The sequence below is a fragment of the Sphaeramia orbicularis genome, chromosome 22 (genome assembly GCF_902148855.1).
Source record: "Sphaeramia orbicularis chromosome 22, fSphaOr1.1, whole genome shotgun sequence".
NCBI classification, from domain to species: Eukaryota; Metazoa; Chordata; class Actinopteri; order Kurtiformes; family Apogonidae; genus Sphaeramia; species Sphaeramia orbicularis.
Genome location: NC_043978.1, coordinates 51,117,985 through 51,262,163, shown reverse-complemented (window position 1 = coordinate 51,262,163; position 144,179 = coordinate 51,117,985). Strand labels below are relative to the sequence as shown.

General features: G+C 39.1%; 2 protein-coding genes across 4 annotated transcripts; both read left to right on the top strand.

The window, feature by feature from the left end:
* Positions 1-27,911: 27,911 nt before the first annotated feature.
* On the top strand, positions 27,912-99,806 carry mta1 (metastasis associated 1). 3 transcript variants are annotated; one of them, XM_030127235.1, is made up of 19 exons: positions 27,912-28,044; positions 43,106-43,173; positions 52,134-52,227; positions 73,198-73,324; positions 76,318-76,381; positions 76,720-76,837; positions 80,397-80,499; positions 80,803-80,902; positions 81,378-81,566; positions 83,618-83,692; positions 84,231-84,289; positions 84,614-84,729; positions 84,820-84,885; positions 86,897-87,048; positions 89,157-89,346; positions 89,655-89,744; positions 91,220-91,375; positions 95,858-96,002; positions 99,143-99,806. In XM_030127235.1, exons 1-18 carry the CDS (start codon positions 28,017-28,019, stop codon positions 95,962-95,964), a joined length of 1,902 nt encoding a protein of 633 aa, XP_029983095.1. In that variant the 5' UTR covers positions 27,912-28,016; the 3' UTR covers positions 95,965-96,002; positions 99,143-99,806. The 3 variants fall into 3 exon arrangements, with proteins under 3 accessions (XP_029983095.1, XP_029983094.1, XP_029983093.1); XM_030127234.1 differs by having other exon boundaries at positions 84,614-84,885; positions 99,146-99,806; XM_030127233.1 differs by having other exon boundaries at positions 84,614-84,885.
* A 17,841-nt stretch (positions 99,807-117,647) lies between these two features.
* Positions 117,648-143,828, top strand: tmem229b (transmembrane protein 229B). Its single transcript, XM_030127370.1, has 2 exons — positions 117,648-117,703; positions 142,650-143,828. The coding sequence occupies exon 2, from the start codon at positions 142,692-142,694 to the stop codon at positions 143,277-143,279; it is 588 nt and encodes a 195-aa protein (XP_029983230.1). The 5' UTR covers positions 117,648-117,703; positions 142,650-142,691; the 3' UTR covers positions 143,280-143,828.
* The last annotated feature ends 351 nt before the right edge of the window (positions 143,829-144,179 follow it).

The window sequence follows — 144,179 nt, the reverse complement described above, 5'->3', positions numbered from 1 at the left end:
TTAACCCTGGTCTACTTCAGACCTGGTCTACTTTAGACCTTGTCTACTTTAACCCTGGTCTACTTTAGACCTGGTCTACTTTAGACCTGGTCTACTTTAACCCTGGTCTACTTCAGACCTGGTCTACTTCAGACCTGGTCTACTTTAACCCTGGTCTACTTCAGACCTGGTCTACTTTAGACCTTGTCTACTTTAACCCTGGTCTACTTTAGACCTGGTCTACTTAGACCTGGTCTACTTTAACCCTGGTCTACTTCAGACCTGGTCTACTTCAGACCTGGTCTACTTTAGACCTTGTCTACTTTAACCCTGGTCTACTTTAGACCTGGTCTACTTTAGACCTGGTCTACTTTAACCCTGGTCTACTTCAGACCTGGTCTACTTCAGACCTGGTCTACTTTAACCCTGGTCTACTTCAGACCTGGTCTACTTAGACCTTGTCTACTTTAACCCTGGTCTACTTTAGACCTGGTCTACTTTAACCCTGGTCTACTTCAGACCTGGTCTACTTTAACCCTGGTCTACTTCAGACCTGGTCTACTTTGACCCTGGTCTACTTCAGACCTGGTCTATGTTGGATGGACCCCCTGGGCCTCCTGACCTGGTCCTCAGTTGGCTCCCAGACTGAACTGCAGCCTGTTTCCTGTGCGCAGCGTCTGTACATGAGAGCGCTGATGGTTTGATTTGAAGCGCTGACGGTCAGTTTGAAAGGACTGCACCCCCTTGGGACTTGGATGGGTTTACATTCCATACAAATGCCATTTTTAGTGGTGTGGGTGTTGTGTTTTACTTGGAAATGTCTTCAACAGTCACTGGTTCTACTATGCGCGTCCACTGCTCCCTGGTCTACTGGTCGAATCTAAAAGCCTATTTTGAGCGGGTGCATGGCGTATATATCCAGTAAATGTGTCAGCTGTGTTTGTTTACATGCAGCCCAGATGAGGGGTACATGTGCCGCTGTCATAGAGGCGTGGTACCGACGCTGAAGCCGAACCCCAGGGCCCCTGTGGAGGTGGGCTGTGGTAGAGGCAGCTGTCAGAAGTTTTGGGAGGTTTTGATCTTGGTATCATCATGTTCTGTGATCCTCCCTCTCACAGAACTCCCTATCATTTCTGAGGGAACGTGTCCAGTGATGCTCATGGGAGTCCAAATGTAAACACAGGGCCTGTTCAGGACCTCGGCGGTACACAGTAAACACGTCTGCATCTACTCAAGCACTGGAATTAAGTACAAATTTGAAATATACTGTTTAATAATTGACATTTTATGTAACTTAATACTTCTACATATATTTGTCACCAATACTAGCTGCTTTCTAGATGAAAATACAAGCAGGCATGGAGGGATAGGCTGAATTATAAACCAGGCTTTTCAAATACAATGCATTTATAAAGTGTAAAACAGTACTTTCATTCTTTTGTTGTCAAAGAAAAAGCCATGTGTAATAAGATTCACATCTCAGAAATCCATCAACAATATTGGTTTTCCTTCTAAACCTCTCATGCAACTTTTCAATAATACATAATACATCCAATTACTGTTGTCGTCAAGATTAAGTCTGCGATGTTATCGAGACAAGACCGGGACTGAAGCTTTGGACCAAGTCAAGCTCAAGATCAAGAAAGGACAAGACTGATTGAACAAACTTTCTTCTTGTTCTTTCCACCTCAAGAAAACAAACAGATTTGTCAGTTCTTGTGGAGTACGTAGCAGGTTCTAGTTCCATCGCTCAGTCCACGCTCACTCAGTCATATGGCTAAGTGACAAATAGCAAAAAAAAAAAAAAAAAAAAAAGTGGCAAATAGCTAGCAAACAGCTGAAACTGGGCACCATGAAACACAGGTGAGTACATAATGAAAGAGAGGTCCAAAAAATTCAGATTAGAAATTAGTGACTAGTGATGGGACTTTTGGCTCTTTGAAGGGAGCCGTTCAATCAGGAGCCGTTCACTGAAAAGAGCCGTTCAAAAGACTGGCTCTGTTATGTTTTTTGCATTATTTTGAAATACCAATGTTTCATGACTAAATAGGCTACATGTGATGACTGACATTACCTTTTAACCCTCTGGTATCCGGGTGTGCCTTTTACGCACAGTTTGCACTTCGTGTTAAAAAACTTGATATTATTTTTCACAATTTAAATAAGGTTAGAATTCAAAAGTTGTTCATTTTTGCATGATCTTTAAAATTCTGGCCACCAACTAAAATGTGCACATTGTAAACAAAAGAAAATTACCAGACTAACATCTGTCTGCCAAGTGTGCCTAAAATGCACTATTTTTTCCATTTGATCTGTATGATTAGGGCTGACCTGGATTTACAAAAATAAAATCAAATTAGAGCAGAAAAATAAATCAGTATATAATATTTAATAGTTTGATTTATAGGTGTGCATTTTACGCACACTTGGTGACAGATGCTAGTATTTTTGTACGTTTGACCTAGCACCAAAAATAAAAATGCAAATCAACCGATGTTGCTGTTAATCATTGACATATGCCAGGATGAAAAAATCAAATAATATGTGATCCAATTTTTATGTAGTATATTGAAAAAATAATTACCTCCGCCAAGGAGGTTATGTTTTTGCCAGGGTTTGTTTGTTTGTTTGTCTGTCTGTCTGTTTGTCTGTCCGTTAGTGTGCAACATAACTCAAAAAGTTATGGACAGATTTTGATGAAATTTTCAGGGTTTGTTGGAAATGGGATAAGGAAGAAATGATTAAATTTTGGTGGTGATCGGGGCTGGGGGGGCCCACGGGGGGGCCCATTTCCAACAAACCCTGAAAATTTCATCAAAATCTGTCCATAACTTTTTGAGTTATGTTGCACACTAACGGACAGACAAACAGACAGACAGACAAACAAACAAACAAACCCTGGCAAAAACATAACCTCCTTGGCGTGGGGGGGCCCACGGGGGGGGCACTGATCAGCATTGGCAGAGGTCTGCGCTCTCCGAGTGCTTCTAGTTTTTTGTCTTTTTTGCATCCAGCAAAAATGTTTTTTTTTTTACATTACAAACACGGCATTTAAAGGGTTAAAAATTGTGACAATTATTAAGTATTTGGTATTTTTATTTATGGCTCAAGTTGATGAAATGGAAAAAAGTGTAAAAGAATTAAAAACAAACTGCATTAAATTTTTTTTACATTATTCCACAAGTGTGCCAAAAAGGCACACTTGGTGCTTAGTAAGGGCCTTGCTGGACGGGATACCGGAGGGTTAAGGTGTTTAATTGGGCGCGGCAATAAATATTATCTTACCGTAAAAAAGACTAGTTAGTTCAAATGTGTGGGCTAAATCCATGACATGAGAGGTGACATTAAACAAATGCTGGAATTCCATTGTATGTAACTCTGGCAACATGAACAAAAACATATGTAAATACTAGAAAGCTGCACAATGCACAAATATCTTCAAACAGTTGTTCTTCAAAGTAGAAATAAATGTGATAAGAAAAGGAATGCCGTAATGAGAAGTAGAAAAAGAATGTGCACACTTTGGCCTGCAGATGTATGCGCCAGATGTTGCTACAACTGAACGAAAAGAAACAATTACAGCAAAAGAAAACAATTGAAAACAAAGAGGGTTTCAGTGACACTAAACTGACAGGCAATCGGACACTCCCTCCTTAAAAAAAAAAAAAAAATGTACGGCTCTTTACAAAGACTCGGTTCTCATTGTTCATTTCAAAGAGCTGTTCAAAAGATTCGATTCGTTCATGAACGTCACATCACTATTAGTCACATTATTTGTTCCATTTGAAGCAGGAAGTTTTACTTAAAGCCCCAGTAAAATCCAACAATGTACGGACAGGGTTAGTGATACTTTTGACTGGACCATGTAAAGACTATGAACCAATAAGACAAAGACAGGACATTCAAAAAGTGGTCTGGAGACCAGCTGTAAGACCAAGACTAACCTTCAGTTCCACAAAAGTACTTCTAATATCTGATGAAAAATCCAAAATTAGAGAAAGATCAGATTTGTGTATCAAAGCTTTGCTCTAATCATCTGTCCTCTTCTGGTAATCACATCATTAATAAAACTGGATATACAGTACTTTTAAAAACCTCTACTTTAACACTGATGTTTCACCATCAATTACACTGGGTTACAAAAAAATGTTTTTTGCAAGTTGTCTAGGTTTTTTCAACTGAATTAGGACCATTTTGCACCGCTAAATCCAAAAATGACATCTGCTTTTCTCAATCAGGTCAGGTTTTTTTGCTAATTTGATTTTGAAAAATTTGATCTTCTTACAAAATTGATTACATTTTGTGACTTTATCAGTTGATTTTTTTATATAGTTCTAACCCAAAATAGGTTTTAAGAGAAAAAAAATTGATCATTTGATCACTTGATTCCTGTTAGGTACAATGGTGTATTCACCGCAGATGTAGCAGAATACATCAGGCTTATTTTTACAAGATCTTCTAGTCGAAGCCATTTCATTCACCTGTAATATTAAAAAAAACATTAATTAATAAACTGGCAAAAGTAAAATCTTCAGAACTCGTTTATTGCAAGAAATATGAAAGAATTTTGTATCATATGATGTGAAAATGCCCATAAATGTAAGCAAAAATGTTATAAAGCCAATATGTAGCATAGTCCAGAAAGTTGACCTGATTGAGCAAAATTCATGTGATTTTTGGATTCAGCACACCAAAATTATCCTAAATCAGCTCAAAAAACTTAAACAATAAATTTGTTGTTGACCAGTGTAATCGAATGATGTCAAAGGGACCAAATTAGTGCTTATAATTCAATATTTGAGTTGGCTGTAAATACTTTTGTACTTCCACATATTTCCCATTAGACTTTTACTTGTTCAGTCACTACAGTCTACTCTCGTTAAACCGCCCGCCGTTATACCGCCATTTCCGCTTATCGCCATCCGCCAGCCCAGTTCCATGCACAAACAACACTTATACCATTGATTTCCCGACCGTTATACCGCCAGCGGCGCGGCGCGGCACCTCCGAGGTGCGCCGCCGTGGCACCTCCGAGGTGCGGCTCCCAGTGTTGTCTTTTCCGTGGAAACCGGGTCGAAATGGCTCTTTGAGTGTTAAAGGTTGCCGATCCCTGCCTTACAACATAACAGAATCAAGATTTATTTAGAAACGCAATTAGAACGGGTTAACGGAGGCAGCATAGACATCATATAGTAAAGACATGCACATATGGACGCAACCCGTTGTAACGCCATTTTCGCTATACCGCCAATTTGGCTGTGAACGGAAGTTGGCGGTATAACGAGAGTGGACTGTATATTATTAATTTGCTAAAGTAAAGGAAATGAACTCTTCTTGCACTGCCTACTTCTTCAACTGGTGCATTTCTTGCTTCCTCCATTATTGCCCTTCACTGTAAAATCCCTGGTGCAGTCAGTGGGATATCTGAGGAATCCCAGCTTTTCTCTTAGTGAGGTGATATGCTGCTGAAGTGTTAAAGATCAGTGGTCAGTGCGTCTCATCAGTGATTCACTGCTCATGAAGGGTCTGTCTTGCTCAGCAGAAGTATAATGGCTAAATGTGCAGCGTAAGTCTCATTCATCAAATGCCAATCAGCAGAGGAGCCAGTCAGGACAAACAGACAGACGACCTGCCAATGAGCTGGATTAGATGTTTAGTTTTTTAGGTCTTAGGGGTAATTTTTATTGTGAGACAATCTGGAGATACATTGGTACCATTTATCCTTTCAAGAATCTATTAATGTATAAAACATTGAGGTTATTAATTAGGTTGTGAACAATATATACTGAACAACAAAAGAAACGCAAGTATGTTTCGGTATTGGTTTATATGGGAGTTTTATTATGAATATTGGTTTCATATGAGATATTTATATCCAGCTGTGAAATTTGCAGCGGCAGTACATTGAATTGTGTCCATGAGCACTGAGTTGACGGTCACGGAGATGGGCCAAGCAAATATGGCGATCCTGATTACGGGTGGTCACACGTACTCTTCCGGATCTTGGTCTGTCCCGAGTGGTCCCTGTGTCACGGAATCGTGTCCTCAGCCTACTGATGGTGGACTCGTGCACTTGCAGACGTCTGGCAACGTTGCGAGCCGTTAAACCAGCATCAAGCATACCAATGGCTGCGTTCTCTCAGATTATCGTTAAGGCGAGGCATCGTGGTAATGCAGTAACTTTTGAATCTTACCATTTCTTTTTATAGCCCCCGGATAAACAAAGGGAATTGCCACTCCCATTTGTTGCTCCCACTACCATATCACTCAAAACGTACCGCACCTCCGATACTTTGTACACGTGCTCAACACCACTCGTGGTCGTGTTTGCCTGCAAACACACGCTCCAATGGTTACAACTCACTTATTTTAATGTGTATCTCAGTTGACAACTCAACAGGACAGCTGAACTCTTGCCTAAATTAACGACCAAAACTTGCGTTTCTTTTGTTGTTCAGTATATAACTCAAAACAATAAAGAAGTAGTAACTGTCTTCATACATGAAATAAGACTCTATTATTATTGTATTTGGTAACGCTGGTAGTGCTAAATCTCACCTCTTACTAGTTCTAGTAAGAAAATGTTTCTAAACATTTCACTTTATCTTGTTCATTTATCAATCAATATTTTAGAGCATTTGAAAATAATTGTACAGCGTATATTGCAAAAGTTCTCAGTTTAGCACATTTCAGATCGGAGGCCAGTCTCATCCAGATGTATCTGTCAGAACAGCCATGCAGCAATCTTCATTTTAAATTGTACGTTTGTTTTTTTTAATTTATTTATTTATTTTTATGGGCTCAGCTGGCTGACAGGCAGCTGTCTGTACCGATAAAGCAGCAGCCGACACCAACTGTACTCCCAGTCATCATTGCCCATTTTTCTGACACCTTTGCTTGTGTATCCTCTTTTATTTGGACATTTTACCAGGGAGTATCTCACACTACTTTTTTTTTTTTTTTTTTTCTACTTGTCTTGTCCAGCATCCTAACAGCAGAATGGTAGTCTGGTTCCTTTTGGTGCTGAACAAATTTGCTTTGCCAAGGGTAACTTCATAAAGTATACGAAGCGCCCTTTGATATTCTACTGTGTTTATTATGAGTTTTGTTGAACCACATTTCGATGCTGGACCTGACATGGAGGGGGTAGAAGAAGGGGAGAGAACAAGAGAGAAGAAGGTGGCAAAGACTCTCACAAGAAAGTATCAACAATACAAACAGTAACAACCATGGAGATAATTATAATGGTAATAATAACTACAACCAGAACTGAATAAACTAGGCAGAAGAGAGAGAAAAAAAAAAACAAAACAAACAAAACTACAAAAAAGTTGTACGTTTTAAATCCGAATGGGGCCAAACAGGTCACTATTTGCTTGCCAAACCCTTCATAAACCATTTGAAATGATGCTTGCTGGGAATCCCCAGGAGAAATGGCCTGTTTTCACTTTATGTGACAGGCCGATGCTACATCTGTCTGCAAACAATATCAGTCTCTGTGACAAGGTCTTGCCTTATTGGCCTCTCTTGAGCCCAAAAAAAAAACAGCACTAAGAAAAAGTCCCTACCTCAGCATTGAACAAAGGCTCATTCACAGGGGCAGGGGCATTTGGAATGGCCTGCTCAATATTCTTCAAAGTCAAACTGAGGTAAAATTCAGAATAAAGATTTCCCTTCGATTCTGTTTAGAAGCCCTGCCACTGGAGGTGCAATACCGAACGATGCTGGTTATGAGAACAGTGGAACCAAAGCTACCCGAACTGTTTTAGGTGCATGGAAGAGCCATTATAACAACTGATCCAAAAGACAGAGAATGCCTCTTCCCCTGGTGAAATTCACAGTGTGGAACACACAGCACATCAGTGATGTCAAAAATTCAAGTGATTCCAATCATCACCTCCTTTATATATTTTCACATCAGTCAAGAATATTTGAAGCCTACAGACATGAACTGTGAAGTATGTATCTATTAACTCCATCATGAAGAATAATTCTGTCATCAAGCTGTCAGATGAGGCACAATATGTCATAATTCAGATTCAGATTCAAGTTTATTTGTCATTTCAGCATATAAAAATACACAGAAACAAAATATTGTACTCAGGTCCCCAACTGTCAGCAGCATTTAGTAAAAATAATATAAGTTACTGATAAAATAATAAAAATAATAAAATACTGATATAAAAAAGATAGCAATAACAATAACGATACCCCCCCCCTTAAAATTACTCATAAATAACTAAAAAGAAAGTATCATTTATAAAGTGCACAGCAGTAAAGTGCCAATTTAAAAGTGCATTCTGGGCTCAAAGTTCAGCAGGAGTTCATCATTCTCACTGCCTCTGGATAAAAACTGTTTTGGAGTCTGGTGGTCCGGGCTTGATATGTCATAATGATATGTAGTAATGATGTCTGGTACCGTCGCAGGGTCAAACTGAAGAAATGCATACTCTAAGAAATGAGTTGTGTTAATAGACAAAGAAATACTGATAATTTAATTGAGCAAAGCATGTGATACTATTAATCAACTTAATGTGAAATTAACTGTCACAGAAGATAAATATAGGACTGCAGTCTAAAGATTCTGATTAAATGCTAAACAGTAAATTAATGAGTAATTAAGCACATGCACCTTCAAAAATGTCCAAGTAAAGAAAACTGCTGCTTTCAACCAGAAATGAAGAGCTGTGGTTCTCAAATTTAGCTGCATGAAAGTGAATTCTATTATAGGCTCTAATCAGTTTGCAGTGGATGAAAGTTTGGAGTCTATTCATTGTCCATAAATACCCAAGATTCATCAAGATGAAGTTTATAAAATGAAATCAGCAAATTGGACACAACAGCCAGCATTCAGTATTGAGTTAGACTGCTTGAGATCAGCCATACTGTATCAGCCTGATCCCAATCCAGGGTACCAGAAAGGGTGCACAGATAGAGGAAAAATAATACTGCTCTATCCAAAAATCAGACAGGCCATTTGATTTGTCTGATATTTCTCTTTTAAAGTCCAAAATATTTGTGTATTGTGGTGTCTACTATAAATGTGTCAGGCTTGTACCCCTGTCAAATCAGAAACTCTTGGGTGTTCGGACACTCCAGCCTAATAGCCTCCATATTTAATGCCTACACACATATACAAATGTTTCAGCACTCAGGAGAATCATGCATTGTTTATTGCATAGATGTGGTGTCCAAAGCATGCCTGCTGAAAAATTCCATATATTGACAGAAACAATAAAATTAGACCCATATATTTAGAATCTGGTGTACGGACTCTACCAGATTGGAATGGAAATCTGTCTGAGCACATGGTGGCATCTGCGTTCGATCTGGAACGAAGTCTTGTAACTAAGCCTTTGTAGATCTAACCTACACAGTAAAATCACCAGTGTTTATATAACACTTAAAGAGTTCATTTTAACACTACCTCAGTGAACATATGGTCCCTATCTACAAAGTGTAAAATTTACACTGAACATAGAGTTTATGTTTATGTTTATGTTTACGCATTTGGCAGACGCTTTTTTCCAAAGCGACTTACAGGGGAAAACCAATTAAATCACTCAATCAATCAAATTTTATTTATATAGCGCCAGATCACAAAAAAGTTATCTCTTGACATTTTATATATAGAGTTGGTCAAAACCAGACTCTAAGTCAATTTACAGAAACCCAACAGAATCCTCCAGGAGCAAACACTTGTGACTGGTGACAGTGGCGAGGAAAAACTTCCCTTTAACAGGCAGAAACCTCGAGCAGACCCAGACTCCTGGAGGATGGACGTCTGCCTTGACCAGTTGGGGTTAAAGAGAGAGAGTAGAGAAGGGGAAAAAGAGAGAGCGATAGAGATAGAGACTGGGGGAGAGGGGGAGAAGGGGGGAGTAGGGGGAGACACATGGAGGCGGTTGAGGATAAGTGAGTGGTGATGATGAGGGCAGGGAAGAGGCCGGACCACCGCAGCAGGTCCAGAGATAATCGTGAAAGAATCTGTGGTTGTCCTGGGAAAAACCTTATTAGAATATTTAAAATGGAATGTTTGAAAGTGCTAGGACAGGAGGTGCTCACGGAAGAGCTGGGTCTTCAGGAGCTTCTTGAAGATAGGCAGGGATGACTCTGTTCTTGTAGCACTTGGTAGAGCGTTCCACCAACGTGGAACGATCCATGAAAAGAGCCTGGATTGTCTTGTACAAGGTCTGGGGACCACCAGACTACGTTCCCCAGACGAGCGGAGTGGTCGTGGGGCGACATAAGCTTTTATTAGTGCACCTAAGTAGACAGGAGCAGACCCACGGAGAATTTTGTAGGCTAGGATTAAAGATTTGAATTTGATGCGGGCAGCTATGGGTAGCCAGTGTAACTCAATGAGTAAGGGGGTGACATGTTACAGAGTTACATTTCCAGAGTCAACTTTACTCTAGTAAGAGTTAATATTTTACACTACACTACACTAATTAGTGTTAATCAAGTTTTACACAATGTGAGAAGTAACAAACATAGTATTATTCACATTCAACACTGAAGAGTTAAGGGTTAAGAAATAACTTTTCCAGTGTTAAACCTACTTAACATTACGTGTTGATAAATAAATTACTCCAAAGAGTGTTGATTTTTACCTGCCTCCTACCAGTGTTACACATGATGTACTATAGTCCCAGTGTCTGCAGGGGCGAAAAAAAGATAACATTATTTCTGTACCCAATTTATTCCAAGTAAAAATGAAATACTACAATTAAAAGTAAACATAAAATGACACGTAAAATGAAAGCCACCGACCCGATATCACGTTATCCATTTGAAATTTGGTATTTGAAAACACGTACCCAACACTGACAATGACGACGTAACTTTATTCTTGCGCAGATTCTGCTTGGATGTAATAACAAAAGCAATAGTTTATTTACACAAAATTACCGCAGTTTTTCGATGTGAGGAAGATGGCGATGCCAGAGTCCAACTTCTCACTCAGTTTGAACGCAGAGGTTGGTGGGCGGGGCTTTTCAGAGTCATTTTTTAACACTGAAAGGTATCTTGCTCTTATCGGTGTTGAATTAACTTTGAGAGAGTTGATTTACTTTAACACTGAATATATGACACTGACGGTGTAAAACCTCTGTTAACTCCAATTATTTTCACCAACACTAGAAGTTATCTTGTTCAATTTTACTCTGTCCATTGTTGGAATAACTCTGAAAGAATTAAAATACTTTGACACTGCATTTTTTACACTGGCAAATTTACTGTGTATAATGCATATGTATAAATGATAAGTCGAGGCAGAATACTGATAAAATTGTACTTACATTTCTTAACAAATTCCTTTTTTTTTCAGGTTATTCCCATCCTTTTTGTTTGGATAGTTTGTAATGCTGGCATAACTGAATGTTATTTTTTGTGCTAAAACAATTTGCAGTCGTCATTATTTATTGGTTATCATGCTATTATTGTACTGGTCCGGCCCACTGCAGATTAAATTGGGCTGAATGTGGAACTTGAAGAAAATGAGTTTGACAGCCCTGGTCTAGAGGGTCAGTGGGTGCCAGAGCCTATCTCAGCTACCAGAGGGTAAAGGTGGGGTACACCTAAGTTGCCAGTTGATCTCAGGGCAGACACATACAGATGAATAACACTGGGTTACAAAAAAATGTTTTTTGCAAGTTGTCTAGGTTTTTTCAACTGAATTAGGACCATTTTGCACCGCTAAATCCAAAAATGACATCTGTTTTTCTCAATCAGGTCAGGTGTTTTTTGCTAATTTGATTTTGAAAAATTTGATCTTCTCACAAAATTGATGACATTTTTGTGACTTTATCAGTTGATTTTTTATATAGTTCTCACCCAAAATAAGTTTTAAGAGAAAAAAAAATCATTTTCTAACAGGATTCCTGTTAGGTACAATGGTGCATTCACCGCAGATGTAGCAGAATACATCAGGCTTATTTTTGCAAGATCTTCTAGTCGAAGCCATTTCATTCACCTGTAATATTAAAAAACCATTAATCATAAATTGGCAAAAGTAAAATCTTCAGAACTCGTTAATTGCAAGAAATATGAAAGAATTTTGTATCATATGATGTGAAAATGCCCATAAATGTAAGCAAAAATGTTAAAAAGCCAATATGTAGCATAGTCCAGAAAGTTGACCTGATTGAGCAAAATTAATGTGATTTTTGGATTCAGCACACCAGAATGATCCTAAATCAGCTCAAAAAACTTAAACAATAAATTTGTTGTTGACCAGTGTAATCAGTCACTCTCACATTTGGATTGACAAGTGAATCTCTTTAGGTGCATGTGTGTGGACGGCAGGAGGACACCTGGACAGAACCCAAACAAACACAGGGAGAACAAACATCAAACTTCTTGTTGTGAGGCACCAGGAGCATATGTTCATGGGCTTTATACGTAATAATAAGAGTATTGAGGTCAACCAGATCATGTAGTTTTAGAGCATTTTTTTTGATAAATAGGAGATTTGTTGGAGCTAGGTACTGTGCTTGATTGACAAGTCTAATTGCCTTTTTTTGAAGTAAGAGTATAGTTTTAATATTTGATTTATAGTTGTTACCCCATATTGCTGCACAATAGTTCAGATATGGAAGAACAAGAGAATTGTACAATATATGGAGAGATTTCTGATTTAGAAGGTTTTGGTTTTATACATTATAGCAATACTTTTGGCTGTTTTTGACCTAAGTAAGTTTACATGCTTTCTCCAATTTAACTGGTCATCAATTATAATGCCTAAAAATGTTGTTGCAGACACTCTTTCAATTTCAGTGCCCTTAATTCTAGTTTTAACTAGTTGTTATTTTTCCTTTTATCAAAAATAATATATTTGGTTTTACTAAGATTTAATGATAGTTTTTTGACATTGAACCAATCTTTTAGTATAGCAAGCTCCTTTTCAACTGTATCTACAATTTGACTTAAATCTTTGCCGGAGCAATAGAGGCTGGTATCATTTGCAAATAAAATACATTTGAGGCTTTTTAGAACCTGACAAATGTCATTTATATACATAATAAATAATTTGGGCCCAAATACAGAGCCTTGCGGTACTCCATGAGTTATTATTCTCCTTTCAGAATTTGCATCATTCATGTATACATATTGATTTCTGTTGCTGAGATAACTTTTCAGCCAGGAGTTTGCAATACCTCGGATACCATATCTGTCCATTTTCTGTAGTAACACTGAATGGTCAATAGTGTCGAAGGCCTTGCTTAAGGTTTAATTCTGAAACCTTTTGACACCAGGTAAACCTTTGATGTAATCCAATAAAATGACAGGGATTCATGTTGGAAAGACATTGAAATCTAATCCACAACTTTCTGATGCCAGTTGCCATTCCTGTCATTCCTGTTTCATGTCTGTGTACTACTTTTAAGCACAAGGCATGAGGCTCCTCACCATCTGCCACTGTGGCTCTGAAGATGGAGACACATTTGGGGGTTTCCCAGCTGTGTCCATGTCTGGCAGCTCGTAGTATTTTGGCATGCACTCCTGTGTTGGAGGGTCCTCAACTCAACAACAGGATTCCCCTGCGAGGTGGGGCACATAGACAAACCATGCTTGGGCACCAGGTTCCACAGATCCCACATTTTTATTCTAACTCTGATTCTGTGAAGGTCACAGGATCAGTAACTCACAAATGCAATGTTGTAAATCCTGCTAGATTTGGGCCATGGCCTCTTCTAACGCCTGGGGTCTTCTGATCAAACCTTGTCGGCAGGGGCAGATGAGAGATTGAAAGATGTCTTCAAAAAGAAAAAAAAAAAAAAAAAAGAAAGAAAGAAACCCAGTGTTTGTTTGCCACACACACACACACACACACACACACACACACAATTAAGCCTTTCATGCATGAATTATGAGAATCTTATTCAAGATTTTTTTTTCACTGAGTGTTTTTATTCCTCTTTATGCATAAAAAACAATGTGATTGGAATTTTTTTTATGAACCTATTTTTCGTGGAGTTACAAAAAATGTCCATTCAGCTTGACACCATGTGTTTAATTCTTGAAGCAAAAAAACATGTATTTACTGAAACTATGAAATAATTTCTTGAAATGCTGCTAATCTGACATTTTCTCACATTTTTAACACACTATAATACTAGTTATTACTCACTCAGATTATATGCAACAAAACCAACTTTTTGTTTAACCTGTTTAACCCTGACCATATTTTCAGGGGAAAAACGCCTAAACAGACATACCCAAAGTAAATGAAGAATTACTTCACAATAATAAGGTTCATATGGATGTTCTTGGTGTCTATGGACATTTACAGACCTCACAGAATCTATTCCCATTGTCTAAAATATTGTATCTATTACTATGCCTGAGTAAACTGTAACAAACTAAAAGAGAAATTGGAATTTTTTATCCTCGCCTGTTTTTTTTTCCGGCTAGATTGACAATGATATGCATAAATTAATTGTTCATGTCGGAGATTTTTAATAGCGCATATTTCACCCCGCAAAGATTAAAAATCATGTTTGAACATTAAAGTTTGCACTAAAATACACTTTTGATGTACTTTTATTAACATTAGGGTCTAAACTTTGAGCAAAAGTTGAAAAAAAACATCCATTGTCCTGATTTATAATATATTTTATAGTAGATGAATATTAATATAATTTTTTAGGCCCGCCGGCGGGCCGATAGGGCCAAAGGGGTTAAAAAAAAATTACAGTCTAATAACAATTAGCAATTTATTTACACTCAAACATATTTCTGCAGATCAGGTTTATCGAGAACAGGAAAGTTATAGTCATGGTCTGAATTACAGTGAATGGGATGGTGCAGAAGGGTCAAAACACAGTATTCAAAATCTCTGATGGAACATTTTAGAGCAAATTTGACAGATTAGTTTGGCTAAATGACCCACAGTTATACTTTTAAATTCATTTTTGCTTTAGTTGGACCATAAGTGATTATCCAAAACAAGGAGCTACTTGATATTGAAATAAATGTTGGAACACTGTAAGCCCAGAAATTGTATTCACTAAAATGCTTTAATTACAATGCACTTAAATGATTTAAGTTTTATGATGTTACTCTAAAATGTTCAGTATATTCTACTCTACGCATCACCAGAGAGTTGTCACTTGCAATTTCGTTGTACATATGTATAATGACAATAAAAGCATTCTATTCTATTCTATTCTATTCTATTCTATACTAATTTGTAGACATAGTTGAAAGTACAAAAAAATTTAAGCTGACTGGAATTAAATCACTAAGTTTGAGTCATGACCACACCTTTTTATCTTCGCATTGCATTGTGGGTATTGGGCATGTTGTTGAAAATATGTTATTTTTCTGTGCAGGGGTTCAGCGGGGTTGTGGTGTTCGTGTTAATTTGGATTTAATGTGTGTATGGCAGTGTTTATTGGCCTTTTTGTGTTTGTTTTTGTATTTTTGTACAGCTGCACCATGAGTCAGAGCCAGAGGAAGAACTATGGCTTTACTGTTCATCAGTGATTGTGTTTGTACAGTGTAAATTTTAATACCTTGTCAAACTACAAGCATTGTCTGTGTTGACATATGAGTTTTATCTTACTTCCATTCATGTGACTATATTAAAAATTGAATTAACTCACAAATGTTATAGCCAGGACTAGGATTTTGAGTTTGATTATACTGAATAAAAATTGTTAAATCAATGATAAATTAATTTGGCTGCAATTGAGAAAGTTAGTCAGTGTAACCTAAAATACTGAGTTGAATGGTTGGATAGTGGGGTTGATTTTACAACAGATTTAAAGTACAAATAACTTGTCTTTTAGTGTTTTCTACTTAATAGTTTAAGTTCAATACTTTTAGCATTAAAGTTGAACCTACTAAAACCAATTGATTAGTTGATCATTACTCAAATCATTTAAGTGCAATCACTTGCCTCAAATTTTTTGGGTAAACTCTACTTATCCGGGCTTACAGTGAATGGTGATGAATTAAAGTCCGCTCTCTGATGGAACATGACTGTGTTTGGACCAATAAGTGTCCACTGTGTTGGCTGATATACAAGTAAAACAACAAAATCCATGAATATACAAGAGAACAGCTGGAGAAGAACTGTCCACTGGAGTGACCACTGTGCACGAAAGGGTTAAAAGGACGACATTTGATTGATGATATGTTTGTGATCTCCAGTCAACATTTCTGTGTCCCTAAACTGGTGCTTCTTTGTGGCACATTCCCATAATTCAGAATAACCCACTGCAGAGTCATTTCTGTTGTGGATGGTTGCATGGTTTGCTGTTTTTTTCTCCCACAGCATGGTTCTGCTTTGGGAGCAAATGAGGACACAAGCCAAAGCTGTGTCAGTGAGGACCCCTGTTGGTGGCCTGCAGTCATTACCACTTAAAGTCTCTTCGAGCAGGCGTACACTATTCTTTTTGGTTCAGTTTAGGTGAATATGAACAGATTTTAAATACTCACAGATAGGTATTCCATGAGTTCAAAAAATAAAAAAAATAAAAAATAAATGACCTGCAGAATATTGATGTCAACATAACAATGCAGCAGCTGTCCCTCTGTGTATGCTGCCTGTGAATTTAAGAGAAGAACAATAGCTCCCTCTGTGGTCTAAAGTACACAAACACAAGCTGTTAATCCCTGAGCATGACATCCTTTTGGGGTTTCTTTCCAGTTCCTGATACATATTGCTGTGAAATCTCTCTGACATTTCCCCTACAGCAGTCATTCCTAATTAAGAGTCAATGCTTTCATCTTGTCAAAGCTTTCATGCAGTCTGCAAAAAAAAAAAAAAAAAAGACACATTTAAGATTTAAATGAGGAACTACCACCTCATCAAAGGTCAAAAAACTATCATACTCACATGTGCCTGTATCAATTATTCTGCTCAGAGTGCTGATGCCTCTGCCTTTGTGTATGCATCGAAAAACCACAGATCTGTTGGATATGTTCTAAATGAGGTACCACACAGTAGTAGTATGACTAATGTTTATTTCACAGTCACTACGCCCGATACTTGTAGCATGAGTCAGAGCAGGGGTGACTGGTCTGCACTTATTCAAACTAAGAGCATAAAGTGTCAGGAACCGGAGCGGCAGTGACCCTGTTTGCAGTATGTTTATGTTTATGTTTACGCATTTGGCAGACGCTTTTTTCCAAAGCGACTTACAGGGGAAAACCAATTAAATCACTCAATCAATCAAATTTTATTTATATAGCGCCAGATCACAAGAAAGTTATCTCTTGACATTTTATATATAGAGTTGGTCAAAACCAGACTCTAAGTCAATTCTACAGAAACCCAACAGAATCCTCCAGGAGCAAACACTTGTGACTGGTGACAGTGGCGAGGAAAAACTTCCCTTTAACAGCAGAAACCTGGAGCAGACCCAGACTCCTGGAGGATGGCCGTCTGCCTTGACCAGTTGGGGTTAAAGAGAGAGAGTAGAGAAGGGGAAAAAGAGAGAGCGATAGAGATAGGGACTGGGGGAGAGGGGGAGAAGGGGGGAGTAGGGGGGAGACACATGGAGGCGGTTGAGGATAAGTGAGTGGTGATGATGAGGGCAGGGAAGAGGCCGGACCACCGCAGCAGGTCCAGAGATAATCGTGAAAGAATCTGTGGTTGTCCTGGGAAAAACCTTATTAGAATATTTAAAATGGAATGTTTGAAAGTGCTAGGACAGGAGGTGCTCTCGGAAGAGCTGGGTCTTCAGGAGCTTCTTGAAGATAGGCAGGGATGACTCTGTTCTTGTAGCACTTGGTAGAGCGTTCCACCAACGTGGAACGACCCATGAAAAGAGCCTGGATGTCAACATCAGGCAGACGACAATGTCAGGAACAATATGTGTTCATAAAATCAGTCATGTATATTTTTGTGTTTCCTCAGCCTTCTAACATCCGTCGAAACATCCCCTGCTTTTATGGGACCCTAAGCTTAGGGATAGAGTCATGCTTATTATTGAAAAAATGTAGGACACAATCCATGTATTAAAGAGTTAGGCTTATGATCAAAGAGGTCTGAGTTTATAATACATGTGTTATTTGTTTATTTTTAAGACATTTTTATTTTATTTTTATCTTTTTTTATATCTTTTTTATTTTTTTAATTGTTTATTTTTTAATTTTTTAATTTATATTTATTTTATTTTTTATTATTTATTATTTTTATTTTTTATTATTATTATTATTATTATTATTATTATTATTATTATTATTATTTATTTTAATGGGTTAAAATAAAATAAAATACAATAAAATACATGTATTACACTTCATTTGACAGTGAACATGCACTAGTTTCCCACTTAATCATGTAGATGAAACACAACCTAAATTACATGTGTTTAAAAAGCCTAACCCTAGCCCTAACTGGAAAATGGTTTTTGGAAGAGAACACCTTTGCTCTATTTGACTGTTAGGTGTAGAGAAGAAAACGCTCCAACAATAGCGTCTTTATTGCTTTGCCTCCTTTAGTGTCTCTGGATGTGAGCAAAAGCCCCAGTGAGAGAACAAATGAGGAAGCACAATCAAAGATATGGAATGGTTTCTTGCCAGAAAACTGGCCTAATTGATTTCCTCTGTCTCTTTGTCTCTTGTGCATTTATCTGCTCCACTCAGTAATGGAGGAAAGAAAAGGAGGGTGAGACAGGCAGAGAAAGCTGAAGACACAAACTGAGGCTATCGACGGTTCTTCTTCAGGACTGCCTCCAAACCAGGCAGAGTTTGTGCAGACGTCCTGTTTCTTGGGCTGATCCATCTCTGCACTCAGATTCATCAGGGAGAACACCTGCACTGCTCTGTTCGAGGCAGGCGTCTGCCTACACAACACTACATGCCTTCCTGACTGCACTAACATCTGGCAGAGGAGCCACTTATTCAAAAGAACATCTGCACGGCAGCGAGCAGCCAAGTACACAACAGTCCTAATGGAAGGAGTCACACTTCCCAAATACGAGACCACACTGTTGACCGCCTATTTTCACTGAATTAAGACCATATTAAGAATTAGCCCCATATTTTCTCTCTGGTTTATTAGGGGGAATTACAAAAGCTTCTGATACAACAGATTTTGTGTCCCTTTTGGTCATAATACATATGCTGTGAGAATAAATCTGTACAAATGTGTTGCTTTACAGTAAAGGGAAATGTCAATGGAACATAACAGTGTAATGTGTAACCACTGCATAAGTGCACTGTTTGTTGTCATTAGAGACTGACTGACAGTGTTTCTTTCAAGGCAGATATAATGATGATAGTTTGGAGCAAGAAGAAGTCGATCAGTGATTAATCAGCCAATGCCATCCCCTGAAAGAAAAAAAACAGACACTGTTAAAAATGAAATCTTAGAAACTGGATGAATGCAGAGAATATACAACTGAATATTATACGAACCACAAAAACAGGCATGACTCTAGGTAGCTTCATCTGCTTTTCATCCTGTTTTTTGCCGTCAAAGTCAGTCAGTCCATTTGCAAAACATAATAGAAGGTATTGGCTGCTATCAAAGCCAAGCTCTGTGCATACTTAGTCTATCGCTTAATGTGACATAAACATACACGTGTGGTCTCTGGAGATGACGAACACATACCAATGTTTGTGCCAAACAGCACTGTGAGGATAATCATTAAATGAATGCATTCCCTATGGAACGCCTAACTATAACACCTGAACCCCCTGAACACTAAAACTGCCAAAATATTCTCCATTTGCACCTAAGGGGCTTTGAGTACTGTCTGAGCTGAAGAATTATTCCTAAATTATGGCAGATGTAGGAGCATGAGCAGGGGATTCCAGAGTCTTCTAACAAGAAATGTTTTTCAATAGAAAAAAATATAATTTCTTGGAATTACCATTATTATACCACTATTATTGCTCTACATGTACAACATTTTTGAATAGCTGAACAGAAGATAATAAATAAACATCTAAATATCTTCAAAACAAATTTACTTCAGATATACATTGAGGACCAACTCTTAGATCTTAGAATTTGAAGCTCAAATTGTCTTGTGTGCTGCACCTTCAGCCTGATAATGGTTTGGAAAGCCCAGCCTGAGACACAGCACTGGATCCATCCAGTGCAGCACATTTCCAACACTGAGACTGCACACTTGAGCAAGAGAGCATACTGTAAGTACACATGATTGGCTTACAACAGTCATGTGACCGCAGACTGTTAGTCCCCTGTGTTAGGCCCAAGTAATTGAAGCTTCCATATGGTATAGATCAGATGTAGGCTTCACCACAGCATTCCTCCAGCAGGGAGGCTTTCAGCTTCTATCCACGCTGAGGACTGAACGAATTATACAAGCGCCTCTGTAGACTACACCCCCAATACACCGACTCTATCAGAGCCTATAGCCTCTGAGAAAGGCTCTAACTGAGGTAGCCTAGTATTAAATATGTCAATCAGACATATATGCCTTTACTATGGGTCTGTTGGAGTAATGTTCTCTCAAGTGGAATTATGATCCTACTCTGTGTTGCACAGTTTCTATTTGTCAACTTGCATGCATAGGTATGACGATGGGTTATGATTAAGGTCCTAAACTTCCTTATTATGTCACTTTAACCCTTTCATGCACACTGGTCACTACAGTAGACAGTTATTCTACAGCTGTTCTCTTGTTACCTCTGACAGGGGGTATTGGGATCACTTTGCTTTGTGTGCGTGCGTGTTTGTTTGTTTGTTTGTTTATTTGTTTGTTAGCAAGGTAACTCAAAAAGTTATGGATGGATTTTCTGGAAATTTTCAGGAAATGTTGATACTGGCACAGGGAAGAAATGATTACATTTTGGTGGTGATTGGGGGGGGGGCAGATCTGTCTTGGCAGAGGTCTGTGTTCTCCGAGTGCTTTTCTTGTATATTCATGGATTTTGTTGTTTCGTTTTTTTTGCACAGATCTTTATTAAAGTTTTAACACGTTACATATGTTTTCTGACATGAATTGGTAACATTGTGTAGATCTCCCCTGAGCGTAACAGTTATAGTTTTCACACAATTTATCAGTAAATACATGTTTCTTTGCTTCAAAAATTAAACGTATGGTGTCCACCTGAGTGGACATTTTTACAGCTTCATAAAAAATAGGTTCATGAGAATTTTTTTCTTATTATTATTACTATTTTTTAAATTTTTAAATTTTTTTTTGTATTTATTTTTCATAAGAAAATTTTCAATCGCATTGTTTTTTTCATGCCTGTTGAGCTGCATAATGTAATAAATTCCCATTATGTAATAAAAGTTCAAAACGTAATAAGAATGTCACGTCATCTTGTAATAAAGCCACATTATGTAATAAACAGACGCATTTTGAAATAAACTACGTCAACGCATTATATAGTAAATTTTTTCACATATGTAGTAAGTTATTACGATTTGAAAAATTTATTACAAAATGCACATGACACATTTTTATTTAAAAAAAAAAAAAAAGCAAAAACAGGCTCAACATGTAATAACAATCCAAATTAATATAATTTCAGAGCATTTTAGAAGAAATTAGTCACAGGAGCTACAGGTAATGGAATCAGAACTTTAACCACACAGTTTAAAGATTAATTTAACACATTGTTATTATATTGCCATGTCAGTTGTGTCTGATACAGTATCTTATAATCTTGGAAATGAACAATGTTATTACATTTTCCTGAAAATAAAAACGTGTCAAGTGCATTTTGTAATAAATTTCTCAAATTGTAATAACTTACTATATAATGTGAAAAAATTTACTACATAATGCATTGAGGTAGTTTATTACAAAATGTGTCAGTTTATTACATAATGCGGCTTTATTACAAGATGACGTGACATTCTTATTACATTTTGAACTTTTTTTAAATAATGGGAATTTATTACATGATGCGGCTCAACATGCCTAAAGAGGAATAAAAACACTCAGGAAAAAAGTCTTGATTAAGGTTCTCATAATTTGTGCATGAAAGGGTTAATCCTATGCATCCACCATTATTTACTGTGGTGGACATAATTTTATGCCACTCCAACAGTTACAATAATCTTCATAAGCTACTGTACAATAAATTAAATAGGGTAATCCTACTCAAATTCATGATTAAAACATTCATGTGTTTTGATAGAACTGTGGCTATCCAAAAGATATCAGATGTAGTTTGCCAGTAACTGAGTGGAGCATTCTCTGAGCCTCACCTGCCACTTATTTTCAGCGAAAGGATTTTGTTAAAAGAATATGTTAAGTTAAATTAAAAAATAAAGTAGGTAAACAAGCCTTCAAATTTTACAGTTTTTTACATGACTGTTTTAAACACCAACTGATGAGCTTTATGTTTGCCACTGGTAATCCATTCAAACACGTAAGGTACATTCCAGTTATCGAAGTAAACAGTCAAATGTCGTGATAACTTCTATTTCCAATTAATGATAAAGAAAATGAGACGTTTTTTACATTTATAACTATGAAGCTGTTTTTTCATTCAGTAAAGTATTCTTTCTGTGTGGAGTTTACATGTTCTCCCCGTGTCTGTGTGGGTTCTGTCTGGTACTCTGGCTCCTCCCACCATCCGAACATATGCTCCGATAGGTTAATGGGTTCTCTCTGGTACTCTGGCTCCTCCCACCATCCGAACACATGCACTAATAGGTTAATGGGTTCTGTCTGGTACTCTGGCTCCTCCCACCATCCGAACACATGCTCTGATAGGTTAATGGGTTCTGTCTGGTACTCTGGCTCCTCCCACCATCCGAACACATGCACTAATAGGTTAATGGGTTCTCTCTGGTACTCTGGCTCCTCCCACCATCCGAACACATGCACTAATAGGTTAATGGGTTCTCTCTGGTACTCTGGCTCCTCCCACCATCCGAACATATGCTCTGATAGGTTAATGGGTTCTCTCGGGTACTCTGGCTCCTCCCACCATCCGAACATATGCTCTGATAGGTTAATGGGTTCTGTCTGGTACTCTGGCTCCTCCCACCATCCAAAGACACGCTCTGATAGGTTAATGGGTTCTCTCTGGTACTCTGGCTCCTCCCACCATCCAAAGACACGCTCTGATAGGTTAATGGGTTCTGTCTGGTACTCTGGCTCCTCCCACCAACCGCGCACACACACTGATAGGTTAATGGGTTCTCTCTGGTACTCTGGCTCCTCCCACCATCTGAACATATGCTCTGATAGGTTAATGGGTTCTGTCTGGTACTCTGGCTCCTCCCACCATCCGAACACATGCTCTGATAGGTTAATGGGTTCATCTAAATCGCCCATAGGTGTGAATGTGACAGTGGTTGTTTGTCTCTATATGTTCAGTCTGTGAACTGGTCACATGTCCAGGGTGAACCCCGCCTTCACCCATAAGTAGCTGGGATAGGCTCCGCCCCCGTGACCCAAGTGAGGTTAAAGTGGGTTCAGAAAATGAATGAATAAAGTATTCTGACTGGGAAAAAAATGTAGTCTTCTTTAGCGGATTCAACAGCAGAGGAACAGCTAATTTACAAAACAAATAAGGTAAAGTGAGAAATAAAATTAATGGGAAAAAGGTTGGGATTTTTGGACGAGCCAGTGACATCACGTTGAAAATAGGATGGCGTGACGGTGAGCTACAGTCGGAACGAGCTAACTACATTGTTGACCGCCTGTTTTCATTGAATTAAGACCATATTAAGAATTAGCCCCATATTTTCTCTCTCGTTTATTAGGGGGAATTACAAAAGCTTCTGATACAACAGATTTTGTGTCCCTTTGGTCATAATACATATGCTGTGAGAATAAATCTGTACAAATGTGTTCCTTTACAGTAAAGCAGGGCTGTCAAATTCATGTTAGTTCAGTTCTACATTCAGCTCAGTTTGATCTGAAATGGGCCGAACCAGTAAAATAAAAACATAATAATATATAAATAATGTCAACTCCAAACTTTTCTCTGTGTTTTAGAGCAAAACAAGTAATTTACATTATGAACAGGTTCCATCTACAAACTATCTTTTCAAAAGATGTGAATAACATGAACAAACTGGAAAAAAATCAGTGTAATTTTAACAATATTCTGCCTCAGTTTATCATTTACACATGTACATTATAACTTACAGATCACAGTGGATCTACAAACACACAAAACATTTAATAACAGACAGAATATTGGTAAAATGTACTGACTTCTCTTAAGACATTTCAGGTTTTTCATATTTGTTCAGGTTATTCTTTTTTTTTGTTGTTGCAAAATTATACTTTGTTTTAGTGTAAACACATGAAAATATTTACATTTACAAAGAGAAACATTTGCAGTTGTCATTATTCTATGTTTTTATGATAGTATTTGACTGGTCCTGCCCACTGCAGATTGAATTGGTCTGAATGTGGAACCTGAACTAAAAGGATTGTTCATATTTTAGTGTAATTTTTGCATTTCACAAATTCATCCCCATCGCTGGACTGGACCCTTTGGCGGGCCGGATTTGGACCCCGGGACGAATATTTGACACCTGTGCAGTAAAGGGAAATGTCAATGGAACACAGCAGCGTAACGTGTAACCACTGCATAAGTGCACTGTTTGTTGTCATTAGAGACTGACCGCTAGTGTTTCTTTCAAGGCAGATATAATGATGATAGTTTGGAGCAAGAAGAAGTCGATCAGTGATTAATCAGCCAATGCCATCCCCTGAAAGAAAAAAAACAGACACTGTTAAAAATGAAATCTTAGAAACTGGATGAATGCAGAGAATATACAACTGAATATTATATTAACCACAAAAACAGACATGACTCTGGGTAGCTTCATCTACATTTTATCCTGTTTTTTGCCGTCAAAGTCAGTCATTCCATTTGCAAAGCATAAGAGGAGATATTGGCTGTTATCAAAGCACAAAAGTACACAAATTCACCTGGTGATTTATTATTGAACCACACTTTCCCAGACCCTGCCGCCAAAAGGTGTCCTGTAGAACCAGTGTACTGCTGTAGAACCAGTGTACTGAACCAGTGTACTGCTGTAGAACCAGTGTACTGAACCAGTGTACTGCTGTAGAACCAGTGTACTGAACCAGTGTCCTGCTGTAGAACCAGTGTACTGAACCAGTGTACTGCTGTAGAACCTGTAGAACCAGTGCACTGCTGTAGAACCAGTGTACTACTGTAGAACCAGTGTACTGAACCAGTGTCCTGCTGTAGAACCAGTGTACTGAACCAGTGTACTGCTGTAGAACCTGTAGAACCAGTGCACTGCTGTAGAACCAGTGTACTGCTGTAGAACCAGTGTACTGAACCAGTGTCCTGCTGTAGAACCAGTGTACTGAACCAGTGTACTGCTGTAGAACCTGTAGAACCAGTGCACTGCTGTAGAACCAGTGTACTACTGTAGAACCTGCAGAACCAGTGTACTACTGTAGAACCTGCAGAACCAGTGTACTATTGTGGAACCTGCAGAACCACTGTACTACTGTGGAACCTGCAGAACCAGTGTCCTGCTGTAGAACCTGCAGTAGAACCAGTGTCCTTCTGTGGAACCTACAGTAGAACCAGTGTACTTGTCTGGAACCTGCTGTAGAACCAGAGTCCTCCTGTAGAACCTGCTGTAGAACCAGTGTCCCTCTGTAGAACCTGCAGTAGAACCTTTTGTAGTACCAGTGTCCCTCTGTAGAACCTGCAGTAGAACCAGTGTCCCTCTGTGGAACCTGCAGTAGAACCTTTTGTAGAACCAGTGTCCCTCTGTGGAACCTGCTGTAGAACCTACTGTAGAACCAGTGTCCCTCTGCAGAACCTGCAGTAGAACCTGCAGTAGAACCAGTGTCCTTCTGTAGAACCTGCAGTAGAACCAGTGTCCTTCTGTAGAACCTGCAGTAGAACCAGTGTCCCTGTGTGGAACCTGCAGTAGAACCTTTTGTAGAACCAGTGTCCCTCTGTAGAACCTGCAGTAGAACCTTTAGTAGAACCAGTGTCCCTGTGTGGAACCTGCAGTAGAACCTTTTGCAGAACCAGTGTCCCTCTGTAGAACCTGCAGTAGAACCTTTAGTAGAACCAGTGTCCCTCTGTGGAACCTGCAGTAGAACCTTTTGTAGAACCAGTGTCCCTGTGTGGAACCTGCAGTAGAACCTTTAGTAGAACCAGTGTCTCTCTGTAGAACTTGCAGTAGAACCTTTAGTAGAACCAGTGTCCCTGTGTGGAACTTTTAGTAGAACCAGTGTCCCTCTGTGGAACCTGCAGTAGAACCTTTAGTAGAACCAGTGTCCATCTGTGGAACCTTTTGTAGAACCAGTGTCCCTCTGTAGAACCTTTAGTGGAACCAGTGTCCCTGTGTGGAACCTGCAGTAGAACCTTTAGTAGAACCAGTGTCCCTCTGTAGAACCTTTAGTAGAACCAGTGTCCCTCTGTGGAACCTGCAGTAGAACCTACTGTAGAACCAGTGTCCCTGTGTGGAACCTGCAGTAGAACCTTTAGTAGAACCAGTGTCCCTCTGTGGAACCTGCAGTAGAACCTTTAGTAGAACCAGTGTCCCTCTGTAGAACCTGCTGTAGAACCTTTTGTAGAACCAGTGTCCCTGTGTGGAACCTGCTGTAGAACCTTTAGTAGAACCAGTGTCCTCCTGTAGAACCTTTAGTAGAACTAGTGTCCCTCTGTGGAACCTGCAGTAGAACCTTTAGTAGAACCAGTGTCCCTCTGTGGAACCTGCAGTAGAACCTACTGTAGAACCAGTGTCCTCCTGTAGAACGTTTAGTAGAACCAGTGTCCCTGCGTGGAACCTGCAGTAGAACCTTTAGTAGAACCAATGTCCCTGTGTGGAACCTGCAGTAGAACCTTTAGTAGAACCAGTGTCCTCCTGTAGAACCTGCAGTAGAACCTTTAGTAGAACCAGTGTCCCTGTGTGGAACCTGCAGTAGAACCTTTAGTAGAACCAGTGTCCTCCTGTAGAACCTTTTGTAGAACCAGTGTCCCTGTGTGGAACCTTTAGTAGAACCTTTAGTAGAACCAGTGTCCCTGTGTGGAACTTGCAGTAGAACCTTTAGTAGAACCAGTGTCCCTGTGTGGAACCTGCAGTAGAACCTTTAGTAGAACCAGTGTCCCTGTGTGGAACTTGCAGTAGAACCTTTAGTAGAACCAGTGTCCCTGTGTGGAACTTGCAGTAGAACCTTTAGTAGAACCAGTGTCCCTCTGTAGAACCTGCAGTAGAACCTTTAGTAGAACCAGTGTCCTCCTGTAGAACCTTTAGTAGAACCAGTGTCCCTCTGTAGAACCTGCAGTAGAACCTTTAGTAGAACCAGTGTCCCTGTGTGGAACCTGCAGTAGAACCTTTAGTAGAACCAGTGTCCTCCTGTAGAACCTTTAGTAGAACCAGTGTCCCTGTGTGGAACCTGCAGTAGAACCTTTAGTAGAACCAGTGTCCTCCTGTAGAACCTTTAGTAGAACCAGTGTCCCTCTGTGGAACTTGCAGTAGAACCTTTAGTAGAACCAGTGTCCCTGTGTGGAACTTGCAGTAGAACCTTTAGTAGAACCAGTGTCCTCCTGTAGAACCTTTAGTAGAACCAGTGTCCCTGTGTGGAACCTGCAGTAGACCCTTTAGTAGAACCAGTGTCCCTGTGTGGAACTTGCAGTAGAACCTTTAGTAGAACCAGTGTCCTCCTGTAGAACCTTTAGTAGAACCAGTGTCCCTGTGTGGAACCTGCAGTAGAACCTTTAGTAGAACCAGTGTCCCTGTGTGGAACTTGCAGTAGACCCTTTAGTAGAACCAGTGTCCCTGTGTGGAACTTGCAGTAGAACCTTTAGTAGAACCAGTGTCCCTGTGTGGAACTTGCAGTAGACCCTTTAGTAGAACCAGTGTCCCTGTGTGGAACCTGCAGTAGACCCTTTAGTAGAACCAGTGTCCCTGTGTGGAACTTGCAGTAGACCCTTTAGTAGAACCAGTGTCCCTCTATGGAACCCGCAGAAACAGTGTACTGTCTCTTTAAGGGCTCGGTGCTCGTCTGTTTCGTATTGATCATCCTCCATTTTCCAACACTCCGCGGCGGCACTGCTAACACAGCTCCGGCAGTAGAGCCACCAGAGCCAGCCCTGTACCTGGAGAGGAAGCCAGGACCGGGGCAGCCATGGCAGCCAACATGTACCGGGTTGGAGGTAAGGGGCACACAGCCTTCCGGTCCCTTCTGCCACACTTTTCTGCGTACATTGTGTCGGTAGTCTCCTTGTTTGGCCGTGGCTCTGTCTGTGTTTGCAGCTCGTGCTCCGGTTCTCCTTCCTTCCTTCCTTCTTTCCTTCCTTCTGTCCGTCTTTTATTTCCTAAAGCTAAACAGCCTTGTGCTTCTGATGATGATGATGGTGAGTGTGTGAAGAAGAGGAGGAGGAGGAGGAGGATGGTGATGAAGACTAGTGCTTACTGAACTGCCTTTACATTCCCTCCCTTTCTTTTGGAGCTACTTGAGCCCAAACAACTGAAATGTGATTATGGCCGTGAACGTAACATGCATGGGCTTTGATATTCAGCACAACAGGACCAACATATAGAAAAGTTTGGTGTGCACTTTAAGTATTGGCCGAGCTAATCTGTGGTTTTAACACAAGTCAGATTAATTTGAAATTCACTAATCTGCAGGAACCTACTAAGACTGGAAGGGAAGCGGTAAGAAGTGGGTCCATTTAAGGAGAAAAGTACAATCAAACCTACCAGGATGTTATCATAAAGTTCAGGCTTCTGTCTAAGAGATGGAACTATATGGAAATGTCATATCACAGTTATCATTATTATCATGGTATTGTTGAAATTGGGCTCAAAATGTTCAAAAAGTACTGATACACACTGAAAGAATTTAACCAAGTTGTATTTAAAAAAAAACCAAACAAATAAAATAATAGTCACAATGTCCCTTCTGTTGCAGAAACATTCAAATATTAACCCTTCGCGGTCTGAGCCTATTTTGTCCGTTTTTCAGTCCTTTTGATTTTGCCTTTATATCCTATATAAACAAATGTTTACTATACCCATGTTTGGGATCTGTTTTTCCAGCACAACTTCATCTGTATCATCTGTTTTTTTTGTGTTTTTTTTTTCACTTTAACCTACTATAAAAAACATAAAAGGACAGAAACCACACACACACACACACACACCAAAAAATAAATTAATTATTTATTTATTTTCACAAAATAAAAACAGCAATGGAAAAAACAACAACATTCAAACAAGTAACAAAATTATGCAGGAGACGTTAGAAGCCAAAAAAGGTTTATATGAATACCTCCCCCGAAATGAACAATACACAAAAAAAAGAATTAATTAAAAAATACAACATAACTGAAATAATAAACTAAAGTAAAAACAATACAAATGTAAATCCACATTACAAATCATCAAGTACAAATCAAGTGATATACAGCCTTACATTTTTTTTCATGAATTAAAGTCCTTTTCAGATGCTTTTTCAACAGTGATAAAGTAGATGTTGATTGAAGTTCAGGTCTTAGATTAATTCCACAGATTTGGTCCACGATATTTCAGAGAATACTGACAGACTGAAGTTCGGCAGTACAGTATAAAATCTGATTTGAAAAATGTCTGTAATTTATTGCATTAATAGCACACAGATGCTTAACGAACCTTTTCAAAGACTTTAAAAGTGAATATTGGTTCCAAATATTAGGTATAGAAAATTAAAATTGTAATAAATTTAAACTATACTCAAATATTTGACATTAAAGCAGATCTTTACATAGGCGTTTTCTCCCCTAAAAGTGCGGTAATCAAACACAGTTATCAAGATAATTAGAATTTAATGTTAATACTAACCGTTGGGAATTTACCACCGTTTATTGTTATACCGGTTATTGTTACATCCCTACGTCTGTCTAACCAAAAGAGTCAGAACGGGTGAAAAATCTCATATAAAACATCCCATAGATGCTTTTATCTCATCTTTAACCAATAATGTTTTTTTTTTTTTTTTTTTTTTACAGGCAGCTCCATTTAATATTGAATTCAGATTCCAGTATTCTCCTCCCACTCATTTTCTGCCTATGTTGCTCTGAATCACATCTTGTAGGTGCTGATTATCATATTCATATTAGGTTGTAGCTCCTGTATACAGTAGTTTCAAATAAGCCAGTTGCATTTTTGGATTTGTTTCCCAGGATGAGTGGATGTGAGAAAGGACAAGAAAAGAATTCAATCCTCTTTACACACACACACACACACACACACACACACACACACACACACACACCACACCACACACACACACAAAAACTGCATTATTGGTAAATTTGGATTCTACACAAGATCTGTGATTAGATATGATTATAATATACTATCAGAATTACCAGGCAAGAAAAGTTTTTTTTTCCCTCTGTCAGTTTACTGTAGATGAAATTTCATTTCATCAGAATATATTCATTCACTTTTAAAATGATGCATATTGTTGTTTATTTATACTGCAAGGGTTGAGTAAGCCTAAATCACGTTTTTTTTTTTTTTTTTTTTTGCACACAAGCAACTATGAATATGTGAGAAAGAGATACTTAGTGATTGCATTTTTTTAAATATAAATTTAGGAGATATATTTCAATGTGTTGAGCAATGAAATATCTAAGGAGGGAATAATGTGACTTGGATTGGTGCCTGGATCAAAAATAGCTCATAATGAATGGCAAAGCCCTCCTATTTAGTCAAATTTCTCTACGTGTGAGAAAACAGGAGAACATGTCCACAGCAGGCAGAAAGTTAATGCTTTAAGTGCCAGACGATTGTTCATTTTGTGCATTTCTCCGCATTCTCAAACTCTTAAGAGTGGTCTTACACAAGTAGGTTCTCCAGGTTTTTTTAAGCATTGTTTACATTTGGTTCAGTTAGTTTTGCAACTTAGCATGATTTACCTCCATCCCTCTGTCATCTTCTACATTTGCGCCATCTCACTGTACTTTCCATCAATTGGTTTATTTACAGGTTGACATCTGACACTGACATTTTGATAATTTGTCTCATTTTTTATTCAGTTTGTTTCCTTCTTTGTTTAATGGCAGTGATATCTGTGTGTAACTTTCCTCAGGCTAATTAAAAACTCTTAACCATGTGAAAGTGTTTTGACACAGTAAATGAACCCAACCACAGTTCACTTTGTCTGGACCCAGACCAAAGACTGGCTCATCCTACTGTTTAATCCCAGTGTAGTAAAATGAGTGTTTTCCTGTCTTCTCTACCCACCTTTGTAACTAGAGAGCTTAGGTGGGACTAAAATGAATTAAGCCAGAATTAATTTGACTTTCCGATGCCAGAAAGTTATTCTTTTAAATCCAGATTCTACACAGTTTGTGGTTTGCCCTTAATATTGAGACTGAAAACAGCGCAAAGAGGCCTAACTGTTTAATAACCTAATAAAAAACCACAAACTATGACAATCAAATTACTGAATAAAGGTACTGTTAAACAGCTTTTGTCCGCATTAATAGTAGTAACCAAATCTGAAATTAGTCGAATTGTGCCCCAAAAACAGGTTTCATAATTGACCAAAGCGTCTCCTGAGACCATTTCATCTTGACATCAGAACAAAAACAGAGCCCCCTTTCGATAGATGGCCACTACTGCTTTGCAAGACAATGCAAGATCATCTTGGAAAAGCGATGACTTCCCATGTGAATGAACCGTGTGGACAAAAGCTTGGCTCCGTGTGAGCCTTGATGTCTTTGTTTTACTGCGCAGGCCACAAGCCGCTCTTCCGCCGCCCGCAGCACTTCTTCCTCAAGCTTTCTCCATATGCAGGAAAGTATTGGTGACTGTGTATAGGCTGCAGTCTTATCTTGGTTGTGGGAAGGGAAGAGAAGCAAGTGCAGTCTGTCTTTACACTGCAATGGAAGCTAAAAAGCCTGCACCTCTGAACAGGAGACACCAAGCTGCAAACTTATTGCCAGGCTGAAAAGTAGCCTCCCATGAGACTTGGGAAAGGAGAGAAATTGTTTTGCTGAGATCTAGGTGTGAATACTCTAGAAAAAAAAAATACTCTGACGACTCTGGTAAAGAATGTGCTGAAAGTGTTGTAGTGTTTACCAGCTTAAAATGTGAGTAACTTTTAACAGTGCTCACATTTTATTTGGCTGGTGAATGACAAGGATTTTCTTCACGTTGGCAGTTATGATTCAGAACCAGCTTAAAGGTGTTGGAATGTTTACTAAATTACAAATGGACTAAATTTGAAAGTGCCCACACTTTGTTTGCCGTATGGCTGGTGTTAATTTCCCACACTGGCAGTTGCCTCTCTCATAGGTCTGGTGGGTGTACTCACAGTCAAAGATCTGAGGCTTGTTCGCTGCCATCCTGCCAAGTTTAGGACAATCAGTTGGACAGATGCATGACAGCTATTAGATCAATTCAACAAAATGTTCCCATCAACACATTCCAGTTAACAGCCACTTGCAATATTTGGCTTTTGCTTTGAGTTATATTTGCCCATAGCTTGTTTGTTGAACCACAGCAATGTTCAAGATGTGGTTGTTTAAATACTTTAAAATCACAAACCTTTATGTCAAATCTATACCCTTTTGCTCCTGAATCTCATTTGAACAGGCTGCTTCACAAGTGCTGGACAGATGTCTGATGGAGGTTGCATTGCTGCCACTGGTCATAAAAGTAGGGCTGTAAGAAAATATCAGTTCTGCAATATATCGTGATATTTCATTTCACAATACTGTATCGATATTAAAAAGTACTGTATGGATATTTTTAGGTATTTATTCAAATGCAGATATTGTGGAGGTTCATTTTTCTTTTTTTGTTTTCTGTTTTCTTTATATTTTCTTTATTCTTATTTAACACTCTTTTATTCAATAATGTTCGTTCCTTTGTTGGGATTGAACTCAAATACTGTTCTGATGTTAGTTCTGAACTAATAGAATATGAACATTTGAACAGGATCTGAAACTGTAATGTCTGTAAAGTATAATTTAAGTTTTAACACAGGAAAATTTTGTGATATAGCGTTAGATCCTGTTCTGATTAAATAAAAATGTGTTTAGTATTTGTGCAGATTTTGGGTGTAATTCAATTCCTCAAGGAAATAATCATTTAAAAAAAGAAGTAAAATTTGCCTTATTAACAGTATCATGAATGATGTATATCTATCTCGTATCGTGATCCTAGTATTGTGATTTGTATCGTATCGCCAGATTCATGCCAATACACAGCCCTAGTTATAAGACTAAATCCTTCTTGTTCGAAAACCACCAAAAGGACTCTGATCATTGTAGGAAATGAAAATGAGATATTTCCTGAGATACTAAGTATTGAGTAAAGAGATAAGTATTAACTGAAAGTACCTTGGTGACCTTCCTCTTATTCTTCAACAGGAATGGAAGGAGATTGACAAATAGATGGATGGATCAGAACAGATAAACAGATGTGTGCTGCTCTGTCTGGCTTGATTTCATCGAAGTGAGTGATAGGAAAGTGTGAAAACAAAGTGTGAGGTTGATTTAGATTAAATTACCTGCCATTGCTATGGAAACCTCCTTCCATACTATTAAAAAAAAATCAAGACACAATTTTTTTTCTCGTGGTTGTTGCTCATGACGACACACCTTGTTCTGTGTGTGAATGAGTAAGCGCTGGGATGTGGAGGGGTGTTATGTGCCTACAGACAGGCATGGGTGGATGTTCACCTTCTTACGCTCTACACTTTTGTCTTCAATATTAGCTCTAGCACAGGCCTTTTTCGTTAATGTCTTACACTGGATAGTATAGTGTGGCATATCAATGACAAATGAACTATGCATTGAATGTATTTAATTAAATAAATAAAAGTAGACATTAATGCTCGGTCTGTCCAGTCATATCAGTGAATCATAATTTTCTGTTTTTTATGCAAAAGATTACTTAGAGCTGTTTTATATTGAGACAACTTACACATTAATACAATTTTTAAAAAGTATACTTTGATCTTTTTGAAATATTTTCAACCTGTACTATACTGTGTGTAGAAATGCTTATTTAATAGCTTGCTACAGCTGAGCAAAATTTTCTAAAAACATTCAGACAGATTTGATTTCATATCTACATGTTTCCACCCACAAAAAAATTGACCAAATAATTTGGTCAAACGGACATCATTAATTACTGTAAACCAACCCTCCTCCAGCAGTGTACTCATCACCTATGACACTATCACCTGGACACCGCAAAGGCTGTGTGTGATATTACATGTAACTTGTTCTGAAGTATGTCTGTGACGTAACTTTAACCTGAGCATCACAGAAAACAACATCATTCTGTTTAGCTAAATGCACTTCAAACAAACCTGAGACTGTTGAACAATGGTCTGAAGACACCATTGGAAGTCACTGTGATACACATGGAGCTCCTGTGCACTTTGTCATCTTATGTCGTGTTTCCACTACATGGGACCGGCTCAACTCCACTCTGGTACCAGGTTCTATTCCAGACCGTTTCCGCTCTGGTACCAGGTCCTATTCCAGACCGTTTCCATTCCTGGATACTACCCACTTTACAGTACCTGGTTGTCATAGCGATGCGGTGCGTTACTTCTGTGTCGTCTGCTCACAGTTGCTGATAAACTCACTCGTTGCGTGTTGTCTCGTCAAACTCCTGCTGAATTTTTCCATCTGAACCTCCTGGACAAACCATGGTGTAGTTTTACAGACTGTCATCATGTGGATTAACCTACCGACAGATTTACTGTCAACTACTGCATCTGTTTTTTGGAAAAGGGCGGGTCACAAAGACGATTCTGACCAATCAGTGGTCTGCAGTGTTTACATGTCACCTTTTAGTATCTGGTCCCCAGTCCTGGAACCTCAGCGGAGGTGAGAACAAAAAAGTAGTACCGGGTACCAGATTCCAGGCCCTTTTTCGTAATGGAAATGCAAAAAGGCCGAGTGGAGTCAATATCACGTAGTGGAAATGCTGCATTAGTGCCACTCTAGTGCTGGACTAACCACTGCTACTGCTGACTCCATGCTCTCTTCTCAAAGTTGTATTAAGAAAGTTGAACACAGCAATGTATAGAATTTTATCAAATCATAATGTCAAGTGGAAAAATTCCCATGCAGATTTTCCATTTTTTTTCCCCCCACATTTTTGTATTGCACTGGAGTGCAACAGGTTTAAGTCTGACTGTTACACATTGCAAGCCAATGAAGGAAGGAGACATTGCTGGCTGGAATGCTGAAGAGTGGTTTTATAATTATTTATAAGGTCATCATCAGATGCTGACAGATCCTGTAGCAGAGGTCATATGTGAGAAAATATAACACGTTAAACAGCAACTAGCTGCTCTTTTATTTGTGATGAAATACCTTAAAATTTACTCGTTTGAGAAGACGGCAACACATCCTCTTATTTGTGAAGCTAAAATGAAGAAATGTTTGGTGTATTTGCTTAAATGACATGATATTTGCTTGAATGTTTCTACACATAGACTAATCAGTTAATTGTTATTTTAGCTCAGGCTCCGGGATAATACCCAGACACACCAGTTTACAAGCATCAAGCCTTGTGACCTGTCTGTAGACTGACTCCCAACCCATCAGCACAGGCTACATTATGTTTCTGATCTGGAGCATTTCAACAGCAATTCGACGTTCCCTGCTTCCCTGCCCTTAAATACCATGTATAGCAATGTATTTAATTTGGTCAACTACTCTGTGAGACTGGATGTCAGTCATTCATATCAAACTAAATCTATCTTTTGTGGCTTATTGTTGATCTGAATATCTTTTTCATTCGGTGTCATGGTTTTGGTCACTTGTTTGTCACTTCCATTCCTGCCATGCCTGACCCTGGAGCTGTCTCTCTCTCTCTCAGACCCATCCGTATCCTTGTGTTTCCCCGTCTCTCGTCATCGCCTCACTAACTGTCTTTCTTTCTCTGGCCTGGTTTGAATCAGCAGCCCAGCAGACTCTCTCTGTTGGGGCTCAGTAACATGCCTTGATTGGCTCCAACAAATTTGACTGCACTGTGACATCATGGGCGCCGGAGCAGGCTGATTGGCTTACACAAGGAGCTTGGGGATGGAGAGTAGGGTAGGGGGGTGTACATGGGTTGAGGCGGTGGGAGGGCTGATGGGAAACGGAGAGACTGAGTGACGCTGCTCTGTGCCTACAGGCCCTGCTTTTCCCTCTCTCTCTCTCTGTTGCTCTCATTTTGAGTTCCTCTCCAGCTTCAGCTTCTCACATGGTGGAAACTCCAACACTCCAAACAGCCCACGTTTTACTCAACCCTTCTCTTCCCATACTCCCTTTTTTTCTCCGTGTGGAGGGCAGGGAGGGGGACATGGGGTGAAGTTTTTTTTTTTTGGGTAACTGAGGGTCCAGAGGCAAGAAAAAGGAAGATGTTAAAGTCTGCCCAATATCCCACCTTCACATAGATGTGGATGACCAAAAAAAAAGACCAAAAGCATCTCACTGTGTGGTGCATTTTCACACCAAAACTGAGTGTTTTTCAACATGTGGTTCTGCTCTAGTTTTTTTTTTTTTTTTTTTTTTATTAATGGTCATGACGCATTTTAGCTCATAATTAATAGAGCTGGCGAAGCTGAAGCTGATAACGTCAACATTTCTCTTCACTGTTAGTCATGGGACCTGTTCCTGTTTTTCAATGATCAGGGTCCTTTTGAACATTGACAGTTTATTCACCTTGACATGTCCAAGGGATTTTTAGTAGACATTTAAAAATGCCACATGTAACATTAGAGGGGACTGAAAAGTGTTTCATTGCAGAAATGGAGCATAGTCTCCATAGTTATGTTTTCATTCAATGAGAACAGTTGAGACTTTGTTACCTAAGAATTAGTTCTTTATATCTACAGGAGAGTAGGTCGCCTGACATGGATTCTGCCATGTTTCTACAGCAGATCTTAATGAACTTTCTTCTTTCTTTGTGAGAGTGGTATATAGTTTTAACTAGGGATGTAACGATATGAAAATTTCATATCACGATTATTGTGACCAAAATTATCACGGTCATCATAATTATCGTGGTATTGTTGAAATGTGCTCAAAATGTTCAGAAAGTACTGATACACACACTGAAATAATTTAACCAAGTTGCATTTGGAAAAAACAAAAAACAAATAAAATAATAGGCACAATGTACTTTTTGTTGGCAGAAACATTCAAATATTAACGTGCAAACATCAAATATACAAATGTGCATTAAAGATGGCACCTTATGGACACTGTTTGACCATTTTCCAGATCAAGTTTGAGTTGTTTGATTTTCTTACTCATAGATAGATAGATAGTCTCTCTCTCTATCTCTTTCAAAGTGCGGTAATCAAACACGGTTATCATGATAATTAGAATTTAAATGGTAATACTACTGTTGGGAATTTTACCGTGGTTATCATTAGACCGGTAATCGTTACATCCCTAGTGTTAACCCACTTATGTGTGTTTAGGTCACCTGCTATGTTGATTGTAGACCAGAGGTTAATAAATAATAAAAAAAGAAAAACCCAGAATGGAAGAAAACAAACATGGACTCTAATGAGGGACTAATGTGTTTTTGTAGGGGAGGGTGTATTCAGTTGGTTGCAATATAAAACTTCACTACTACATGCTACTAAATATCACACACTCAACCTATACTGGCAGTAATTGTGGGCTGCATCTGCATTTAGGGCTGGTGCGGTGAAGAAATTCCCCCTGGGGTGGTTTTGGGTGTCTGAACAGCGATATATGCAGTACTAGTGCAGTGGATACACTGCTTACTATTCTCTACTTTGTTCTATCACAGTATCATAATGAACTAAAAATATTTGTGCACTTCTCTTGACTGAACAGCAGAAAAGCATGTAGGTTATAGTGGGAAACACTAAGAAAACACTTTTAATAGTGACAGAGTGTGACCAAAATGTTTTTACACTTGTGTTTTGCACTGTTACTTTGGCAAATAAAAAATAGACCCACTGTATTTTGGAGTATTTTGTATTTTGGAAGCTGTAACCTGTAGTTGTAGTTGTTGTAGTTGTAGTTGTTTAGCAGCACCAAGACATCACCTCACAGAACTTCTACAGACTCCTCTGCAGACTAAATGAACCCCTGTTAACCTAGCGATCCTAATAGTACCAAGCAATAATGCAGCACTATCTGTATTTACATTGGTGCTGTGTGCATTTAAATTTAATATTAGTGGACTAGGAAAGCTTGGACAGTGCTGCTATTTATTTATTTAGTGATGCAATCTATACACTTCCTATGAAAAGCAGATCAGATGACGAATCCAGATAACAGCTCTGTGAGAAACAATGTTGGTCATATTGCTTCATGACAAAGTGAACAACTGTGAATGTATTTGTTGTTGAGAACCCTTGCCATCCACTTTGGTTGGCTTGTCAGTGGTATGGTATGAAAATGTTGCTGTGACAGCTCTGCTTGTATTCAGCTTTTACCAAAAACCAAAAACTGTGCACCAGTTCAGGGCTGAGCGTGCCTTTGAGCAGCAGCTCCTAAACTATGGACCCATCTGCCTCTGCATATCACACACACCTCCTCTGTCTGGTTTTAAATCCCTTCTTCAAACCCATCTTTTCTCCTTGGCTTTTGAAAACATGTGAGATGTTTGAAGGTACTATCTTTATTCTATTGTTTTATTTGGGAGTGGTTTATTGTTCTTATTTATCTCTTTATGTATTTATTTATTTTGTTGTTTTTAACCAGTATGGCTTTTTAAACTATTCTTGTATTTTATTCTTTTTATTTGATTTTATTTATTTTTCTCTATAGCACCTTTTTTTCCTTTTTGTACAGTTTCTATGTCTTTAAATCTATTCTGTATTTTATTCTTCTATTTTGGTTTTAATTATTCTCTGTACAGCACTTTGGTCCACTGCAGTTGTTTTAAAGTGCTTTACAAATAAAGCTGGATGGATTGGATTGGATTTACCAGTGCCAGAAAGGTTTTTTGTCAGTTATTCTTATCCCATTTTCCTTATTGGGTCTCTCCTTTTTTCCCCCATTCACAAATTCACAGCCGTTGTGGCAATCGGATCAAGTCGAGCCAGTTTTTCTGACCTCTGACCTCAAGGCTTCTGCCCCTTCTGTGCTGGTGAAAAGGAGCGAGGCACAGATCTTGTCTTCATTTTCTGTCTCAGCGCTGCTCAATTTCAACTTGGCCTATTTGATATTCCGCAGCGGGACGAAGATGTCATAGTGGCAGCGGAGTCTAGTAACAAGCTGTTACAGGGTGAAGAGTAGACAGGCATGATGTGACGCTCTCATCTCCTTCTCGAAGCGATGTCGAGTAGTGAATATGTGTCTGTTTGCCAGAAGAAGCTGTCACAGAAATTACACTCTACATGCTCTGTGAGCTGCAGCTTTGGTGAATTCACCAGAGGAAATGGGGAAGTCTTTTTATATGTTATACACATGATTACTTAGTTTTGTTCAGTGACTATAAATGATCATGCAGTATTCTGTGGACTTGTCTTTACTAGGGATGTACGATATGAAAATTTCAAATCACGGTTATTGTGACCAAAATTATTACGGTTATCATTATTATCGCGATATTGTTGAAATTGTGCTCAAAATGATTCAAAAAGTACTAATACACACACTAAAATAATTTAACCAAGTTGTATCTTGTAAAAGACAGAAAGAAAGAAAATTAAATAATAGCCACAATGTACTTTCGGTTGGCAGAAACATTCAAATATTAACATGTAAACAATCAAATATACAAGTGTGCATTAAGATGGCACTTTATGACCACTGTTTGACCATTTTCCAGATAAAGTTTGAGTTTCCTTTTCAGAGATCGATCAATCGATAGATAGATAGATAGATAGATAGATAGATAGATATAGATAGATAGATAGATAGATAGATAGAGATAGGATAGAGAGATAGATAGATAGATGGCTGCTGCTGCTTCTCCAGGAAATGTGCAGTACCTCTAATTTTCAAAGTGCGGTAATCAAACACAGTTATCATGATAATTAGAATTTAAATGGTAATACTAACTGTTGGGAAATTTACCGCGGTTTATCATTATACCGGTAATCGTTACATCCCTAGTCTTCACTTTACCTGCTTTTTCTCAGCTTGCTGAAGGTTTTGCTACTTTAGTTGAGATTTCTTACTTTTTTTTTTTTTTAAAGCACTAAAGAACGGGTGTGAACCTGTTCGATTCAGCTGCGTGGGCGGAGAGTGGAATACCAATTGGAATGTTGGGCCAAAAGGTTTTCCAGTTGAGAAGCCAGAGGTGTGCCCCTTCCTCTAATGCATCAAGTACTGTTGCTGCTTTGCATTACAGTGTGTGAAGATGCGTGTGGGTGGACAAAGTGGTACAATAGCTCAGCCTCGCTGCTTCTTGGATAGTAAACTCAACCTGAGTGCAAAATGTGTGCTTACTATTTAAATTTCAGATTGGAAACTAATTGAACTGTCAAACTCTTTTGTAGCTGGTTTGAATGGCTGCAAATAATTATTTTCTGCATTGATTAATCTGTAAAAAAAATTTGTCAAATCACCGAGACTGCGGAGTGGGCTGCAGTCTGCTGGGTGGAACTGATCTGCATTGCAATAAGTGACTTCATTAGTAGACTTTGGAGCCGTTTTGTTTAGGCTAATGGTAGGGCTTCCCTCTGTAATATAAAGAAGAACATTGGCTAGTTTAGGGGTATTTGAACAGAAATTTGCCAGTACAAATACTGGTTTCTAAACTATACATTTTTCTTTGTTATTTTTTTTTTTTACCACACTGGCATTATTAACTGCAAAGGAAATTTACAGCATAAAAAATGAATTTGTTTACTGTGACTTTAAAGACCAAGTTCATTAAACAACACAAATTAGTGTGAAGTTGCAACACAGAAAATGTGCAGATTGGAGTTCTGTGGGTGATCCAGTACCGCTGCGCGAATGTATGAACACACACAGCCAGTTCTTTTCAATAATGACCAACACAATCTAATAAGAGCATCAGGTGCGTGGATTCTACTCACACCACTGACGCAGCATGTTACTGGAATATGACAAATACAAGTGTAGGTTTTCTGCATGTATTACAGTCAGTGCTGTGTTAGATTTGGAGATATTAGTGGATGAATGTGACAATTTAGTATCTAAAATAATTTGAAATTGTAATGTCCAACCTGTTTTGGAAGGGACCGAACACTGCTGTGGGAGTTTTCCACAGAGGAAATTAAAGGAGAAGACCGTGACACATGACAGAAAGGGGTTTCATATTCTAGTTGCCATAGCATTGATTTCTGACTTCCACAATAGGTTTGTGGTCAGAAGTTACATTGTTTGTTGGATGCTATATATATATATATATATATATATATATATATATCAGTAATATGGAAGAAACACAGCACACTCTGCATTTCCATGAAAAACACTGCTGTGCCTTTTGTCATTATGGGAAAGTCAGAGTTCATTAAACCTCTGCATGACTTGCTGTTGACCTCTCCTTTCTACCACCTGCTATCTGTTCTCAGCAGCACTTTCTTCATATGCAAGTCACAGCCATGTCAAGGCAACATGGGCTGAATTTGGTGTTAAATAATGGCACAATTGGCTGTGACACACAAACTGTATTAAATCACATTGTATCATTTAAATATTGTCCTCCATAGTATGAGCTCTGAAACATCAGTTTTGTGAGTAGGAGTACTTTTGCATTGACTGATGCTGAACAGATGTACTCCTTAGATCAGTGTTTCCCAACCACTGTGCCGCGGCACATAAGTGTGCCGTGAGAAATCATCAGGTGTCTCGTGGAAGATTATCTAATTTCACCTGATTGGTATTGTAAATGAGCAACATGATATAGATATGTACGACTGCACGACTGATCGGCCCTGATGTGGGTTGGGGTAGGGGGGCTATGCCTCTATTATACTACGATGGACTGGGGTGTTCCATCTGAGGGGTTGCTGATGCACACCTCTCAGCTTTCTCATTCCGAACTCCCTGCGACAATGTCACAGTGAATAAGTAAATTGAGATGAGATTTGCATAATATTTCAATAGATATACTTTTTGTGACATTTTTGTGTGGTGGTATGCCTTGTGATTTTTTTTAATGTAAAATATGTTCTGTTTGCTCAAAAAGGTTAGGAAACACTGCCTCAGATATTGTATTTTGTTATCAGACAGCCTAAAATAGTTGAAATTATGAACTGCTCTACGGCACAAAAGATGAACTTAAATGAGGTTATCAATACACAAACAATAGTTCAATGATGGTGTTAGGTGTGCCATAAAATTTCCTAATGATAACAAAAAATATTGACTTATAAGTGCAAATGTATAAAGTTGGAAGTCAGTGCAGATTCTGGTTTTGTGAATGAATCCAAAACCAGTTAGTGTTGGACACAGGCACAGGGGAAAAAAAAAAAAAAAAGAAAAGACGGAAGAGTCAGTGTGTATGGTGGTTTCACTGGTGGGCGATCTCTGGCCCAATTGGTCAAGAAGACGAGGGCTGTGGGAAGCAGGGGGGTGATACAGGAGAGGAGGAGGAAGTTGGGATGAAGGGGGGGATAGCTTTAGCCTGGGCTCCAGCTCCAGCTCCAGGCAGCCTACCAAGTGTGGGGTATAATCTGACAACACTCAGCCAAGACACATGCAGGGTTAAGACCAGGCACCCTACCAAGACTGGGGCCTGTGGGGACATCCTGGTGAGAGCTAAGCCTTGGATGGGCCTGGAGCCCAGCCAGCAGCACACACACACACACACACACAAACACACGGGCAAGTTGTGTACGCCTGTTAACGCCTGCACAGCCTCATGTACACACCACACACACACTTGTGTATAGAGATGCAGGCACACACTCACTCACATGCAAACAACAATAACACACATGGGGGGAGACTTGGACTAAAAGGAGAAGGAAGACCAAAAAATGGCTGCAGACTGAATGGAAGATTTAGAGTGTGTGTGTGTGTGTGTGTGTTATTCAGTCAGACCTCCCAAATACAGCTGGATCTCCTGTGTATGAAATTAGCCTAATCGAGTTAAACCAACATTCGGTGGATGTCTGTTATGCACTTTTCCTTTGGACTAATTAAGCTGTCAAAGTTTGCTCCAAGTGGAAATCACCCTGCCTTTTTGGATGACCTTGCAATGCTGACTGACATTTTCTCCTGTTTTTTTTTTTCTCTTTCTATTTTCCACTCCTTGTTTCTCTTTCTCTTCCTCCTCCTCCTTCTCACTGTCCCTCCACAGATTATGTTTATTTTGAGAACTCGTCCAGTAACCCACTGCTGATCAGGAGGATAGAGGAGCTGAACAAGGTGAGTGCCAGTCTGAGGTTGGATTCAAAACCACAAAAGCACACATCTCATTTCTTTGTTTTCAAGACTACATGTTTTTTTGTTGTTTGTTTTGGCTATGAAATTCTTAATTGCTTTTGGGTGATTCAAAAAAAAAAAATTCTGGTGTTTTTGGGTTCTCATAAAGCTGGATTTTGTGTCTTTTGTGGTAATTGGAGCCCACAATAAAATAAACACCCTGGACTGTGGGATAAAAAAAAAGGCTCAGAGTGTGCTGCTGGAGTGTAAGGAAAAATGCCTTGTTTGTGTATTCTAACAGTCTGCATTTAATTGTTGTTTGTTAACAGTATTGCAAGATGTCAGCTCAGGTCCAGTGTTTAAGATGCGTAAACAGAGTTGCGTCTATTTGTCAAGGGTGGGTGGGGGGGGTGGGAGGCAGGTGTTACCGACTGTACCAGCATTCTAATTCCAGACTTCCGTTGTAACAACATTCAGGGAAACAAGAAGGGGAAACACTGTTACTGTTGTGGTAGCAGATAGTTATATTAGTCTTCTCAACTGGAGTAATTGCCTGTAGTTAAGTGATTCAGATTTATTTATTCACATATTATTAACAGTATGCGCTCAGATACTCTCTCAGACACTGTTTCTAACCACCACTTTCATAGGGGTTCCAAGCAGGCTGAAGAGATACAAATGTCATACAGATCATAGATTGGTTAATTCAGAATCATTGCTGCATCAATATAGGTTGGCTCTATCTTTATAAATCAATCACAGATTTGAGTCTAAAAAACTATAAACCGCAATATAATATTTTATTTCAGAAATTATAACTTTAAAGTTTTGTCTGTCTCATTTGTTATGTTAGTTTTTCTTGAAGTTGCGCTGAAGATGAGGTCACAGTAACCCTTAAAAATCCACTTTTGGTCAACCTCCAAAATTTCCCCTTATGTAGATGGAGGGGTTGTCATTCGTGGAATCTGGATTCACTTCACAGACTTCCTTGTTTCCTTTTTTTGTTTTATATATTCCAGTTCTTTTGCTATTAGGTTTATTTCCTCCTGTACTTATGCACTTTTCCAATTTCTGCATTTATGAAAAGTGGAAACAAAAAATTAAATATCACATAAAAAGGTTTTATGGTTGGGAAAGAGGGATCAGTTTTTTGTATGGATATCAGTGACTATCGTAGTCATGTTCTTTAGATTCTTCTAGTTTGTAAACTGCCTACCTCTGCTATATCTAATTCAGACAACAATGGATGGGAATATTGGCTTTCTGTAAACTTGGTTTAAAATTTGCAACACATTTGGATGAAAACCTTACCATGATCTTCTTGAAGTCCCTTCTCTTTGTCAAACTCTGAGACATCAGGCAAAGGATCAAAATGCTGTGGGGTCCCACTTCATGAAGGGACATTTGGTCACCTGCATAGATGATGTCCCTGTTGATGATGATGATGATGATTAACTTTATTTTGAACATAAGTAGGAATAAAATTGAAAGATGAACAAAAGACAATGAGATATTGCAAAGTTAAAGTAATAATAAGTTAGCCAAAAAAAGAAAAAAAGTCACACGGTGTAGCACTATTTCATTGTGGCTCTGTAACAACACTTTATGTCTGAAATGGAGTAGGAAGAAGCCCCGCTTATATTGTCCTACTCCAAATTTATATGACTTGGCTAATCAGTTAATACATGCACTTCATAAAAAAGAATCAGTCAGTTATTAAATTATTGAAAAAAAAGATCCAATTATAACTTACCATCAATAACTTTTACAGTTGTACTCCTGTTCATTGTTACTATTTCTCTGGAAAATAAAGTTTTTTTACATCTTAATTTTTATGATGTTTTCACACTGTTTTGTATTTGTATTCCACAAAACCACTCCACAATATGAAATCCACATCTTTTTAAGGTTTGGTCTAGTGAAATATTGTTTCATATTTAGTCTCTCTGTTTACAGTGCATGGCTGTCACTGTGTGTGAATGTGGACCAGAGTTACTAAAAGTCTGGAACGGACTAACACAACTCATTTATGTATTCTTCGAGTCAGCTGTTGATAAGGGTCAAGTATTGTACAGCTTTACCCCTAGATGTGACTAAGTATCACACACTGGAACAAATAAATTGGGATATTCAGCTGGAATTAAACTGTTGTTTCAGTTTTAATGTTGCTACAATGTGTCAAGATTTGGCTGTTTGACTGAAAGTACAGTAAGTCAAAACTCCTGATAAATGACAGTTCAGATGTGTACTGTCATATCAGTACAAGGGTAGTGTAGCTCTGGAGGTTTGTCTGGTAAACCCCAGCCTGCCGTTCGATAAGTGCTCAGTCAAACAGGCCTGTCTGTGCAGACTAGTTCCAGGTGCCCGCTGTCTGTCCCGTGTCCCAGGCCTGTGCTCCATAATATGGAGGTTGTTTAATGTGATTGACACAGCGCTCAGCCTCAGCCTTCTATTCTGCCTGTCACTGTCACTCTCTCTGCTCCTCAGGGATCTTTGGATTTTACTTCCACCAGATTTGAGACGCAGGTCTGGAAACTATAGAACAGTCATTGTGAGCTGAAAAATAAAAACTGTGACAGCCCCTAGTTTCCCAAAACTATTGGACATAAACAGAAGTAGAATTTGGATGAACTGATTGTTTCCAGAATAATGCAGCCATTTATGAACCATTGTCTCTCATTCAATGCCTCACATTGGTAAATGTTTAAAGATGAATGGGTTGCTTCTACTCAGTCACCATGCAGTTAGATCATCCAAAGTAACAAGTAAAAGAGATGGAGAAACTACATTTTTATGTCACTTTTCCTTTCTTAGGTTTTCACTTTCATCTTGGCACATTGATATGTGTCTGTTTTGTCATTGCTCTCTTTTTTATTCATTAATTTATTGGCAGATAATGATTTTTTTTTTATTCCATAACTATCTATTTAACGATTTAGTCTCTAAAATATCAGTGCCAAGTTGTGGAAAATGTCCATCAAAATTGTTTCCTAAAGCTTAAGGTTCTACCTTCACCTGACCAACAGCTATAAAACAAATAAAGTAATGGAATTCACCAAGTATTTATACTACAGTTAAAAACAATATTGGAAAGCAAGAGCTTGGTAATGTTTGAGGGTTTTGCCTAAAAATGGCTTGACTGACGCAGCTCTATATTTGTCAGAAAATTTGGATTTGTGACAGGTAATACAGAGCATATGTTATTTCTTCTGCATTACTGTCAAAGTTCCACAAAAGTGTCTTGTTTCTGAAGCCAACAATTTGGACAACTTTCATGAATGAGAAGCAGAGTAGAATGTGTCTCCAAATTACAGGTGTGCGATATGACGATATTAGATCATGAAGGATTATAACATATCAACAATCTGACGAAGCAGAGAGAATTGACGGGGGTGTTATAGGGGGGTGCGTTCCGTGCCGCATGTACCCCTCAATGAGTACACGCAGTGAAAGTGAAACTTCAATGGCAGGGCAGGTCTATCAAACTTAAGACTTGGCCCCCACAGAGTTGGGCGTACTTGACTCCGCAGACATCTGTGCACATCAACCTGTTTTTAAATCAGCTAAAATGTGCTTAGAGGTCTTATTTGTGTCTTTGTGCATAAGAAATCAATCTCAGTGAATCCCCAAAGGAACATTGTGTTGGTAAATGACAGTTCTGCAAATGTACAGGATTTCAGTTCTGTTCAACATGTTGATGCTCATATGAACTATGTTTTCAGCTCAAAAATGTCCCATTTCAGCACAATTAATGCTATATTTTCATGTCACAAATGGCCAAGTTCTATTTGAACTGAATTGACCTGAAAAACAAATATTCTATTCTTTTAGATTCCCCAGTTTTTCTTCCCAGATTCTCTCCTACATATCACATGTTTTATTTGTACAGGTTCAATCTGGAGTATGGTGCTGATCCATCCTGCTTATGTTACGCCAATACATACATGAAGAATGTCACACGGCACTGTTTAAATTAACAGTTTTCTAATAATAAGCATTTTTATAAAGAAATAACAATTGTATATTGTTCTTTCCTCTTTAGTCTGATGATAAACTATCCAATAAATAATTGTGATCCTAGTTTTTGCACAGGGATCATTAGTGTAAACAGTGACATGGCTGCTGAGCATCAGTGTGATGGGATCCACAACAACCATGTCACATCCGTCCACTGACACATTTAGTGTTTTTGTGTCAGCTGGTATTGTTTTTAGATCCACAATACTAACATTATGAAGAAGAGGAGAATTATCAATAGTAAGTCTATAAGTTTATTCCTAATAAAGTACTGGTACTGACCAGAGCATCATGGGTAATGTCACGTCCATCCACTGTCACGTCCGTCCACCAGCAAAAGTTTTCACATACACGTGCTATTCCAAATCCAATATTTATGAAAATAGAGCTTCCACTGTCAAAGAATATCAGTAGTCTGTGCACAAATGGATTAGCATTATTTCAACACACTTCTATGCATTTATGACAACTGTTTTTGTTTTTTTTTGACAAAAATGGCCACTCATTTGACCCCCTAAGGAAATTTTAGCCGAAATGTGAAATTGGTTTGCTTGATTATGAAAGCTGAAAGTCCGCAGACACGCGCGCACTCGCATAATGCCCACAGTATGCCTGACATTAGTCCTCCACATATAGGTCCGTCACGTTGTACTCTTAGAATACCGTATGTCAACACTACGAACCTGTTCAACCAGCTGAAGAGACAGCGTCCCAAACAGTGTGAGAGTCAGTCAACCAAATTGTTTGGTTGCACTGTTCAGAAACTTGCAAATTAGTCTCAAAGGTCAGTGTAAAGAATCGTGATAAAATTGAGATTGTGATTTTATTTTTTAAATTTCCTTGATATGATATTTTTGCCATATGGCCCACCCCTACTCCAAACGCATCTCAGGTATTCAGATCTCACTCTGCTCCATGTGAAAAACACTCATCTATAGCCTAAAACAGGGCCTAAGTCATTTCAAGTTGAACAGGTGCATTTCTCATGTTCTTTTGCACATGTTGGTCACTGTGTCGCTTAAAAGACACCAGCAACTTTTCAGGTGGAATGATTTCTTGCCCATTACTCACTGCATGGGGTGAGACGCTGAATAAATCAATACACCTTATGCCTCACCTGTGTGGCGGCTGACTCAATGCACTTCTACATGTTGCTTGCATGTGTGTCTGTCCTCCTTTCTACAATAAGTTTTCCATTGACGTTGTATCAATATGATGTCATTTCACAATAGATTTAGTTTGGAAGTATATATGCCAGCTGTAGGCTCAGCCCTTTGCTATCCGTGTGCTTTACTGGTTTTCTGGTTCATGGTGTTCTGCCCAACTCTATTATGTCTGTAATGTTTGTGCCTGTGCTTAAGGACAAGGCTGGTATAGGCTCAATAGTATAGACAATTATCAACCTATTGCACTAGCCAGTATCTTGTCTAAAGTACTGGAGAAAATTCTGCTAGAAAAGCTAGAAATGTATGTTCTTACTACTGACAATCAGTTTGGCTTCAGAAGAAAACATGGGACTGACCTGTGTATATACAGGGGTTGGACAAAATAATGGAAACACCTTAAAACATCAACAAAATCTAATTTAATATGGTGTAGGTCCGCCTTTTGCGGCAATTACAGCCTCAATTGTCCGAGGTATTGATTCATACAACTTGTGAATTGTTTCCAAAGGAATTTTAAGCCATTCTTCAGTTAGAACACCCTCCAACTCTTTTAGAGACGATGGCGGTGGAAATCGACGTCTTACTTGAATCTCTAAAACTGACCATAAATGCTCAATAATGTTGAGGTCTGGGGACTGTGCCGGCCATACGAGATGCTCAACTTCATTAGAATGTTCCTCATGCCATTCTTTAACAATTCTAGCTGTATGGATTGGGGCATTATCATCTTGAGGTGAAGGTGTTTCCATTATTTTGTCCAACCCCTGTATGTTCTTAAAGAGATTGTATCTAGGTACACAAGCCTTCATTCATCAGTATTTCTATGCTTTATTGATGCGTCTAAGGCATTTGATAGAATCAACCATGAAAAATTATTTGCAAAATTGCTAGCTAGAGGTGTTCCCATGTTCTTAGTGAGAATTTGAGTGGTCTGGTATGCACACCAAATGTTCCAGGTTCAGTGGGACAATGTTGTATCTGCTCCATTTCATCTTAGTAATGGAGTCCGGCAAGGAGGAATCTGATCTCCTATTTTATTTAATGTGTACATGGATGAAATGTCAAATCAGTTAAACAGGACAAACACTGGATGTCTTGTGGGAAACACAGTTGTCAACCATCTGATGTATGCAGATGATCTGGTCCTGCTCATATAGTGCTGGGCTGCAGCAGATGGTGAAGGTATGCTCTCAGTGCGGCATAGACTATGACATCAAGTAGAACTCTAAGAAAAGACAAAAAATGATAGTTAGAAGTGCAGGGGACAGAAAATCAACTTTTCCAATCTTTTATTTGTCTGACAGTCCTCTGGATGTATGTGAGGAAATTAAGTACCTCAGTCATGTCATATCCGATGACTGGACGGATGACAGAGACATCCATCCACAGCGCTGTCAGATTTATTCTCCAGCTAACATGCTGATAAGGAAGTTTTCTATGTGCTCTGATTCAGTGAAGTGTTCTCTATTCAGAACCTACATCACACCTTTATACACTGCTCAATTGTGGTCAAACTATAAGAAAATGAGTTTGCAGAGGCTCCAGGTAACCTATAATTATGCACTCAGGTTTCTGCTTCATGTCCCTCACTGGCATAGTGCCAGTCAACTGTTTGTGACCACAGGAGTGCACACTAGTGAGGCACTATTAAGAAAGTTGATGTTTAGTTTGATGTGTCGCCTGGATCCATCACAGAACCACATGATAGAAGCTCTAGTTAGCCCCTGAAAAGCTGCTATCCTTTCACCTCTAAACTGAGACGGCATTGGTGCAAGAGTTTATATATTTTATAATGTGCTTAATTTTTTTAATCTCCTTTTTATTCTTTTTTATTCTTTTTATCCTTTTTATTCTGTATGTTGTGTGCTTGTAGTTTATGGACTTGTGTCTGCAATAAAGTTTATTGTTATAGTTCAATGTCAAGTGATTTATGTTCCACCTCAGAGAAAGAGGGACAGACTGTGCACTGGAATAGTTTTTTCATGTCTGTGACAAATCCAGATGGTAGCCTACACTACTTGAAGCTATAGTAAAAGGTGTCAGATATACAATATCAGGATGTGATATTAATTTGACTGATCATTTGGGTTTTTCATGGTCAATTTTTGCTGTAACTCACCACCTTATGTGAGAAATGTTTTGTCCATTGCTGTGGGATGCTTGACAGACACCTGACACAACAACTGTCATGCAGTAGGTATGGCCATGCCAGTTTAACGTGGGTACTGCTGAAATGGGTCACCTACCTGGTAGAACATATCCCATGTGGCTCAACGTGGTATCATAGTGACCAGGGTTTGATTCCTGGCCCAGGCCCTTTGTTACATATTACCCCCCCCCCCCCCCCCAATCATGTCTCCTGTCTATACACTGTCTCTAATAAAGGTAAAAAGCCCAAGAAATACCTTTTAAATTAAAAATTTCTTTTTAAGCTATGGAAATTTGTTATTTAGAACTCAAAATAGGTAATGATATTTCCTCTCTTGATGTAAAAATCAACCGTAAAACCACATTTTAAAGATAATATTTGAAGAAAAGGTTCTTTATAGCAGAACATGGCTCTGGGCTAAACTAGAGTGTTTGTGTCGCGGTCTCACCTTTTTCCATCCCTAATAAGTTTGCATCCCTGAATTTTTTCTGCAGTTTAATGAAATTGCCCAAAAAAAGAGCGCAAACCTGCCAGATTGAGACAAGGACACTGTAGCAAAATTCTGCACATGGACTAGACCTCAGGGTTTTTCTTTTTAATTGCATTGTTTTTTTGTTGTCTTTAACTGACTAAAAATTATATATTTTCACAAATACTGGGTCCATCTTATTACATTCGTGTGAAAATGGCTCATTGGCTTAATAGTGGGAGAGTATTCAAAGTGAATATGAAAATAACCAATGGGACGTGAGTGAAAAAGGTTGCTATTATTTTTCACACAATTAACTAACATCAGTGGTCACAGAAATTATATTATAGGGCTATTCAAGGTATCAAAAATGTGCGGGAACCCTGCAGCTGAGTATATTTCAGTCCTCCTTTCCATCACAGGGTGTGATCGTGTTCACACCAGCAAGAGAATGTGGATGCATTCGTCCCAGACCACCTGTGAATGCATCCTGAATGATCCAGGCCGCATGTTAATGCATGCTCAGGATGCATGTTAATGGGACATGTGAACAGGGCTCATCTGTCCACGCAATATCACATTATCCCATTGTTATATTCATGCAAGTGGGATTGTTGATGATATGCAACACTTAAAAGAATCACAGTCTATCAATATTTCAATTTCTACTCTTAGAAAACATTTGTGGTTCTTTTGTGTATGGAGTCAAAAAGAGGTAAAAGCCAAAAATAAATTTTAATGGTGCGTTACATCCTTTTAGACTTAATGTTACTGTAATGTATCCAGTGTTTTTCTTTCTCAGGTAGCATTTGATAAAACATTGATATGCAGCTCCCAATTTAAACTCAGTGTTGCATGAGCACACCAACAAAGTGTTACTGCATTATTCTACCTAATTACTCCAAATGATCCCATCCTGCCTTTGTATGGCCTCTCAGAAGTGAGCAGTAGCAGATCCTCATGCCTCCATGTCTTCATCACTGCAACACTTGATTGTGATTTTGGAGAATTGCAGTAGTCTCACACTGCAGTTGGAGGCAAAGTTAAGAACTATCCTCATCACTGGGTTTTTTTGGTTTGTGTGTGTGTACGTGCGTGTGTGGGTGCTCAATGTGCGGCACCACTTGTTGCCGTGGTAACGCCGATTGTCTCTGGTTTGCAGACAGCCAATGGGAATGTGGAGGCCAAAGTGGTGTGTTTTTACCGACGCAGGGACATCTCCAGCACACTCATCGCCCTGGCAGACAAACATGCAAGTGAGTGACCGACCGTAACCTGACCAGCAAATATTAGGCATTAAACATGCCAGTTCACCATTTCAAATGGCTCTGTTTGGAAAACCTCTTCCCCTATTTTCCACTACAAAGGTGTAGTGCTTTTCGCATCTATTCCAACAAGACCTAAAACTGGAATAGACAACTCTTTTTTATTTGGCTTGATTTTCTGACTTGTTTCCACACCACATTTTGTTAAGGAAGATAAAAAATTGAACTGTGTTGCAGAGCTGAGAGATACAGTCTAGACTGCAGCCCCTCCTTTGACGGGCCTGTATGCAGACGACATTCGATCTGCTGGGTGTATCAATGTGACAACACCTATGCACATGTGTCTGTCCTTTTGAAACAAAGGTGTCCAGCATTTTACTTGCATGTATTGCTGCTCTACAGAGCTTGTAGCAAACTCTGCTGCTGTAACTGCAACTGGTGACAGACTTTGAATAGGCTCGTCTTCAACTTGCATTGTGCAGCCTTCTTACTATTCAGCATTTTCAAAAGAAAAAACAGTTTTTTTTTTTGTTTTCTGTTGCACATTTATTTAAATGGTGATGGGAAAGAAAGAGAGGCTAATGTTGTGGTTAGGGATGTAACGATTACCAGTACAACTATAAACGGCTGTAAAATAGCAGACAGTTAGTATTACCATTTAAATTGTAATTATCATTATAACCGTGTTTGATTACTGCACTTTTCCAGAGAAAACACCTATGTAAAGATCTGCTTTTATGTCACATAGTTGAGTATAGTTTTAATTTATTACAATTATGATTTTCTATACCTAATATTTGGAACCAATATTCACTTTTAAAGTCTTCAAAAGGTTCGTTAAGCATCTGTGTGTTATTTATGCAATAAATTATATACATTTTTCAAATTCGATTTTATATATTTTTTTGTGTTTTTTGTCCTTTTGTGTTTTTATAGTAGGTTAAAGTGAAAAAATAATAGACAGATGATATAGATAAAGTTGTGCTGAAAAAAACAGATCCCAAACATGGGTATAGTAAACATTTGTTTATATAGTATATAAAGGCAAAATCAAAAGGGCTGAAAAATGGACAAAACAGGCTCAGACCACTAACGGTTAATATTTGAATGTTTCTGCAACAGAAGAGACATTGTGACTATTATTTTATTTGTTTTTTTTTTGTTTTTGTTTTTTTTTTTTTTCAAAATGCAACTTGGTTAAATTATTTCAGTGTGTGTATTAGTACTTTTTGACCATTTTGAGCACAATTTAAACAATACCACGATAATAATGATAACTGTGATAATTTTGGTCACAATAACTGATATGAAATTTTCATGTCGTTACATCCCTAGTCGTGGTAAATCTAGGATGCTAAATAGTCTCAAGCGTCGCAGGTAAACACAGGTCTATTGGTCAAATTGCAAGAGCCAGTTTCAGCTGTTCAGGTTATATCCCAGTGGTGAGTTGGAAGTGATGCCTTCAGGACACTGTTCCAGTGTGACTGAATTCAAAGAGTAAAAGAAGAAGGGACAGAGGTAGGATTTATTCTAGCTGCAGCATATTCTCTTCTTTTGTACAGGACATGTTTTGGCCTCTTTTGATCATAATGTGATTGTACTAATTTACTTCTGTCTTCTCTGTTGTCATGTTTATATGGCACATGTTCTGGTTAATTGTAAGGTGACATGTGAAAGTAAGTCCTCAGAATATTAAATGACATGGCTTAAATTGATAATTTAAAATTAAATCATTTCTGCTGGCACAATTTTCTCGACCCTGATATAATTTTAATTTAGTTAGAAGACACAATGACGTTACATAAATCTACATTACACACTTTCTCCCTTGCTGTCGACAGCCAGATGTTGCCACAGGTCTTTGTTTCTTCTGTCATTTCTAATTAAAACCCCTTTGCAGATTTATGTAATGGGACCCCATCATGCAGTGTTTTGTAACATTCTGAAGCAGTAGAAGTAAGAGTCTTCCAGCACCAGGCTGCCTGTGAAAATGTATATGAAGAAAACCTGAGTGGTGATTGACAGTTCGACAGTCTGACTTTCAGAGCTTCTGTTCAGACACCTTGACTGGAGCTGTTTTTAACAAGTTTCCCTGACAACACTGCCAGGTGATTTAGTTACTCAAATGTTTGAGGTTAACCAGATTATCGTGTTAGCAAACTATCTTTTTGTCCAAATATTGGCTCTCCAGAAAAGCCAACATGGTGATGGCAAAAACCCAAACTCCTGGCCATAAAGTAGCACTTTAAAAAGCAGTCTGAGGTGGTGATAAACACAAGTACCCGACATGAACATACTAATATCTAACAGTCCAAGATAGGGGTGTCTTTGGCAAGAATCTGGCAATACGATACAAATCACAACACTAGGATCACGATACGATATATCATGATACTGTTAAAAAGGCAATTTTTTTGTTTGTTTCTTTTTTAAAAATGATTATTTCCTGGAAGGACTGAATTACAGCAGAAATATATACAAATACTAAACTCATTTTTATTTGATTACAACAGGATCTAATGCTATTTCACAAATTTTTTCTAATTCTCCTAGTTTCTTAAGGAACTACCATCTGCCTCTCAGACAGTAAAAAGTGCTTTTAGGATGATTCAAATAACCATTATTTAATAAAACAGTGTTAAATAATAATAAATAAGGTATGAATAAAGAAAAACAAACAAAAAAAAAAACCTCCACCATATCTGCATTTGAATAAATACCTAAAAATATCAATACTGTACTTTTTAATATTGATACAGTATTGTGAAATGAAATATCACGATATATTGCAGAACCGATATTTTCTAACAGCCCTAGTCCTAGATAATTTCTGTGAAAAATGATAACATGAACTTCTGTAATTATTTCTATTGTGTATGGATACCATTCATTATTGTTGTATACTGCACTGTGTGGTACCATAAGAAGTTCCATATTTATTCTGGTTATCTTATAGTATATGTTACACTGAGTCTTTGTTTGCAGCTCCAAACATGGCCTGTTTCCCATTTTAAGGAATTGTTTGTAGCATGAGTCTGAGACTTGCATGTTTGCACAATTTTCTGAACTGATCCACTTTGTAGGCCCTGCATCCAAACTCATTAACATGGATGTACAGTTAAGTGGCAGAGTGGACTGTGTTCTCTCTGCATCCGCTCTGAAATAGCCTTTATGTCCTCTTGTGTCTTTGATGGGTTGTAGAGTGAGAGATCATGGCAATGATATGAAACAAAGCAGAGATCATTGTATCCGTTGTTTTTCACCATTTAATGAAATATAATGTCATTTTTTTAACAACCCAGTTAGGGACTAAATTCATTACTTACATATTTTTAATTTGAAAAATCAAATGACAAAACTCATTTTGTGATGTCTTCTTTTTTGGTGGCACACACTTTATTATACTTGAGGGTAGAGATGTAACGATATGAAAATTTCATATCACGGTTAATATGTCATTATTACAGTTACCATTATCATTGCGGTATTGATGAAATGTGTTCAAAATGTTCAAAAAGTACTTATATACACCAAGTTGTAGTTAGAAAAAAACTAATAAACTAGAAAAGCACTCAGAGAGTGCAGACCTCCGCCAAGGCAGCCCCCCCATCCGATCACCACCAAAATTTAATCATTTGTTCCTTGTGCCAGTATCAACATTTCCTGAAATTTTCATCCAAATCCGTCCACAGAAGAAGAAGAAAGTCAGTAATAACAAACATGGAGACGACAGAGGCAACACTACTGTGATACTAATGTTGCAGCATTTTTTCTGGTAAGGTTTCAAAGTTTAGCTTTAGAAGGTAGAGAAAAGAGAAATGAGTGATAAGTTTGGTTTTCACTTCCGCTGGCGGCAGTCCACACCGCTCCGTACTCCCGCTGCTATTCTCTGTCTGGGTACTCATCCTCCATCACCTGGAAAACAGATGGAATGTACGCAGAGGACGGACGGAACGCTGCGTCTGTATCTGTCTGTGTCTGGAACATTACTGTCAGTCAGCCTTACTTTGATCATTTATTTGGTTCAACCTCCACACTCTTCACACTCCACACACATTATTCCTCCTCCTCGTACCTGCTGCACTGAACTGGGAATGTCACACAGACGTAAGTGGTATCAGTGCATTTGTATCGGATTACTTTTATGAATACGAGTACGAGTACACACACTGAGTATCGGAGCCGATGCCCGATACTGGTATCAGAATTGGTGTATCCCTAATTTTAAACAAATTGAATGGAAACTATGAAACATTATTGTGATGAATATCTGATTAGTGTAAAGTCATGTAAATAATTATCTTGCTACTAAACAATGAGCTGTATCATATGAGAGACAGCCAATAGAAGTTTAACTGTCAAATGTCTGTAGCTAATGTTGGCTTCATGAGAATCCCCAGGCTCCGTACAGAAGCCAACCTGTAGACTGGGACTGGGTGTGGCAGACTGAAGGCTGGCTCTTGGGCTGTGAAAGTGTGCGTCTCAGAGCCTCGAAGCGTCCAGTTTGAATGAACACATACGTGAGTCTGTGGGACCGTTATGTGCTTTCATGTGTTTGGAAGTGATTGTGGACCGCAGACTCCACAGAGGACGCCTTGGGGTGTATCCGTGATTGTTTGTTCTGTCAGGCCACACAGTGTGTGTATGGAGTGTGTGTCCCTTTTTCACAAACTGTGTGTGTTTGCACATGCGGCTTTGTCTGCACACTGCTCTTTGGAAGCACTTCTGCTTAGTCTGGTGGAAACGGACTTTTATTTCTCCACTATCATCCACTAAAATTTAAACAAAACAGACATTAGGGGATTTTTTATCAGCCTTGTGTTCTGCTTATCATAAGTTTTACTGAAAGCACCATTTATTTGATTGTACTCCAATAACTGCATGTATCCAGGATCCCTACGATCATGAAAATCAAGGAAAAGTCATGAAATTTTAAATTCTCCTCTTTCAGTTCAGGGTTTTTTTATACTGTATATTGAATTTTTAGTGATAGTTACATGTCAATCCCATAAACAGAGCATTGAATGAACTACCAGTATTTTCCAAATATCCAAAGTAAGACAAAGGCTTAAAATAATTACACTGTCTTTTATTAAAACATGAAAATTCAGACTGCACATTCAGAGAGGTCAAACATTTCAGTGAAATAAGTTGCACTGCATTACTTTGGGAGCAATGAAATTAATTAATTCTATCTAATTAATTCTGTACTGTTGTAAATATGGATTGCAGATCCACATTTTTCAGTTTTTTTTTTTAAAGCTGATATTTTCAAACTTCTCTGACTCTTGTGTATATTAAGAAAATAAGAATAAGGAATTCTCAAAACAAAAGCCTGTCAGAGTTAGACACTAAAAGACACTGGAGCGACACTGAATATTAAGTGGAGGGGACCTTAGGGCTTCGGTGTTGGGTTTTTGTAGTCATCCTTTGACTAAAAACAATGCAATCTGGATGTATTTTTTTAAAATCTGTATTGTGACAGTCCTTAAAAAGCTTAATAGTTTTTTATACAATTTGAAGTAAATATGGAATTAACCAGCAATTAGAGAGTGAAAAAGGTTGCTGTTTAGGTCATTATTGTATAAAAATAAAAAGTCCATTCTTGGAAATGGCCAGGTTGTGAAAGGCTACATAGAAGTTTTTTTTTTTTTTATTGTTATTTTTTTAATTTTGTCTGTAAAAATGTCAGGGTGTGTATCTCAAACTGCACAGCAGCTGATAGCACTGCTGTACTGTTGGGTAAGTGGTACTAAAGTTTGTATAGGACATACTTATTTATATATATATATATATATATATATATATATATATATATATATATATATATATATATATGTACAGCCGCCCCCTTGTGTGTGGGCTTCTACACACTTGCAGTATGTAAAAGAAAAAGAACTCCATGGCAGGACTGGCCGTGTACTGCATGGGTGTGGGCTGTATCCTGTCTGCGTTTGTGTAGCTGCAGCCTCAGTGGAAGTGTTTCTGTGTTGGTGTTAATGTGTGTGTACATGTTCTTTTACATGCATGATGGTCATGGGGGTTTTCAGCTTCAGGTCCTGTCACAAGAATGCTGGAGGGGTACATTCAATTCAGCTTCGCTATGGATCAGTGGAGAAGTGTCTTGTGTGTGTGTGTGTGTGTGTGTGTCTGCTGTGAGTCATTGATCAAATATTTTGCTTGCACAGATTGGAAGCACTCCCTCACTTGGGCCTCTGACTTCGACGTTAGCCCCTCCTCTGTGACCATAACGGCCTCCTGAGTGGTCAGCTCCTGTGGCGGACTTGGCATTTTAGCTCCTTGGCTCCGCCCTTCAGATGTTTGAATTTGCCATGACTCAAACCTTCTATTTTTGAGATGTGGCTGTGAGCTCCCATAAACAATAGAAAACTATGTCGCCAGAGGACTGATGGGTTAATTGCAGTATATTCAAGCCACAGTGGGTTTCTTATTGCTGGAGTCCAAAAGTGGGTTAGAGACCTATACATTTTGGGTCTCTTTTTGATTTTATATTGGATACTTTAACTGGAGTTGTTGAAACTGAATACATCCATAGCACGAGGCTTTTCATAGAAACCAAATCCCGTACCTTGTAGTGCTGTGTTGTACCACTTGAGTTACACAACTGCTCTCTATTTCAGTGATGTGTCCTGTAAAGAAAGGATACCTTTTTCATTTGCACTTGACACCAGCCGGCAGAGCTTTATGAACCATGGCCTTATCAGTGGCTTAGAAAATGACACAATTCTTCTCCCTGTTTTGGAGTACATTGATGTTTATGGAACATATTAATCTTGCTATAATCTAATTTGTGCCACCATGGGTCACTGAACTGAAAATATTTTTCGCTTCTCATATTTACACTATAAACTAGAAGCACTCGGAGAGCGCAGACCTCCGCCAAGGCAGATCAGTGCCCCGGATTTGGATGAAAATTTCAGTAAATGTTGATACTGGCACAAGGAACAAATGATTAAATTTTGGTGGTGATCGGGGAGGGGGGGGGTGGGGGTCTTTTCTAGAAAAGCCCTTGTAGAGCGCAGACCTCCACCACAGCAGATCAGTCCCCCCCCCCCCCCCCCCCCCCCCACACACACACACACACACACACACTTGACAGCGGCAGCTGCTAAAGCCACAATGCGGAAACGGCAGGAGCTCCCTTCCCTCTATGCGTATTCCTCTAGCCGTTTCCACGTGTTTGTTTCATCCGTATAATATCATATAGTGGCAGCGCGAACCTCCGTTTCCCACAATGCACGTTGCGACAAAATTTCAAAGCTGCCCGAGTTCCCTCCCAGCTCTGAATGTAAACACATGTTTGTTTGTGGTGGATGAAACTAAGAAACTGTTCACTGTAATGCAAGAGATTCGGGTGAGTAATGACAGACAGACGAATAGATTCATGATACTGAGGATGGACAGATCTGAGGAAGAATTGGTCACAAAAGTCTCCTGCACCTTGAACCCCAACTGGTCCAAGTAGACAACCATCCTCCAGAGCCGACGTCTGCTCCAGGTTTCTTCCTGTTAAAAGGAAGCATTTCCTTCCACTGTCACTAAGTGTTTGCTCCTGGAGGATTCTGTTGGGTTTCTGTAAATTGGCTTAAGGTTTTAGATCAGCTCTAAATGTAAAGTGTCATGAGATAACTTTGGTTATGATGTGGTGCTATGGAATATGATTGATTGAGTTAAGAAAGTGCAGGCACCTTTATGCTTTATAAGTTTTCTGTTCAACAACTACCTGGAAAAAAAAAAACAGGTAGGTGGTTTAGATTCCATTAGTGCATATTGCAGCAGGGTTTGTCTGACTCTTAACATAGTAGCGAAATGGCTCACATCCCTTTGTACACTGCATTAGGTCTAGGAGCAAAACAGAGCAGAACATCACTTTATTCATCTCCTATCTACCAACGCCCCTCTACAGTGTTAAATGGACTTGCATTTCTGTAGTGCTTTTGTACTTGGCGGTAGACTGCACTCACTCAAAGTGTCACAGCTTCACTACTTCAACATAAAAGTAGGTAACATCCTGGTCTGTTTGACAGTGGCAACACAACCCTTAACAAAAACTCCTGCAGGATAAAGTTGACTAACCAAACCCTTTTACTAGGCAAATTTAACATTTCAAATAACCTGTGATGTATAGAACTGAGAAACACTGAATGCTTCTGCATCAATGATGTGCAGTAGAAGTCTGCCTTTCTACTGCCGAACTGCAGCTGTAAAACATCACTTTGCTACTTTCCATTTGTTCAGATGTACATAAGAAAATCAGTTTACTGTCACAGGAGGTTGGCCTGGAAGATCAACTGTGGCTCTGTGGGGAGCGTTGTTATGGCTGACAAATACTCCTTGTGATGTCAGTAGGTTTAGCACTTTATCTTGAGTAAAACTTTTCATTTTTATTTTCATTATTACTAAAAGCTTTCATCACAAGTTGGAGTGTGGAAGATGAATGCATTTTCAGAGAAGAGTATCGCAGAAAGCCAGTGTACCATGTGATGTACAGGATCCAGCTCTTTAGACCATACCTTCTCAGCCTCTACTGCATTTTGTGGACCATTCTGTTGTCAAAAATCTATTTCCTGCAACACCCACACTTCTCTGACTTCATGTGTAAGCTGCTGGAGTGTTCGTATACATGTAAACACAGTGGTATATTGGTATGCAAGACTTAACAATCTCTTAGTGTGGAGCAAAGGTCACGTAAACACCAGAATCTTATTTCAACCTCATAACCTCAAACAATGCATGTCTGACAATGCAAACAAACTGACTTTACTGTTGTGATTGAATGGTAATCTCATCATCTCTCTCAAGCCATGCATTGACCTTTTCACTTTACTTTGTATGTGTGATTGTGCAGCTTCACCTCTAAACCCACACTCCAGACCAGTTTTATTTTTACTCTTACTTGACTGGTCACTCATATATTTTTTTGGATACATGTTAGGGCATTGGTGACTCCAGATTTTTTCAGATCAACTTATTTGTCAATAAAGTCGAAGTCGAGTCGACTCGTGTGATGACGTCATCACATTGACAGCGGAGGAACAACAGACACACAGCCATTCAATAATGAGCAACTTGTACTAACGTTCACTGGAACATTAACGATGTACAGTAAAGAGCAGAATAAAAAAACTTGCAGTACACAAGCATCAACAGTCCTTCTCAAACATTTTAACCAAAACAAAACATTAGAGTAACACCTTGAATTTTCTTTTTAATTCAAGTGAACAACATAAAGTGGGAAAAGGTTCAGACCGTGACAGCACGTTAGAGCAAAGAGCACAATGTCTTCATGAAATAAATGAACAGAATAATCCAAACACACTGGCCGTCCAAATTATTATTCATTACTGGTTGTGCTTTTGTGGTTCACAGAACATTACGTAGACGATGCTGGGCTGGATCTACTAAGATCCCAATTTGCGTGTACTAATTTGCATGCGCAATCTCGAATTCTGCGTGTGGGGTTGAACCACGGTTTGCAGGTGATCAACTAAGATTGCTTGCACAAATGTCAACAGGTGCAAAGTCTGTCAGACCGCCCTATTTAAAGGAGGGTTTTGCGTGCGCTAAACTGCTCTGGGATCCGCCAGCGCTAATGGAACAGTGACTGAATGATCCAGACGCAGGAAATGTGACGCTGGAGGAGTTTAGTCATAGAAGGTACTGCGTGACTCATTCATTCATTCATTTTCATTTTAAAAGTGTGTGTGTGTGTGGGGGGGGGGGGCGGCATTCCAAAAATGTTCACACAAGGGTGTAAAATGCATTCTCTGCATCTGGTTTCATCATTTCTTTGTCTCCTAACCACTTCCATGTGTGTGTAATTACGCATCCAACCCGTTTGCTCCTCCTTTTCAGACTCAGTGTTAGATTGTCAGTGTTAAATACAGATACAGTTTCTATCAGCAAAATTGCTTTCGGGTTTGATAAATCACTTTGCGTGTGTTAAATTAACATTTTCTCCTCCCACCACACGCACAACTGTGTGTAAACGCCCCATATTTCATATTCATTGTGTCAAATGTACTAACTGGATCAGACGCGCTATTTTACACCTTTGAAAGACACAACCCTTAGTGTCACTGTAGGTAAATCAGTTTGGACATTTTTTTGTTTGTGCAATGAGTTTGCACACGTTTTAATACAGGCAAACCTTTAGGAGATCCGGCCCAGTTTTTCTAGATCACAGTCATCTTAATAATCCTACTCTGTCGTTTTCTTCCTTCAGTCTTGCCCTTGAACTAGTGATGCACAGGTCGTTTTCTTTTTTTTTTTCCCCAACCTGCTTTTGTGGAATTTTTTGACCCGCCCCACAAATAAAGTGACATTTTTTGGACCTGCGCCAACCCGACCTGGGTCTGCTGATCCGTGCATCACTACCTTGCGCTCCATGTTTTCATGTAGAAAAATGAAAGTATCGACATGCGCTGAATGAAGGCTTGCACGCTGTCGGGTGATGGAAGGGAGAGAGAGAATAACACATGACTAGTCGACTCCTCTAAAGTAACATCGACTTGTGCCACAGATGTCGACAAACCATTTTTTTTTTGTTATGTAACCGATTTGGTCACAGTCACATCACATCTTAGCATTATTTAGGGCAGGGGTTCCCAAACTTTTGAACTCGCGACCCTCAAAATAACGGTGCCAGGGACTGGTGACCCCCACTATCCCCAAAGTGGCTGAAATATTAAAAGCACGCGTGCACAGGAGTCACTAAGGATGTAACGGTACTCGGGAAAACCGTGTACTGTTCGGTCCACCCTTCACGGGACAACCTGCCCTTATGAACCACAGGTTTTCGGTTTTGCAATTGATTTCTCTCTCTCTCTCTGTCTGTCTCAGTACACAGTAACTGGCTTTCAAGTTCCCGTGGGTCCCTGACCCGGTGCAGGACTCTGACACGCATACAATACCATGACACGCTATTACAAGGAAATACGTACGGTAGATAACTGTGGTGGCTTATACCGCTGTTTTCTTTTTACATCCCTATGCAGAACAGGAATTTATTCATTTTAAAAAAGCCCCCTTTGTGCCCTATGTGTGCACGTGCCTGATTTATACGACTGTATACAAGTAGTCAAGGGATAAGAAAGGGTTCTGTTATTCAGGACAGAAAGTGTTATTTTATTCAGTACAGTGATATAATTTGTTCCGACTGTAAAATTCAGGTTTTGTTGACGAGCAAAATTAAAAATATAATTTTTGGAGAAATAAAACTTTTCTCTTTACACACAAAAGACGTACCAAAACTAAACCGAAACCATGGCCTAAAAGCAGAGGTACGGACCGAACCGTGGGCTACCTGTACCGTTGCACCCCTAGGAGTCACGCAATGATACTGTGGCATATTTGCCTCATTGCATTATGGGTACTTAACATTTTACTCATTGATATCTGTTTTATTTGCAGGGGTTCACTGGGGGGTTTATGTTAATGTTTATTTAGGTTAATGTGTCTGTTTTACAATGTTTATTGAACCTTTAATGTTTTTTTTTTTTTATTTTGGTTAGTGTGACACCATTAGTCAAACCTGTAGGCTAAACAATGCCTTTCCTGTTTGTTGCTGTCAAGCTGCTGTCCATGCCGTATTAAAGAAACCTTTGGTCTTTCAAAGTAAAAGCACTGTCTACGTATGTACTTGAAACTCACAATATCATTATCCTTCCTTTGAAGTCCCCCCCCCCTCCCCCGCCGCATTAGGAACCCCCCTGATTTAGGGCTTGTTGATGTGACCAAACAATGTTGTTACGGTGAAAGTGTTCATATTCATTAATACTGACAATTTTGTTGAAAAAATTCAAATCATGTCTTAATTTCACGGCTGATTTTTGATCCTGAATTACAATTGAAAAAACTAGAAAGTCAGCGTTTCTGCTGATAAGTTTCCTTGCCACCACACCAATAAAAAAATCATCACTGTCACATTACACTTAATATATATATACAGGGTGGGGAAGCAAAATTTACAATATTTTGAGGCAGGGATTGAAAGACAGTGTATGACCAATTAGTTTATTGAAAGTCATGAGAATTTATTTGCCACAAGAAAATTTCCATAATAGAAAATGTTTTTATTCTATGTGTCCTTCTTCTTTCTCAATAACTGCCTTCACACGCTTCCTGAAACTTGCGCAAGTGTTCCTCAAATATTCAGGTGACAACTTCTCCCATTCTTCTTTAATAGTATCTTCCAGACTTTCTCGTAATAGTTTTGCTCATAGTCATTCTCTTCTTTCCATTATAAACAGTCTTTATGGACACTCCAACTATTTTTGAAATCTCCTTTGGTGTGACGAGTGCATTCAGCAAATCACACACTCTTTGACGTTTGCTTTCCTGATTACTCATATGGGCAAAAGTTTCTGAAAAGGTATGGATAATAGTGTTAGGTATGATTATGACATCAGTATATGTTTGGTTTCAAAACAATTGACGTAGTGCCTGCTGAGAAAAAACAACTAAATGTTCATTGTAAATTTTGCTTCCCCACCCTGTAATATGTATAATATATAACAGGCCAAGACAAACGTCCTACCCAAATCAAATGACATTTTATGAAGATTCAGGAAGTAGAGAAAAGGTGAGCTTCACAACACTGGGAAATGCAGAGTAATTATTAACGCTGTTAAGTTTCATTTTCACTTCCGCAGTCAATGTCACATGGAGTAAGTAGGACGGAAGCCAGCCGACAACCCCCCCCCCCCCCCCCCCCCATTACACCCCGCTACACCAAGAGATCAGTTTCACAGGAAACACTGGAAAGTTATTTGCAGTTTTGTATTTTTTAATTGGGGAAAAAAGTGTCTAGCGTTAGTTCTCACTCCACCTTCTGTCCAGATATAGTCACTTCTGACAACATTGTGGCTACTAAATCACAAACTACTGGGTGATGCTATCATATCATTTCGCTGTCAACACATGCATGAATAAAATAAAGTAAAATAAGTGGTGTTTATGCAGGGAAAGGATACAATCATAGAACCCCCTACTTTAGTTGAAACTTTTAACTGAAGTCATTTTACGCCTGTTTGCTTACTTTTCTGAATTCTTTTGGAATTGTTTGTAGCCCTCTTCTGCTTTGTCCTGTTTCACTATTTCCTCCCAAACACAGGACTGTACCATAGAGGTGAAGTCACTTTGTTAAGGTAATAACAGTATGCTGTTCTCCCCTCGCCACCTCCTCTCACCCTCAGGCCTGCTCTGTCCTCTCCCTTTCTCTCCCCCCTTACCGTCTCAGCCCAGTAAGGCGACCCATTCATCAATAATTGATAATTGGCTGAGACAGGTGAGATGGAGAGGCAATTTGTAGAGAGTATGGTGTGGGTGCGCTGCCAGGAGATTGGCTCTGAGGAGAGGAGAAGGACTGAGGTTGAGGAGTTGAGTTGCTACTCGAAGACGCTGCACAGCCAAGGGGCCGGCAGGAAGGGCCAGCCGGCCGATGGGGCTGTGCACAACTCTGCTAGTGTGTTTGTGTCAACACAAATGTGCAGAGTTCCACTTATGCCGCGTTTCCACTACGTGGAACCGGCTCGATTCAGCTCGGCTCAACTCAACTCTGGTACCAGGTCCTATTCCAGACCGGTTCCACTCTGGTACCAGGTCCTATTCCAGACCATTTCCACTCTGGTACCAGGTCCTATTCCAGACCATTTCCACTCTGGTACCAGGTCCTATTCCAGACCGTTTCTATTCCAGGATACTACCCACTTTACAGTACCTGGTCGTCATAGCGATGCGGTGCGTTACTTCACTTCTGTGTCATCTGCTCAGAGTTGCTGATAAACTCACTCGTTGCGTGTTGTCTCGTCAAACTCCTGCTGAATTTTTCTGTCCGACCCTCCCGGACAAACCATGGTGTAGTTTTACAGACTGTCATCATGTAGCTTCACCTACCGACAGATTTACTGGAAAAGGGCGGGGCACAGAGACGACTGGCTGACCAATCAGTGGTCTGCAGTGTTTACACAGTGTCACCTTTTAGTATCTGGTCCCCAGTCCTGGAACCTCAGCGGAGGTGATACCAAAAAACTAGTACTAGGTACCAGATTCCAGGTCCTTTTTCATAATGGAAATGCAAAAAGGCTGAGTCGAGTCGAGCCGATACCACATAGTAGAAATGGGGCATTTTTCAAGCACATGACTAGGTACTTGACAGATACTCAACTTGCACACGGAGCAGTTGCTTCTTTAAAACTTCATCTCTAAGACAGACGCCACAGCAGCGCATACACTGGAGCATATCTCCTTTTCTTGTATCTTTGGTCTTTTAAGCTGGCATTTGTTTCGTCTTATGTAGGGAGTGCTTTTCTTTTATATTGTCTGTCCAGGGTTCTCATGAATATAGTCTGACTCCTTACTGATGACTGGAATTAAGTATTGGCAAGTTGAAATTTTCTTGTGTTTTGGCAAGAATTATACTTGATTGGCTACCATCCTTTTTTTATGCAAATGCCATATCACTCACCAGTTTTGTCTATGAAGCAAACACCTCTTTTGCTATCTGGAAAAACATTTTCTGTCATTATTTTTGACTTTGGTAGAAAGGTACTACTACTCCTTCATAAACTGGGGCTATTATTTATTTTTTTCTTAAAATACATTCCTTTTTTTTGGAATTTCAAACTGATGTTCAGACTGAAACAGAAAAAAATAAATAGAAATGACGATGTCATTTTCTAAAATCTCGTAACAAGTGTATGACACATGCCTACGTGTCCTTTTCTGCAGAATCCCATTTTGCTGGTAATTAAAGCACTCCTTGAGTAATTTGAATTTGATTTAGTTGTGTAGTTTTACATTTTTGTTCTACCTCAGAGCCTGCTCTAGTATTTTCACACTTTCACAAAAAGTGGGTAGGACAATAGTAATAATAATAATAGTAATAATAAAAAGCTTGGGTTCTTCCTACTCTTTTTCAAACATAAAACATTGTTAAAGAGCCACAACAAAATAGTTATACGTGTGTGACATTTGTTTTTTGTTTGTGGTTGATTTTTTTTCCATATACTGGACTGTCCTTTTTAAAATGGTAATTTCTTTTGCCTACTTATGTTCGAAATAAAGTCTATGTATATCTATCTCTATATATCTACCTGCCTGGACAAAATGTAAAGTAGATATAAACTAGAAGCACTCGGAGAGCGCAGACCTCCGCCAAGGCAGATCAGTGCCCCCCCCCCCAATCACCACCAAAATTTAATCATTTGTTCCTTGTGCCAGTGTCAACATTTCCTGAAATTTTCATTCAAATCCGTCCACAGAAGAAGAAGAAAGTCAGTAATAACAAACATGGAGACGACAGAGGGACTTTTTGAGTTATCTTACAGACCCACCAACCCACCCACCCACCCACCCACCCACAACCTCCTTGGTGGAGGTAACTAGCGCATTGATCTGTGCGGATCCATGGGTTCTAGATGTAGTAGTTTTTGGTTTTTTTTGGTGTTGTGTATTTGTACATGCTGTACCGCATTTGTCCAGCAGTCATAGCCAAAGCATTCTGGTCATAGCAATGTGATTGTAAGTCTGTTGTATTCCAAAATTACTAATATCTCCCAAAATGCTGGTCCAATCAATTTGCCGTTTTCACTAGTCTCTTCCTTCACCCAAAATAGACAAGGATTCCAAACTGCAGCAGTCAGCTCTTTCTGGATTTTGTGTGAATCTCTGGACACACACACAAACACACACACACACACACACACACACACAGCGGCCACTTGGCTTTTATAAGATAGATAAATAATATGGTCATGTTTTTTAGATTAGGACCTTGTAGAACACTGATTGTACATATGCATAATAAGCCTCACATATCTGACTTGCATACTATTTTATATTTAGACTGAGAGTTGCACAATTAATCCCAGTAGGAATCCCAGTGTCAGCATGTGGAATAACATGATTGCAAAAGGCTGCAGTTTGAAGGTCCAGTGTGTGGTATCCTAGTATTTTACATTCTGTGTCACTTGAGTCATTACAGGTGCAGTCTCTCATAAGTTATTTTCCCCCTTTTGACTTTAAGTGAGTTATGTTGAGTGTGTCTTGTCTTTTACAGTTTATGTCATGTTTCATCTTGAATGCCTTTTTTTTTTTTTTCTTGTAGTGTTATGTTATCTTTTACATTGTTTTTGTCCTGTTGCCTCTTTCACCAGTTATTTAAACTCACAAATAACCATGTAGTTTCTTCAGCTTTCATTCAGGACCTAAATTTGCCCTTGAATTTAAAGGAAAAAATGCTTTGATATTTATTGTGCAAATTATTATTACCTCCACCAAGGAGGTTCTGTTTTTGTTGGCGTTGGTTTGTCTGTCTGTCTGTCTGTCTGTCTGTCTGTCTGTCTGTCTGTCTGTGTGCAAGATAACTCAAAAAGTCATGGACGGATTTGGATAAAAATTTCAGGAATTAAATTTTGGTGGTGATCAGGGGAGGGGGCACTGATCTGCCTTGGCGGAGGTCTGTGCTCTCTGAGTGCTTTTAGTTATTAATGCAAGTATTTTTATCATGACCACATGGTTCAGCCCTGCTATACACCTACCATTCACCATGTTGTAATTTTTCTTTTGTGTAATTACCTCACACCTGATTCCCTATTTGCATTGATCAGTTGTTTGCTTTTGTTTCTTTTTTTTCTTTTCAATAATCTCCTTGTATTTTTTTATCTCTTCAAATATGCCAGTAGCTGTGTATATGCTGTGACTGGGTGCTGATAGTGTGTCTGCTGGGTGCTGAGTGCTGTGCAGACTAAGGGAGTGAAGGAGTACTTATTGATTTTGGCCACACATCTCTTCTTCTGAAAAATCCCTTGATTGCTTTTGTTCTGCTCCCCGTCTCCCTCTTTCTGTCTCGCTTCCTCTAATGAAACTCCAAATGAATTGGAGCACGTACTGACCCCCACCCCCCCACCCCCCCTCACTCTCTCTATCCTTTCTCCCTCTTTCTTTGGCTCTTTCTCTGCCTGTCTTTGTCTCTCTTTCTGTTGCTCTCCCTGCTGATTTCTCTATTGCTCCCCTCCTCCTCCTCCTCCTCCTCCTCCTTCTTCTCCGTCTTTCTGTCTTCATTGTACGCTCCCTTGCTCTTTATCACTTTTGTCACACTCTCTCCCTCCGTGCTCTTCTTGCCCATTTTATCTGTCTTTCTGTTTACCCCTTCTCCTGTGCATCTCTTCTTTTCCTCGTCCCGTTGTCCTTCTTCTCTTTTCTCTCTGTCTATTTCCTCCACTCTGCTCCTTCACAGATGAATGTACAAAAGAGATGTGAGAACACATGACCTGTTCAATAGGTATCTCTATTGAACTGATAGCCTTGCAATAATTCTCACCCCTTCAGGATGCATAAAGGGGCAGGGTGGGGGGGTTCTTTAGGATGATTGTTTTGCTCTGAATGCTTTCAGTTCTTACATTTTCTAAATGTAATATGAGTTAGTGTGCTATGGGGATGTCATAAAAAAATAAGGGTAGAATTCCTGAAAAACTTTCCCACCCTCTGAGACGTAAAGGGTTACATGCTGAGAGGAACTGGAGAAGAATGAGCTCAACAATGAACACTGCTATTCTGTCCAGTTGGGAACTTTCTTTAAAGGCTGTAAAGGTTAAGCATGTAAGATTTAGGGGGATTTAGGATGACCTAAAACCATAAATGGAAAATAATATAGATAGTAGGGATGTAACGATATGAAAATTTCATATCACAGTTATTGTGACCAAAATTATCACAGTTATCATTATTATCGCGGTATTGTTGACATATGCTCAAAATATTCAAAAAGTACTGATACACACACTGAAATAATTTAACCAAGTTGTATTTTGGAAAAAAAATAAATAAATAGGCACAATGTACTCTCTCTTCACAGAAGCATTCAAATATTAACATGTAAACATCAAACATGCAAATGTGCATTAAAGATGGCACTTTATGGCCATTGTTTGACCATTTTCCAGATCAAGTTTGAGTTGTTTTAGTTTCTTTTTCATAGATGGATAGATACAGGGGTTGGACAAAATAATGGAAACACCTTCACCTCAAGATGATAATGCCCCAATCCATACAGCTAGAATTGTTAAAGAATGGCATGAGGAACATTCTAATGAAGTTGAGCATCTCGTATGGCCGGCACAGTCCCCAGACCTCAACATTACTGAGCATTTATGGTCAGTTTTAGAGATTCAAGTAAGACGTCGATTTCCACCGCCATCGTCTCTAAAAGAGTTGGAGGGTATTCTAACTGAAGAATGGCTTAAAATTCCTTTGGAAACAATTCACAAGTTGTATGAATCAATACCTCGGACAATTGAGGCTGTAATTGCCGCAAAAGGCGGACCTACACCATATTAAATTAGATTTTGTTGATGTTTTAAGGTGTTTCCATTATTTTGTACAACCCCTGTAGATAGATAGATAGATAGATAGATAGTCTCTCTCTGTGCGCTTGGACTGGGTCTCTCTCTCTCTCTCTCTCTCTCTCTCTCTCTCTCTCTCTCTCTCTCTCTCTCTCTCTCTCTCTCTCTTTCTTTCTTTCTTTCTTTCTTTCTTTCTTTCTTTCTTTCTTTCTTTCTTTCTTTCTTTCTTTCTTTCTTTCTTTCTTTCTTTCTTTCTTTCTTTCTTTCTTTCTTTCTTTCTTTCTTTCTTTCTTTCTTTCTTTCTTTCTTTCTTTCTTTCTTTCTTTCTTTCTTTCAAAGTGTGGTAATCAAACACGGTTATCATGATGATTAGAATTTAAACGGTAATACTAACCGGCAGGAATTTTACCACGGTTTATCATTATACCGGTAATCGTTACATCCTTAATAGATAGTTATGTTGTAATTAGTGCAGAATTATGTGAAAATGAGAATTGTTATTTTTGATACCTTAGAATGAGTTGTTCATACCTATAGAGTGTCCTGTTACTGAAGTAGCTCAGAACAAACTTATTTTTTGTGTTTTATAGCAGGTGGCATTCAGCATTAAGGCCTTCACTGTTAAATACTGACAAAACAAATATTTCCCATATAAACACCTCCAGACCATGTGATTTCAGCAATCTTGTAAGTTAATCAGCAGCCACACTTTGCTACAGGTATGTAGTAGACCTGCATACAACACAAATGCAGACTGTGATCATAACAGCCACTGAATCACAGGACATAACTTCAAATACAAGAATGAAACGTCATCATTACATTACAATGGTGGAAAAAAGCAAAAATCAAGGAGGAGGAGGAACGTATGGTCCCAGCTAGGTAAAGAAGGACAAGGTCATTTTATAAAGAAAGTCTTGAAGTTGGTAGTTTTAGCAGACATACATGAGTATACATGTTGTGTTGATCAGTATGTCATTTCATGATGTCTTCCTATTGGTTGTTAGACATAGGTTCAGTGAGTGGCTTCAAACTCTGAGATTGTCAACCTAGGACCACTGTTTTTTTGTTGTTTTTTTTTTGCCACAACCAAAAGATACGACTAAATGATCTAATTTTTGGTCCAAGATGGAGCTCAATTGTACAGTGCATTCCCGCTTTTTATGAGGGCCATTTTGTTTAGGTTGAAAATGATTTTCAGTCGGTTGTAATGTGCAACTTCACCATTAAAGGGTTAGCTCATATTCTCTAAATTTCACAGCAGACTTCACTTGACTTTGTGATTTGAATCGCAAAATTAAATCAAGTGAATTCATTTTATATATTGTTTAAAGGTGGGGTAAGAGATCTTGGAAAAACAGTTCGAGCAAGCTACATTTTGAAAATACACTATTCAAAAGTCCCAACCCCTTTCTTCAGACATCCCCCCAAAGCCACGCCTCCAGAGTAGTGGCCGAAGAGGGCTATGTGCAGAGGGGGGAGGGACAAAGGGCCGTTGAGTTTGATAGACATATCACCATTCAGTCATTTCGCTAGGCCGATTAAAATGATTGGATGGTGTTTTTTTCAGTCCTGTCCATTCCACAGGTGACAACATTTTTTTATTTTTGTGTTAGAGCATTTAATTAATTGGTTGCAATCGGAGTGTGAAGGGGATTTTAAGCAATATAGTCAAAAATGCTCCAGGAAAACATCTCCAACCCCACCTTTAACCACACCAGCCTTTTTATAAACTGTCCCTGTAATGTTTATGTTTATGTTTACGCATTTGGCAGACGCTTTTTTCCAAAGCGACTTACAGGGGAAAACCAATTAAATCACTCAATCAATCAAATTTTATTTATATAGCGCCAGATCACAAAAAAGTTATCTCTTGACATTTTATATATAGAGTTGGTCAAAACCAGACTCTAAGTCAATTTACAGAAACCCAACAGAATCAACAGTGTCCATGGGTGGTCCGCTGGGGGAGTAATTAAAGGCACTGACTGTGAACTGTAACATTTGTGTTGGGTTTGGGAAGCTTTTTCCCCCTTCATCTCACTTTATCCCCCTTTAGTGCTGTTTCACTTTTTTCTTCTCAAAAAAAAAAAAAAAAATTCACAAAATTGTAAAAAAAAAAAAAAAAAAAAAATAGATAAATAAATAAATACAACATTTAAACTCAACTTACAGGCTAGACTGTGTAGTTCTAATGAAATCTTTAAAGCTGCGAACCAAAGAAATCCTAACTGGACACAGACGCTGTGAACCACTGTGATGGTGTATGGTAGGTTTTAAACTATAAAGAACATTGCAGAATGGGAAAAACAGTCCTAGACCCACAGCTGTTCATTTCATATTCATATTGACAGAATCTGGATGGTTTTGTGTAAAATACATGTGTACAAACACTCAAATCTCCATCTCCCTGCGGGCTTCATTGTTCCGGCTCATCAAGTGTCCACCCTTGTGCTTTACATCTGCTTGTTGTGCACCTGAGACTGTATGTGGCTGCAGCTGATACATTTGCACCCCCCATTTTTTTTCCCTGAGGACATCATTGTTCTGCCTCATCTGATGCGTGTATGTTTGACATTTGCCCTTGCTCACCCAGGGGAGCTGGAGGAGGAGATGGAGAATCCAGAGATGGCAGACCTTCCTGAGAAGCAGAAACACCAGCTCAGACACAGAGAACTCTTCCTGTCACGCCAGCTGGAGTCCTTACCTGCGACACACATCAGGTACACACTTCTGGTGTTTGGTCAGTGTACAACTCTGCTTATTGGGCTCTCTTTATGGGAAAACGTGTGTTCTGGGCTGTACACAAAACCTTATTCACCAAAACATCTTTCCCCCAAAAACAAAAGGAAATTCTCATGTTTCATTATGGGGAGGTATGGTTTCAAGCAATTTAACCAGCAGACATAGAACAATCCACTCATATGCAGGGTGCTTGTTGAGCACAAAATGTCAACGGAAGGCTGTTTCTACATATAGAACTGCCTTTGCTCATCAGTACGCTCCGGGCAAACCCACCTAATCATTACCACATTATTACTTGACATTTCTGAAGAGTCACAGGAAGAGCAAAGTGACATCTGCTCAATGTAAAAATACTCTAAGTTTGTTTAGAAAGAATTCAAACTTGATGAAGTTTCCTAACTCAGCTCTTGTGTGCTGCGAAGTGCCCATTTTTCTTCAGGACAGAGAGGTCTGTCTAATGAAGTAATGACTAGTTAAGGGAGTAGTATGAATGTGCTATGAGTATTAACGCAGTGGACTGTGATTTGTTGGATATCAGATCATCATTGCAGATGAGAAAACAGATGCATCATCCCGACAGGGCCAGGTTCACTAAACAGAATACACTTTTGGGGGGTAGGGAGTGGGCAATTCTGAAGTGCAAAATGGAGGGTCCAGTACAAGTTTATGAATGCAGGAGCCACCAGTTAATTTTAACAATGACCAGTCCAGTCTACCAAGAGCAGTGCAAATTAAGGCGAAGACACACCAACCTGACTGCCGATCATCACCAGAAAAGGTAGCCTGACTATCAGTCAACTCCCGTCTCCCCAACACAGTCAAAAAAGTGTGAAGAACACACCAATGCCCTGTTTCCACTACGTGGTATTGGCTTGACTCGGCTTGGCCTTTTTTGCTTTTCCATTATGAAAAAGGACCTGGAATCTGGTACCCAGCCCTACTTTTTTGGTATCACCTCCGCCGAGGTTCTAGGACTGGGGACCAGATACTAAAATGTGATGTGTAAACACTGCAGACCACTGATTGGTCAGACAGTTTTCTCTGTGGCCCTCCGTTTTACAAAAAACAGATGCGGAAGTGGACAGTAAATATAGCGGTACAGTAATCCACATGATGACAGCCCAAAACTACACCATGGTCGGTCGAGGAGATTCAGTCTTTGGTGGCCGATGTAAAAATTCAGACGAGACAACACGCAACAAGCGAGTTTATCAGCAACTCTCTGAGCAGACGACGCGGAAGTAACATGCCACATCCAGGTACTATAAAGTCAGTAGGATCTTGTAATGGAAACACTCTCCAGGAATGCCGAGCCGAGTCGAGCTGGTTCCACGTAGTGGAAACGCGGCACAAATCGACTACCAACTTCAGCGTACCTTCTGTGCTTGAGCGAGACGTAAAACTGGAAAATTACGGAACATCTCTCTAAACCCAGAGCTCGTTGTCGTCAGTCATTGTTGTCAGCAGAGTGTTGAGTAGTCATGAAGGGTTGTTGTTGTTGTACTTGTTGGACGGATGGCTAGTAATAAGAAGATACTGGTGTTGTCAGCTCTTGGACTTCTTCTTGTGTAAGAAGAAAGATGTCACAGGCGAAAACTAAGGAGAAATCGCACTCTGCTAACAATGCTAACAGTGTTCACTTCATGGAATGAATGAAGTGACTGGTACTCATTCAGATACGATCTGAGCAGTGAATGGACTATTATAGAAGACAATAATAGTGTGAAGTACCCAGTGGTGGAGAATCCCAGCTCCATAAAGTAAAAGTCCTGCCACGTATTGGTTCTACCTGTTCACTTAACACAGGTGATTCCACTGATTATCCCACCTACCTGGATGAGGAGTTGTGCTCATCAAAATGGGCTGGTTCAGTGAATGGTTGGAACAAATACAAGGCAGGACTTTTACTTTATGGATCTGGGATTCTCCACCACTGGAAGTACCTTGGCAGAGCTGGACTTGCATGGAAACTTCTCGTTCACTGATTCACTAGTCAAGGACTATCCCTCCACCAATCAGATTGCTCCGACTGAATGAATGGTAGTGGCTGATTACACATGTTGAATCAGCCAAAAATACTGTCGACCACATTAACGACGGCCAATCGCATGGGACACACCAACCAGACTCATGTCACCGACCTCACCAGACTGCCCGACGACATCTGACCGCCAAAAATCGAGTTGGTGTGTCTTCGCCTTTAGAGCCACTGAGAACGGTGCATAGACATACCTGATGAGGGGGGTGGGATTGTTGTAAGGACACAGGCAAGGCTTGTTACTGGGACAAGACAAAAGTGTAGGTTTTATGTGTGTTTCTGTCAGGAAACAACAAAACAGATTAAGTCAGACTGATCATTTGGTAGTGTCATGTCTAAGAGGTTTTCCATTTAATAACCTCAGGACCAGGAACAGTACAGGTGAAAACGTGAACTGTTTTTTAATCAATATGTTGATAACACCTTCCTGTGACATTCCAAATAAATGAACATGAGTGAAGAAAATCAAGAAACATTAGTGCCTCCTCATGCCATGTGCAAATCAGCTAAGAAATGCTTTCTACTGTCATAACTGGCAGTAAACTAACGACTGCAAATGTTAGTAAATCATGTTGTGTGAATCATTTAAATACTCTTTGCCACATATTTTGCACCATGAAAGGGAAAGTCCTACAACACATATGAATTAAAGCCAGTCGCAAATATAACTATGTCCATGTCTTTCTAGTGCAAGCTTTGTACAGAGCATCTTTTGTAAATTTCAACAGTGTTGGTAAATCTGGCTATTAGAAGAACATTTGGACCAGACTAGGAGCTTTCACATCACACTTGCGTAACACATTATCTCCTGGACTTGAAGCCATGTCTGCTGTTCTGTTTCACACATTAACTATTCCCTCTGTGTTTCTGTTTTCCCCCCACGTGTCTTTCTTCTTCTTTTTTTTGTGTACCCTTTTCCTCGCCCGACCCCAGGGGGAAGTGTTGTGTGACATTGCTGAATGAGACAGAAGCCCTTAAGTCATACCTGGACAGAGAGGTATGTATGGATCATATACAAGTGCTCAAAGTCTGATGAAATGATGAAGCCTCCTAGAGTCTGATTAGGTGGGATAGATTTCAGGAGGTCTGTAAGTGTGTGAGTGAGAAAGTTATGAGTTTAGAGATTCCTGTTTCTAGATGAATTATTCAGCATGTTGACCTAGAATGTTCTTTTCACATACAGTAATGAGGAGGCGAGAGACTAGCAGAGGGGAAAAGCACACACAAACACACACAGACACAGTGTACACTCCACTCTTTTGCCTCTGCTTGCCCATCTCACTTCCTGTTCCTTTCATTCCATCTTCATGCCTTCCTGCCATCTGTGTTTCCCAGGATGCCTTCTTCTACTCACTGGTGTACGACCCTCAGCAAAAGACGCTGTTGGCTGATAAGGGGGAGATCCGTGTGGGAAACAAGTACCAGGCTGACATCACCGACCTCCTCAACGAAGGTGCCATATACTTAAATCTACTATGTTTAATTGACGCTGTTTTCCAGAGCAACTTAATCACAGAGCAGTTTTTCCTGCAGGGGACATTTTACCCTGCTGTGCACCCACTTTGTCTTTTTCTTTTTAAGTGGGGGGGGGTGGCAAGTGTTCAGCATTAGTGGTGCAGCCTGAGTTATAAACTATTCACCTTTTTCATGGGAACTTATTGAGTTGAACATTTTATAAACTTTAAGTAGGTATTCTGCCCCAAGCTTCTGCTTATTTATTTATTTATTTTTTGACAAAAGTTCCAGTACAGTACAACATACCTGAGTTCTTGGCAGTAACAGATGCAGCAGTCTGATTATACATAAGCAAATCATTTAAAAATGGAACAGGGCTCAGCAATAAGACCTCCCTGGGGCAGTCTAACACTATGTCAGGCCAGTAAATCGTAAAAAATCACTTTCCAGATTGGGCAAGTGGTGGTTACTAGAACTGATGGCAGAGGTAACTTGGGGGTGAGTTGTCTTGTTTCCTTCTCTTCTCTGTTGAGATTTGCACATGTAGATTAAGCATGACAATTGACTTCAATTTTTTTGTTACCTGATAATCGCTAAAAAATAGAAATTTGTATGGTGAAAAATAAAAATGGATTGGGCTCCACTAGGCAGGGAAATGGCTAGACCTGTAGGTCTGTCAGATGTGCTTACTATCCTGACATCATAATCTGTTCATGCAGTATTCTCACATTTATGAGATCACAGCAGCCTTAACATTTTACCACAAAAATCAAATCGATTCATCCTTGAGATCAAGCGATGGTTTGTACCTTAGGCGACCTTGACCTTTGATTTATGTCATCTGGCCACTAACATATTTTGTTCATGTGCAGTTCATCCATGTATCCTGGTGGGTATTTTTTTCCCCAAATTTCAACACTGTTCCTGAGATTTGAAAGGAGTGGGGATCGACTGTCAGAATGATCTATGGGCAGGCCTTCTCATAAAGATGTGTGAATGCATTTACATTTAACCCTGAAAAAGAGCACCCAGTAGAACTCTACCACATAACTCCACCAGAGCTCCACTTAGTTTGGTTTGCTGGTTTGTTTGCCAGCAGGATTACGCAAAAATTATTGGGCTAATTTTTATGAATGTTTGTGGAAGGACACTAGAGGACGAACCCATTTGATCTTGGAGAAGATCTAAATAAATCCAGTGCATTCAAGCAAATTGTAATGCTCCAAAATAGAACATTTCCACCAAAATTCATGAAAATCCGTTTTTGTGTAAGCCCTGTGTAGTCTTGCTCCCAGGCTCAACTCTGCTTGAATAATCCTGCCATTGGAGACTATTTCAGTCTTCAGTCTCCTCCCTTGTGCTACCTGCATGTTAACTGGTTTCAGAGAGCAACAGCACTTCAGAGGTACTAACTACATGCTGAAAATGGCAAGTTTTGAGAAAGACATGCACCTTTTTGTTTTTTGTGTTGTGGTGGTCACTTTAATACCATGGCTCATATGTCCACTTTTACACGTGGACAAATGACCAAACACCTCTTTCAACAGTATTAGTGCTGTCGCTGTGTTCTGACCTCAACACTGGTTAAGACAATATGATTAGGTCAAAGACACACTAGCCAAATAGAGCAAAGAAAGAGCATTTTTTCCCCCGATCTAGAATGATGATGGTTGGTGCCAGACTGATGTTCATCACTGGCACAGCAGTAGTGTGGAGGTAGGCCTCGCTATGCAAGACTACTAACAAACCAACCAACCAATGGACAGACAAAGCTCATGACATAGTTTCCTCGGCAGAAGCTGTAAAAGGTTTTTGTGTTGCACAGCTGATGATTTTCTTATCACTAAGGGAGTACACAGTGATATAAGGGATGGAAGCTCTGAACTACAGTAGAATGTAACAGTGAGAGTTTAATTCCTTCCATGACTGGGCTCTTTCTGTGATGTACTTATTTTACAAATCAATTTTCCCTTTTGGAATTAATTGAAATATAATTGATCCATTCCAGCCCAGAATTTAAGGGCTTGTAAAACAGAAAAAGTAAGGTTAGAAAGAAAATAACAATTTTAAAAACATAGGTTGTATTCACACCTACTTCGTTTGGTCCGTTTAAAATGGACCAGAGTTAGTTTCCCTGGAAAATCTGGACTTTTTTTTAGGTATGAATACAAACATGCAAACTGATTTAAATCAAACAAGCGGACCGAGACCACCTCTTCTAGGTAGTCTCGGTCCCCTTGTTTGTGGACTCTGGGCCGGTTCACTTCTGGTGTGAATAGAACCGGCCTTGAGCCGAAACCAGCCAAGGAGCCATGTACCCTTTTGTGCTTGATGAGCCACCATAGCTGCTAGAAGTAGCCGAGCCACAGGGGTAGTCAGCACCAACAGCAGCAGCCATGAGCCGTGGACAACCGTGGAGTGATGAGGAGATTGAATGTGTCATCGACATTTGATCAGATGCCCATATTACGAATCTAGCTCCGAATGAGCTGTTCTTGACAGTTGATGTAATTTTTGTAAATTTGTGTCTGTAAAAATAGAATACATGTTCTGAAATGGTAACTGCACGTAGGAGCTCCACATTTGTTTTCATCAACACTGGCCGTCTCTGATTCCCCCAGACCCCGACTTTTCTGTCCAGCGCACTTTGTCACATACATGCTTCTATTTACAAACTTCGGTCCACTAGCAAAAAGTGCAATGAGAATGCGATCTGACCCAAACGAAAAAATAAAGTCAAACCAAATCAAAAAATCAGACCAAAGGACTTTCCAGGTGTGAGTACATCCATTATAAAAGAGAAGAAAATAAACGTATTCTGTGTCGGAGGAGGAGCTCAGTGCTGACTAGCGGCGGCTAGTATGAAGCTCGCTTGTACTGCTGATTTCCACTCATACTTCAAGAAAAAAATACTCACCAGCTGCACCTCTTAATAGCAAATTACTCGTACAGTGGTGCACTTGTACTGCAAGGTTCTGTTGTACTTATACCATTTCCAGTGACAATTGTGACCTACATTTTAAATGGTACATTTTTACCTACATGTTTTGTGAACTTGCTAAATACCCATAATGTCACAATGAATATTACTGCTTGAGCTGTCTGAAATATATTTTCTGACTGACGCTGCAGATACTGTGTGCCAGTATGTTCTGCAGATATTGAGTCATTTTCAAATGTGACTATTTTCACGCCAGATTTAGGCTGCAGTGTATTGCCAGTATTTTATTCTTTTCAGGTGGGTAAACCTCTGAAAGTGTAATCAGTGAACCATGGGACACTAAGTGTTCTAATTAAAGCCATGTTAATGACATTCTTTTGCATGTTCGAAACACAGGCAGATTGGCTGGTTGGTTGGATGCTGGCAGCTCGACAGACCCCACCTATTCTACTCTGGGATTTGTTAAAGCTTTACACACACAGACAATTTTTAGAAAATTATGAAGAAGTTAATTTTTGTTTTTTTTTTTTACAAACTGTTGTACAGTTGTAGTCAGTAAGGAAGCACAGTGGCCCTAAACAACTGTAACCTGTGACTGTACCTTTGTGTCTCACAGATGAGAATGATGGTAGAGACATGGAGAAGTTAGAGGAGAAGGTCTGGGATCCCAACAGCTCACTGACGGAGAAACAGATAGACCAGTTCTTAGTAGTGGCTCGGTAAGTCACCACAGATAGACCAATGCATTAGGACAATGTGTAAGACTAAGCAGCAACTAAGCTTTGGGCCTAGCCCCAGCCGATCACCACCAGAATTTAATAATTTCTTCCTTGTGCCAGTATCAACATTTTCTGAAAATTTCATCCAAATCTGTCCATAACTTTTTGAGTTATGTTGCTAACAAACAAATATGCACAGGAGGCAGATCTGTCCTGGCGGAGGTCTGCGCTCTCCGAGTGCTATTCATGTTTAATAATTGTCTGATACTATGTTTATTTTTCTACCACATCTATGCCCAATAGGTCAGTAGGTACATTCGCCAGAGCTTTGGACTGCAGTAGTTCTGTTCGGCAGCCTAGCCTTCACATGAGCGCTGCCGCAGCCTCCAGAGACATCACCTTGGTGAGATGTACATATGCATACGCATGAAAGTGGCCTTGAGTTGAATCGGCATCAAACCATAGGAGATAAGTGCATGGGAGGGGAAGTGATGTGAATTAATAATAATAAAAAAAAAAGCTTGTATGTGTGTTTGTGCACGCGCAGGCAAGTGATTGTCGAGGGCTGTGTCTAGTTATCCTTAACAAGCGTTTGGCCCCAGAAGCCTGATGCGAGCCTATTCTGCCCTAGATCTTATCCTCATATATAAAACATAGATGAGAGGCCTTCTAGCTCCCCACATGCACTCACACACATACACAAGTGCAGCCCAAAGCCTTGCACAAGGAGCTGCATCTGAATTCTGCAACAAACGGTGAATCAAATGTAGAATGTCCACTGAGTATTACAGTATACATTTAATTTCATAATTGGTTCAAAGGAAATGACATTTGGAAAAAAAAAAAAGCCCATAGTCTAATTTGTGTCTTGTGTTTAGTTCCATGCTATGGACACCCTCCACGCCACGGGCTATGACATGACTCGAGCCATTGCGGCGCTGGTGCCTCAGGGTGGGCCTGTTCTCTGTCGGGATGAAATGGAGGAGTGGAGTGCCTCAGAGGCCAATCTGTTTGAGGAGGCGCTCGAGAAATACGGCAAGGACTTCACCGATATCCAACAAGATTTTGTAAGTGTATTGGAGCTACACTTCTGAATGTATATACATTGGATTTTTATCCAAAAATCCAAATGATTTATCCATAACCTTAAGAGAGTGTGTGTTGTACAAAAAAAGGCAAGTGCATATGTGTTCTTTAACATATTGAACATTCAGCCTTCTTAAATGGTGGGTCTTGACCCTAAAATGGGTCACAGACTTGCTCTGAATGAATTGAGGTGTGTAGGGAAAAATGTAAAAAAATAAATAAAAAAAAAAAATCTCTAATCCTAGCTATCTGATGTAAGGGTTCTTTTTTTAACAAATGTGTGATGTAGACATGCAATAGCTGGCTATTACCATGGTAACACCAAAATTCAATGGAAAGGCAACAGGCCAAATTCATGTTGTTTGCAGGATGATGGTGAAGCACAAATGGAGTGTGTTAAATGTGGATTTGTGTACATTGACTCTAAAAAGGCACTGAAACCACAACTGATGGCACAAGAGAGTATTAAAAAACCAAAACTGAAATATTTAGAATCAAGGCAGCTCCCATAACAGTTCAGTGAAAATTTTGTGGATTTGATGTACTTTGTTGTGAATTAAATTACACTGATATTCATTAGAATCAGCAGCAAATATTTGTGGTGTTGACTCATTCATTATTTGAGGAATGTGACCTGAATGCAGATATTAGCTTGTGCATATTTTGATTCTCGCAAAAGATCATCATGATGTAGATAATGTGCTTACCAACCCTTTTTTGAAAAATACGCTTTATTGAATTAAATTTTGTGGGTCATGATATAATGACCGTTGGAATATGCGAGTCTTATGGTGAGAGAGACAGGTTGAAAACTGTTGTACACATTGTACAGTTTCCCTGTACAATGAAAATCTTACTTTGCCATCCACACTGAATGCCAAGAGAATTTAAGATGTATAGACGCTCATCATCGGTGGTCTGTGTTCATTGTGTGGTAAAGATTACATTGTTGGAGATGGTGTGAACTTTTTTTTTTTTTTTTAATCATAATTTCACAGTGATACATGTAACACAAATCTCTGCAGATTAGAAGTGATATGCTTAAGTATCACCATAAATGTACTGTGCTACAGAACCCATGATGCACTGCTTCTAGAGAAATACACTGGTACTGTGATTATTTTAGTCAATGTTTGAGACTCTGATGCCTGCTTTGTTGATGAGAGTTCATACTTGAGTTCAGTGACAACATCCCATGTGATACAAGCAATAATACATGGAGTACTGGAGGTATCATCTAAGCTTATTGGGGAGGCATACAAGAAGTGATATATGGAGCTGTTTGTGTGCTACACATTAGCCAGCATGTCTTCATCTAATTCAGACATGTATACAGTAGGTATTCAGTGTACCCTTAATTGCTGCTTCAGAGTGAAACATTGAGGCTGCATTAAGAAATTTATCTTAGAACAACTTTTAAGTACAATGGCTATATTGTATTGGAACACAGTGAGTGTGGTTTTGTAGAAACACTCGCAACAAAAACATATCTTTAAGAAGAGTGAGTTCAAAGCAGTGAAAGCTGAGTTAGTGCTGTGGGTTCCACTGTCAGCCTGAGCAGAAAGCTGCTGGCCTTTGTGCCTTTGTGCACAGCTCGACTGCGGGCATCACTCCACCACCTGGTGGCTGCCTGCTGTCAGTGCCGCTCACTCTGGTTTCCACCCAGCCCTTTTTTCCTCAAACAACAGAACTGAACCACCATTATGGGTGGGGCCTCGGCTTGACAGCTCGTTTTTCTCTCAAACTTTTAGAGGGAACTTTACAGGTGCTTACCATGTATTCCTACTTTCTGTATGAATACTCTGTAAGCCAATGGTCCTTTCCAGCATTCATTGGTCCAGTGTCTAAACGCTGTGGGTGACCACTTCTTCATGTCTGCGTAGTGTATTCCTAAAAGGTGTGTCCTTTCTGGAGATTGAAACCAACTCCTGTCATCCCCACTACCACTTGAATAATCCTAAAGTGAAATGTGTGTTGTGTTTTTGTTTTTTTATTTAATCTTTTTTGTGTCCTCTTTTCTCTCTTGATGCAGTTGCCGTGGAAATCTCTGACAAGTATTATCGAGTATTATTACATGTGGAAGACCACAGACAGATATGTACAGCAGGTAAAACCTCATCATTCATCCAGGCTGTAGCCACTGTTTGGATGTGTACATTAATTTAAACCAACAATGGTGTCTTTTTTTTTTTTTTTTTTTTTTTGGTACATCTTTATGATTTTTATATTTGCAAGTGACTTTTACTTTGGTTTTTCTTGTCTTTGATGATTTCATTTATGAAAAAGTAGTGTTATTTTTAAATCACATCATTTATCACAAATATTCCTCTTGGGATTTTCAGTACTTTGTGACTCATGACCTCATAGTAGCTAGATTTTTAGTTAGTGTTTTTTTTACATAACTGTTAAAATTGCAGCTGTTAAAAACTAAATAGTTAAATCTCAAAATGAATTAATTTGGGAGGTCTGCTGTTTGTTACATTACAAGATGTAATGTCAGTGAAGGTCATAGCTGGTTAATTGTCCCTTATGTTTTCCTGTGTTATAAGATTATCAAGATGATTTTAATGGACTGAATCTCACTTGTCTCATCACACTGTTCCATCTCTTTGTTCTTGTTCCTCTTTAACTTCTATCTGCTCCAGAAACGATTAAAAGCAGCTGAGGCAGAGAGCAAGTTGAAGCAGGTCTACATCCCTAACTAGTGGGTACTTTTAAATGTTTTTGTTGAGTGTTAAGATGTATTCTACAGACAGAATTTAAGAATTAATTATATTAAGTTATGTTGATATCAAAAAACATGTAGTATGGGTGGTGTTTTAAAGTCAGGTTGTGCAGCAGTCATTAGCACAAACAGTTCTTTCACTCTGTTAGTATTCTTGTCGGCCGTGACTACAGTATCAGTGTAACGTCTGTCTGGCAGAAGTCTGCCTGGTCAATGTTCTTATTCTTGCAGTGAATGTACACTGAGTTAGCCTGTCTTATCTCTGCTGCTCTGACCCTGTCCCTGTTCTTGCTGCCTCTCCAGTAACAAGCCAAACCCTAACCAGTTGAGTAACAATGTAAAGCCAGCCCTGGTGAATGGAGCTGCGGGTGCAGGGGTCCCAGGAGTCCCAGGAGTCCCAGGAGTCCCAGGAGTCCCAGGCGTCCCAGGGGTCCCAGGCGTCCCAGGGGTCCCAGGCGTCCCAGGCGTCCCAGGGGTCCCAGGCGTCCCAGGAGTTCCAGGAGTTCCAGGGGTCCCAGGACCTCAAGGTGCAGGGCAGACCCCAGGCCTGGGCAGAGCCTGTGAAAGCTGCTACAGTAAGTCTGAAACTGTAGCAACTGCTTTATTTTATTTTTTTTTAATTTCGTAAATGGAGGGTTTGGAACTTTTACTTTAAACCATTGAAGACATTGAAATTGCTTGTTTATGCTGAAATAACCAAAATAATGTAACAAGAAGTTTAGCTCTAAACTGACCTGCTAAGAACCTGGAACCTTGATGGAACTACTAAACTGGTTTATTGGTCCTGTATCCAAACAGTGTTTAAGTACAATATGTGATAATGTGTCATATGACAATGGTTGAGATTAGAGATGCACTGGTCACACTTTCTTCAGTCCTGAAGCCGAGTCTTTGGGTATCAGCTTAGAATGCAACGGTACACATCATACCATTCAGTACGCCCCTCACGGTTTGGTACAAGCATGTACCGCGGTACGGCTCAGTTGTCATTTTCAAATTACATTTCTGGACAACTCGCGTTTATATTAGAGCTTTGCAAGACGACTGACTTACAGAATTCTACTGTCATTGGTTGGAGCTGGACATCTAAAGCATTACGCGGCAGAGTACAGCCCTTCTACTTCCAACTACCCTTCTCAATATTAACATTATTATTCACATTAAAACCTCCTCTGTCCTCGCCATGTTTGCTTTTATTGAATTTTCTTCTTCTTCTTCTTCTCAAAAAACGTCACTCTTCTTCGTGGTACTCGGCCAGTATGGCACTTAAGATCAGCATCCTCTGGTGGATTGACAGAAACGCTCATTCCAACTTACAGAACACATGGAAGTATGAAGGCAGTGACGCATGACAACATTAGAAACGGATGTACCTGTTTATGTAAGTAAAGTGAACATAAATGAGCCTTACGGCTCTCCATCAGCTCCCAGTTATGTTTCGGCGCACAGCCAGGCTCCAGCCGGCCTCTGCGTCCGCACCATACCCTACCGTGAATCGTGACTCAAGAAACCGCAACAGGTACCGAACTGTGGATAACCTGTACCGTTGCACCCCTAGTATCAGCCAATACCAAGCACTGACATGGTGCCAGTGTAGATTTAATAAACATATTTCCTGACTGTATGGAAGGGACTGGCCTCACTCTTATGTGTACAACACCACCATCGTCTGACAGTGTAAAACCACATGTATGTAAAATATATAAATTATGAAGCAGCAAGTGTGGAATAACTCCAAAGTGCAGACCAGTTGTCCCCAATTTGAAACAGACTGAAGTCTATTGTCTGATTCCAAAGACCCTGATGAAGTTTATCAGTGATGCTACTAAAATCCAAACATGAAAGCTATGACCCTGTTAGCACTGGATTTGTGGACTGAGTATTAGAGTTTTCCAGTGATAAACTTCACTTGAATTTTTCTCCCTTCACTGTGGCTGCAAGTAAGTTAGCGACTAGCTGGACTAAAACTAGACTACAAGTCACAAAGATGACCGCGAAGGGACATTTGTACATTGCAGATATTTCACAAACACTACTTTTTCTCTGTCTTCTTGTAGCCACAGGATCAGGTCAACAGTGCGCTGCTCAAGCATTACATCGTACAAATACTTAGAACAGAACAGAAATTGAGTAGATCTATTGATTAGAACAATGGTCAGTGATATTCAGTACCAGATCAGTGCATCAATATTAGTTGTGTGTGAGTATACAGTGTATTCTTAAGATAGCGATACATATCCAGTGGACACTTGTTCAGTATCTAAACTGCAATACAAAGTATCCTAATAAGAACAAAGTGGACTCATCATTCTGTGTTCTCTTTGTGGTTCTTTGCTTTTCCAAAATGAGAACATCTTTACATGCCCTGCAGCAGAGTATTGTTTGCATTATTTGAATGGATGTAGTTAATCCAGTAATGATCAATGAAAGGTGCTTTTGCTCACATTGCGCACAAGCAGATGTTGATAATTATATGTGAATGATATGCCATCTTGTGCACATTCTCTATGTACTTGTTTACTCTGTCACAGTGTCTTCTTGTGTTTGAATAAATGTGTATTTGTCCATGTGATTGTGTGTGCGTAGCCAGCAGCTCCTACCAGTGGTACTCGTGGGGCCCTCCCAACATGCAGTGCCGTCTGTGTGCTTCATGCTGGACCTACTGGAAGAAGTATGGAGGGTTGAAGATGCCCACGAGGCTGGATGGAGAGAGGCCCGGGCCCAACCGCAGCAGCATGGTACGCACACAAATGCAACACACACATCTGGGAAGATCTCATTGCACATTCAGCATATTTACCCTGAACAACAACCTTCCTGTTTGCCTAATGCCTCACTCTGCCCTTAAAGAAATAGTTCTGCAGTCAAAAAATTTGTTTGTACATGCTGACGACACACAGCAAATGACCTGACATGGAGCTTCTAATTTAAAGCACTCAAAGAACACAAATAGACAGATAGCACAATGTTGCAAGTCAAACACTCATGTAGGATAGTTAACCTAAACCTTGACTATTTACATGTTTTCATAGGTGAGGTTGGGTCATTATTTGACATTCTATAAGACACTATTTTCAGAGTTTCTAAAATAAAATAAAATACAAGAGGAAATATTGATGTTTACATCTCGAATCAGCATGAACAGGACATCTTACGAGCTGTAGCCATGATGTGTCCAAATATGTTTGTCCATATAGTTTAGAAATGTCAGTATTTCCTTAAAGTTTAATGGGAGATGTTTCTTCGTCAGTGAGATGTGAAGGAAATAGATGGGTAGTTGTGGTAGAAAATTGTTATTTACAGTCAAAACACGAAAAATATTTGAGAAATTTAGAGGTAGAACATTTAAAATCATAGTCATGAATAAAAAACAGAATCACTGTTGACAAAAATTTTGTAAAAACCATCTCTGAGGCATTTTGGAGGCAAAGATAACAATTAATAATAATTTTTAAAAAAACCTAACTAACCAATACAGTGCAATAATATTTATTACAATATAAAATATAAAACTATATTATGACATTTGGCATTATTGTTTTATTCCCAGACCCATGTTAGAAAAGAAACTCCTGAATTCAATGTGTCCCATTACTTTTCTCTCTCTCTCTCTCTCTCTCTCTCTCTCTATATATATATATATATATATATATATATATATATATATATATATATATACACACACACACACACACACACACACACACACACACACACACACACACACACACACACTCATCAAGGAACCTGCCTGTGATTCTCTGATTTAAACATGTAATTATTAAACATGCTATAGTGAACGAACAAGAAAGGAATGAAAAATATTTGAAAGAGAAAAATAATAATTGTCTTGTTCAGCATGGCTATTTGAGTTTATATTTCCAAATTTTATCAGGCTCCCTTAAATGCACCTTGAGTGTGTTATCTGTGTTCATGCACTTTGCCATCCAAAACCAGATAGGCTGAAGAATTTTACACACTTCAATACGATCTGTGGGTCTCAAATTCCAACAGAAATCAGAGGACATCAACAGCAGGAATACAGGTTGAAAACTGTAATTCCACAAATATAACCCAGCTGATCGCACTGCTATGTTGTGTCCTGATGGATGGGAAAAAAAAACAGTATTGACACATTTAGAACCTTTAGAACCCACAGGTCCAATATATTTGGGTTTGGTTCCTTCTCATTTGGTTTTTCATTACTTCAATATAGAAAGAAAATCTGTGGTGTATTCTAGATGCTAGAATGCATTTTTCCTTCATATTTTCTGAATTCATTAAAATTCTGTGGCTGGATGGGAAGTACTGGGGCCACGGTGGCCACAGCTGTGCATGTATGTGTTTCAAAGATTCAAATCGCTTCATTGTGATCACATTGAGGTTAGAGGCTCATGAATACAACAACATGGATAATATGAGTATGTTATTCATGTTGCATTCAGACACAGATAAAGCCATAATTAAATAATAATAAGTCAATGAGGTTGTATTTCAAGGTAGCAAATGTCTATTTGGCTTCATTTAAAAGGGATTTTGCAGTAGGAGTGAATTTTTTTCTCTTTCTGGTCAGAAGTGCTCTGAAGTAGCTGCCTGATAGATATGCTGGAGTTCTGAAGAGACCAGTGATAAACTGTGCATTTCTTTAGCCTTTACAACTCTGAAAGACTGTCTCTAATGTCTGTAACAGTGTTCTGTCTGATAATAAAATCTTTCAAACTCTTCACTGGAAGTACAGGCTCTTTTGCCATTTTCATAGACTGTCTGCATGTTGTGTGAAGGACAGGCAGTTCCAAGCTTCTGAACTAGGTTATTCTAGTGCTGGTTTATCTTCTGGACCCTCCAGAGCCCCCATGGCCTCCCTCTGCGGCACAGCGGCAGCCCCAAGTTTGCCGTGAAAACGCGACAGGCCTTCTACCTGCAGACGACCGGGCTGACACGAATGGCACGCCGCCTCTGCCAGGACATCATCAAGCCACGTTACCTAGCGAGGCACCCCTACCTCCCTGTCAACACAGCAGCCATCAAGGCCGAATGTAAGTCCAGGATTTTCACCCTTTATATGAACATGGAACACTCAACATCACACATACTGTTGAGTCTCTGTATCAGTTCCAACACGTAGTCAAGGTTATTTACTTGACAGCCACTGTTGTTGGTTGTTGAAAGGCTTTTACAACCTGATATGAATTGTGGTATTTTCTGTTGAGCTAAATATAGTGAGCATTTAAAGAGGGTAGGAGTCTGCATATGTACATGTATCACAATTACACTCTTAGACCGTCCATTTTTATGCTAACAGCAAAGGTTTGAGTTGCTCTGTTTTTTTGCTGGTTTCTTCCAGGTGCTTTGCGGCTGCCAGATAACCCCAAAAAGCCTTCACCACTGAAACCTGTGGAACGTAAACCTTTGGAGTCTGTGGTTCGATACTTGGGTAAGACACAGCTGCTCACACTGGGTTCACATTGGCTGGCCTCTAGGTTTTCAGAGATGCTTCGATGCTGTCTGGGTTCTGCATTGTCCCTAAGCTTATGGAAGACCTGCTACCAGGGGTGCAGCCAGAAAATTGTATGTTTTTCTTTCATTTGGACCACTATTATGACTGTATTTGAGTATGGAACTTTGGAGAAACTACAGCAAATTTAAGGTTATCCAAAATCTTGTTAGCATCTGTAACCATGAAATGTGGGGGAAGTCATTTTTAGTAAGCTTTGATGTTCTCCACATTGGCTTAGGTTTGCCTCAGATGTCCAATATGGCTTTGGTGTTATAATGACATAGAAAGCCCTTACTGAAATTTGATCTCGGTTTGGTTTTAACAATACGTAGATATTCTTACAAATTAAAAGGAACGCAGACTAATTATGTGAAAAAGTATTGTGAGCTGTTGCATCGTCAACTAGATTTGACCAGGATCAGAATGTTTCTAAGAGACTGTTGACCACTTTATTAAAAATAAGTAAACAAATAAAAGAACTGGACCAAATTGTCAGTCTGAAATGAGTAAATCAATCTGAAAAGGATCTCAGAGGTACTTTGACATGTGAGTTTACTTAAAACAGTTTGATAGAATTTTTTTTCAAAGAAATGTAAAAATCTGCCAATGTAGAAATGATAGTGTGCTCATTTTATCCACCAATTAATAAAGTGCTGTGGTTAAAGAACAAGACAGGAATCACAGATACAGGCCCGTTATTTAAAATCTGAAAAAATGCAAATGGTCCTGTTTTAACCATCACCTATTTTAATGTAGGAGATGCACTTGAATGCATCATGAATTTACTGTCAGTCTACTTTGTGTAACAAGAGCAAATTACAGAGTTTATGATGAGAATTGATTTCACCGTATAAACTGTGAGGACAGAAACGGTGAAACAGGAGCCAACTCACTGATGTCTAAAATCTGTCATTTTACAAATCGAGTGGCAGAATGCAGCAGATTGACAGAAAATCCTATTTAACTGGTTATTGTATGATGTGTTAATTGGTGTTAAAAGTTTGCAGCGTACTGTGCTGACAGATGATGGATTTATTGACTTTAGAATCTGCAGGTTGAACTCACATATTTGGGGTTTGTAAATGATTTCAAATTATTTCCGTCTCATTTGTTTTAGGATTACTGCAGTACACGAAGAGAAAATGCCACATGTCCCTCCTCATATTTTGTGAATTTAATAATTTTCTGCAGGCTGCTTGATCTTGATCTTTTGGCTTTAGTGTGTTTCTGGTACTTCTTGTTTGCTTTGCTATACTTCATCACAACTTAATTTTGTTTTATCATTTCCTGCTTTAGTTGCTTTCCGCTTAGTTAAAAACAGTGTTCTCTCCTCTTCTACCTCTTTCTTTGTTTTTTTTTTTAAATTTCACTTGTGTTTGTCTGTCTGTTCTCTCTCACTTTGTCATCTGCAGAAGCACATCCTCGTCCACCCAAACCAGACCCCCCGGCTCGCGGAGGCTCCATCTCCACAGGCAGCCTAACACCCATCAAATCCTCTCCCATCCTCAATAACGGTTCTCCCACCATCCTGGGGAAGCGGACCTATGAACAGCACAATGGACTGGATGGTACGGAGAGCATTTGAAGTACACAAAGTTAGCCTTCCTGCCTAAATCTGTGTCTTGGTTTGATTTTAGCAGAGTATTTTAAAAATACTTTTGTTGGACAGTTAATGAGCTTCAGATATTAGAATACTATGAGACATTTCATTGGATGTCACGACTGAAAGCAGGCTTTAGAAAAGATGGAAGAAACAAAAGCTGATAAATGAAAAAGACTTGACCTGCCACCAGTCAAACTGAAATTAATTTTTCTAAAATCTGATTAGATTTTTTTTTTTTAATTTTGTAAGAAAACCAATTTGATGTCACCCCTGCTGTGCTGTGTGTCTCTAAGCCTGTTAAAGTACTACATTTTCAAGTGGAATAATGTTCACTTTGTTAGGGTTATAATATTTTTAAAGCTGTAACAGGCCTGCAAAACATTATTTAAATATTTAAGGGGAAATATTATGTCACATCTGAGAGATCGGCTGCTGAAAGGTTCAGAGGTTGGTTTTTGGGGCCTTTTTTGGGTTATGTCCTACTTTTCCCACTCCCTTGTGAAATTGAGTGAGGGGAAGAGACAGACTGAGAGATCAAGAGAGTGGGAGTACGCCAGAGAAAGACAGCAGAGAAACAGAGAGAGAGTGTGAGAGGATCGGATCGGCCTCGCTGCTGTAGCTGGAGGCTACAGTCTATGTTGTCATGGCAACGACAGGGAGGAAGAAGAGGAGGTCTGGGTAAGTGTATCCTGAGGGGAAAGCATCTCCACTGGTCTGTGAGCCCACCTCAGGCCTGGGCTGGGATAACACATGAGGAGGAGATTTGGATTTGAAAGCAGCCAGGCGCAAGGATTAGGGATTAGTTTGTATTTTTGTATTTTTAATACTAATTTATTCAGTCTCATCGTGGTCATTTGGTAAAAGATAAGAAAGGTTTCGCCGAGCAGCTTTGTCTTTTGTTATTTTGATATCCATAGTTCAAGTACTTCTTGTTTCTGGTAATTACATTGAGATGGTCATTGACGATAAGTTTAATATACTTTCACAGATCCGCGTGTTCTGCACCATCCTGGGTATCCATCATATCTGTTTTTAATGATATATCTACTCTGCTGGACAAGAAAGTCACCTCTGAATCTGTTAAAAATAGTTTACCTTTAATATTTTACCATAGTTTTGTAAATAATCACCTGCTGTCTCCAGGGTTAGTAGAGTAGCTAAAACTACCAGGGAAAAATGAATTTCATCCACTGAAAAGAATAGATAAATAAAAACACAAAAACTAAATACTAGCTATGATGAACAATGCAACACAAACTAAACTAAAGTAGAACTACAGGTAAAATGAGCTTTGTTTACATTTTCACCAACCGTTAAGAGGCACAGTTGGGTTCAAAATAATACCAGTCCAAGATCACTCACCAGATCAGTCACTGTTTTTGGATCAAGTTATTTTTCTCGATGGCAAATAATTTACTAGTGGGTAGATTAATAGAGAACCAGCAGACCCAACAGTCATGACATGCATGCTGTTGACTGTGTAAGTGAACCTGTCATTGAAAGGGGTGTTTTCAATGTGACAGGAGTGTTGAGTTCAGTTAGTGAGGTGCTTCATTCTGTGAAAAACAGGTGTCAAACAGAAGAGCTTTATTTAAGGACTAAGGCAGAAAATGTACCGTACATGCAGGAGTCAAATGGGTCTTTGCAGACACTGTTCAGAAGACCAGCTTACTTTGATTAACAAGTTGATTGGAGAAGGAGAAACATTTAAAGAAGTGCCAAAAATGATAGGCTGCCCAGCTCAAATGTTCTCAGATGCTTTAATATGGCAACTAAAACCTGAAAGACGTGGAAGAAAATGAAAAAAATGGACAAAGTGGAAAAGACTCAGCCAATGATCAGCTCCAGGGAGATCAAAGAAGGTCTGAAGTTACCTGTGAATACTGTAACAATTAGAAAACATCTATGTGAAACCAAGCTATGGGCAAGAAGCCCCCGCAAATTCCCATTATTGAAAAAACGACATGCTGAAGAGATTACAGTTTACCAGAGATCACATTGACTGGTCTAAAGAGAAATGGTGCAACATTCTGTGGACTGACGGAAGCCAGTTTGCTCCTTTTGGGTCTGGGGGCTGCAGACAGGTTGTCAGACCAGGGGGATGTTTGTCATACTGGAGTGTTGGGCCTGTTTATCGCATACCAGGGATCATGGATCACTTTGAATAGATCAGAATACTTGAAGAGGTCATGTTGTCTTATGTAGAAGAGGAAATGCCCTTGAAACAGAAGTCTCTACAAGACAGTGACCCCAAACCCACCAAAAAAGGAGCAGTATCTGGGTTCCAGACCAAAAAGTCCAAAGTTAAGGAGTGGCCAGGCCAATCCCCAAACCTTCATTCAATAGAAAACTAGTGGGGTGACTTCCAACTATGCTGTTTCTGAGGCAAAATGAGAAATGCAGGAGAATTGTGGAATGTAGTCCAGTCATCCTGAGCTGGAATACCTGTTCACAAGTTGAATGACTCCATGCAGCACGGATGTGAAGCAGTTTTTAGAAATGGTGGTTATACAACAATAAAACTCTGACACAATTTTTCTTTTTTCTTTTTTTTTTTGAATAGCCTAATATTCCTTTTTCTTCACTTTCTGCAAAGTAATAACAAATTTGATCATTTTTTTTTTCAAGTTTTGATTTAGAATAGAATATGCAGCTTTCCCAATGCATTTCATTGTATGAAACTAAAAGCTGTTATAAGGATTTTGAGCTTTACTTACTTTTTTAAACACACAGCTATTCGTTTGAATACAGCTGTACATGGTGTAAAAGAATAAAATGTAATGAGACCTTTTATCAAACAATGGTCTCTTATATTCGTCATACGCTCTCCAAATCGAGTCTTTCCACTAGGGATGCAAATTATCGATTACTTCATTAATTGTTAGTTGGTTGCCCTTATTGATCGATTAACGATTAATTGATAAGCGGCGATTTTCCTGAGAACCTGAATTTGTTTTTCAATACGGTCTATAAAAATAAAAGCTAAATACTGATTATACACTTCATGAAAAAACCATGTCATATTCCTGAATGACTGATTTATTGATCCATTGGATACAGTCAGTGTTTCCTGTGGAATTCATCTGTTGATGTGGCGGTGGGGAATGGGGGGGGGGTACACACGTGTGCGTTTCGTCGGGGGGGGAGTGGGGGGTTCAGCCAGGGGATGCGTGTGTGTTGGTTGGTAACTGCGCACATACGTGCGTCCCTTTCCGTCCTGCGTCTAATACTATGGGGGTACGGGGCGGTGCAGTTCGTGCCCCCACAGAAGTAAAAGTGAAACTTTTCACTCATTTATCTTTTCCTCCTGAAGCTTCGCAAATGCATTACATACCTGTGTCCCCGATCAGGAGTCTGGAGGATGTTTGAGCTTCTGTCTCACTGACCGTGGACTAGACCAACCTCCAGGAAAACGTTCTGATACCGACCCTGCATTTGTGCCTGTATTTAGTTGGGGGTGCACCGCTCCCACAAACAGACGGTCTGTGTTTGGCTCCACCCACAAACAGACGGTCTGTGTTTGGCTCCACCCACAAACAGACGGTCTGTGTTTGGCTCCACCCACAAACAGACGGTCTGTGTTTGGCTCCACCCACAAACAGACGGTCTGTGTTTGGCTCCATCATGTCCATACAGACGTTCTAACTCATCAACGCCATGATCCAGTTCAATGACCACCTATCCCAGCTGCGGCGTCGCAGCGCGGACAAACCGGCAGCCTTCAGACAGGTGTGGACAGGCGGAAAAGGGCAATTAACCGACAATTAATAATTTAATCGAGCAAATTCTTATCGACAATTAATCGTTAGTCGATTAATGGTTTACATCCCTACTTTCCACCCAATATAACATTAGACTAAATAAAAAGTCAACTAAATCCACCCTCAAATAAAACTACAACTATCATGTTTTGCACTTATAAGGCTGAAAACAATATCAAACCTAAAAAACAAAATAAAAATAAAAACAAATTATTAACTGTAATAACTCTGACTTTCTCTCTTGGCTCCATTTTGACTGAGAAGCACAAGTTTGTTCCTGTCTTGAAATGAAGCACAACTAATTTAAAATACTTAAAATACTAAGTCAAATACCAGTCTTTGGTTGTGTAAAAAGCGAGGAAAGAGCAGGGCCTGCTTCCTTTTGGATGTGCAGTAAAATGCCATGGTGGTGTTGGTGGGATTCAGATGAAACCATAACCTGCACAGAGGGTCAAAAGATTTTAGGGTTGCTGTAAAATGTGAAACTAATGTGACTTGTGCAGTTTGAAACTGGGAGAAACAACTCTTTCCATGTAAACAGTCCCTCTGAAGGCCACCAGAGGGCACTATATTGCATGTTTTAATGCATCCTTAAGTGATGGTGGAACTGGAGGAGTTTTCCTGTTTGTGTGTTTCCAGACCAGCATACTGTTTGTCATAACCAGTGAACTTTGTGTCGTTTCCAGGCAAATCTAAAGCCCTGACTCCACAGTGGGAGATCATGGCCAAACGGGTGAGTGATGCGGGGCGGCCCCCGGCTCCCATGCAGGACGAGATCCATGAACTGGACTGAAGGCTCTGGGAATGACCTCTACTGCAAACCCCAGTGAGGTACTACACTCTGCTGACTTCAGATGAACAGTTCACCTCCAATGAGTCAACCAGGGTCTCGACAGGTCATCCAAAAGGCTTAGAATGTCTTAAAATGATCTAAAACCGAATTAAATCCTGCCTTTTTACCTTAAGAGAGCTTTTGTACAGGACCACATATGCACTACAATCCCAAATCAGGAAAAAGTTGGGATAGTATGTACAATTTATCAAAAAGAACCAAACAGTATAAAAATGTGCTATATTACCTTAGTGGTGGAACGTTTCAGGTGTCGTTTTGCTCCACGTCTGAAGGTTTGACTCAGTACAGCATCCTCGTTGTCGCATTGTGTTTCTAATGAGCCGTACGGAGGCCTGTCACAGCGATGACATTTGAGTTGGTGATTAATTTTAATGAACAGTATTCTTGTTTATTCTGTTTGCTTTGTCTAATAAACCGTGTGCTACAGTACATTGGACACATAGTAAAACTTCAAAGCCAGGACATAAATATTGCACTGTGGTCCAAACGCCACTGTACTAGTTCTCCACTGAACCTATAGAATCAGAAGAATAGGATGAAAGGAGGTGATGTTATTAAAAGGGAACCAGTCAAATGATGGGAAACAATGTTGAATAATAATAATTATGAAATATGACATTTCTGTGACTTTGACCCACCCGTATAAAAACTTTGTTATAATCTAAGAATTACAATTATGAACTAATCCTGATTATTTACAATAATTATGACTTGGTGATGGTGCAATAATAGTGACAGACCACGCCTCTCCTTTTCTGTGGGGGACCAGTCCGACACCTGCACCGTCATCTTCCTCAGATTGTGCTTTGACATCGTTCTAAGGGCAGCATATGTTCATCCAAAACCTCCATGTGCCTTTCAGCTTTACTGGGGTTTCACAGAGGTTACGGTGACCTTTGACCCCAGACCATGACAAAAAAACACACTAAAATTCATCCTGATTCCTTTCATTTTTTTTTTTTTAAACTCTGTTCTGCATCATAGAGGCTGAAATATCCAAATCCATTTCTATCTTGAAATCAGGGTGCTTGCGCAGGTCTTGAAAGTCTTAAAAAGTATGGAATTTTGAAATGCTGTGTTTTGTGTGAACGTCATAAAATATGAGAAAAAGTTTCTCTCATAGTCAAATTTTATGCTGAAAGGCACATAATCTTGTAAAATTAGAAATACACGAGGAAAGCGTATAAAAAAAACTTGATATGATTTCACTAACTGGTCGGTGCTGGAAAGATTTTTATTTTTTTTTTAATGTATTTCGTTCATGGTTGTGCATTTCATCAGTAAACATTCAATTATCATCAAGTAAACAAACATGTACAGGGTGGGGAAGCATAATTTACAATATTTTGAGGCAGGGGTTGAAAGACAGTGTATGACCAATTAGTTTATTGAAAGTCATGAGAATTTATTTGCCACAAGAAAATTGACATAATAGAAAATGTTTTTATTCTATGTTTCCTCCTTCTTTCTCAATAACTGCCTTCACACGCTTCCTGAAACTTGCGCAAGTGTTCCTCAAATATTGGGGTGACAACTTCTCCCATTCTTCTTTAATAGTATCTTCCAGACTTTCTCGTAATAGTTTTGCTCATAGTCATTCTCTTCTTTCCATTATAAACAGTCTTTATGGACACTCCAACTATTTTTGAAATCTCCTTTGGTGTGACGAGTGCATTCAGCAAATCACACACTCTTTGACGTTTGCTTTCCTGATTACTCATATGGGCAAAAGTTTCTGAAAAGGTATGGATAATAGTGTTAGGTATGATTATGACAATATATGTTTGGTTTCAAAACAATTGACGTAGTGCCTGCTGAGAAAAAACAACTAAATGTTCATTGTAAATTTTGCTTCCCCACCCTGTATACACCCATGCTCGAAAAGGAGCAGGATGAAGAAAATCTTATATTTCCTGCCCCCTTCTAAATAATAATAACCTTAGTGGTTACCCATACACAACTAGCTCTAAAATCATACTGTATAAAGTCAGACAAACCAACTAAATACATCCAAAGATAGTACCAAATGAATACAAAACCAAGTGCAAAACTACATATCCAGAAAGTACAAAACATAGGTAAATATAAACCTGATGAAATGATGCAAAAACATTTTACCAGTCCAAAGCAAGTTAATAAATACGTCACAAAATACAAAACAAATACGAAGCCAAATGTAAAACTTATAACTGTTCATATAATCTCATTGTTCTTTCTTTATACACTTTTTTCAGTTGGAATATGTTTTTACAGTCCTTCAACTCATTATAAAGAGAATTCCAGAGTTTAACACCACCCACTGATACACACATCTAGTGAAACTTGTGTGATGTCTTTGCACTTTTGTGGTTTTCATAAATTTTGAAAACATTTCTGTCAGTAAGTCGTAATTTACTGTGAATTACACATTCATTCATTCATACATTTATTAAAATGAATTTTTCTAGTACACACAACAGGTACAATCTCAACCAAAAAAGTAAACGTGTAAGTATAAAAGTACATAAAGTCAAGGTCTTGGGGGGGAAAAAATAGCAGTTGAAAAAGTCTGGAATTTTTAATTGGATAAAGAGCAAAGCACCCTGGGAAACATGTCAATAATTTTCTTCCACATTTCTTATAAAACTCCTGGTCTCTAAAGGAGTAGACCTTTCCTGGTAGTTGTTTTTGACTATCACATGCTCACATCACGCTGATATTTCTTTATTTTAACTCAGTCTTTATCCTAAATTGCTTCAGTTCCAACTTTTTCTTAAATGCGTTGCAACCTGAAACCAACAGATTTGACTAAACATGGGATATATTGTGTTCATATTGTCTGCAATGAAATACAAGCCATGCAGTAAAATCACTGTTTAATTTTCTAATTTGCATTTTCCATTCCGTCTGACCCGTTCATGAATTATATGTCATATCCCTACTAACCTTTAGACTTACCTCTAATGCTGGAATAAAAAAAATATGAATATGATTTAAATATGATGAGTCACGCTTGGTTCAAAATGGAGCTGAAAAGGTGTTCAAACACATTCCATTTAAACGTCTGAGAACTTCAGAGTAGACACCCTGATGAACACTTCTTCATCACCCCTTCCCTGTTTTTTTTGCTTTTTAACAGCAGAGGGGGACATGAAAAGAAAGGCGTTTTTCCAATAAACCAGAGCCGAAGGCAGCTGAGGGGAGACAGAAGATGACGGCGTGGTCCACCTTGGTCCAGTCAGTACCGGACTGCGTCACACTGACGACGTCCAAACGATAATCGAACAGTTTTGGCTGTGGTCAATCAGCAGATGAGCCTGACTGTACAGGACTGTGTTTATTACTTACATTTCTTGTTATTACTGTCATTGTAATTATTGTTATTGTTAATATAATTTTTTTTTTTTTTTACCAACTATAACTCAGTTTATTGTTGAACGATGAAACTTGTGAAGTTTCATGAAAATGCTTGCAAAAACCCTGTGGAAAAAGGGTGGAAGGACTGTAACATAAGCCACTTGCATCTTCTGTGTTTCTTTTTTTTTTTTTTTTTTTTTTTTAAAGATAAATTCAACAAGGAGATGCACTTTTATTTGAGCGACATGAGTTAACAGAACTCCTTGTCTTTTTTTGTTTTGATGTATTTGAATGCTTTATGGAAATTCTTCTGTTTTGTGAGCCGGCCCTGCTCTTTCGCCAGAGAGGTTTAACTTATTGAGAAAGACTTGCTGTTTTTTCTACCTTTTTCACAAGTAATGCATCTATGCTTCGATAATGTAATTAAAAAAATAATTGGTTTCTCCTTTCCGTTTGGTGTCTTTGCACAGCAGTGACCTTGTCCAAACTTGCACTGAATGTGTACATGCAAAGTAAGGGATGCTTTCCATCGGTGAGGTTCATATTTTGCACAACTCCACACTTACACTGAACAAAAATATAAACGCACCACTTTTGTTTTTGCTCCCATTTTTCATGAGCTGAACTCAAAGATCTAAAACTTTTTCTGTTTACACACAAGGTTTATTTCTCTCAAATATTGTTCACAAATCTGTCTAAATTTGTGTTAGTGAACACTTCTTCTTTGCTGAGATAATCCATCCACCTCACAGGTGTGGCATATCAAGATGCTGATTAGACAGCAGGATTTTTGCACAGGTGTGCCTTAGGCTGGCCACAATAAAAGGCCACTCTAAAATGTGCAGTTTTATCACACAGCACAATACCACAGATGTCACAAGTTTTGAGGGAATATGCACTGGTCATGTGACTTCAGGAATGTCCACCAGAGCTTTTGCCTGTGAATTGAATGTTCATTTCTCTACCATAAGCCATCTCCAAAGCTGTTTCAGAGAATTCATGAAGAAGACTGTGCGAGGAAAATGGTGGTCACACCAAATACTGACTGGTTTTCTGACCCCCCTGGACCAGCCAATACAGTAAAAGTGCACATTTTAGAGTGGCCTTTTATTGTGGCCAGCCTAAGTCGCACCTGTGCAATAATCCTGCTGTCTAATCAGCATCTGCCACAGCTGTGAGGTGGATGGATTATCTCCACAAAGGACAAAGGAGAAGTGCTCACTAACACAGATTTAGACAAATTTATGAACAATATTTGAGAGAAATAGGCCTTTTGTGTACATAGAAAAAGTTTTAGATCTTTGAGTTCAGCTCATGAAAAATGGGAGCAAAAACAAAAGTGGTGCATTTATATTTTTGTTCAGTGTAGTTTACCCCAGTACAAGTACAGATACCACTCTTAAGAGCACAAATACTGATTCAACCTCCTTACTCAAGTTGAAGTATTAACAACCACACCTTTTCTCCACGGTCCAGTGTCTTTTTCATGTCTTTTTTGTTTTGTTGTGCATGTTTTTAAGTCATTTTCATCTTGTTCGTTCATTTGTGTTTTTGTTTTTGTTTGGTGGAATAAAATGTACAAGTTTAATTCTTTCTGTCCACGTGGGTCGCAAAAATTACATCACAATCAACAAAGTAGGCATTAGAGTGCTAAATCAAGGACTACATATGCCTTTTTGTTTTGTCTTTTAAACCTTTTTCTGCTCATTTTGTTTGCAGTATTTTTGTCTTATTTAAATTGTATTTTCATCTTGTTTCATTGTTTTCATCTTATGTCTTACTTTTTTTTTTTTGTCTTGGTTAAGATTTCAGATTACACTTATTCTGTTTATTTGATTTAATGTTATAAATGAATTTAAATCAAAATAAACAGAATGAACAAAACACACCAGATCCCTAAATCAAAGACTACACATGCATTTTCATTTTATCTTTTACGTCCTTTTTGTCTTGTCTTTTTGTGTGTATGTGCATCATTTTTTTGATGTTTTTCTTTTTTTCATCTTTTATGTTCCTTTCACTTTGGGATTTCTTTTACATTGTCTTTTCCATCAGGTAACTTGCATCATAGCCTGTTGTCAAGTACACGTGAGTACAAAGTCACAGCTCTATCCTGCACCAGTAGTGACGCAGACTTGTATTATCCGATTACCTGGGCTGTGATGGACCGGTCACTGACCCCGAGCGGCACACACCAGTCTATGACACATTATGGGCCAGTGCGGGGTCACGTCTCTAGGACAAAGGTGGAGTGCAAAGCTTACAGCTGCACAAACAACAAATGCAAACACGTGCTTTCCCCTCAACCTCACTCACTGACTGCTGCTTGTTTACTCGTACTCCATCACCCGTAATCAACAATAGTGCGTCAGTTACGGCCGGCAATGGCTGCTCCCCATAGTTTCAGCCCCCGCCCATAATTCACATAACAAAAAGGTCCAGTGTGGTGCATTTATGGCAATTTATTTTTTATTTATTTATTTATTTAAACTGAATTTGCGCCGCTCTGGCTTGTAAGCGATACAAAAAGCACAGTTGGTGTGCATGACCAATACAGGTAGACTTTGAAGTGTAGGGAGTGAAAGTAAAATGTTAGAAAAAAAGTACAGACAGATATCTGGACACTTGAGCACAAATTAAATAACAAACAAACATAAGAGCACAGTCGTGTAAAAGCTATTGTTAAGATCAGTAAACGAGCCCAAAATATGCCCTGGTTTCTGTCCAGTTGTTTGGTCACTGCGGTTATCTTTTCTCATGTGTCTGAAACGCTTCAGTTTGTCTCCTCATGCAAAAAGACCTTTGGGCCATGAACCTTTTAGCTGAGCAGCAGCTGTGTCCTCAGAGAAAAAGCCTTTCACAAGAGGGTTTCCTGTTTCCCCAAGTGAATAACAAGCTATTCACATCACCATTCACCTGTCTTGTGAGAAAAAGTATCCAACAAACCAGCCTTCATTGTTTTTACTAGGGCTTTGTTCTAGGTTTTTACGGTTGGAGTTCCCAGATGGCTGCGACACCAAGGAAAACAGTTTTCCACTTTTCCAAGTAAAGATACATGAAAAGGCCTGGCCGTTGACTTTTGGCTCCTCAACACTCATGCTTTCTTTCAGTTGTTTGTAACTACTTCCTTTGGATTTCTACTCAGCCAAACATTTACAACTTGATAACCAATCTGGCCTGTCTTTGAGACCCAAACTTCCTGTAAAATCTACATATTTTACTGACTTTTCCAAAGCTGTCAAAACTGTGGAATAAATGCACAGAAGTTTCCTCATCCTCAATAGGGACAGGCACTTGAATCCGAGATGGAGATGTTGAAGTATCACAGCCAGCAAGGTACCATCAAATAATAACCTGTAACTATAGGCATAGTTATTTGAAATGATAGAGGTAAAATATTGAGGAAAAATATTGATAAATAGTAAAAAAAAAAAAAAAAAAATGGAAAAAAGCAAAGCAACAAAGCATTTTGTTGCTGTTGTCCAAAGTAAATCAGACTTCAACTAGAACTGGACCTGTTTCTATTACCAGGTATATTTCCATACCTTTTGGATGTTTTCATTGAAATGCAAGATTAGCTGATTAATTAAATGAGCCTGATGTGTCAGAATTATTTCTATAAGCGTTTCCATAACCTCGTATATGCATTTCAAGTAATGTAAAAACCACATCAAGGAAGTTCAAAAACTTCATATGCCAAATGCTTATGCTTGACTACGAAGAGACAAACCAAAAAATCAAATTCTAATATACACAAAAAAAACATGTCTGACTTACTGTTCCATTATCAAAGCAGTAGCTGTGGTTCCATCCAGCTATCTACAGGGTGGGGAAGCAAAATTTACAATGAACATTTAGTTGTTTTTTCTCAGCAGGCACTACGTCAATTGTTTTGAAACCAAACATATACTGATGTCATAATCATACCTAACACTATTATCCATACCTTTTCAGAAACTTTTGCCCATATGAGTAATCAGGAAAGCAAACGTCAAAGAGTGTGTGATTTGCTGAATGCACTCGTCACACCAAAGGAGATTTCAAAAATAGTTGGAGTGTCCATAAAGACTGTTTAGAATGGAAAGAAGAGAATGACTATGAGCAAAACTATTACCAGAAAGTCTGGAAGATACTATTAAAGAAGAATGGGAGAAGTTGTCACCCCAATATTTGAGGAACACTTGCGCAAGTTTCAGGAAGCGTGTGAAGGCAGTTATTGAGAAAGAAGGAGGACACATAGAATAAAAACATTTTCTATTATGTACATTTTCTTGTGGCAAATAAATTCTCATGACTTTCAATAAACTAATTGGTCATACACTGTCTTTCAACCCCTGCCTCAAAATATTGTAAATTTTGCTTCCCCACCCTGTATATTCACATTTTCTATTTATACAAGAGAAAAAAATTAAAGTAGAAGCACTAAAAAATTCCTTATATCGATGTTAATTGATTTAATATGGTTTTAAAATCCATCATCTTGCCAGTCATTCTCTTAATGTTCAACCATATTATGTGTTAAAAACCATGTGAAATCATTATGAAAGTTCTGTCTACCTGTAGACAGTTCACTTGGTAGTTGTCAAGAAATGCTACACATTTCATGATTTTTTTAAGTTAGGGTGTAAATTGTGTAAAAAAAAAAACTTTTTGGATCCCCAAGCTTGACCGTTATTTATTTATTAAACATCATCATCCCAAAGATGTGAAAATTTCTTTTTTTTCCAACCATCTCAAGGCTAAAGTGTTAATGACACTGGTCTACAATTTTTTTTAGAAATGATTTGCTTCAGAGATTAAATATACTAAATGTTACGTATTTTAATAAGATTAATTGGAAAATAAATGACAAAAGTGCCGGTTTGCTGATGTTTTCAAGGTATATGATGAAGTGTTATTACACATATATATTGGTTTATGTACATTTATATAATAGTTTTATAAATCTTCCACTAAATACTCATTCTACTGGACTTATCAGCAGCATTTGACACCGTCAATCATGATATCCTATTATCCATACTCTGGAACATGGGCATCACAGGCCACGCACACTCCTGGTTTCAATCTTACCTTACTGGTCGGTCCTTCAGTGTGTCCTGGCTAGGGCACACATCAGCAGTTCACCGCCTCACCACGGGGGTCCCCCAAGGCTCTGTGTTGGGCCCCCTCCTTTTTGCCATATACACCACCTCACTCGGTCAGATCATCCACTCACACGGCTTCTCATATCATTGCTATGCTGATGATACCCAGCTCTATCTGTCATTCCCACCTGATGACTCCACAGTCTCAGTGCGGATCTCAGATTGTCTCTCTGACATATCTGCATGGATGAAAGCCCATCACCTTCAGCTGAACCTGTCCAAAACTGAACTGCTGGTCTTCCCAGCTAAGCCAACCATACAGCTGGACATCTCCATCACTATTGACTCCATACCTCTGGCTCCTACCAGTGTAGTACGTAACTTGGGAGTCATGATTGATAATCAGTTGACCTTCACGGATCACGTTGCCTCTGTCACCCGATCATGCCGTTTCACTCTGTTCAACCTAAGAAAGATCAGGCCATACCTAACCGAACAGGCCACCCAGCTCCTGGTGCAGACTATGGTTATCTCCCGTCTTGACTACTGCAATGCTCTTCTAACGGGCCTCCCAGCTTGTGTTGTCAAACCACTACAGATGGTCCAGAATGCAGCAGCGCGTCTGGTCTTCAATCAGCCTAAAAGGGCACATGTCACCCCCTTACTCATTGAGTTACACTGGCTACCCATAGCTGCCCGCATCAAATTCAAATCTTTAATCCTAGCCTACAAAATTCTCCGTGGGTCTGCTCCTGTCTACTTAGGTGCACTAATAAAAGCTTATGTCGCCCCACGACCACTCCACTCGTCTGGGGAACATAGTCTGGTGGTCCCCAGACCTTGTACAAGACAATCCAGGCTCTTTTCATGGGTCGTTCCACGTTGGTGGAACGCTCTACCAAGTGCTACAAGAACAGAGTCATCCCTGCCTATCTTCAAGAAGCTCCTGAAGACCCAGCTCTTCCGAGAGCACCTCCTGTCCTAGCACTTTCAAACATTCCATTTTAAATATTCTAATAAGGTTTTTCCCAGGACAACCACAGATTCTTTCACGATTATCTCTGGACCTGCTGCGGTGGTCCGGCCTCTTCCCTGCCCTCATCATCACCACTCACTTATCCTCAACCGCCTCCATGTGTCTCCCCCTACTCCCCCCTTCTCCCCCTCTCCCCCAGTCCCTATCTCTATCGCTCTCTCTTTTTCCCCTTCTCTACTCTCTCTCTTTAACCCCAACTGGTCAAGGCAGACGGCCATCCTCCAGGAGTCTGGGTCTGCTCGAGGTTTCTGCCTGTTAAAGGGAAGTTTTTCCTCGCCACTGTCACCAGTCACAAGTGTTTGCTCCTGGAGGATTCTGTTGGGTTTCTGTAGAATTGACTTAGAGTCTGGTTTTGACCAACTCGATATATAAAATGTCAAGAGATAACTTTCTTGTGATCTGGCGCTATATAAATAAAATTTGATTGATTGAGTGATTTAATTGGTTTTCCCCTGTAAGTCGCTTTGGAAAAAAGCGTCTGCCAAATGCGTAAACATAAACATAAACATAAATAGAACCTGTAAAGTGAATGTATTCTAATGTGCAGACAGTGTTTTGAAGTAGATCTTGTAGCTCTGAGACAAATATTCCTTTGGAGTCAAACCCATTCTCTCGTTAATTCTTGAATTTCACATTTTGATTCAAGGCTGTATCTTGGAAACTGCAGCCAACCAGCATTTTTGACTGGATTTTTCTTTATCAGTGACTCTCATGTGGTAAAATTTCATTACTTTTATTCTGGAAGCATTTTCCTTGTAGACCAGTGTGATCAATAGGAATGATGGTAAGAAGAAGTTCCTGATGTTAAATAAATGCACAAAGTATATAACTGAGAGAAAATACAACTTTCAAAAAGTGTAACCTCTAGTTACAGAGAAAAATGGATGATTTGGTTGGAGGGGTGGGGAGGTCCAGGGGATTGAAACTCAGTGTATTATTGACCTCAGTGTAAAGTCACTGGTGTAGAAACCTGACAGAGCTGGTGGAAGACCTGCTCACTTATTGATGCTCTGTGCTGTTATTCACTTATTGAGTCAGTCCTCTCATTTGCAGGACGAGGCCAATGGTTATTGGTTACTTAATGATTTTGAGAGAGTGCTTTTTCTGTTCTAAATGAGGTCCTGCAGTAAAAGAGCGTCTGGGAGGGGGAACAGTATTTTTGAGTCTGCCATTAATGTCCAGTTGAAATGTCTGCTCAGTGATATGAGCCAAGTACGAGCAGAACTCTGTTAGGCTCCTCATGCACTCACTGATGGACTGCTCATTTCTTGTTGATAGGGACATTTCCATTTGCAAGACCACTTAAAAATCCAAACAATGGGCACAGTGACCACAGCTGCTACTTAAGTTCCATCCTAGATTACACTATCATATGTCATCCTGTTCGGCAAATTCATCTCAATTGCTTTATTCTGCTTCTGTCATAAACAATGACAGTTCACCGTGGGCTAATTCTACACCAGTCAAAGTGTCAAGAAAAACATTCCAGTTCCACACTGTTGTGGAGCGTAAGTAGAACCTGTTACTATGATAGATTTTCTCTTGATCAGTTCATAAATGATAACAGTCCCATTTGTCATAACCCTGACAGGTAACATTTTATAATGAAGGACATCAATTAGCATGTAGCGATAAACAACTACAGGAAGTAGTTACCTAGTGTGTCTAGTCATTTTCTAATGTGTTCATGTTTGCTAAAGTTTTCATATATATATATATATATATGTATATATATATATATATATTAATAGTTTCCAAGTCAATCCACTTTATTTATAGAGCATATTTTAAAAACATAAGGTTGTCCAAAGTGCTGTACAATAGAAAAAGACAAAAAAACAAAACAAAAAGACATTAGAAGACAGAACCAAGATCACACAATTCTCATACAGGGGTAAAAGTCAAGGAATAAAAATTGCATTTTAACACATTTCTTTGCTTCAAAAACTAAACACATGGTGTCCAGCTGAGTAGACATTTTGGTAACTACATAAAAAAAGGTTCATTTAAAAAATAATAATAATAATAATCACATTGTTTTTTCATGCCTAATGAGGAATAAAAACACTCAGGAAAAAATATCTTGACAAAGGTTCTTATAATTCGTGTATCAAAGGGTTAATAAAGATATGTATTTAAAAAAAAAAAAAAAAAAATCCATGAATATACAGGAGAACAGCTGTAGAATAGCTGTCCACTGTAGTGACCAGTGTGCCTGAAAGGGTTAATAAATAAAAATCCCTCTTCTTTCAGTGAATAGACAGAAAAACTCCATTTGGACAAGTTTGGCTTTAAATCAGTCCACATATCTGAGGTGGCTGGATGGATTTCTGCATTGGTCACTTTAGGATTCCTAGCTGTGAAGGCCAGTGGTGGCACCAGGATTTTAAAAGTGGGGGGGCAACTGGAGGGCAAAGAAAATGTTGGGGGGGGGCGGACAAAAAAATTAACGCTTTGTGCTTTAGTGGCTGATATATATATATATATAATATATATATATATATATATATATATATATATATATATATATAATATGTCGAGGCCCAAAACGGAATCTGGCCCGACTCAGAATTGGGCCGGCCCAGAATGGAATTCTATTCTTGGCCGGCCTAGAATGGAATCCTGCTGCTACAATATTATTTTTATACCATGTTTAATGCAAATGATCCATAATTCCATAATTTGTCATAATTTTACATTTTCAGTCTTACATACCTTGAGTAACTATTGTCAATTTCAGTCGATTTCACTGTACCATATATTGGTGGGGAGTACCACTAGGTTCTATTTGTAAATAAAATGTATTATAGTTTACAATTAAAATGTTGTTTGTTTCATTTTTTTTTTCACATATTTGCAAATTCCATGTATTGATTTTTGTAATAATTTAGATCATTTGCATTAAACATGGTATAAAAATAACATTATAGCAGCAGGATTCCATTCTAGGCCGGCCTAGAATAGAATTCCATTCTGGGCCGGCCCGATTCTGAATCAGGCCAGATTCCGTTTTGGGCCTCGACATACATATATATATATATGTATATATATATATATATATATATATATATATATATATATATATATATATATATATATATATATATATCATGTGTAGCCTATCCGTTAGTTACACTTTATATAGAGGGCCCTTTTAGGTAAAATCAGGTAATACTTAATGTATTCAAGGTATTTGTTAAAACTACAGCATGAACTCAGACTTTCTGTTATGATTATTTAATAGGTACAGTCTACTTTCACATATTTCTCTAAACACATCAGAAAAACATGCAGCAAACAAATAGCAGTGCCAATGTATGCAAGTTAATAAATGTTGAAAACAAAATAAAACTAATGGCCTAACCAACTAATCAAACAAAACGTATGTATACAATGGCTTCCACTACATGCACATGTATATAATCACTGACAACATCTGTAGGCTTAGGTCCACTTTCATACCGACCGCTATAATCTTCTAGCAGAAATTTAAACTGAGTGATAAAACAGACCTGAACAGTTAACAAAACTATTTGTAATTAATAGTTGGGTTCAAAACATAAAAAACTAGTCCTTTAGCTACTCGTGCTAATTCTTTGCTTTACATTTCTTATGTAGAAGAAAGATGAATGCGATACAAGTGGAGGTATGAATCCATTCCAGAACTGAAGGCACACACATCATTATGAACCTAGAACTATATTATTCATAACAAACAACCTCTGCATGTCTGCCCGGGTGGATTATAAGTGGATCAAAATGTGTTATGTACGCTTTCATTGACGGATTTTTCATATTTGTTTGTTGCCTGAATTTTCCCAAAGATTTGCCCAAATCTGGGTGGGGGGCAACTGGGGGGGCATTTGCCCCCCCCATGCCCCCCATTGGTGCCACCACTGCAAGGCAGAGGGGGACATGTTCCTGACTACGGTGGCAAAAGGTTGCATCCGGTGGGAGCTCAATGGAGTCACAGGGAAGTAGAAGTTCTACCCCTCAGAAGGATACAAGACCTCCTGCAGGGAGTCCTGGTCAGAACGGCACCATCAAACAATGAAAACACATGAACACACTAAACACATATTGGCAAATATAAAGAGAACGTGGCAAGAATTTCTTGATACATGGTGTCATGACCCCGATAGATCATCTCATGTCAGTATTTTCAGGGCTATTGCTGATCCTTATCATTGGTTCCTTGTGATTATCTAATGGAGGGCTTCAAGTTCATTCATTAATTTTCTGAAGGGGTTTCTGGTGGGGTGCACCCTGAATGTGTCACCAGTTCATCACAGGACTGACAAATCCAGACAAACAACCGTTCACTCTCACATTCACACACATTATTAGCTTGAGCTGTTAAGGTACATCTCTTTGGATGTTGGGAGGAAGCTGGAGTCCCCAGACGCCAGGCGGAACATGGAAACTCCACACAGTGAAGCCGAGACTGGACCCAGGACCTTCTTGTTGTGAGGCGACAGTTCTAATCACTGTACCACTGTACCGCCTGCACAAGTTGCCACATTAGATTTATTTTGGCATAACAGAACCAGCTAATTATATAGTATATATTGAAAAATGAAATGAAACCCAGCAGGTTTAGGTCTCATGTCTGAGTAAAGCACTGATGTGTGGAAAACGATCGTCAGTTTCAAAAGTGTGGGAAGTGGACAAAAATGACACCCTTTAAAATACTAACTGTGACAGTTTTTGGCAAACTGTAAAACAGAATAAGAAAAGAACTATGTACATGACATTTTGAGTCATTCAGTCCACTTCCCAAGTATGAACTAACAGGAAGGAGCCGCTTTATTAACAGCAAATCAAATACATTTAAATACAATAGTAAAGAACATTAGGACATTGTATAAAAAGAACTAAATATGAGTTGATATAATGTTAGGAATCAAAAGTTACTGGACAGAGTTTTATTTTATCTTTGCAGTAAATTGATTTAATCCTTAAGTATTGTAGATATTCCTCAATTCGTTTTTAATGAAAACAAAACCTTATTTTCATTTTTCCGTACAAACTTGATGTTAATGTCGAGTGAAAATAATTTTTGTATGACAACCCTTCATGGGTCAAAAAGGACCATTTCTTATCTTACGTCATGGTCAGATGTTCACTTTCTGTCAATATGGTAAATGGACTGAACTTATAAAGCGCATTTTCTACACCTTCATGGTGCCCAAAGTGCTTTACAGTTCCTCACATTCACCCACTGACACACACACACACACACACACTCATACACCAGTGGGCAGCTGCCATGCACGGTGCTGCCAGATCCTACTGGGAGCAGGTTTAGGGTTCAGTGTCTTGCCCAAGGACAGTTTGACCTGTGGACATGTGGAGCCAGGATTCGAACCGCCGACCCTTTGGTCACTGGACGACCTGCTCTACCAACTGATATACACTATATTGCCAAAAGTATTGTCTCCCCCACCCAAATAATCAGAATCAGGTGTTCCAGTCCCTTCCATGTCCACAGGTGTATTAAATCCAGCCCTAGGCATGCAGACTGCTTTTACAAACATTTGTGACAGAATGGGTCGCTCTCAGGAGCTCAGTGAATTCCAGCGTGGAACTGTGATAGGATGCCACCTGTGCAACAAATCCAGTGGTGAAATTTCCCGGCTCCTAAATATTCCTCAGTCAACTGTCAGCTGGATTATAAGAAAGTGGAAGTGTTTGGGAACGACAGCAACTCAGCCACAAAGTGGTAGACCACGTAAACTGATGGAGCGGGGTCAGCGGATGCTGAGGCGCAGAGTGCGAAGAGGTCGCCAACTTTCTGCAGAGTCAATGGCACAGACCTCCAAACTTCATGTGGCCTTCAGATTAGCTCCAGAACAGTGCGCACAGAGCTTCATGGAATGGGTTTCCATGGCCGAGCAGCTGCATCCAAGCCATACATCACCAAGTGCAATGCAAAGCACCGGATGCAGTGGTGTAAAGCACGCCGCCACTGGACTCTAGATCAGTGGAGGAGCCTTCTCTGGAGTGACCAATCGCGCTTCTCCATCTGGCAATCTGATGGACGGGTCTGGGTTTGGCGGTCGCCAGGAGAACGATACTTGTGGGAGCGCATTGTGCCAAGTGTAAAGTTTGGTGGAGGGGGGGTTATGGTGTGGGGTTGTTTTTCAGGAGCTGGGCTTGGCCCCTTAGTTCCAGTGAAAGGAACTGGGAATGCTTCAGCAGACCAAGACATTTTGGACAATTCCATGCTCCCAACTCTGTGGGAACAGTTTGGAGCTGCTTCCTCTTCCAACATGACTGTGCACCAGTGCACAAAGCAAGGTCCATTTGGACATGGATGACAGAGTCTGGTGTGGATGAACTGGACTGGCCTGCACACAGTCCTGACCTCAACCCCATAGAACACCTTTGGATGAATTAGAGCGCAGACTGAGAGCCAGGCCTTCTGTCCAACACCAGTGTGTGACCTCACAAATGCGCTTCTGGAAGAACGGTCCAAAATTCCCATGAACACACTCCTAAACCTTGTGGACAGCCTTCCCAGAAGAGTTGAAGCTGTTAGAGCTGCAAAGGGTGGACCCACGTCAGACTGAACCCCATAGATTAGGAATGGGATGGACCTGACATTCATATGAGAGTCAAGGCAGGTGAGCAAATACTTTTGGCAATATAGTGTATAATATACTATACATGACAATATAGTCAGAAAGGTTGAGAAAGTCCTATGAGATGATGAGAGTACATTTTTACAGGTAATAAATATTGTTTCATCATGACTGTCACTCACTTTCTTTTCCTGCTCATCTGTCTACCTCATCCAGAGCAGATTTGCTCTGCAAGGCTTCGCAAAAGTTCATCGCTAAGACAAAGACGAGTCTCAAACAAACTCTTGCTCTTAAGCATCTTTGTAATAAATTCACTTTCTTCCGTCATGCAGTGGAGCTCTTTGACATTTAGCAGAATGATTGTAAACTACATACAGACACAGTGACAGATGCAGTGGAAAGCTGCTTAGACACTGAACTGATTATTTACCTGGATGTGTCCATTAGTCTAATTGTCCAGTTGTTCATGTAGTGTTCAGTTGTGTTCACTCCTGTTTACTGGCTCAGAGCTGTTTGACTCTGGAAATCTGGGTTTTAACAGTGCAACACAAGATATTACTATGACTTCTCCAGTTTTAGTTTTGAACGATAGTAACACTGGATGGAGAACTCCTGTTTGTGCCCTGTCACTCACATGATTTCTCTGCTGCTGAAAACACAATTCCACAACCTGCTTTTTTATCTCTCTAGTTTCTCACTCGTTCATTCCACCGTGTCTCCCTTCTTTGTTCTTCTTCATCCCGTCCATCTCTCTCCAGCACTTATCATGTTCAGCTCCTAGTAGGGCTGGGCATATTGATCTAGATATCGATAGTATCAATACCAAAGTGAGTATCAGTATTGGATTGATACTAGCAAGATGAGATCAAGTTTTTACTTCTTCCAACTCCTTTTCAACCATGCAAAATTCAGACTTGTATGTGCTTGAAGATAGATTCTGTCCATTTAAATGTTTTGTTTTTTTTTTTTGTATGTCTTAATTTGCTTTGTTTTGTCTTATTTTCTTCGCATGTTCAAAATAAAATAAAAAATAAAAATAAAAAATAAATACTTTTGTTGCAGTTTCTCTTCTATACGTCCAGCAAATTACTCAAATGTCCTCACAGAGTTCATGCGAGCGCAGCTTCTTCCAAGTTTGTCTGTCTGTGCAGACAGTGCACCTCTCTGTTGTTGACATTGTTATATTTATATTTTTGTCACGTCATTGCTTTTTTTATTATGCACTAGTGACTTTTTTTTTTAAACAATTGTGTGTAGTAATAGGTAAAAGGGGAATTATACTACTATTTTTATACTGTAAAATTGTATTATATTGTACTCAGTTAATAAAAAAAAAATGTTTATTTGCCTAAAATCTTTGTTCTGTGTTTTATCACAATCATATTCAATTAACTAAAGGCAAAATCACAAAATTATTCAATAATCATGACATTTCAAGTAAAAAGTATCGGTATCAGTATGGGTATTGGCGATACTAGCCCTGTATTTACTTGGTATCAGATTGATACCAAAATTCCCAGTATTGCCCACCCTTAGCTGCTAGTAAATTAAAACTCAACAAAAACAAAATTAATTAATTAATACTGACAAATTATAATCAAAAGTGTATTTCACAGTGGCTTCAAATGAGGCAGAGCCAATCACAAGCAAAAGATGGAATGATCTGTTTTACAAGACACATTTATTTTACAGTTTGGAAACTTGCAGCTCCATTGATTTTGGACCCAGTACTTTAGCTGTTGTATTAGAGTGATATCAGTTTGAAAGGAGCAGGCCAAACATATGCCACATTTTTCTTGACAAAACTATAATTTTTCAATTTCTGAGTGAATCTATGTTTATCTCTGATAGAAAAGTTTTGGTAACACTTTACGTGAAGGTCTAGTTTATAATGCATTAAGCGCACATTCATAAGACATTATAATGCATTTATAATGCATTATAAAAGTCATTACAACAGTTTATGATCATGTACAACAACTTATACCAAGGTTAATAAAGTATTATAAGTGTAGGCATAATGTATTATAAATTCAGCTTTCATAATGTTTTATACATCCACACCAAAGCAGTGTGAAGGAATTTATTTTTTTCAGTGGGGAACTTTCATTAGGTTTTGTCACTGGTCTCTATACCCATCTATTTTAGGGATTTCATTATTATTAAAAAAAAAAAAAAAGTATGTGTTTGAATTAACAAAGATTTAGAGCTGCCACATTATTTTTTATTTATGTACAAAGCAACATGTAACACTTCTGTTTACTGTCTCTGTTCTTTTAATATTTTGTTTTTCCAAAATAGTTATTCAGAACAGTTTGATGTATCATTTTGGACTTCCACTTTACTCAGAACCAGCAGACACTGCTCATACGTCATCATACTTGTGTTATAATATCATCAGTCCTCCTGTAACTTATTACTCGTGTTTCTATGGCATTATTCAGTTTCAGAAACTACATGTCACAGCAGTTCTGTGTCTTTATAAGTGGCTACAGTTCTGATGGTTAGAATGTGTTCTGTAACCCAGGACTGGAGATTCTTCCTACAAACACTGTTGTCACTTTGGTATGGATGTATAAAACATTATGAAAGCTGAATTTATGATACATTAGGCCTACGCTTATAATACTTTATTAACCTTGGTATAAGCTGTTTTACATGATCATAAACTGTTGTAATGACTTTTATCATGCATTATAAATGCATTATAAAGTCTTATGAATGTGCACTTAATGCATTATAGACTAGGCCTTCAAGTAAAGTGTTACCAAAGTTTTTCTCTCTAGAGTCTACGTATGTCTTGTTTACAGCTTTGACACTAACATGTGGGATCAGGGAGGAAGTGGATAAACACTGAACTGATCCCATGACTCCTACATGACCCTGGACTGTTGAACTCGGTGGTGTTACTACTCATTCCATGTTACAATTTTACCCAATCTCTCCGATATTTTTAAGCAAATATTTGATGATGTTATGATTTTACCTGCCTGATTTTTTGTTATGTTCAATTATCTAACCATACTAAAGCACTTGACCTGTTTTTGCTGAAGAAAGTACTTTTAAATTATGTCAGTGTTGTTTACCATGCTGACACACCTCGAGAAAGAATTTTTCCAGTGTAAACATAGAAGAAAGAGACATTAACTGGTGAAGTTGTTGCCTCTTCTTGTGTCATTAGATATGTGTGACCATTCACACCTCTTCAAGTTCCTAAAATATTTATCCCAATGGTGAGACTCAGATGAGGGCCTGCCAAGTCCTGAAAGGAAAGCAACAGGAGGAACGTGTGGGAAAGTTTAAGGACATTGAACATGTCATGTGCTTGCTTTCTTTTGATCAGTTACAGAAGCTACAGTGGAGGAATTACAATTTCTGGCAAAAGCAGGATGACACTTTGTAGAATGCATTAATAAATTAAAAAAAAAAAAAAACTGCCAGAAGACAGATGAAAAATTGATAACAGTTTCACCTTACAGTTGTACTTTCCACATGAACAAAAGCCAGCATCTAGTTAGCTTAGCACAAACACTGGAAACTCCCATTAACAGTGGAAATAAAGCTCACAGAGCCTGCCGTACAAAGAACACAGATATGAAAGAACTTCTAACAAGGACAAAAAGCCATTAGAGCAAAGTAAAATCATGCCCCTTCCTCTGTCTCATGGGACCAACTTTGAAAAATATTTGAATGGTGGTCAGTGGTGAGAGACAAATACTTTTTTGATCCAATCTGAATCGTGCTATCAACCTCTTATAGGCTGTTTATTTATATATGATATAATTTTACAAGCAAAGAAAATTGCAGTTTGTCATAAAGATATAGTAAAACAATTACTAGTTTAGTCTGAGTCTGCTCAGTGGACTGCAACTCTCATTACCAACACAAAAATGGTGCAGAGACAACACCATGTGTGGAAATAATGACACGATTCCAACGGCATCAAAAAATTGCCACTGCCAGTACTGCGTTTTGTTTTTGTTGTTGTTTTTTCTTTTTAGCTTACTGGCAGAAAGGCCACCACCACCACCACCATCACCAACCATTCATACAGCAGTGTGAGTAGTGGACTGATGCACTGGAACCAAGGTGGGTGACCTGTCTTGCCCAAGGACACAAAGGCACATAACTAGGACAGAGTGGGAGTTGAACTGCCAACCCTTTAGTTACTGGACAACCCGCTCTACCGCCCGATGTGTTCAGAGCTAACCTGAAACCTTAGCAACATGGTGATGCAACAACAGCAAAAACACATTTCTTGTTATGTAATTATACATAAACAAAATTAGAAATATTACATCGAAGCGAAACTATTACATAGTCCTAAATCCCTCCAAGCATTATATAATGGACCTTAAAGTAGTTTGTGGGATGCTTAGAAGGGAAATTTGGTACAACACAGAGTTAGCATGGTTAGCTAGCACTAGCTAAGCTAACTGGCTATTGTTTACAGCTTTTTACTTGTCAGAAATGGTGTGTTAAGAACATAGTTTTTCGATTTTAATGTTCGTCATAAGGATGTACATTTAAAGATGTTGATGAATTCTTTTGAAAATGACCTGCTAACAGCCGTGTACATTACGCTAAGCTAAGTGTAAACTGCTGAATGCAGAGGGTAACCTCTGTGTCTGTGGTTGAGCATTAGTTAAACATGAACATGTGAAAGGCCATGTTCAACAGACATGTGAATCCTGCTGACGGTCCAGTCCCAGGCCGGTACCAGTGCAGTCTCATGCCGGTACCAGTCCAGTCCTAGGCCGGTACCAGTCCAGTCCTAGTCCGGTACCAGTCCAGTCCTAGGCCGGTCCCAGTGCAGTCCCAGGCCGGTACCAGTGCAGTCTCATGCCGGTACCAGTCCAGTCCTAGTCCGGTACCAGTCCAGTCTCATGCCGGTACCAGTCCAGTACTAGGCCGGTCCCAGTGCAGTCCCAGGCCGGTACCAGTGCAGTCTCATGCCGGTACCAGTCCAGTCCTAGGCCGGTACCAGTCCAGTCCTAGGCCGGTACCAGTCCAGTCTCATGCCGGTACCAGTCCAGTCCTAGGCCGGTCCCAGTGCAGTCCCAGGCCGGTACCAGTGCAGTCTCATGCCGGTACCAGTCCAGTCCTAGGCCGGTACCAGTCCAGTCCTAGTCCGGTACCAGTCCAGTCTCATGCCGGTACCAGTCCAGTACTAGGCCGGTCCCAGTGCAGTCCCAGGCCGGTACCAGTGCAGTCTCATGCCGGTACCAGTCCAGTCCTAGGCCGGTACCAGTCCAGTCCTAGGCCGGTACCAGTCCAGTCTCATGCCGGTACCAGTCCAGTCCTAGGCCGGTCCCAGTGCAGTCCCAGGCCGGTACCAGTGCAGTCTCATGCCGGTCCCAGTGCAGTCGGAATGCCTCTGCTCCCTGAGCCGCGGCGGTGAAAGGGTTAACCAAAGATGCCAGAAGTGCTGGTCCTGTCTGAGCATGTGCCGCCGCTGCCGCTGCTGCAGTGAAGTCGAATGTGTCCATTTCCACCGGAGAGAGCAGAAACACCGAGGAGGAGGACAGGACGCACCGGGAGGAGACAGCCGGCCACCGACACAGCCTGGGCAGTCACACCGGGGGATGAGCCGGACTGAGCGGCCTGCATGCTGACACAGAGCCGCAGATCTGAAGGTAAGAAAAACACACAGAGGCAAAGCTGAACCTGGATGATTCATGTCCATCTGCAGAAGAATGACTGCAAATGACACACACACACACACACACACACACACACACACACACACACACACACACACACACACACACACCAGTCTGTTTACATGTGTGGACTAGCTCCATTTGTGGATGATCTGGTTGAATTCAGTGAGATTTACAAGCCTTACTGAGTGTGTGTTTTTTATTGTAAGTTTGCGGCTGAACGCTTGTTTTCAAACGCGTCCCAAATGCGCCGCAGTTTGTCCAAAGTCCTAAATAAGTGGCCAGGGTTCAGGGTCTGGAGCTGCTCTTGTGTTCCTTCGTGTTTTCTTCTACACCTGTTCAAATGTGGACAGCTCAGACTCAGGACCCTGGTGTCCGGGGCTCTGGGGTCTGCACTCATACTTCTGTTCAAGGGGGATTCATGTCCAAGTGACTGGAAGTGTCCTGCGTCGGTGTAGTGCGAGCTTTACTGATGATTTGTGGAGAAGTGTACCGCACTGCACAGGAGGAAGGAGGCGTGATGCTGCAGCGGAGTCCCGGCCGGCAGCACCGGGCCTGCGCACTGGCCCGGACTGTCCACGGACAAAATAAGATGACTTTGTGCATCCAGCATCCAGACATAGTGTGTGTGTGTGTGTGTGTGTGTGTGTGTGTGTGTGTGTGTGTGTGTGTGTGTGTGCAGACCAGGACTCCCTCTCCTTCACAGATGTGTTTGGTGCTATATGGGCCAGTGGGTTGGATTTCCAAAATCCCTCATCGATTTATTCCATATAAGGCCTGCGGTTCACTATCATTTGGGGTGAGATAATCCCTGCTGCTGCCTGGTAGCCTATATCCCCCCTCAGCTTTACAACGCATTGACATTTTGGCCCTATTTATAACCCATGCATCAGCCTTCACCAGTGGCGGCACCAAGAGGGGGGCATGGGGGAGCAAATACCCCCCCAGTCACAACCTTTACCCCCCCACCCAGATTTGGGCAAATCTTTGGGAAAATTCAGGCAACGAAGGAATATGAAAAATCCGTCAATGAAACATAACACATTTTGATCCACTTATAATCCACCCAGGGCAGACATGCAGAGGTTGTTTGTTATGAATAATATAGTTCTAGGTTCATAATGATGTGTGTGCCTTCAGTTCTGGAATGGATTCATACCTCCGCTTGTATCGCATTCATCTTTCTTCTACACAAGAAATGTAAAGCAAAGAATTAGCACGAGTAGCATAAGGACTGTTTTTTATGTTTTGAACCCAACTATTAATTACAAATAGTTTTGTTAACTGTTCAGGTCTGTTTTATCACTCAGTTTAAATTTCTGCTAGAAGATTATAGCGGTCGGTATGAAAGTGGACCTAAGCCTACAGATGTTGTCAGTGATTATATACATGTGCATGTAGTGGAAGCCATTGTATACATACGTTTTGTTTGATTAGTTGGTTAGGCTATTAGTTTTATTTTGTTTTCAACATTTATTAACTTGCATACATTGGCACTGCTATTTGTTTGCTGCATGTTTTTCTGATGTGTTTAGAGAAATATGTGAAAGTAGATTGTACCAATTAAATAATCATAACAGAAAGTCTGAGTTGTTCATGCTGTAGTTTTTAACAAATGCCTTGAATACATTAAGTATTACCTGATTTTACCTAAAATTGCCCTCTATATAAAGTGTAACTGATAGGCTATTCATTATGTATATATATATATATATATATATATATCAGCCGCTAAAGCGCAAAGCGTTAATTTTTTTGTCCGCCCCCCCCCCCAACATTTTCATTTGCCCTCCAGTTGCCCCCCCGCTTTTAAAATCCTGGTGCCACCACTGGCCTTCACAGCTAGGAATCCTAAAGTGACCAATGCAGAAATCCATCCAGCCACCTCAGATATGTAGACTGATTTAAAGCCAAAATTATCCAAATGGAGTTTTTCTGTCTATTCACTGAAAGAAGAGGGATTTTTATATATTAACCCTTTCATGCACACTGGTCACTACAGTGGACAGCTATTCTACAGCTGTTCTCCTGTATATTCATGGATTTTTTTATTTTTATTTTTTTTTTTACACATATCTTTATTAAAGTTTTAAGACACTACATATCTTTTCTTACATGAATTGGTAACATTATGTAGATCTCTCCTGACCATAAACCCCCAGAATCACAAGCCCTCCCCATAGTTTTCTCACAATTTATCAGTAAATACATGTTTCTGTGCATCAAAAATGAAACATGTGGTGTCCAGCTGAGTGGACATTTTTGCAACTTCATGAAAAATAGGTTCATAAGATTATTTTTTCATTATTCTTTTTATGTATATATATATATATTTTTATTTTTTTAAATTATTTTTTATTTTATTTTATTTATTTTTTTCCATTTATTTTTCAGAAGAAAATTTTCAATCGCATTGTTTTTTTCATGCCTAAAGAGGAATAAAAACACTCAGGAAAAAATTTTGATTAAGGTTCTCTTAATTTGTGCATGAAAGGGTTAAATTAATGCAAAGTTTACATCACTAAATAGGCTAGAGGGAGTTTTGACAACTATGGTCTCATTGATAACATTTGCATCCACTTACAGTTGGACAAACCCAACTTTTATTATGTTTAATAAACATTATAATGAAAGAAAATGACATGGGAGTGGGGATACTTTGAGAAATAGCTCCGACTCGCTCTAAATTTAATATAAACACATCACAAATTTACCCCCCCAAAATTCCAATGTTTTCTGAGATGATGAAGTATTACATTTGTAAGAAAAGCAGAATTTGACAGGGGTTAATGTATGTTGATGTTAACCAGAGAAAACTCACAAATGTACAAGTAAAAAACATGTCTGGTTGAGCAGTTTGTGTGTAGGGCTACAATAGGTCTGTGGATCAAATGAAGATCTTTTTGAGGTAGAATCACAATCCATCATGTGAATCACATTTTTGTCACCTCTAATAAAATCTTGGGATGTTTTCACCTAGTTTTCCCTGGTTTCTTTAGGCTTAGGGTGTGTGTGATGGCGTTTCGTTGTTATCTGACCAGAAACTCTGCAGTTTTGCATCATTTTAGACCAAAATGCTCATAATATTGACAAAATTTATATGAAGTACATAAACACATCCACATTTTTGTGTACATAAAAGTTCAGTATTTCCATGAATTACCCACACTATCTTGGCCTAATTTGTCCTGCCTGAGTTTTATAATGAATCTGAGACATTTTCACACTCGCTTAATAAGCCTTAAGTAAATCTTTAAGTCAGTCTGGACTTGTTGGACTTCAGAAGTTGAACCCACAGCTGAAAAATGTATAGTAATTGTTTCTCATTGTGTCTTCAGCAAAACATGTCAAAAGCTGTGCAAGTTATTGCACATGACTAAGACTGAACACCGTAGTGCACAGAGACACAGCAGAAATAAATTCACTAGTCTAACAACATTAATGTTACAAACCCATACATTAATACAATGTGCTCTGGAAAATATTGTGGGTACACTTATAAACAGGACATTTAAAACAAGCATTAGCTGAATGGAAAAGTTTTGATTGTGCTGTTTTTAATTTTTTTTAATGACAAAATCGGTAGGGTTCTGTACAGCAAATTAAGATGTATCACTATCTACATTAGCTTGAAGCTACAATGTAGCTGTCCAGAGTTTGCATCACAAAAAAGTTACAGCGGCAGTACTTTTTTGGGAACGTGATTTCTACTAACCTTCCAGAATATTGTATTCTAAGTCTGACATAAAATAAGACTTTTACCCCCTTCTCTGGAGTGTGTTTACAATATATTTTCACACTGGATAACAACGCACACTCCCCCAGCTTCACTACAATCTACTATTAAACCAGCTGCATACCCAAACACCAGGGAAAAGCAACTAAAAGCCAAACTGTGGCTCATTCCCCAGTGCAACTAACTTACCGTTTAAGGCTAGTTACAAAATAAGAGTGAATCAAACCAACAAACTACAAACTAAACTTGACTGTTGAAAACAGAAAATGGATCTGGCTTCCCCACTGTTTATATCTAGTACTCATGAATGAATTGAAACAAGGAAATGAGTTGACACTGGAGGCTCCATAACCAAACTTTTTTTTTTTTAAATTTATTTATTTATTTATTTTCAATTCTCAAGTAAGTAGTTTTGAGGAATAAAAAAAAAAAAAAAAAAAAAAAAAATTAAAAAATCTGATAATTCCAAGGGGATGTGGACCCCAGTCTCTCATGTTGTAGTCCTGCACATGACCCAGTCACTTTACACTGATGAGCTTTCCTGGACTTTATCTGTATTTATACCTAGCATGGCTTCTTATTACATCTTCTCATAAATATATAGTTTTAATCTAGGAAAGTGTGAGTTTTTCATGAAATATCAACACCTTCTTTCTGCTTAATTTTTGTAGCCAATAATATCTTATTGTATTAAAGTCCACCGCGGTTGCTTTTTTAAAATAAGTTTTGAGAGGTAACTAAGGTTGAATGTACTTTTATTGAAAAGGTTCATAAAAAATCTTGCCTATAGTTTATATGCATTGCAATAATTAAGTCAGAGCTCTGTACACAATTTATTTAATCTTGTAAACAGTGAAAAAACTTCTTGTAAATCTTAAATCTTATAGAGTACAAATGAATAAATTGTGCCCAACAGAATGACAATAAATGTACTTTTCTTAAAACATCATTAGAGCCTCAGTTTATCTAAGATAAAAATATCCTCTGTCGGTATTTGGTAAAGTTAATGTAAGTCTTTTTTAAAAATATTCACAAATCAAACATAATCTATCAATTACTGATACATTAAAAAAAATGTTTTAGAACTTTGAAAAATGTGTTAGTTTGCTGTGTTTTTTTCAGTAACCTACCATTTATTTTTTACAGGTTACATGTATGTGGTGTTTATTTACAAATCTATAGAACTCATCTGTGTTAAGTTTTAAGTGCTGGGTGAATTTCGAACACATAATTACATCAAAAGTTTGTGTACTGTAGTTAATAGCTAACATATAATCAAAGCAAAACTCTGCCTTGACCAGCACAACCTCTCACTAATACATAGCAGGTGGAAGTTTAGCCAAACACTCCTATTTTTTATCACCTTATCTTTGGTGCTGAAACCTTCATGCAGCAGCCAGCATCAATTATGCATTGTCAGAGATTGATTATAAAGCTTCTCTGTCTGATAACAGATTAACATGCACATGCATCCCTCCATTAAAGGCATTACTTTCCACAGCGCTATGATTGACCATGTCAGTAAATCTCCAGCTTTCTCTGTAGCTGCTCCAAGATTTCTAATCTACGGAGCATGACCCACATGCTTTTCAGGACAGAGGGCTTAGCTCCAGTGTCTTAGGGTCTTTCATTAAAAGTGCAAAGAGCTCAAGAGCTGTAATGAATGTGTGGGATAGGGGGAAGCGATGGAAAAGGAAAGGAAAGGAAGAGAAGAAGCTCTCAGAATCGGTCCAAACTGTAAAGGTCAGTCTGCTTAATGGTCATTTTGTACAAATTCATTGGGTGATTCTTAAAAGCAAACAGATGGGCAAACTGACAGGTACAAAGAGAGTAAAAGCAGTACGTTACAGAGAACAAAAGTCCTTCTGAAGACCTCCCCCAGCAGCTTAGATAACCCTGAATAGATTAAAAGTCAGGCGAGGAGATTACAACAAAATGTGCTCTTACTTTCAAAGATAAAGCAAATTGCACCAAACTGGAGTGAACACTGCACTGTGCCATCCATCTGAGGATAATGGGCAAAACGAGGCTGTAGCCATGGAGTCAGCACTGGGCCTGCCCCCCCCCCCCCCCCCCATCTAAAGTATTTATAAGATTACTTAGGAGGGTTACTGAAATCAAAAACTAAAGTAAATGACCAGAGAAAAATCAAACTATAAGCACATCATTTGTGCTGAAAGCTACTGATTACACTTGAAACAGGAGAGTTTGAAGTTCTATCATTGGATGTTTACTGGTCAAATGCATTCTGGGAGCTGCAGTTTAACATAGTTATTCATCTTTTGTTGGCGACTGACTCAGAGTTTGAGTTAATCAGTCTTTCTAAAAACTACTAATTTGTAAAACTGACTCCAAACAAACATAATATAAATAAACTACTGTGATAATAGAGCCAGTGGTAGTAGTAGGACAAGGAGATATGGCCAGAAATAAAAGAAAAAAAAAATCTAATTAGTCCTTATTGGTAAGTGTCACAATATCGCTTCTGTCAGTCTGTCCCAGGGCAGCTGTGGCTACAAATGTAGTTTACCACCACCAGAGTGTGAATGTGAGAGCGAATGAATAATGGGTCAATAATGTAAAGCGCTTTGGGTGTCTAGAAAAGTGCTATATAAATCCAATCCATTATTATTATTATTATTATTATTATTATTATTATTATATCTTTATGTCTTAATGTAAAAGACTGCAGCAGGGAGGTTATGTGATCACTTAGTGGGTTTCATTTCAAACCTTTTACCATGGAAGAGTATGGAATGCGGCACAGACAAAGCCTTTGGCAGCAGAGCCATGAAAAGCGGGAGTGGTAGGATTTATTTATTTATTTATTTTCCTTTCTTTAACATTAGAGAGCAGTTAACCCTGCCCTTTGTTCCAGTGGACATGTCAGTTACACAAGTCAGTAGCACCAACTGACACTAAGCAGGAGAACAAAATGGATGGAGTTTGTTTGTGGATTAGTAATTTGTTGAACAAAAAGATGAGTGGGCTGCTTTGTTTTTATCTCAAACCAGGATTTTTTTTAAAATTCCAACCCTGAACCCAAAGAAACAGTTTAAGTGCCTACATGTAAAAAACACAGGAAAACAGTAATATTCATATCCGCTGAATCCTCCTGAGAGACACAGTGGGGCTGGAGGCTATCCCAGTTTGCATCAGGTGGGGTAGATCCTGGATATGCCAGTTCATCACAGGGCAAAAAAGTCACATACACAACGGAAATTTGATATAATTGTCATTTGTTTTATGTTCTCACTCATTTCTTCCTGAGATTTGAGTCCGGCTTTCCACATAGTTTGCTGCTGAGACAGAGACAGACCTCAAACAAGATCAGTTTGTCCTGATCTCTGTGTCACTTGTAAACTGTGATCATGTTCACTTCTTCCATTGCCATTGGAAAGAATGCCAGTAATCTCCTCAAGACACAGGATAGCAAAGAAACTATGTGATACTGAAACAGGTGATAATTCTTTATAAACTGTCTTTTTGAGGAGCCATCTTTGAGCAAACCCCGGTTTCCCATTTGTAAGACTAGCAATAGATCCATTTGCCCCCATTGGTGCTGAATTTGTGGAGGTTAAACATTATTTTGTGTGCTGTCTCGGATGTAAATAGCAGAAAAACTGCAGTATTTGCACCCAAATACAAACAGAGTATTTTTGTTTTTAGTTTAAGTTCAAAAACTAACTGTAGAAATGGACTACATCACTGCATTATGTCAGTCAACTCCCTAGAGATTTGACTTGTATTTGATGTCAGGCTCTATTGCATTTTATCACTTTACTGATTGGACAGCCTCCTGATCTGTTTATGAAATTGAATATTGTGTTGATCCAAGTTATTGGACTGGTGCATCACTTACATTATTAGGAACATGAGTGTTCTTCAAAAAGTGTATCATGTAAATGTAAACCATTGTTACTGATGCATTTTCTCAACACAGCTAGGGACAAAGAGTTCTTAACCTCGGGTATCCTCAGATTGGTTTTCTTCCAGATCAATACAGCATTTTGGATATGAAGCCTGCATAGAGTCCTCCCGCCCTCCCTCTCCCACCACTCTGCCGGTTTTGTTCAGGCTTTCACCTTGTGGATATAGAAAGGATGCCTACCTACCTATAAAGTTATATGAGCCTCTGTTGGCTGGGCTGCATCCAGGCTTTTAGTCTCAGCCCTTATGGCGTCTCTCCAGCTCAGTCTCTACTTGTTTGCGATACCCAGGTACTTTATGGTGCCCCCAGGGGAATCTCTGGATTCTTAGAGGTAGTGTGGAGGTAGTAGAAAGGGAAAGGTTTGCTAGTTTGAAACCTAGCAGTGGCTCAATGAGTAGGACTGGGAAGATTGAAACCAACACAGTGCCATCAGAAAAACCTTTTACAGGTTTACTCCATTTGGTGGAGTTTGATGTACAGTAGAGAGCTGGTATGATCATTGAGACCCCCAAGGATTGACCAGACTCTCAAAAAGGATGGAATATCATATGCTGCAGTAAAACGCATATGCTGTAGAGCAGGGCTCTCAAACTCATTTTCTTTCAGGGGCCACATTCGGCCCAATTTGATGTGCAGTGGGCCGGACCAGTAAAATAATAGCATAATAACCAATGAATAATGACAACTCCAAATTTTTGTCTCTGTTTTTGTGCAAAAAAAACCCCATTAAATTATGTAAGTACTTACTTTCAAAAACTATCCAAACAAAAAAGATGTGAATAACCTGAAAAAACTGAAATTTCCTAAGAAAATTAAGTGTAATTTTAACAATATTCTGCCTCAACTTAACATTTCTACATGTGCATTCTGGATCAGATCTACAGACACTAAACACTGAGGAACAGGCAGAAAAGAGTTCAAATTGGGCTGAATTTTCTTTAGATATTTCAGGTTGGTCATTTTTGTTCAGGTTATTCGTATTTTATTGTTACAGGATAATTTGGAAATGTAAATATTTTCATAATTTAATGTTATTTTTTGCACGAAAACAAAGACAAACATTTGCAGTTGTCATTATTTATAGACATAATGTAATATTATTTTTTTCCCATCAAACCCAGTAGTAAATCTGCAGTCATTCTTTTTTGTCAGTTCTTCTGCTGTTATTATTTGACTGTAGATCATATTGGTCTGTTTGTGGAACCGACACTAAAATGAGTTCCACAGCCTTGACTGTGGAATTTTGGCACTTTGCAAATTCATCCCAGGGGTTGGATTGGAACCTCTGGCGGGACGCATTTGGGCCCCAGGCCGCATGTTCGAGACCCCTGCTCCAGAGGTCAACTGATTGGTGATTTAAGGCTTACATATGTATTAAAGCTAATTTGGAGCAGGGAAACGTAATCACTGATTGATGAACCAGTATCATCCCTGCTCCTCCTCTTGAAATGTTGACAATGAAAACACATTATGCATGTCAGAAATTAACTTTCACTTTATTTGACCCTTTGCTTAAAGTAATGAATACCTAATTAATACTACTTACACATGTAAGTAAATGAATTGGAATCAATAAATATCAAACTAAGAGCTATTGTTTTCCCTCAGTATCTGTATTTTTCAATTTCAAAGCCAAATATTAACCATGGGCCAGTGTCAACAGTAACTTCTTCTCATGCAATAATTTTGTAAAACTGATGAATCAGTGTATCTCTAATATGAATGCCTACAGTCTTTTTCACAGAATTCGAGGCTCTGAACTACATGGTCAGTTTAAAGCCTGCCCTTGCCAGTATGACGAACAACAAACTATTGTATCACATTATATCAGGCAGACTTCCTCTTGATTATTCAGAAAATGCAGCAAAAAGTTGTAGCTGACATGTTTAAATTAAAATTCCAGTGTGTGAGATTTATGACTCTGGAGTATCTTACTACATAAGTGGAAAATCAATCAATAATAAACCAATCAATCAATACAAATACATTAATAATATACACTGTGATATTTTCATAAGTGTATAATCATACAACATTAGAATAATCCTTTTTTAAATTTTACATTGAGTGCAGTAAGTCGCGGATCTAAAGAAATAATTAGGGAGAATTGGATTTCAGAAAATCACTTACAAAAGACAACAAATCATCTTTAAAAACTGGCTACGTGTGACCATGGAAATGCAGTGACTATGCTAAGCTAAGCTAACAGAAGGGCTGCGAGAACAAGGCAACGTGAGCACTGCAGCGCAAACACTTTTGCTCGCTTATCTACCTCATTAATACCTCATGTAAACCTTTATTCGGGTTTAACATTTCCATGTAAACAGAAGAGAAAATACTTTAGTTCTGAATTAATTTCTTCTGGAAAAATAAATCGGATTTAAAATAACATCATGTAACCGTACCCATTGATACTAGAGCCGAAAGGAAAGGAATTGGCTGTGTCCTAATTATGTGATCTATTACTAGATTGTCCTTATGGATTATTAGATTGAGAAACTACCCAAAGGATAACAGGTTAAGTGAAAACACTTATTCCTAACATCCCAAGTCGTTCAAATAATGAGAAAAACACAAAGAAGTACCAGACAGTGGCCATTAAATGTACAACAGACCAAATCCCAAACCACATCACCGCAATTCAAGTAGTAAAACTGTAGCAAAAATAACTCCCACATCAAAAACAAGGACTGGAGCTGAGGCTATTCTTCATAAAAAGAAAAGTCTTTATCTGACTTCTGTGTAACATAAGGAAAACTATTCACAACATGACAAGAATGTGAAAATCAACAAACCTCGTCAACATTATTCACTTGAAGCATGTTATATTAACACATGGTGGCCTTTGCATTATAGTTATGCTGAGTATAGAAAGTTATTATTAATAACACTGGTCAACAACAAATTTATTGTTAATTGGATAATTTTGGTGTGCTGAATCCAAAAATCACATTAATTTTGCTCATTCAGGTCAACTTTCTGAACTATGCTACATATTGGCTTTTTAACATTTTTGCTTACATTTATGGGCATTTTCACATCATATGATACAAAATTCTTTCACATTTCTTGCAATAAACGAGTTCTGAAGATTTTACTTTTGCCAATTTATGATTAATGTTTTTTTTAACATTACAGGTGAATGAAATGGCTTCGACTAGAAGATCTTGCAAAAATTAGCCTGACGTATTCTGCTACATCTGCGCTGAATACACCATTGTACCTAACAAGAATCCTGTTAGAAAATTATTTTTTTTCTCTTAAAACCTATTTTGGGTGAGAACTATATAAAAAGTCAACTGATAAAGTCACAAAAATGTAATCAATTTTGTGAGAAGATCAAATTTTTCAAAATGAAATTAGCAAAAAAACCCTGACCTGATTGAGAAAAACAGATGTCATTTTTGGATTTAGCGGTGCAAAATGGTCCTAATTCAGTTGGAAAAACCTAGACAACTTGCAAAAAACATTTTTTTGTAACCCAGTGTAATCATTCAGGAATGAAGACTAAATAGTTAGAATACTCTAGTAAATGGTATTTTAATATTTGAACACTGTTTGGATTAGCTGTTGTGATAATTTCTGAACGCACTAATTTTAGCACTGAAATAAAGTGGGAAGTGGATAAGTGCATGCATTATAAAGTGTTGTATGCAATCCATATTTCTGTGGACAGCTTATTCCTTCTTGATAGAACAAATAGAGCAGATAAGAGTGGGTTTCAGCGTCATGCAGTATCTGACTAAGACTTGCACGAGCAGCAGAACACTACATGTGATAGTGTTTGGGGCTATAGCCAGCTTGCTGTTTCAGAGGTAATTGACCTGTCTTTGCAATTGATTGCGATCAGTTTATTTTGTGCTGCTGTGGAAGGTTCTTCCCCACCTCCACTGCTCAGTCAATTGTTCCTGCCCTCCCCGCCTTGACATGCAGCTCTCCTCCGCTTATTCAGTCAAAATGTCAATTTATCTGTTTTTATTTATTTATTTATTTATCTATTTATTTATTTATTTTTAAAAATCTTATTGATTCACATTCAGTTTATAAAATCAGTGCCAAAGGTCACATCTTTAGATTGAGTTTAGATCAGGGCTTGCAAACACATTTTCTTTCAGGGGCCACGTTCAGCCCGATTTGATCTCGAGTGGGCCGAACCAGTAAAATAATAACAGAATAACCTATAAATAATGACAACTCCAAATTTTTGTCTTTGTTTTAGTGCAAAAAAACCCCATTAAACTATGAAAATACTTACTTTTATAAACTATCCAAATAAAAAAGATGTGAATAAGCTAAAAATACCTGAAATTTCTTAAGAAAAATAAGTGCAATTTTAACTCATTATTTCTACATGTGCATTATGGATCAGATCTATAGACACTATACACTGAGGAACAGGCAGAATATTGTTAAAACTGTACTTAATTTTCTTTCGACATTTCAGGTTGTTCATATTTGTTCAGGTTATTCATATTTTATTGTTACAGGATAGTTTGTAAATGTAAATATTTTCATAGTTTAATGTTATTTTTTGCACTAAAACCAAGACAAAAATTTTAAGTTTGTATTATTTACAGGCAAAATGTAATATGGTTTTTTTAACATCAAACTGAGAAAAAAATATGGAGTCATTATTTTTTGTAGGTTATTATGCTATTGTTTTCCTGTAGATCATACTGGTCTGTATGTGGAACCTGAACTAACATGAGTTCCACAGCCTTGACTGTGGAATTTATGCACTTTGTAAATTCATCCCAGGGGTCGGATTGGAACGTTTGGCGGGACACATGTTTGAGACCCCTGGTTTAGATTGTGAATGACAGTGGTATAAAACTGAAAAGTGGCAAATACAGTATATGCATTTTGTAAACAAAAATGAAAATTATTGGTTATTCCGTTGTTGTTTTTTTTGTTCGTTTGTTTTTTCACGTAATCAGTGAGTATATACACTTAAGGAAACAGACTAACAACAAAAAACAACAAAAGAAAGAAAGAGAGAAGAAGCAAACAGGAGAAATTAGTAAATAATTTTAATGAGGCATCCACATTCCATTTGACATTATTGACATTACAATACCGATAGTGTGTTAACTTTGTTACCTAAATGTCCAACATATTATCTACATTAACCACACTATTTACGTACTGTACATATAGCCACAGAATTTTCATGTCAGCTGCATTAGCACATAAACTACGTACTTAATGACTTTCATATTGATCTGACTTGAAACAGCCAAGACTATTGATTTTGAATGTATCAAGGATGGACGGACACGCACTGACTGTACAATCACTTAACATACCTTTTCACAGAGATGTGTTGACATCTAAAAAAAGTGTTTTTCTCTGGCAACATTACCATTACTGGTACATTAAAAAAAGCAATAGTAGAACAAAACGTAGAATGATACTCATAAATACTGACTACCCAGTGGCGAAACATGCTCCAACACCACTGCATTTAATAATGGAAACTATGAAACTAGGAGTAAAGAGATTCTCTGTTTCATTTAAAGGACGTTAAGTCAACAGGGATGTTATCCGAGAACATGTGATCCATAGACACTAACATGTGACAGGAATCTGGTTTCATGCACGCTAACCGGTTTCAACCTCAGGGAAATGGTATCGAGTAAAACCTGCAGAAGCCTTGACAGGTGGTTGTAGGTTTTCCACTTTACCCAAACTCCTTGAGTACAATAGAGGGTCTGCACGTGACGTCACCATGAGCGGAAGTCACCGCGGTTCCGTCCACTGAGTGGCAGAAAGAGGGAGATGAGTAGCAGCTTTGGCTTGAATACTGTGAAAACTTTAGAACAATCTAAAAAACGGGGAAGAACTGTTGTGCCATTGATCGCACAAATAGGTTTAAAAAGCACTCAGAGCTATCGTTTTAGCGGAGACCTAAAGCCAAAGACAGAAGAAGCAGATGGATCGCTGCAATTCAGAGAAAGAACTGGAATCCAGGCAACAAAATCTGGATTCGTGTTGGGTAACGTTAATTTATGCTGTATTCTTGTGTAAAATCATACCTTAAATTACGTATCGTTTTGGCTAACGTTCCTTCTTAGTAAAGCTCTTAATGTTAGCATCTGTCATTTAGTTCTATATTTCAGAACTGAAATGTTTTTGTCTTCAGTTGTGTGATTCTGAACCTTGTGCTCTACATAATTTGTAAACTAGCTTAAACTGAGGCTAACCTAGTTTTCCAAATAAGGGGGTACTCTAGCACAAAGCTGTTGGATCTGTGTTGGATCCAGTATTTGATGTGAACTCTCCTTAAATCTCCACAGTACCAGTAGATCATCCACTCACTTGGGTCAATACTAAGGGTTCAACTCCAGTAAATCAGTAGTGAACTGTGAGCACTACTGCTGGGCCTTTACCTTGGAAATCACCGCCAAGAAAATACGTCTGCACTGACACAAAACCTCCAAAACAATAGTATGTTGAATTAAAGCACTCATCAGCTGGAATCCTCTAATTAACCATGACGAGGATGTCAACAACTCTTTGGGTTTTGGATGCTTTCAGCCTTTGCATTGTGGATTTTCCCTGCGTTGAACTCAGGTTCATATAAATGTCAGGATAGGTGATTTCTGTCCCAGATCAGTGTTGGTAGACCACTTGTTGTTTGGTAGCTTGTATGGATCCATGTCCAGTCCAGTTGTCTTTAATTTCATGTTATATTCCACATTTTTCCCGGTCTCGCTGTAGTTACTGCTATGCTCCGTCATGTTGAGCCGGTTTGTTTTTGCCACTCAGTCTGACTAAGAGGATCGTGGCCCAGGAGGGAAGTGTCGTATGTGCATTCCATCTATACAAAACATAGTACAATCTACACTACTATACTCACTATTAAGTTGTAGCCAACTGTAGTTAAGTCACATACAGTTGCTAATTATACGGCTAAAACATCCACAATAGTGGTGTTTTCCTTTTGTGGGTGGCAGCAAATGTCAAATCAATACTTCAAATGACGTCATTAGAATAGGAATGAGCTGCACTGCGTTACATAATCATTTTTATCCGTTGTTGAAATTAAAATGTATATGAATGTTAGCTACAACGGACCATACTCAACTCTACTGTATGTATTTGGCTTTTTTGTGCTGATACATTGACAGTTGTACAAAGTCTTATTCAAAAATTAATATTTAATGGTAATTGCAGACAACATCAGTGAATAACTTTCCAAACATCCTCTACAGTTGAACTGTTAGTGCTGCACCTGCTGCTATTGTGTAGGCATTAAGGTGTTATCTTATTGGTGCATAAAACAGTGCTTGTACCAAGTGTTATATTGACACGAATATGTGAAGGAAATTTCTGCTACATGTCAGACCAGGCAGGTGTGTTCCATGAAATCACACAAAAGCTTCTTTTTCAATGTAGATGAGTTTTGTTTTTGTTTTGTTTTTATTTCATTGAACCTCCCACACAGTGGGTGACTTTGGCCCATTGTGACGTCATCTGCACACTTTCTATTAACATCTCTTACAGAAACCCACTGATGCTTCAACAACATTTGAAACCTTTAATTATGCTTTCCTCATCTTTTCTTCTTCAAATATTGTCCTCCTGCATTGTTGCTCAAATTCCCTAACTAGCTTTTCCATGACAGTTTTAACATTGTGAGCTGTTAACAAGCTCTCACTTGTTTACGTAAGGACAAAAGGTGCAGAAAATCACCCTGAAATCTACTGTACTGAACTGGTCATGAGACATGGATGTCCACCAGCATGCCTCTTGCAGCTGCCGTTTCCATCGTTGGTAGTGAAGCGGTTAGAAGGTCACCTTTGTCACTGGCACTTCACTGCATTGGATACTGCTGGTTTCTATGTGATCCACCGCAGCCTCCCAAAGTGACCTTCCTAAAGTCTGCATAGGCCTGGAATGACTGCCACAGCCGGGGCCAGTCAACTACATGAAACCCGGATTATATTGTGATGTGAGGTCAGCAGTGTGTTGGGTTTCTGATCTAATCATGGTGTCAAAGTTCACAGCTGTCAGCATGTTGTCAGTACAGTGCAGGACTCTCAGTGTGTTGTTACTGTTGTTGTTTTTTATTCAGCCTTGGCTGACTTCCATATCAGTGCATTTTCTCCACACTTGTCTTTCTTAGCCTCCTGTCAGATCTGTCAGCCTAGTTTTCCAACAGAACACACAGTTAAAATGCTTGTCCTGCTTTCCTTTTTTTATATATATATATTTTCACTCTTTCACTTTGTGTTGCATTTGGAGACTCACAGTCAGCATCTTCCCTCCCAGACCCCCTGGTGTTTGTCAGCTCAGACTCCTTCTTCTGAGTTCATACGGCATCCTGCCTGTGCCGTGTCTCCCTGTGGTCATTGGAAGGATCGCAAAAACAACCAGCTCTATCACATGTGCCATTCCCATCACCATCAAACTGTGATGTCCTGTAGTGGGGTTCAATAGAGTGCAGCGGTGAAGCGGGTCGCCGCAGTGAGAACGGGCGGGAGCTCGGCCAATCAATACTTGAGAGGGAACGCTGGTGGGGTTGTGGACGATATCCTACTGCAGCTGCAACAGCAGCAGCAGCATCAAATAGCAGCCAGTGTGTGAACTGTGTCATGCTGAGGACACAAGTCAATAGATTTGCCTAAATACAAACACTGAAGGGGTAACCGGATTATCGGTCGGCCAAAGGTTCCACACTCACCATGTGACCCCCGTGACCCTGGTTTGAGTCTTCCTGGGAACATTTGTTGAAAGTTTTCTCCAGTATATCTCACCCCTCTTTTCTGTCAGCTTTCTGTTTGTGAAAAAAAGGAAAAGAATCACCTACAGCAGCATGAAGTTAACTTATACCTTATTATATTACTATTTACATAAGGCACAGTTACAATTTAAGAACACAGTATAATCCAGCCGTACACGTAGTATTAGTAGGGTTGTATTTGACATCTAGTAGGTCACATGTTACTAATATAGTTATCTTGACTTGTGATTGGAATGCACCTTAACACTGCATGTCACCTCTAACGTGCGGGAAAGGACTTGCTTGCTTATACTCAGACTCATTGCAAAGTAATGAAAATCCAATTCTATTAATATCATACCAATGTATGGGTCAATATTTTCAGTGTATAATACACTGATAAAACATAACTATGATTATTTTCTATTTGTGTAGTTTGATCCTCCCCAAAATCATAATTGTAGTGTGTAAATCTTGCAAAAAATAGAGAACAAAAGCTGAACCTCACGACAGCACTCACCTTTCCCACATGTACGGTGAGGACCCAATGGGTTTCTAATTAGCAGAATAAAATATTTCACAATGCTACAGTATGTTTGGGTTTTTTTACAGTATTTTTTTTAATTAAAAAATTAATAATATAATTTTTTCTTACTAAAGTTGTGAGAATCACATCACATATTAATGAGAAAAAGATTTTTAAAAAATTCTGACAATTATGAAGAAACAGAAATAAAGATCAGAAATTTCTAAAAAAGAAACAAAATCACAAATTCTTTGAGATGAAAAGGTCAGTATACACTGTTACCCTTAAAGGTGAAATAAAATAGTTTTACCTCATATGAAATGATTGTGACAATGGGATTTATTCTTGATAGATAAAGTGTAACTGGGACACAGTATGTAATCAGAGTACCTGGTCAAAGGTGATTACTGATGTGTATAAAGAGGAATAAAAAGAGGAATATGTCTGAAAACAAAATTATTCCAACTTTATGAGTAACAGTATACTTTATGACATTATAGGATTTTGGTTTTGCAATTGATTTCTCTCTCTCTCTCTCTCTCTCTCTCTCTGTCACTTGAAATGTATGTGAACACGCAGCGTGGGGAAGCCCCGCCCCTCTGCGACAGACAGCGGACAGAGAAGCTGCTTTAGACTCAACACACATCAGAGTCCTGCACGGGTCCACCACTTTTCCAAAACCGGCACCCACCCGTACCCCCGTACATTCCACCTACGGCCTGACCCGTCATTAAACCCATCACCCACACAGTAACTCACTTTTCAGTTCCCGCAGGTCCCTGACCCGGTGCAGGACTCTGACACGCTATTACAGAGAAATGTGTACGGTACATAATCATGGTGTTTTTATACCGCCATTTTCTTTTACATCCCTATGCAGAACAGGAACTTATTTATTTAAAAAAGCTCCCGTTGGGCCTTATGTGTGCACGTGCCTGTTTTATATGATTGTATACAAGTAATCAAGGGATAAGAAAGGGTTCTGTTGTTCAGTACTGAAAGTGTTATGTTATCCAGTTCAGTGAAATAATTTGTTCCTGCAGCGCACAACCAGTGCTCTGCCTTTACATATAATTAGTTAATTCGCACCAGTGGTCACATCCTCATGTCTGCGTAAATGCATGCTGTGGAACAGGGAAAAACACAGTTTGTCATTGCCAGATGATGTTCAAGATGTGTTAAAAGCATAAGCTGTTATAAAAGAGGGCAGAGCCACCATGACATCCCCTGTTTTGTAGCGAGGAATTCATTTTTTGGTTGTTGTGGTGCCTCTTTGGAGCCAAGAACGAAGAATATTTGGACAAAAGGAGGCGGGGAGAGTGTTTTTATTTTAAAGATAAAAATGTTTTATTCAATAAACAGAAGCTGTCAATCCCACTTGTCAATCACCAAAGCCTTCTATCAAGCCTAAAATCATATTAAAGGAGGAATAATGTAAAGGTGGACCAAAACACTAATTAGATGGGCCAAATAAAATGAATGGTGCCAGAAGGACTGTTGATATACAATTACTAACTCAATTTTTAGACAGAAGTTCAATGTAAGTGTATGGAAGCCAACATTTATTGTCATTAGCAGCATTACATTTAAAGATATGTCGAGCCTTTTGGTAAAACCATTTTAAGAAATGCAATGCAACAGTTTCTAAACCCTTTAAAAGAAGGTGCAGACTGTTTTTTGTACATGAAAGATTTGTGTCTTAAACAAAAGGTTAGCAGCTTTACTAGTCCCAAAGGTATTTTTACATTTCATAGCCTTTAGCAGCTGAGCTACCCACTCAGCAACTGTTGTGACATCACAGGCCAATGACAGCTCTCCTAGCTACAACCAATAAACCTAACTATACTTAAGATACCTTTAAATCTTATTCTCCTCTGCAACTTTCAATATGAATTCAAGAGACTAATACTCGCTGAAGAAAATGTACGTCATAGTTTACTTTCTTGAGTCAATAAGTTAAGTAACACTGACCCCAGTTGTCCTGGATGAGGTGAAGCAGAGCCTTGATCCCTCAGAGTAAAAGAATAAGCAAAATGCAATTAAAAATACAAAATCACTTTGCATCAGTGTAAAACATCCATCCATCAGTGTGACATTAATTTCAACAACAATGTGTGAGTTATTTGGAAGATCTGTTGTAGGCCATCCTGTTGCTAATGAAAATAAAGGGGTGTGATCTAATGTTCAGTCACGCATTGTGTTGCTGTTTTTACAATCTGTGTGTACCATTTAATGGTTGAGATGATTTCCTAGCATCTGTTTATTGTTTTATTACAGCTTTATAGTCGGAGATTATGTTTCAGTCCCCATTCCTTTGTGTCTGTGGCAGAAAAGATGTTACTCACTCAGTTCAAGTTTCTTCTCTGAATAAGTAGTGGCCATTCATTCACTCTTTTCATCTGCTAGTACAAGACATTGAAAAACTTGTTGGCTCTGGTTTCATGACGCAAACAGTTTAATTTGACCTGTTGTATTGATGCATTGTAAAATGTAATGTGTATAAGACTGGTAGAATGTAGGAAGCCTTGGACCATGTCCACATTTGTTACGTCTAATATGACATGCTCAAAGATGAGGCACTGGTGAGATAATCATTGAACATGGGAGAAAAACACTTCCAGACACCAAATATAGATAGTTGTGTAAGTGATATGGACAACAATGGAGTGGCAAATCTCCCACACATTATTGTCAATACTTACAGTGAAGAATAATTTCCCTTTTGCTAAAATGTGAATCTGACTTGACTCTCTCCTGACAGCACCATTTTTATTGCTTTTAATGAATAGTCAGGTTGAACCATATAAAACACATGTAAGGATTTGGTGCATTGTTGATTTCCAGCCTCAGATGAGTTTGTACAACAGCAGCGTTGTTCTTCCACCTTTGTGCATCTATAGGGCCTTTGGCAGGACGTTGAGTTTCACACAGCTGAATATCGCATTCCAATTTTTTTTCATCATTAGCAGCTTAGTGGGCATGGGAGTGCTCAACAAATGGTGTCTGTGCAGGCGACAAAGAGGAGGAGGCGAAAGAAAAGAGCAGGGAATTGAATCATGAAAAGGGGGGAAAGGTGTGGAGAGAATGAATGCATGTGAGGGTTACACTAGAAAAAGCAGCAAACACACAGAGTGTTTGAGTATCACATTTAGGCCCTCAACTAATGATTATTATTTTTCTTAAGTAACAGATTGGTGGTTTGATCTATGAAATGTCAAAAAATTCTCAGTGTTTTAAAAACCCCAAGATGATGTCCTGAAACGTAATCCTAAACCGTTGAGTTTACTGACATAGAGGAGGGAGAAACCACTAATGTTGAGATTTAAGATGAAGCCATTGCATTTTTGACATCAACTCGTTTTCCTTCAAAACACAAAACAGGGTATTTTTTCCCCATAACTGAAGAATTTCTATGCCAAATACAGAGAAATTGACACAAAATATAAAGTGATGATGTGATGACATTTTATATGCAAAAGGTTAAAGCAGCGTATGACTTTCATCACCAATTTGATGAACAACTTCGAAGATGACTCAGATGATCATAAACACAGTCCGCGTGTTTACGTAACAAACCGAAATGTCACTCGGGCCTTTTTGGAAATTTTGTCGCGAAATGCATTGTGGGAATGAGAATTCCATGCAGCAATTTCGCTGTCTTTTCACGAGTGCTGAACCCAAATGTGGCCTTTACTTCCATCCACCGACTAGACTCATTCTTTAAAATAACCTTGGTGGACTAGAGAATTTTACGTTGTAGCGATCTGGCTTATTTTCTTGACGAATCTGTGAGAAACTGCTTTTGCTTCCCACAATGCACTTCGCGCCAAAATTTCAGAAAAGGCCTGAGGGATGTTTCCGTTTGTTCTGTAAACAAGCGGACTGTGTTTATGATGGCGTCATCTTCAAAGTTGTTCACCATGAGGGAAGTTATTCAGGTGCGTAAGCACAGAAAGAATAATGGATTAGTGATAATTACTTAATCACTCAGGTTTTACAAGTTTGAAAAGAAGTCATACGCTGCTTTAAAGGTAAAATTTCAATATTATAAATACCACAAGTTTTTTTTTTTTTTCCACGTTTAGCACAAAAGTACAAGCTAATTAGGATTTTGTAGTCAAAGGTCAGGGTTCCCTCAAAATACATCTTTGGCCATAATTCTTTATATGGATAACTTTATATGATTTTAAAAAAATATATATTTAATACTTACAATGCAAAGATTGGGCACATCTGGGTATGTAAGTTTCTGTTATTTTGTTTTGATTGCGACTATTTTGTATTTCCAAATATCCTTGTTTTACCTTGCATTATGGTTTATGTTTCATCATTGTCTACAGTGGTATACTATAATAAGGAACTAATGATTGTTTTCACAGCCAGAAAAGAACTCACTAAGGCTTTGATCGTTTTAATTTTGTTGATTCATTTTGTTGATAGATTGATTAGTTGTTCAGCCTGTTAAATGTTGAAAACTGGTGGGAAAATCTTGTTTTCAAAAGGCAACATGTGTTTTATCTGCAGCCCAAAGATATTTCGTTTATAGTCATAGTGGGGGAAAGAAACCAGAAAGCATACATATTTAAGAAGCTGAAATCTGACTTAATTTTTTTTTTTTGCTGCAGCTGTGCAACAAAATGTGCAAAAAAATCCCCCATCTTTTTTAACTTATTAGTATTGTTTGGTGATGTTTCCTGACATAAAAGTCACAGTAAAAAATCAGCCCACAAAGCTCTCCTGTAATAGTCAACTTGTGGGCTGTTCTGGAGTAGTTAACCCATTTATTTGACCCAGTCCTGCTAGATGGATGAGACAAGAGCGAGTGTTTCCCAGGGAAGCAGTGAAAAGATGGTGGAAAGGTTTAGGGAGGTCAGCTGGTCCAGAGCTGTGGCCCAGTTCCTCACATGAAACCCTTGTTCCTTGTTTGGCAGAAATGTGCTAATCCCCATAGGCCCACTGTGGGCCCCAGCCAGCCTTTGAAGACAAAAAGGGCCAAAAAATCAGCTTTTGTTCTTCAAACAATCTTTTGTACTCCTAACCTCTCTCAGTTCTTGTGTTTTACAGAGCAGTTATGATCCATTGTATAATTACTGCTGTTATGACACAGTTTCCTCTGGAGGCATTGTATAGTTTGAGATGTACACTCAGCGGTCTGTAAACTCCAGTATGTGGTCTTTGAACTCCTCCGTATGATGCTGTTTGCCTTCAGGGGTTTTTATTGGACATGCAGCAGGATTAAAAACAGTAGAAGGATCCAACCCTGCGTGGGCCTCCTGACACCTGATACAGAATCCTGTGTGTGCGTCAAGCAGCAGGATTTGGAAAAAGAGCACATGATGTAGGCAGTCAGATGATAAAGCTATATATTACATAAGAACCCCCCTCATTTTGTCAGTAAATAGCATCAGCTTAGAGCAGGCCAGTGAGTAAAGTGCTCTGCCGTCTTCAGTTTCATCTTTCTAGTGTAAATCAAATGGTTTACTGTCTTGTCCTTGTTTGAACTTTGGCTTGTTTCCATTAGCAATTGAATAAAGTTGAACTGAGTTGATATATTGTGTCCATTCACTTAGGGCTGTGAGATATGAACAACATCTATATTCCCAACATACGGCATTTCATATCCAGACGTAACACGATGCAGCACATTTTCTGTAAATTCAGTGAATGAGTACTTGTACAAAAAGTGTACATATAATTGATGTTATTTTAAAAATAGAGAATTTGTCAAGGTTTAGTGGGAATTGTGTGAAAGACACAAGATGTAGAGAGTTTTTCTGGATTTTGACAGGAACACTGCATGGTGCAGTGGCTTCAACGGACATTACTTGAACATCAGTAATTTTTTGGGGGGAATCTCAGTTCTAATTAACTTTGCTTCATGTGAAATCTTGCCCTGAGTTGAAACATTTTTATTTCACACAGCCTATTAGCATCACTTGAAATGTTTCCAGGTTTTTGTACTGACCGTTTATGCAGTCATGCGGCAAAAGAAATTTGCTCTGCATTTCATTTGAACTAACAGTTAGTCTGAAAAAGTCAGAAAAAAAAACTTATGAAACAAGTGAAACAAATGCTGATGTACCTTAAGCTGTAATACTGCTGGTGGCCACTATATTTTGACTCCAAACAGGCCAGGCTTCCATAGACCTCCACTGAAATACAGCATTGATTGAACTAAGCCAGGGGTCAGCAACCCTGGTCCTACAGAGCCACTATCCTGCATGTTTTAGATGTTTCCCTCTTCCAGCACATTTGATGGTCATTATCAGGCTTCTGCAGAGCTTGATGATAGGCTTATCATTTGAATCAGGTGTGTTGGAAGAGGGATACATCTAAAACATGCAGGATAGTGGATCTGGAGGACCAGGGTTGCTGACCCCTGAACTAAGCAAACACTAAGTCATTTTTTTCAAGGAGTCATTCTGGTCTTATTTGTTTTACTTGGACCCAATAAGTGATCTGATGGTTTGTCTGTAAGTTATTCCTCTGGTTTTAGAGCAAATAGAGGGCTTTGATTGGCGTTTCTACTAAGTCAGATATCTGAAACTTCTGTTTATCGAATGAAATATTTAATATGTGACAGCTTGATTAGGGTGGCACAGCGGTGCAATGGTTAGCACATGGTCCTGGGTTTGATTCCAGTGCTGGCTGGTGTGGGCCTTTCTGTGTGGAGGTCCCACGTCTGCATGGGTTCTCTCTGGGTACTCCGACTTCTGTCCACCATCCAAAGACCTGCAGCTTAAAAGGTCACTCTAAATTGCCGATAGGTTTGAATGTGAGACAAGTTTGTCTCAATGTATCAGCAATAAACTGGAAACACATCCAAGCTGTCCCTCAGGTTTGCCTACTGGTAGCCAGGATCATGGCACCAGCACCACTGCAACCCTCACAAGGAAATGGATGGATGGATGGATAACTTGACTGTATTTGTGGTATGTGATAAATTATAAATGTTGGAGACTGTTATTTTGTTGTATCAGTTAGTTCGTGTTCAGCATTCATCCGATGCTCTCCTGTAGCTCCACCCTTTGGTCCAAGTATGGCTCCAAATAGCCAACAAGCTTCAAAATGGCAATTCACAAACCAGTATGAGACATGATTAGGGATGGGAATTGAGAACCGGTTCTTTTTGAGAACCGGTTCCCTGTAGCTCTATTCCTTGGAATCATTTGCCTGCCTGCTTAACGATTCTGCTTATCGATTCCGCCTTCGTTGCGCATGCGCGATGACGTCATGCGTACGCTGCATTGTTTTGGTCAGAACATAGCCAACATGGTGTTGAAGCAGAAACGGTCTAAAAAGACGACACCAGGTCCACTTACTTGGAACATTTGCAAAGCTTCCATGTCTTCAAATGGGTGGAATCCCTCCAATCTGCTCAAACATTTGTCCACAGCATGTGATTCATTTACAGGAATGTCACGTATTTGATACGCTACTTAGCTGCGCTTGTGAATGTAGCAGCAGAGTGAATGCCGGGCTGGTTCCGGTGCGGGCAACAAACGTCATAACTCCTCAAATACAAGTTTCCGAAGGTAAGAAGGGAAAGGAAATGAGGTGTACAACAACGGGAGATGAGCCCAGCCGAGTCGAACCGGTTCCACGTAGTAGAAATGCGGCAATAGAGGAATTAGTAAAACATCTTTCGTTTCACTTTCACTGTACACCCCCCCCCGAACCAGGCCCGGCATCATCTGTTATTATTTGTACATACTGTATATGTTATATTTTCTGTGCAGAGATGGAAATATAAGACAGTTAATACAAACATACCCGTTTGTAGTCCTTTATTCCCTCACCCAATGAGAATCGATAAGAGAATCGATAAGGAATCAGATCGATAAGCAATATCGATAATGGAATCGGAATCGTTAAATTCTTAACGATTCCCATCCCTAGACATGATGGCTCTTCCTATATCTTGTATTTTTCACAGCCCTTCTTTTGTTTTGTCATTTTCTTACACATTTCTCTCCCTCTCTCTCTTTTCTCTCCTTTCAGACCTGCATTTTATGAAGACAGATTGAAAATTGGACTTAAAGGATGGTGACCCTGGAATCAGAAGAGGCTCCTGTGCCTCTGACGGCATTGTCACGCTGGTATCTCTACGCCATCCATGGCTACTTTTGTGAGGTCATGTTCACTGCGGCGTGGGAGTTTGTGGTCAACTGCAATTGGAAATTCCCCGGCGTCACCAGCGTGTGGGCTCTTTTCATTTACGGCACCTGCATCCTTATCGTAGAGCGAATGTATCTGAAGCTGCGCGGCCGCTGGCCCGTGCTGCTGCGCTGCATCATATACACTTTATGGACGTACCTGTGGGAGTTCGGCACGGGGCTGCTGCTTCGCCAGTTCAACGCCTGCCCCTGGGACTACTCTGAGTTTCGCTACAATTTTATGGGACTGATCACAGCTGAGTACGCTGTGCCGTGGTTCTGCGCCTCCTTCATTGTGGAGCGCCTGGTCATCCGCAAAACACTACGACTACGTTTCCACGAGGGGCCGGAGGATGGCTGGTCAAACCATCGACTGGATGCGGGGGGTGGAAGAGGAGCAGGGGGAACTTTGGGGGGTGGGAGAAGAAGGGAAGGGATGGGAAATAGTGCTAATGGCTACCTTAAAGGAGAATGAATGTGGTAGAAAAAGAGGCAAGGATGCAAATGTGAAAGCAGCCCAGTCGCCCTGCTCCACCTCTTCTACCCTCCTCAAGCCTCTTTTCATAAGCAGACCTCCACCATTAACTGTACGGGGGAAGCAGATCGACAGTTCTGTAGACTGGGCTGGTGTGCAGAGGTGTGTCGAATACTCCAAACTCAAAACAGCCAAAAAAACACAACTCACTGAGGCTTCAATTGCCCACTCACCCACTGTGTCCTCAGGCAGAGGGGACACGCTCTGTTTCATGCTGCTGTGTTCACTGCGTCCCATAATGCACCCACCCATTTCCACGTGGGGACCACCTGAAGGAGATCACAGTCTTCGAATAATATCAAAGGATCTTTGACCAGCTGGGATTACACACCAGTTTCTCCATGTCCCATCCAACTGCAAACCACTTGGGATTAAAAAAATAATAATAATAAAATAAAATAAAATAAATAAGTAAAGTTGCTGAGAAGAACCAGATTCAGGAACAATGACAGCATTTCTGATTTTTGAGGAAGAATCAGTCTGAATGCTGGCCATGTAGAAAACATCAAAAGTAGCTGCAGTTGTAAGATGTCCTTTTTAAAGTGTACATATTGTCCTTTAATATTCCTCAAAGTACTGTAGTAATGTAGCTACAAAGCAATGTACTGTCCACCCAGAAGCAATGTGCCGTGTGTCAGCTTACCTAATCATGAAGAATGTTTTTTCTGCAGTTAGTGAATACCCACAATGCCTGGAAAAAAAAATGCATGAAAAAAAATCGTCTTCCAGAGTAAAATGAAGCAAAACAGTTGGTAGAGAATGGCGGCAGCTGGTGTGTTTAGATGGGGGATGACAGTACCTGAGCTGCCCCTCCTGACAGCATGTTGAAACGCCCCACTG

Coding starts and splice junctions, on each gene's coding strand:
- mta1 (XM_030127234.1), top strand. CDS start 28,017: ATGGCAGCCAACATGTACCGGGTTGGAG. Junction 28,045..43,105: donor CAACATGTACCGGGTTGGAG/GTAAGGGGCACA, acceptor GTCCCTCCACAG/ATTATGTTTATTTTGAGAAC. Junction 80,500..80,802: donor CAGTTCTTAGTAGTGGCTCG/GTAAGTCACCAC, acceptor TATGCCCAATAG/GTCAGTAGGTACATTCGCCA.
- tmem229b (XM_030127370.1), top strand. CDS start 142,692: ATGGTGACCCTGGAATCAGAAGAGGCTCCTGTGCCTCTGACGGCATTG.